This window comes from Limanda limanda, chromosome 22 (genome assembly GCF_963576545.1).
Source record: "Limanda limanda chromosome 22, fLimLim1.1, whole genome shotgun sequence".
Classification (NCBI taxonomy): Eukaryota; Metazoa; Chordata; class Actinopteri; order Pleuronectiformes; family Pleuronectidae; genus Limanda; species Limanda limanda.
The window spans coordinates 7,744,942-7,888,779 of record NC_083657.1 but is presented as its reverse complement, the minus strand read 5'-3'; the positions used below and the strand labels follow the sequence as shown (position 1 = coordinate 7,888,779).

At 42.3% G+C, this 143,838-nt stretch overlaps 8 protein-coding genes across 12 annotated transcripts; 3 read left to right on the top strand and 5 right to left on the bottom strand.

Annotated features, from left to right (window-relative positions):
* The first annotated feature begins 21,250 nt into the window (after nt 1-21,250).
* LOC133028781 (homeobox protein HMX1-like) lies at nt 21,251-22,794 on the top strand. Its single transcript, XM_061095817.1, has 3 exons — nt 21,251-21,476; nt 21,999-22,157; nt 22,346-22,794. Exons 1-3 carry the CDS (start codon nt 21,251-21,253, stop codon nt 22,792-22,794), a joined length of 834 nt encoding a protein of 277 aa, XP_060951800.1.
* A 1,434-nt stretch (nt 22,795-24,228) lies between these two features.
* Nucleotides 24,229-25,582, top strand: hmx4 (H6 family homeobox 4). Its single transcript, XM_061095815.1, has 2 exons — nt 24,229-24,616; nt 25,053-25,582. The coding sequence occupies exons 1-2, from the start codon at nt 24,229-24,231 to the stop codon at nt 25,580-25,582; spliced, it is 918 nt and encodes a 305-aa protein (XP_060951798.1).
* Nucleotides 25,583-53,461: 27,879 nt separating this feature from the next.
* On the bottom strand, nt 53,462-60,607 carry LOC132995870 (carboxypeptidase Z-like). 2 transcript variants are annotated; one of them, XM_061066105.1, is made up of 12 exons: nt 60,484-60,607; nt 59,993-60,022; nt 59,105-59,479; nt 56,631-56,858; nt 56,308-56,543; nt 56,046-56,207; nt 55,771-55,929; nt 55,100-55,235; nt 54,826-54,965; nt 54,576-54,675; nt 53,736-54,113; nt 53,462-53,575 (listed from the first exon to the last, which is right to left on the bottom strand). In XM_061066105.1, the coding sequence occupies exons 1-11, from the start codon at nt 60,575-60,577 to the stop codon at nt 53,761-53,763; spliced, it is 2,013 nt and encodes a 670-aa protein (XP_060922088.1). In that variant the 5' UTR covers nt 60,578-60,607; the 3' UTR covers nt 53,462-53,575; nt 53,736-53,760. The 2 variants fall into 2 exon arrangements, with proteins under 2 accessions (XP_060922088.1, XP_060922087.1); XM_061066104.1 differs by having other exon boundaries at nt 53,462-54,113.
* A 3,189-nt stretch (nt 60,608-63,796) lies between these two features.
* Nucleotides 63,797-66,191, bottom strand: LOC132996182 (G-protein coupled receptor 26-like). Its single transcript, XM_061066508.1, has 3 exons — nt 65,521-66,191; nt 65,300-65,413; nt 63,797-64,034 (listed from the first exon to the last, which is right to left on the bottom strand). Exons 1-3 carry the CDS (start codon nt 66,189-66,191, stop codon nt 63,797-63,799), a joined length of 1,023 nt encoding a protein of 340 aa, XP_060922491.1.
* A 19,975-nt stretch (nt 66,192-86,166) lies between these two features.
* LOC132996022 (26S proteasome non-ATPase regulatory subunit 11B-like) lies at nt 86,167-90,172 on the bottom strand. Its single transcript, XM_061066319.1, has 12 exons — nt 90,065-90,172; nt 89,333-89,434; nt 89,167-89,243; nt 88,497-88,554; nt 88,192-88,386; nt 87,757-87,895; nt 87,537-87,643; nt 87,356-87,429; nt 86,999-87,034; nt 86,863-86,914; nt 86,645-86,782; nt 86,167-86,495 (listed from the first exon to the last, which is right to left on the bottom strand). Exons 1-7 carry the CDS (start codon nt 90,162-90,164, stop codon nt 87,571-87,573), a joined length of 744 nt encoding a protein of 247 aa, XP_060922302.1. The 5' UTR covers nt 90,165-90,172; the 3' UTR covers nt 86,167-86,495; nt 86,645-86,782; nt 86,863-86,914; nt 86,999-87,034; nt 87,356-87,429; nt 87,537-87,570.
* A 16,377-nt stretch (nt 90,173-106,549) lies between these two features.
* Nucleotides 106,550-122,603, bottom strand: trmt44 (tRNA methyltransferase 44 homolog). The gene is made up of 11 exons (XM_061066214.1): nt 122,256-122,603; nt 120,872-120,989; nt 120,135-120,354; nt 119,944-120,012; nt 119,485-119,592; nt 117,774-117,845; nt 117,007-117,113; nt 116,476-116,659; nt 114,934-115,288; nt 107,911-108,027; nt 106,550-107,262 (listed from the first exon to the last, which is right to left on the bottom strand). Exons 1-11 carry the CDS (start codon nt 122,578-122,580, stop codon nt 107,012-107,014), a joined length of 1,926 nt encoding a protein of 641 aa, XP_060922197.1. The 5' UTR covers nt 122,581-122,603; the 3' UTR covers nt 106,550-107,011.
* Nucleotides 122,604-125,267: 2,664 nt separating this feature from the next.
* On the top strand, nt 125,268-133,443 carry tnk1 (tyrosine kinase, non-receptor, 1). Of its 4 annotated transcripts, none has more exons than XM_061095790.1 (13): nt 125,268-125,283; nt 128,039-128,217; nt 128,652-128,833; nt 129,037-129,189; nt 129,279-129,556; nt 129,634-129,760; nt 129,924-130,070; nt 130,174-130,268; nt 130,523-130,738; nt 131,047-131,111; nt 132,025-132,488; nt 132,594-132,689; nt 132,925-133,443. In XM_061095790.1, the coding sequence occupies exons 2-13, from the start codon at nt 128,061-128,063 to the stop codon at nt 133,099-133,101; spliced, it is 2,157 nt and encodes a 718-aa protein (XP_060951773.1). In that variant the 5' UTR covers nt 125,268-125,283; nt 128,039-128,060; the 3' UTR covers nt 133,102-133,443. The 4 variants fall into 4 exon arrangements, with proteins under 4 accessions (XP_060951773.1, XP_060951771.1, XP_060951775.1 ...); XM_061095788.1 differs by lacking the exon at nt 125,268-125,283 and adding an exon at nt 125,313-125,537; XM_061095792.1 differs by lacking the exon at nt 125,268-125,283 and adding an exon at nt 126,932-127,159.
* An 813-nt stretch (nt 133,444-134,256) lies between these two features.
* LOC133028763 (phospholipid scramblase 2-like) lies at nt 134,257-143,589 on the bottom strand. Its single transcript, XM_061095793.1, has 8 exons — nt 143,283-143,589; nt 142,649-142,735; nt 139,595-139,890; nt 138,622-138,664; nt 138,221-138,441; nt 137,035-137,196; nt 136,131-136,292; nt 134,257-136,039 (listed from the first exon to the last, which is right to left on the bottom strand). The coding sequence occupies exons 2-8, from the start codon at nt 142,659-142,661 to the stop codon at nt 135,980-135,982; spliced, it is 957 nt and encodes a 318-aa protein (XP_060951776.1). The 5' UTR covers nt 142,662-142,735; nt 143,283-143,589; the 3' UTR covers nt 134,257-135,979.
* Between the last annotated feature and the right edge of the window lie 249 nt (nt 143,590-143,838).

Genomic DNA, 143,838 nt, shown 5'->3' with positions numbered 1-143,838 from the left:
TAAAATATCCACTGTTGAGTTAAATTATATTAATATCTTTATCCCTATGTTAATGAAGTTGTTGGATTATCCGTGTTTGAGAAGAAGTTGTCAGCCTTATTTGCACATAAGAGGTGAAAGGTCACCAGAAACTCCTGCCATCATCCAGTTTTATGCTAAGCTAACCGCTACAGATTTCCAGTGCATACAGAGGAGTGGTTTTGATATTTTCTCTAAAGGTAAATGTAATTCAAAGAGCACAAACCCGTCCACACGCAGTAAGTCTGAGGCCTGCAGCAGTTACACCAGAACTTTAGTGGCTTGAAAGGCTCAAACTATCAGTGTTTAATGAGATAAATGAATAAATATAAAACAAGGTTCTTGGACAAAAGTCTGAAAAATAATGGTGTGATTCTCCTTCATGACCCCCCCCTCTATGTATCTTTTTGCAGGTCCCAAGCACTCAGTCAATACAGTTAAACATGTTGTTCCTTGTGTCTTTTCTGCCATGATGTTGTCGCCCCCATGTCAGCTTTCACCTTTTCCAGCATCTCTGCTGTAACCAGAGTCTGAAACTGACTAATGGCCCAGCAGCAGACTTACTTACCACAGTCTTGGTGTGTTCATCTAATATTGGACCTAAAAGCCTCGGGATGGCACAGTGAAGGGCTGACGCTCCAGACTATAAGCTAATTTCGTTTTTTATCATGTGCTAAAGAGAAATTATAACTACTGAGTATTTATGATCAAATGCATTTGCTTTGCATTCATTTTGAAAGAAACTACCTCTTTATTTGTGTGTGTTTTTTTTATTTATATTTTGCAAAGTGCAGTACACATCTTTCCTCTGCTTAAGCTGTCTGCTGTCGTGCACAAATAAAAGATGACAAAGTCCTGTTTGTAAGCAGAGTTGTGGTGTTACAACATGGAGCATTACATGTTTTGTATATTATTTCAATTGTAAAACAGATACAGAGGCAGAAATTGTTTCTAGACTTTAGATAAAGATGGATGACTCTGCAGCTTAGATTCCCCCCTGGTGGCTGGCTGCAGTATAGGATATGAATCCCACCTGAACCATGTTGGTGGATTGGACGTGGACCAAACAAAAAAGTCAAAGTAGAGGTCAAGTGCATTTTGTTTCTGGTAATTCCTAACCCAGCCATTATCGCTATCATCAGACTTTACATTGACAATGTCATTGTTACAGTGAAATCAGCAAGGACGCCATGATAGGGTGATTTAAAAGCCTCCAGTCCCTCTGTTGGACTGTGGCCATGCTGGTTTCAGGGGGCTGGTGACCTTTTCAGCACAACACGTTTGAAGTTGTCCCTGGCTGCCTTGTGATCTAATATTCCCCCCGGAGCCCGGATGGACACCATGCTCCTGTTGTTTTCCTCCTCACTCCTTTGCTGCGGCCGGGGCTCCAGCAGCCAAACGTCATTTTTGACGGGTAAAGAGTCCATGTGCCGTTTACTAAGAACTATGGAAAGCACTCTCCCGGTCTGTGTCATTGCTTGAATAAAGAGAACAAACAGTTCTCCTCATGAAAATGTTTACTGACGATTTTTGGATCAGGATCTATATGTGCACAGTGATAATCACAAAGATTGAAATGTTCCGAAAAACACTCTGGAAAATTTGGATGTAAAGGCTATAAAGGCAAAAGGGAGAGGTTTGCTTTTTCGAAATGTGTCTTGGGATATTTCGGCTAAGTCTATGTTCTGGAGCACTACAACTGAAAGTAATGTAATAATGTAATAAGATGGTGGTTAAGGGTGAAAAGTCTGAAGTTGGGTGGGTTGGGTTGTTTTCGTGTTGTTTTCACGGCTGCAAACATTATGATTTCAGCTGATTGCCTGGCAGTAATATTTATCTTCAGATGAGTATTTGATAGACAGCCATACAGTCAAGTTTGCTGAAGCAGCATCAAGCATCACGACTCCTAAATCTCCATTTCAACGTGTGATGAATTAGGCAATCGTGCATCGCAGTGTTGCTGTCGCACATGATGATGGAGAGCACCACAGACGCCCGTTCACACACACACACACACACACACACACACTCCCTCCCTCCCTCCCTCCCTCCCTCCCTCCCTCCCTCCCTCCCTCCCTCCCTCCCTCCCTCCCTCCCTCCCTCCCTCCCTCCCTCCCTCCCTCCCTCCCTCCCTCCCTCGCTCTCAGCTGAGCCCCACAATCTGCTGCCTGAGCAGAAAGCAGCCGGGCCGTCCCGTCAGGCAGCTCAGACGTGACGCCGCCTGGATGACTCAGCTGGGAAAGAAAAGGCAGATTTTCTCTTCAACTGACTTCTCTAACAGAGCTTTTGAGCTTTTGACCACCTGTCATAATAATAGTGTTAAAAGTTCCTTAAAGTAGACTGGGAATAAAGATGGATGACAAAAACAAAGCCGAAAAGATCCGATACATGCTCTTGACCAAGGTCGAGTCTCAGCTGTCAATCATTATGTTTTACCTTGTTTTTATTGCATTTAATAAATAATCAAAACCAAACACATTGGGAAAATGTGCACATGAACAAACATCGCCTAAAATGATAGAAACCACCTTTTGCTAACGAGGAGGAGGCGGGGCTTATGACCTGTACTGCAGCCAGCCGCCAACGGGTGATCAAAATAATTGGGCTTCACTTTTTGGGGAAATGTTGTGTCGTCCAACTTTCTTAGATGAGACTTGTTTGTTCTCGTCCACAAAATCCACAGAAAAAGACCAAAACCAACAATGCATAAATAATCCTGAGGCTAACCACTGAACAATTTCCTCAAACACCTGCAGTGCAGTGCTCAGCAAATGTTTTTTCCAAGCAGGTGAGAACGGTTCATTTGTTGTGGAGTAACATGCATCTGGCACGCTCCCGAGTAATAACTCCAGGCGTAAAACTTCAAATAAACCACAGTGCCCACGTTCGGGGTGATGAAGGAACCAGCGTGAATCACTGATGCTTTTCTAATGGTTTTTGGACAACAACAGAATTCTACAGCACAGGGGGGGAAAGTCACATAAGGCTTCTTTGCCAGATATATTACCTCAACCAAGGAGGATGATTGTTTGCTTGCTAACAAACTACTGAGGGGATTTCCACTGAACTTGGTGGAAGGACGGGAGATGGGCCAAGAAACGCTTGATTACATTTTGGCTTGGATCTGGGCAAAGGGGCAGTTCTGTGATATTTTTTTCTTTATCCACTTTTTTTCACACTTTAACTGATTTCTGAGAGAATAATTCATGGGATCTTGATTCAAGTAATCTGGCATGTTTAGGGAATGGAAAACTATGAGTGTGTGCAATTTGGTGCAGAATAGATCCAAATATAAACCTGGATGTGAATGTGGTTTCTTCAGGGGGTAGGTCAGCTGCTCAAGTAGTGAAATCCTACCAGTAGCTGAGATCACATGGATTCAACAGGGAATAAAGAGTTTAAATAGCTAAAGAGCTATGTCCAAATGACCTCGGCATCGAGATGTGTGCTCCACTCAGTGCCACTCTAGTTCTCTCATTAATTTAACATACAATTTACTTTGTCTGTCTCCTACTCCAAGGTAAAGTATAAAGACTTAAATTGTCCTTCTCCAGAAATACAATTACATGAAATCCAATTATTAAGAAGGACACATCTCAGCAATTTTAAGTATTCAAGTCCTTTACTTAAGAAACACTTACATAACACACTTTAAAAATGTGTGAGGAACCTGAGGTATCATTAACAAAATACATTTAAAGTATCAAATCAAATTGACTCAATAAGGGGAAATGGTCCTTATAACAACTGCGTACTATACTATTGTTTCTTTGTGAATTTCAATCGGGTTAACAATAGTTATGTTTGTAGAATCTCTGTCGACTCGAGCTGTAAATTGATATCTGTAAACACTCCAGCAACCTCACCCGATAGCACATTACTTATCTTTACATTCATCCTGCTCTGTTTTTATTATCTTGTGTTGTGGGAACAAGACAGACCCTTGAAAGAAAAATAGAATAAACCCCTTAAGTCACTTTTATTGTTTTGTTTGCCTCAGTGAACTCATCCAGCCTCGGGGAAGGCGCGAAGGCAAAACAACAACGTGCACGACAACGACTCCTCTGCACGACAGACGACTGCACAACCGGTTGCAGCTGTTCAAATCCAATCATACATAATGAGCTACTCTTCCATGGTAACATTGCCAACAACACGGAGGAGGGGCTCTTTTCGCCAAATCGAAACTCGTAGTATTAATTACAGCCTGGAACTCAAAGCCTTGAGACACTGTGTGAATTTGGTGATGATTGCCGGTGCAGAGAGTGAGAGGGCGTGAGGAGACAAGTGGGGAATTATTATCATCTCATAATGCGACCGTGAGTGTCATGTTTGTGCTTCGACACGAGAGAATAACTCCAACACGAGAGGTTTTGATAAATCAGCGTGAGTGTCGTGTTTGTGCTGCTGAGATCGAGATGAACAGATTGGACCTTTAGCACAGCAACAAACAAAAAACAAACAAACAAACATGAAAAATAACCAACGTCTCATTTGCAACATATTCTATTTTTACACACTCACCCGTCGCCAAGTGGGAAATCTAAATCCAATATGTAATAAAACCCATTTCACTTTCTTTCAATAAGCTACATTATAGCATTACGCTAAACTAAAAGGTCCAAATAATTGTGTTTGCAGCTGGAATATGAGACTTTGGTTCCATTATCTATCATGAAAGGGTTTTCAAGCATCTGAAGTCTCAATAGCAGCAGTCGTCTCAGTCAAGTTGAGATGATGAGCTCCAGGCTCAGACGTCTTCAGTTGAGACAGGATTACACTCGTTTCGTACCGAGAGCCATTTAGGACGCTACCTGCCGTGCTCTCAACCCGAGGACACTTGCAGGGCGCCACAAGTGCAAATGAGAAAGAAAAAGAAAATGAGGCAGATTCGCTCTGCATGCACCAAATGGGTCGTTCAACTTCAAACTGTGCCAGCATCGGAAAAGGTGGTCGCCCGTGGCTGCAGATTCTCGAGTGATTCCTTTACAAGTCAATTTGTTTTACACAAAATCCCCAGGAAGTTTAGGTAACACTAACCTACAGTAAACTGAAGCAGTAGCAGGTGGAAGAAGGGCGAAAAGTCAAATAACAGAAGGTTCTGAAATCACCCAACAAGTTGAATTAGCCTCAACATGAAGTTATCAACATAGAAATCAGACAGGATATTTCATACCGACTAAATATGTGTAAAATGATGGATGTAGATTATGTTAGAGCCCAAACACCTTCATCTTTAAATTTGGTCAATAAGATGTAGTAGAAGTCACGCATTTCTTATTTTCCATGAGAAAATCTAATTATCCTGTGTGAGCGTCCCCAGATCTTCGAGATGGGGCGATTAAAAGTGGAGAGAAATGGTCTTGTCATCAAGATAACAGTGTTTCACAAAGGCCTTTAACGTCAGCTTCCTAAAGCAGCTCTTTTCAACTCTCTAAAAAGCTTCATAACAGCGACTGTGACTTCATTGCTTAACAAAAGCCTCAGGAAACGAGCGGCCGCGGCCTCCCTCAAGAACGTCATGTCTCTCTCTCTCTCTCTTTCTGTGTGGGTGAAGTCTCATCCTGCCACGGCTGACTCAGTCACTAACTGTGTGTTTGCTGTGGGATCACTGGTTTTGTTTGATCACCTGCAGGCTCACAGATTTGTTTTTGGTACCATTGGGCAACAGGAGCTCAGTGAGTCCAAGAAAACAAAAGGATTTAAATGTGTGTTATCAGTCGAAAGTAATTTTTAAAGTTGGTCCAACAGTTTTCCTTTTTCAGTGTTTATCGTAGCACAAGCATCAATATTTACTTTACATCAACTGCTGACGTATGTGTGTGTGTGTGTGTGTGTGATTATTTCCCACATCCCGACTCGAGCCATTGCTTTAAAATATTCTCATTCAGATGCGGCCGAATAAACAGGAAATGAGTTGAGACGACAGAAGAGGACGGGGAGTCATCGGGGAGCACACGCACAGAAATGACTGAGGAGCAGGTTTTGCTAATTCACAGCTTTCTACGTCAATTGGGAACTCGGCTCCCGGGGAAGAGGTCTGAGGTTTTCAGTTAATGGAGTGCCTCATGCCTCGTCAGAGTGTTCATCTTCTATTAAGGATTATTGCTACTGAAACAAGTGCTCCATCCCCCCAAAATTCAATATCACGTTGTATATTACAGGCAGAGCCATCAGGGGAAATCAGAGACACCTCGCACAGGTTCTGCGTAGAAGGCTGAAGCTCCGGCACTTACAACTTCTCGTTTTTAATTCCTGTTTAAAATGATCTAATAGAAGCATTGATACAAGTGTTCAGTCTCTTCTTCTGCTGTTGCCTGACAAACTAAAGTACAAACGCTTAATAAGCACATGAAGGTGAGAGGCTCCACTGAAAAGGTCCCAGAAGAATGTTGTGCATAAAGATGAGGTTTAAGATAAAATTGTAATTATCTCCAACTGCGTTCGTAAGATTGAGGCGTTCATTTAAAACCTGCTGATATCAGCCTTTTTTGTAAAGGTTAGATCACTTTATGATAATGAATTATACTTATATTTTTGCTGCATTGAATGTAAATGTAACCCCGGGAGTTATTCAATCTAATTTCTTTCATACTGTACTGTATTTTCTGGATGAAGCGGCACAGTAAAAAGAAAACCCTCCATTTGACTGTGTTTAGATTTTATCTGCAGAGCTTTCTCATTACTTCCATTCTCCCACAGATCCTTAATCACATGCACATTGTATTCATGGTGCGAGTTTCACCTGCAGACTAAGATGGGTCACCTAGCCCCCCTGTTTGTGACATGTGTGTTTACCACTGGAGGCTTTTCAAGCCCGAGACCCAATTTTCACACAAATTCTACCGAAGCCAAGGTGACAGAAATGGGATTTAGCCTGAGAAGTAATGAGATTAAAAAAACGTTCTCGTCCTGATGCTCTTGTGATAAACGCGTCGGGAGATTGGATAAAGGGCGCTGAATAACATCTTACCTTTTCCATAATGTCTTTATCTCCCTTGCTTTGCACAGATGGGCACTAAAAACCGTGATGGAGATAAAGGGTAATTTTGAACCAGCTCGCAGACCTCAGCATCAGGTAATAATTATATCTGTTGTTTTCTTTCCTTTCGCCGGAACCTCTTCTTTCAATAAATCTCAAAGAATAATTACTACATCAATTGCAATATATATGAGGACTCCCATGAAGAGCGCAGCAAATCCCCGAGCGTGAGCGTACATATGGAAGGCATTGGGCCACGTTGTTAATGGATGCATGAAAGTAAGAGTGAAAACCCCCGGGGGCCCGTCCAGCGTTCGGTTGTTCCTCGGCTCCTTAATTACTTGGAAGGCTGAAACTTAACAGACGGGGCCGGCGAGACAAACGAGTCCCTTAATCATGACCTACAAATCTCTGTTTATCAACAGGGGAGCCGTGGAGACGCGTCACACAATGGGTTATGGAAAGTGACCGAGAATGTGTGACAACGTGGTCACAACCATGTCCGGGAGAACGGTTCGAAGGAAGATGCTTTACTTGATTTTTTATTTTTGTTACAGGGAGGTGGAGAGGCTCAGATTAAGTTCACGTTTTCTGCAGAGAGCGGTCAAGCTGTTCCACTTTCCTCTACCATAAAAACAAAGATTTATCCAGAGGTTTAAATGTATCTTAGTTTGTTCTAGTCCTGTGAAAGTCTGACAACATCTCCTCGATGTTTCATTGCCTCCTGAGTAAATCAGGTCTTACATTTGTCGAACATTTCTGGCCAAAAATGCTCAGAGGGATGCACCTATTGGAACTTAGTTTATGTTTATGGGTTAAACAGGTGATGGAAATCGACTGGAAAGGACTCTTATCTCTGTTAATATTTACCCGAGCTCCAAATTACCTGTTCCCTAGACAATACCTTTACACACCACGAATTTCCTACAGCAAATAAAAAAGTTTGTCGACATCTGGCGAGTGTTAATACGAAAATATCCAACCCTGCAACACAATTTGTACTAAATGCTATTTTCCCTCTCCACTGTGCCCAACTGTTGTGTTTCTCTCTGTGTTTTAGCAAAACTGAATAGAAATTGAACCCTGCAAGACGTGCACAGCTAAATATTACAGGAATCAAAACAAACACACAATCATCTCAATGTCTAATGAATAACAATGTACATTTGTACACCTATAAAACAACAGGATGAAATAAGAGCAGATGGTAAATAGTTCAGAGGGGAAATGATGGGACCACAGGGAACTCAGTGGACGACAGTTGTTAGCGACACCACATTTGCTCCTTGAAAACCAATCTAACAGCATCTCCAGTGAAAATCCATTCCAACAGAACAATCCCAGTGAACACAGACAAGAGCCACACAACCAGCTATTGTGTCTAGGCTTGTGTTGAGTGTCGAGCTGAAGTGCTCAACAATCAAAGGCCCGTTGACAAACCATGTATAACATATATTATCCAAACTCATGATGATTATTTTTAATGGATGTGAGAGGAAAAGGCAGATTTATAAACTGCTTCCGTTCACAGCTGATCTTATTTGTCACTTCCAAATTAATTATAGTCTGATCGATGTGGCTGTTAATGGAAACACAGTCTTATCATCGGTGTCATCGGGCTATCTGCTGATTTCAGAGTCAATAAAGCGAATGTCAAGGCTGCTCAGGCTGCGAGCCAATTCCGACCGAGACGGCAACATTTCATCTAGCAGCTCTAATCAGGACGGGATGAGGAGATGAGAGGCCTCTGCTGGATTAATTAAGGGAATCGACTTGTCAATCAGCAGCAAACTTTAATCGACACAACTCTGAAGGCTTCCATCCTGATTGTAAAAGCAACCTGGGTTTTTTCCCTGTCCTCAAATCGCAGTGTTTCACGATGCCAAGGTAAAGCACAGCTTCCAGTTAAGAGCTCTGTCGTTGTACAGAGTGCTGGAAAAGCCCATTGTCAGGGATTTCACATTGTTCGCAGCCCTCTGGAGAGCAACTATTATTTCCCCACCTGCCTCAGCGGTGCCTGTTATCTCTGCAAATCCTCACTCGGCGGCGCTGAGTGCTTCGTGCACGCAGGTCTGCCACAGGAGGACGGGGGTTGATTGAGCAAAGAATAGATTCTCCGTGAGGAACAGAGATGTATATTTGACAATAAGTTCTGACGCCTGCTTTTTCTCTTTATCATACTCGGTGATTCAGAGTTTTTGACTTTGCCGTTTAATCTACAAGGTCATTGTTTATCTAGAACCCTCATTTTTTACCTCATGCATAATAAAATGGCCACAGTTGGTGTGTGTCAGGAAAGGTGGGCACTGGTAAATTATTCAGCAGCGTGCATAAGAACAAGTCAAGGTCTGTATGTGTGTGTGGGAAAACAGATTGAGTTAGACCTGGGTTTAAACGTTTTTTATAAATTATGCATTAACGTGAACTGATGATGTTTTTCCTGCAAATTTGGTGCAGATTTAAATTGTAGATGGTGTATCAGACTGCGACCAGGACAAAAGCTTTGCTCAGCCGAAACAGCAGGAAAACTCCTGATGTGCAAACACAGGAAGAGGATTCACAAAACCAAAATACACCAGAGCTGGTGTAATTGGTTAGTGTGACACTGCAGTGGAAATGGAGTTCAGTATGTAAAGAGGATGTGAGGAGCACTCTCATTAACCTGAGACTGACCCTGAGCCATTACAGACTTCTCAAACTCACAGAACTTTATTTAATTGCCATGAAATTAAATGTGTGTAGAATAAAACTCAAGACTACTTTATCGAGATTATTTGATGGAGCAGTAGAGCCATAAAAACAGCAAGTGTCTGAATATTTCTCTCTGTGTGGAATAAAACACATTTCCAATTAATTCCAAGCTCCTTTTATGGTCAATAAAAGTCTATACCTTTTATAGGTACATTTAAAATATCAAATCAAAAGTTCTGAAGCCTTCACAGCCATAAGAGGGACTTGAATGTTGGACTCAAACATTTCAACCTCACAGTAAAAAAACACAGACTATTTGACAGAAACACAAACAGCGAGCAATCACATTGAGAGAATGAGTTTAGAGAAGAGGAAACAAGAGACTCCACTGACTGGAGACGCTGCAATCAAGCCACCAGACATGTGACACTTTTGGGTAAGAGACACATCACTCAGAAAAACTGAGGTTGTGCACCGTCAGAGCCAGGTACCTGGGGGGAATGCACATCTGCGGCTGGCAGACCCACACTTCCAAATGACAGGGGAGAAGTGGCTGACAGAGCACAGTTAGGCTGAGAGCCACAGCACCGTCTGGGAGGCTGATAAGCAGCTAAAGGCCACTGTGTTATTGTGCTCCCCTGAAGATCAAGGCTGGGAGAAATTGAAAAGGCTCTGATGTATTGTGACACGTCTTCAATTTAGCTCCAAGGGATTCAGATCATGCACAGGCAGGAGTGGTGGATCACAACATGCAAGGTGTTTGAATAGGACAATTAGGATACGTGGAGAAAAAAGAAAACGGTAGAGGAGAGAGATAAGTGAAGCGGAAGACAACGTTTGCTGTAATGAATCAAAAGTCGCATCACATATCTTCACACAATGGATTTGATTTTGTATTTTGTTGTGGTTAATGAGCAATTCTGTGGTTCGAGATAACACAATTCTATATTCTATAAATATGTCCATATAGCCCCCTCACTGAAGTGTTTAATATAACCATTTTTATGCAACAGGTTTGATTAAAGGTCAAAACTATAGAAACAGATGTCTCAGATGGATCCTTGTTGTTAAAGCTTGTGTAACACAAACTGAACAACATGATCAACCATCCTTAATGACAAAAGAAGATCCACATGATCACATCCACTATTTGAAGATGTGTATATGTTAGCACCTCTCTTCTTGAGATTCTCTGCTCACAGACACAATAATCCCAGGTTAATGGATTCTGCTCTGCAGCAGCTCACACGTTTCCCCTTGAGAGAAGAGGCTTTCCCCATTTCCCTCAAGTAAATGATCTGTTAATGAGCTTCTGGGGCTGGGGCTTAAGGGCCTCCTGGTGCCCTGGGGGGAATGGAAAGAACTGCCGTAAAGATACAACCATAGGCACAACTGTACTGCATCATGCATAATAACTGTGGCTGGTGTAGCAAGCGAGGGGATACATGTCAGAAATGTTGTACGACACAAGGGACAGTAAGAAATTAAAGTCATTTACTGTGTTAATACCTTATACAGAACATTATTTTCTTACTTCCTTTAGTAAGCAAAATTTGTAGGAAAAGAACTGTTGAGTTTATTATTATTGTCATTATTATTAGTAGTAGTAGTAGTATCATTACTTTGTGTCTGGATCACCAGCTCAAGTATTTGATATGGGTTGTAAGAAATGTCATAACACTGCCATCTAGTGGCAAAAGAGTGGTGTTACAAGCACACATTGTCATGCTGTAATCTTGGATCAATAAAAAAAAACTGATTTTATTACCAGTATGAGGAAAGAAATAACTGCTAAATTCCGATGTATTTCTTTTTGTCCATTGTGATTCATAAATACAATAGAAAATGGACATGACACTATTTCTTATAATTTTAAAAAAAAATAGTTTGACGTCTTATTTCAGTTTTCACAGATAAAGTGCTGTTTGCTTTGCTGCCCTCTGCTGATGTGGTAATAAAAATACTTTTAAAAAAGAATTGTGTGCATGTGTTCTTCTTCCTCACTTTCCTGTTTGTATTAATGGTTTTCAGCTGTATTCCTCTTTTCATCCAGCTCATTACTTTTCAGTTTATTAACACAGATAAAACTCCTCAAACTGAACATTTAAACCAATCACAGCAGAGGGTGTGTGATTTCTCTCTCTGTCAGGATTCCTCATTTGCTCTCATTATATCATATGGTGAGAAATGATGAGAGAAACCAGAAAAGCATTTGTCACGAACAGCGAGCATACATGAAAGTCTTGTTCCTTCCTTTCTTTCTTTATATTGCACATTAGAGTCAAGCAGCACATTAGAATAAGTGGAGTTTCAGGCCTTCCAGCCCTGGAACCAGCTGGAGGCCACAGCAGAGACCTGCCTCTCCCACTCCCTCAGAAAGGGCTGCAAATTATCCACTTTCTTCTTTCATGTCACAGAATCAAAAGTATTATCAGCAGTGCACAGTGCAACTCTCAAACTAAAAGAGTGTAAAATCTCTTCTAACCGGGAACACATGGGCATCAAATCCAAAAAAAGAAAAAGCTTGATGCTTCAAGTGTGATGAACTTTACAACTCGGCCTGTTTACTGTACAAGAGACGAGACTCCTCAGAATGTAGTAAACTGAAATGTGTAATTGTTTCCCAGAGTTTTTATATCATTTTCATGTGTCAAGAGTACGAGCACAGAGAGCCAAAAGATGATAGACTGCAGACATCAAACTGTGTGTGTGTGTGTGTGTGTGTGTGTGTGTGTGTGTGTGTGTGTGTGTGTGTGTGTGTGTGTGTGTGTGTGTGTGTGTGTGTGTGTGAGAGAGAGAGAGACTGGGTGTGTGAGGCTGTGAGTGTGTGTGAGAATAAGTGAATGTGTGTGTGACTGTGAGGGAGAGAGAGAGAATTATGGTTATGTTAGGTTATAGGCTTTACACATTTATTGGAAGTTAAAAAAAATTCCTGGATAGCAATAAATAATTAAAATAAATAAATAATAATGTTTACAACAATAACTATTATTTATATAATATAAAGCCGCAAAAGTAAGGTCAAACTTTGTTTTTATCAATAGCTTTTGTCTATATAATTAACTATGTGTTTATAAAAATATACGGGGGTATTTCATTATTTGTTATGTTACTTATTTCTCACTTTTAAACAAAACGATCTGACATATTCTCTAAACATAAATCGCAGTTGGAGAGAAACGTGATAAGTTTGTTCGCGCTGCGTTAAAACGGGTGAAATAATAAACCGATTTTCGACGGAACACGAAGAGACTCACGACTTTAAATCTACAGTTTGTTAAAGTTCATAAAAGCAGCGCAGCTTTCGCTTCTCACGGCAGAAGAACGAGCGAGTTTTTTATCGACAGATTAAATCTCTTTATAACGATCTGTTCTTCATCTAAACTTCCTAACGCTGCTGATCAAACTTTACAAACATGAACTTAATACAAGGTCCCAATGTTGCTCTCACCGAGTCAATTTATTTTCCTAAATTAACATTACACGCGAAAACAACAACTATAAATGCGACTTCCATAGAAATTCCCTTTTGTTGATAAACACACGTAAATATACGATTATAATTTATTTTCAAAATTATAAACTCTTCTAAACAATTACAAAAATATTTGTAAAACCTCAGATCAATGCAGGGGTGATAACAATCGATAGGTTATATTTTAAGTGTATTGCAGCGGAAGTCCCTATAAGGCTACTTAGAAAGTAGATTATATACTTTTCAAGAATATACTCAAAAGTGTAAAAACTTTTTCCTCTCAAAGGAAATCTTTAAGATCCGCAGCAAATTAAAGAAAGTACAGAAAAGCTGACATTTAAATTGCAGCCCTAATCCACATGAATCTACACTCAAACTTTATTCATGTATTTATTATTTCGTTTAAATTAGTTGCTTGAAGTTTAACGGTTACACAAAACGGTCCCTGAAGTCCTCCCCAATTGGTCCAAAAATAAAATAACTATAAAATAGTGTATAGAATAAACATGCGTGTTTCTACCATTTTCCATAGGTGACGTTTTGTGTTAACACAAGGATTTGAAGAAAACTATTCAATAAATTACTTTCTAGGCCAAAACCTTTCACGACAGAGAAAAGGAACCCTGTGGCGGTGATGAAGGTTTGATTCCCAGGGAAGCAGCAGAGTATATATATATATATATATATATATATATATATGTGGCCTGTGCATGTATGGAGCAGGAGTCGCGTGACAAGAGGAGAGAAAACAGAAACGGGACTTAGTGTCCTGCAGGCAAACATTAAAGTGACTCGTTCATCTTTCATGCTGCTCCTGCTCTGCCTCCTACATGTTTCATCACAGGAGAAGGAGCTCAGAGCTCAAACACATCCGAGATCCTCATTCGTTCCAATCAAACAGGGAAAAACAACTGCATCATCTGGGGAGGGAGGAAAAGTGGAGGAGAAACAGAAGAGAGGAAAAATGTCTTGAAAATGTCTTTATAGACTCTTTACATGTTCTATCGTCTTAAATAATCATAATAATCCTATATATTAACACTAATAATAGAATGAATGTCATTATTTAAACTTTTCTTATTAATAAAACTACTATTACTACAACTTATAATAATAATAATAAATAATGGTAGTGTTACTTCATGATCTATATTATTATCATTAGTAGAAGTAATAGTTACAATGACTACTTGATCTACTACTATTACTAATAATGATTATCATCATCATAGTATAAATCTTGATAATAACAAGGATATACAATAAATCATATTATTAATAGCTACAATATTAATAATAGTAATAGTAGTAGTACAACTACTAGTACTAAAACTACAACTATTAAAACAAATAGTATAAATCATAATAATACTAGCACTTATACAAATACATGTATTACTATATTTTACATTATTAGGATTTATATATTAGATTATAGATAATAAATGATTAATATTATTGTTAGCAGTAGTAGTAGTAGTTTTATTAGTAGTAGTAATGTATTTTCTTTATATACACTGCAGATATTCACTGATTTGTTTTTGATCTCATATAAACTTTTTTAAATTCTTATTCCGGCCATTATTTTATTCGTACAAGATGTTTAATCAATAAACCCTGATGTATCTTGCAATGTCAGCTTTTCCCCGAATCTAATTTGAGAGTAGATCACAATAATAAGTTCTTAAAGTTGATAATAATCATAATAATAATACAAATAATTTACAGAGTTATCAACAGAATGAGCTCCTCATTAAATATAATTCAGCAGCAGCAGCAGGAGGAGGAGGAGGAGGAGAAGGAGGACTCCCACATGCAGCTCTAATAGCTCCTGTACTCCCGTTCTCCTTCAGGGGCCATGATTTATTGAAAAATATGGAGACCATGTGTATAAGCTAATATGACAGAAGTGCTTTGACCTCGGACAGGAGAGGGTGGGGGGGGGTTGGGCACTCTCCACGGACATCAGCTGCTACCTCTGAGTGTACCTCGCTCCTTTCACACGCAACTCCTCCTCGCCGAGGCTCCTCGGGCCCTCGTCCTGCGCCTCCTGCTGCAGAGGTCTATCTAAAGAGCTCCTGGGTCAGATAGAGGCTGCTCCTGCGCTGGATTTTTTATTTTTAACCGTCTACAACTTTCATAAAAACCTTTAAAAGTTGGACCTTTTAGCTGAAATCCACCCACCCCCCAAAAAAAGAAAAAGTGACATTTGACCCCAGTTCCTGGCACAGCTTAAGACATTAGTGGTATCACAAGGAAGCTGATGTTCTCTCATTGATCTGATGTCCCATAAGCCTTGGTATTTGTGCTGGGGCCTGTAATCCGTCAGAATTGCCCCTTCTTTCCCACCCCCCGCGGGAATAAACCCTGTTTCCTGTGTAGGTATATTGTACCTGCCGGCTGCTGCACTTATCTCATGTGATTAACCTCCATGGCTTCACCGCGCTGGGGAAGGAGCCAGTGATTGTTGCAGCTTAAAGTGTTTTTCTCCCACAGATGCTCCTCAAACTCACCTTTTCTGAGGATAGAATCAATATGGGACAAAGTTTCACACAGGGGAAATGTTCGCTGTTCTTTTTCAGAGGAGTTTGGATGTGTGACATTAGGCCTTAAAGGACTCTACGTATTCATTTTACTTGAATGCATTCATCTGGCAGCTTTACAGTACTTTACACATAGTACACTTCTTTAAAACCTGACTTTACTCAAATTTAAAGTGATGGTTGCAGCTTAAACTGGAGTTTTTTCCCCAATAGAAGCTTTAAACTCACTTTTTCTGAGGAGAAAATCAAAGTTTCAAACTTCTGGGGGGGAAATGTTGGCTATTCTTTTTCAGAGGACTTTAGATGTGTGACATTAGACCAAAATGCAGCTAAAAATACAAGGACTATACGTATTAATTTACTTTCATCTGGCAGTTTTACAGTATTTACAATTGATGCTACTTTAAAAACTGGACTTTCCGATGATGATAACAGCTTAAACTAGTCTTTTTCTCCCAATAAAAGCTCCTTAAACTCTTCTTCTGAGGTTAAAATCAATATGGAACAATAATAAGTGATGCAAAACTTCTTTTTATCACTTGTGAACGGAATAGGTTTGGTGCTCTCTCTCCCAGGGGTGTGGATGTGTGGCATTAGGCCAGAATGTGGCTAAACCATCACCCCACCCCCCCCTTTGTGCTGAACCGACAAGCTGGCCCTAACAGGGGTTAATTTGCCGTCCAAGGGGTTAAACAAACAGGCATTAATAGTTTATTCCGGCCAAGAGCTATATGTGTTTTTCTTTCCAGGCTTGAAAGACTAAAAAATCAAACTCACAAAACTTTTTTAAAAAAACACACACACCCACACAACACAAGCTTGTTTTTGTTAACAGGGCTTTTGTGCGCGGCTGCAGAAGCTGTTGCAATAAACCCAAACAGCTCCCAGAATGCTTTCGCTTTGTCCGTTGCATGAATCAGGCTGCGGGTGCAGTGAGGGGAGCCCTAATAGGGATTAAGCAGGAGAAGTATGTGTCAGTTTCAATGGTCGTAATCTGGAGTGTTCTTTTTGGAGTTTCTGAGCAGGTATAAAAATGCAGATTAAAAGGCCCATTTCTGATAAAGTGACAGCCGGAGCCTGGAGGGTCTGTTTTAGCACGGCGGCCCCAAACCACGACCTCTCCGCCCGTGAGCTGCCAGAGAGAACGCAGGTTTAGAATCTCATCTGATGGGTGTGAACGTGGCTGTTTAGAGGAAGACGTGAGGGTGGAGTGGAGCAGCACAAAAAAAAAGGTCGTCAACAGCTCCACGCTCGATGTGGCTCGATGAGGCCTTTCTGGTTGATCGCCTCTGTTAAGGCCGACCTAAGATGTCTGGACCTCGCTGACCTCATATACACTATTGCATTCTGGGCCGTGGCTTTGACCCCAGCAGCTTGAATCGCCACAGTGGCCCATTATAGTGGCAGGAATAATGATGTGGAGGAACTCCCCCCCCACCCCAATACGTGGATTCTCATTGTGCATATGGAAGACAAACATATACACTGTTAACAACATTGCAGGAGAAGCTCCTCTGCATTTTGATGGTTATGTTACGAATGAGCTGACATCAGGAAATCATAGTAATCAGCAGGATGTATGCTCGATGTACATGGAACAAATATTTAATAAGAGCTGATGTTTTATTAAGAACTCAAACTCGTTACAAGAAAACATAAGTTCTAAGGCAGTTGAGTATTTACATGTCCTACTACTTTAAACTTGTACTTTACTTTACTCTATTGTATTACAACTATATATTTACATTTAATGCTAGCTTACATTTTTACTCAGTATTAACATTGCATGATAACTGGATCTTACTTTAATTTACTCCATTACATTACATTTATCTAGTCGGTATATAGTATTTACATTTCATTAAACTGGACTTTACTTTAATGTTCTTGATAATATTACATTTATCTATATATGTATATAGTATTTACATTTACTTTAAACCCAGACTTTTAACTCCACTATATATATTTTGCAGTTACACAATAGTTATTTTGAAAATAGAACATATGGTGATGTTATAAAATAAAATATCTTATTTAACTGCAGAACAGTATTTAAATCAGCAACATTAAAAAGCTGTTTGTACATTAATACATTAGTAATATCACTTCAATTAGTTGTGCATATTAATACAGGGGACAACGAGTACTTCAACTTTTGACACGTATAAAGTAGATATTCTTTATATTTATTGTACTTCAGTTTTTTAGCCTGGATGGACAGTGTTTCCTTATCCTGGGTTGAAGAGAATTAGGTATTTCCGTGTATTTGTACTAGAAGATTGTTCTTATCCCCAGTGTTCGTTCATCAGTTAGTCTGGAGGTTCAGTCTGCATCCACCTTGTAAAGGTTGACGTGTCGTCTTTAATTAAAAGATCCTGAACATGCCCCACGCTTCACAAGGAGGCCAGACAGGACAGGAAGTGTTATGTTAGTGTTGCTGCTGGCGAAAGTGGCATGAGATAATTTCTAGCTTCCCTCAAAATGACACAAAAACATGTCTGTCGGAATCATTGTTGGAGGATAAAAAAGTCAAATCCTTCATCTTTTAAAAGGCTCATACACTGTTCTGCTTTGCAGGGAGACTCAGGCAAGTGGGTCACAGGGGGCCTCACAGCATTTATTGCATTTAAAAAACTGATCTGAGTAGTTTTACAGATTTTGGGACATTTTATCAAACTCCAGAACAAGTCAAAATTAGGTCTTAAAATGATTCTTTGGTCAAACCTTGAATACTGAATGAAAAAGAAGTCAACATGCCAGGAAATGATGTAGAAGCTTAAACCAATCCCAGAATTATAGTTGTGTCATTTTTTCTTTTACTTTCCTTCAACTTTATCTCCCGTTTTATTCTTTTTAAATAAAAAAAACGTATCATCTAACAGCGTCTTGGAATCCAACTTCTTGCTAAAGTTTTGATTATTACAACAGCAAAGACATGTTTGTATTTTTCTTATAGTTTAAAGCCGTGTGGGGACTTAATTTGCACATATTTCTGTGCACCTGATCTGATCACATCCATACAACACTCAGGAAGCAGGTCTTAAAGTTAAAAGTTACCTTTTTTTATTATATAATAGTTAAAGAGAAAAAACCTTTATCTAAAAAACACATTTCAAGGATCTTAGAGGTGAAAAACTGTTTTTAATCCTGTGTATAAATGCCCATTGAGCTATTTATGCATTCAAACATCAAAATAGAGTAAAATTGTCTTAATAGAAGTTTTTTCTTATTCTTCTAATTACCCTGCTCATGAAATACATATATACAAAACACACTGCCTGCGTGGGGTCACAGAATGCTGAATATACTGTACATTAAACGTGCTGCTTGATTAGTTAAATCACTTTTACATGTTTTAAAACTTTAAAAAAAGCATATATTTGGGAAGTCATGTAAAATGAGGTGCGCCACTCAGAATCCAGAGTAATAGGTTGATCGGCTATTAGCAGCAAAGAGGCTTTTACAAAGTCAATTCTATGGCACAGTGAAGAGCGAAGAGTGAGCAATTCCTCAGAGAACACAAATGGTTTGTTGTTCCCCCTTCACCGCTCGGCTCTAAGATTTAACATCACTCCTCCGCTCTGTGGTGTCTTTCTGTTTTCTGATATTTGCTAAAGTGCTGCGAGGAATCTTTCTATGCAAGAGTTGGATTTGCTGTGGTTTGTCAACATGCAGTCTGAGAACGTGCAGCCTGGAATGTCCTGAGCATTTGTTAAAGCTTCCCCACAGATGAAGGTAAGCTTTTCACAGTGTTTAAATCCCATTGCAACTCCAAACTTGCACTGCTGTTCTCAGTGTTCAGTCTTGCAGCTGACTAAACATTTTCCACCTTCAGTGATAGTCAACTCTTTTGCTTTAAGCTGCAACACACTGTCAAGTCCATCTACAGGCATTTGACAGGGGCCGGTTCCAGGAAGAGAAAAATATCAATTCTCCACAGATAGTCTACACTTGAGTGTTTCAGGCAGGTTGTGGTGAAGAGCTTCTCCTTCAGCCTGTCAGGGTGAAAAGTAGACAGCTCAGTGAGGCCTGTGCTGGACGCTGATTGGTCCTTTAAGCCTGGCTGAGGGAGGAAAAAGTCCAGGAAGTGACTTGATGGTATATTTTTCATGCCTGTGTTTGTGTTATGGTTGATTTGGAAACACATAAACAAGAACATTTTCTCTGTGCAAATCAGGAACTGAGCTTTAAAGTCATCCGATGCTCAACGATATATTTTGCTTGTTTTTACTTCATTTTGAAATTAGGAGAGTTTGACACTGGAAAGTTGTTTTTACTTAAATCAAAGTTTCTCTGTGCTCAGCTTAAATAAATCAAGAGTTTCAGAAGAATCACAACATGTTCAGAAGCAAATTCTGGTTAAAAAATACAACTTAATAAAATTTTAAAACATATAGAGAATTAACAGTGAAGTAAAATCTAGTTTCCAACTTTTGTGAATTAATTTACATGAATGATGTATTATATAAATCTGGCAAAAGTAAAAAATGTGACTTTTAATCTAAATATATTTTAAAATATTTTCCAAGAAATATATTACAATAAATGAATAGATAATAATGATAAATATATTTGTGTGCCTTAAAACATGTTTACAAGGATAATAAAATACATTTTTTTACTCATATAGTTAGATATAAGACTATTGTATACTTATAGAAATTTGTAAAACAACTATGAGAAAAACTGTAAATGTACTATTGAAGACTTTTGCAATTGACTAGTGAAAGGGTTTTAAACGGGACTGAGCATATGAAGAATTATCAGGAACATTATTCCGTTTTGTTACAAACAAAGAAAGAAATGAGTTTTCTGAGGCCTCAAGTCTTTGGCTCACACATTTAAAACTCTGATAATCTGTTAATCACTTGACACGTTACCTGATTAATAATGTTCAACTAATAATAATTATTATTATAATAAGTGTTATGGGCTCTGCTCTAAAAACCTTATGTTTTTCTCTGATGCAAAAGCAAACTAAAGGAAATTGGTTTAATGTGAGTAATCAATACAAATATATAACCTTTCCCAAAACGTGAATTTTAATCATTATGGTGCAACTCAACAAGAGTTTAAATCTTTCAGAATAAACAGTGCATAGTAAATATAAAGTGTGCATGGACCGATGTAACCAATAGGCGGTACTGTGCCATTCTTCATGAAGCTCCCTCCATCCCTGCAGCCCTGAGGACAACACTGCGTCTCCGCCTGAGTTCGCTCCCTAATTGACCTAAATACAGCGTCTCTGCGCTGCCTCCAGACAGACTCCGACAGGAAGGGCTCCCGAGCACGACACACACTCCGGTTCTGATTTATTATTTTTTGTTTGTCTGGAGTTTCATCGCTTCGTGGGGACGCTTTGAATTTGCGTCCGGATCTCTTGCAACTGGAGGCTGGAGCTGTATTTGCGCTCATGGATCGCGTCCGGGCGGTTTTACGCGGAGCAGGGGACACTCCTGTTTGGGATGCAGACACATTCCCGGGAATGGTTTTATAACGTTCAGAAGAGGAAGTGTTTTTCGGGGGTTAGAAGTCACAATGCTGGACGATAAAGCGCCGACGTCGAAGCGCAATCCTGCACCGAGAGGTTCTTCTTTCTACATTGAGAATTTGCTGAGATCCACAGACAGAGGAGCTCCAGCTGAGGAGACCTCGGACTCCAGAGTCCCTGTCCACAGCCCGGGGACGTGTCCGGGACGTCCGGAGAACCAGGAGCTGACCTGTAGAGGGACGTCCCCAAACCCACTGATCCACAGCTCAAGAAGTGAGTGTCCATCTCCACATGGTTTTATATGTTTGCTGTAATCAGCGAATAAAAGGGTGAGATTCTCAACAGTGATTTGAAATCAATAAATCATCGCTTTCATTTGACCGGCACATAACCTCGCTTATACGTTGGATAAGCGGGATTAAGCAGCGCTTACTAGGGTCGTGACAACACTTAAAGCTGATCTAACAAATCGGTGGAAAAGCATCACTCGTGTACAGTGATATAATTAATTACGTCACGCGTTAAACCATCCTATCCTTTGCGTAAAGGTCTGGAATCACCACGTGGATCAGAATCGGGCCACAACAGCAGCTAAGGTTTATTAATTTCTTTCTTAAAATAAATCAGCGTGGTCACAAGTTGGATCCACGAATGGTCTGGAGCACATTTCACTGTCTCTGTGCGTAAAATCTACCCAAACTCTCCAAATATCAGACTTTTACGCGTTCTTGTTGTGGAGACGAATACGAACACTATGGCCTATGTAGCATGATAAAGGGACGTTTCTATTTCCAGGTCCACGGTACAGGCCCAGCTACCCGGAGGAGCACGGAGACCCTCTACCCAGCAGCGACCGGGATTCCCCAGCTCTAACGGGACAAGCGGAGGACAAGGAGGGAGACAGTTTGACGGATGAGAGAGAGGATGATGCACCTTCCTCTGGTTCTGACCCAGGTGAGGCCAAAGCAAATAGAGCCACACCCTTCATTTATAAGACATAAGCTTGTGGTAAATTTAAGTTGTTTTCAGGACATTCTTATGAAATAGCAGGGGCGTAGCAGAAACATCCTGGGTCCATGTGCAAGAAAAGTGCCAGGGGAACCTTTAACAAAAAACACCTCTCTCCCTCTTCCTCCTCTCAGGTGACAGTAAGGTGGGCCGGAAGAAGAAGACCCGCACCGTGTTCAGCCGCAGTCAGGTCTTCCAGCTGGAGTCCACCTTTGACCTGAAGCGCTACCTGAGCAGCACGGAGCGGGCCGGCCTGGCCACCTCGCTGCAGCTCACCGAGACCCAGGTGAAGATCTGGTTCCAAAACCGCAGGAACAAGTGGAAGAGGCAGATCACCGAGGACATGGAGGCGGGCAGCAGCAGCACGGTGGCGGCCTCGCATCCCTACGCCGCCCAGAGGGTCATCAGAGTTCCCGTGCTGTATCGCGAGAGCGCTGCGTCGCCTATGACGCTAGGCAGCCTGCGCCAAGTGTCCCCACTGTCTGTGGGCTTCCCTAATGCCATTAGCTATCCATTGACTTCTCACTTCACTCATCCTGTGTCGTTTCTGACGCCACAGATGGCCGGACTGGTGGGACTTTAAAGGTGCACGAGAAGTCACAGCGATTCTTGTGACTCTTTGGACAATTAATTAAATAAAGATGCTGCAAAATTTTGATTTTACTTCCAGTTCAGATTTTGTAAAATCTGATTTTCTGCTCATGCAGGGAAGATAATTCAACCTGTGTCAAACTGTTTCTTTGGGACTTTTTCTAGAAGCAACTTTAGGGAAATAAAGCCAGATTTAACTCATAAGGATCATAAGCCATCGGGATTCTTCTTTGTAGCTTTTTTAAACAACCTCGAACAAAACAATTTCTCCACATTAGCAGTGTTTATTTCAACTCGTGTTAAAAACGTGACTTTTTTACCAGTTTCTGTTCGATTTAATAAGTGTGATGGATATTTTTTGGGACTCTTGAAGTCGCCCCGAGGACACTACACACAAGATCACACAGTATTAAAATATGGTTCTATTTTGTGGTAATTTCTCAAAATTGTATGGATGACCCACAGACAGATGGGAACGCTCAAGTGTCATAATATCTCGAGCTTGAGGAATAATGGGTTCGGACATCACTTCAAAACTAGTGTTTGTGTTTGACTGTGACACGAAACTGCATGAGAAGTACAAATGAGTTGTCAAGAAAATGTGGGAATAAAAAAAATGTGGAGAATTTATATCAAGGAGAAGTTACACAAAGAAGAAATGGTACAGATTCAAAGAGTAAAAGTTGCTACACTCTAGTTGACAAACACATTTTCTTTACGAGGAATGTGTTACATTTTATTTCTTTGTGTAACATGAGTTGGAACCTTCTTCTAACGTATGCCACTGGTTTTAAAAGTTTTTCCCTCTGAACCTTATTTCACGAGCTCTAAATCTTTTTGACCCTTTATTGAGCCCATACACATCCTGTCCTGGGGATTTAGTCATTGGATCATTTGACAAATGCAAAGAAATTCAAATCTACCATGTTTAGAAACTCCATAATTTATGAAAAATAAATTTTAGTGATGTGAATTTTGATAGCTTTACCAATACCCTAAAAATCTTTGACAATTTTTATTTAAGAGGATTATAATACAGATTTTTTTGTACACGGATGTTGACATGTGAATAAAATTGATGCACAAATTGTTGTGTGGTTTCCTGACTGACAGGGTCACTATGTCACACGTTTGCTTACCTGTTACTTTTATATTCACTATAACACACTTTTAGTCTTCTTGTGCCATAACGACCAAAGAGACAATTTTGGATTGGCCTTTATACTGTTTAGTTCCATATGTTTAAAGGGAAGATGTGAATGTGGCATATAACTAAAACAAACAACACATCAGTCCAGGAAATCTATGATATTGCAAACTCCAAGGTTTAAAATAACGGGACTGGAGCCACGTCTTGTTTTTGGTCGGGAGCCTATAACCGGGCTTACTGAGCTTCTGATGACAGCAAAGTGTTTAAAGCAACAATATGGCAGCCAGACTGGAAACCCTGCATCCCGCCCTCCTCTGCCCCGCAACCCGCACCAATCACAAGCCTCCAACCCGCGCTCTTCCGGGTCGTAGAAGAGCCTCCCGCCGGCTCCTGAGCTCGCTAGTCGCAGCCGTGGAGCGATGGTGCTCGGAGGGTCCGGGGACGTGTGAACTGCCGGGGAGGACCATGAGCAAAGGGGACACCCCGGGTCGCAGCGCCTCGTTGACGTTCACCATCGACAGCATCCTCAACCTGCGGCAGCATCAGCGGGACACCGGGGACACCGGGGACACCGGGGACAGGGACAGGACGCAGAGGGACGGAGGGTGCAAGGATGAGGTGTGGGACGTCCGGAGGAGAGAGGACAGCGGCTCGGAGGGGACAGGTAACTCAGGGGACTTATTCAGTCTGTGCAAAGTGGTTTATCAGAGTGGTTACTTTACATTTAAATAGTAAACATCTTGCTGATGTTTTCCTACACTTGAGACGGATCCTTACATGTGTCTCTCTGAGGTTTCTCCGTATTTTGACCCTGTTAAAAAGGGTTTTTAGTAGTTTTTCCTTACTCTTGTTGAGGGTTAAGGACAGAGGATGTCTCAAAATGTTAAAGCCCTATATGAGACAAATTGTGATTTGTGAATATGTGCTATATACAATTTGATTGATTGAAATACAGATTTACGCGTTTAGAGGCAGAACCATGCGTAAAATGAGGATTTGCGCAACGAGGGAACTATTTCCTGCAAATGTCTGGATGGGAATCTCATTTTTTTTATGAATTACGCACGATTAGATTTTTTACCATGTCGCTTTGTCCGCAGTGAAGCCCAGAGTCCATCCTGTGGACCGCGGGGGACAGACACCCTGTCCCGGGGCGCACAGGGCGCACGGTGCCGAGGACGCGTCCGAGCAGGAGCAGGAGCAGACGACCCCCGGGGGGGACACCAAGTCCACAGTGAAGAAGAAGACTCGCACCATCTTCTCCAAGAGACAGATCTTCCAGCTGGAGGCCACGTTCGACATGAAGCGGTACCTGAGCAGCTCGGAGAGAGCGTGCCTCGCCAGCTCGCTGCAGCTCACCGAGACCCAGGTGAAGATCTGGTTCCAGAACCGCAGGAACAAGCTGAAGCGGCAGCTGTCCACGGACCTGGACGGGCCCCTGGCCGCAGAGCAGCTCTCGGACGCGGGGAAAAACGTGCAATTACCCACTTTTTACAAGGACAGCAGCCTGCTGAACGGATGTTTGATGCCCATGCCTTTCCCCGTCATGTACCCGGCTCATGCGAACGCGACGCCGTACATCTACTTCTCCAACACTGGCAAGTATTTCGGGCTGTTCGACGCGGACTGATCGTTTCTACTGGATGTCTGGACTTTACATGAGCCGGTCACTTTTCTTATTTTATTTTATTTTATTTTTTTGAGTTCATATAATTCCTGAAACTTTGACGTAAACATATCAACTAATCCAAGACAAGCATGTGCCACTTTTTGTCCTCCCCAAAATGTTTATTATTATTAATTATTATTATTATCATATTTTTTTTTAAGTTTTTGATATGTTGAAGTCGTGCATGCATTAAAGTTCCTCTGAGCAGTTGTTACTCGGCGCAGTAATGTCATCAGACTGAATGTACGTTCAGAGTCAAGCTGCAGCAACTTTGGTTTAAAAACGCATTTTGTCATCGTTTCCATCGCTCGTGTTGAAATGTTGAAGTTTCTGTGGAGCAATACTTGGTTTTGTATTTATATGGCCTTATATTATTGTTGTTGTTGTTGTTAAACACTTTTCTGGTTTGTTTTCACTTGATCTTTCATATGACAGACTGTTGAACTGTGACTACAGTTATTATATCATGACGATGATGAATTTTGCAATAAAAAGAGTAATCTTTGAAGTTGTTTGCTGCGTGTTTTGGCTTCAAACGAACTTCAAAACTAGACTTTTATTTCGGGCTTCAGTGTTTTTTTTATTTATCCTAATTCTTTTATTGTGAATTTGATGTCTAAAGACACGTTGGTATCATTTTAGAAGATGTAGAATCTTTGTGATCACAGATTATAACGTGTTAAAGTTAATTATTTTCCTCTGCAGTCCCAAATTTCCTGGCAATGAATGTTTTATGAAACTTAAATGTTGATCCCAGAGAAAATGGCTCAAACTTGTCTCCAGGACGAATCACCTGTTTCATATCGTTAATTTCTCATCACACGTTACATCAGGTCACTTCCCTGTATTTATTTATTCATTCGTAAGCTTTGCCTCCCTCAGTGAAGTGTCGAGTTTTCTCAGCTCTACAAGTCAGTGTGTGATAGTCCTGCTTCCTGTGTGAGGCTTTAATGTTGTGCTAAAGAAGTTTGTACTTTACAAACTTGCTCTCAGGCCTTTTTCTGCTCAGTCTATCAGAGGCCCAGCTCGCTCTGTGGAAACTGCTGCTTCAAAGCTTTTCTCAAACTGAGTTGATGCATGAAAGAAAGTATTTTCTATTGGAAAATTAAATTACTACTGTTCATTATTAGATAATAATTTTAAGCTGCTGTTAACTTGAATATGAATGCAAACTTAACTTTTCTTTACCCCAAAATGACATGATTATACATTTAGATTTTACTCATGAAATAAAAAAAAAACCATACAACTTGGTTTCTAATAATACCTCTGTTATATCACTTTGTACCAGTGACCTAAAAAATAACCCTTAATGTTTTCCCAAGGGTTTTAATACTCAAAACATGTGCACGTTCTACATGTCACAAGTTGGATGGGAAACTGGTTGTGGATTATTAGTTTCTTTTTGCTGAGAATAGACAATTGATTACTGCACTAGGTTAGTGTTTTTAGTACACACACATATTTACACATAAATTACCTGTGTGTATTTATATATTAGTAGATACCTTTTTGCTATACACCGTCAACTATGCAACATGTTGAAATCAAGACTAAAATAATATAATTTGAATATTATTGGTTGATTCTGAAAGAAGTCATGAATGTGTGAAAGTTATCGCAAAAATATAAATTTAGTTGCCATAAAGGTTATATGCAGAGAAAGTTTGTAAACAATAAGTTTGACCAACTGCGATTAACATTAAGTGTAACATAAGGTTGAGAAAAAATAAGTATATATTTTCTCTCACATTTACTTCTTCGTGGACTCAGGGCCTGTCTGAGATTCTTATAAAAGTAAATAATATGATAATCACAAAAAGTAGTTTGTTAAGTGCATGACTTAAATAAAAAATGTAAACAAAGTTGTGACAAATTAACAAAGGAAGCTTCTTAATGAGCAGAAACACAACGACAGGCTTCTGAAACTGCACAGCTACTTTGATCAATTGGCAATTTGTCTGCTTCTTGTAGCAAGATGTGCAGTTTCATACCACATAATAAAATCTGAGCCGAGCTTCGTAATTCAATTATACACACACACACACACTAAAGGTGGGTCAGGCTGAGTCAACACACTGTGGCAGCAAAGGTTGATCTGCATCCATAACATACCAATGCTGCCCCTCGCTTTGACCAAGTACTTTGTGTTTTCTAAGTACTGAACAGACGCACAAATCAAGATTCAGGAGTTTTTTGGAATACAGCTCTCCCCCCACTATGTGTTTTTCTTTGCCGTTAGAGCGCATGAGTGTAGCTGAGTAATGCATCTCTGCAGCCAGAGAAATAAGAGAAATGTGTGTTTAGCCGGACTTGCCTCAGTGCTTCTGGAGAGAGTTTTCCTAAAGGGCCCGGCGAGCTGCACTTACACAGCGTTTCCGGGTCACTTCCCCTTTCAGAGCTGGAGCCTCTCACTGCTCTCTCCCTGTCACAGCCATTCAAGGCCCCGCCGCCGTTAACCTGCTCACTCAACCACTTAGTCTGCCTGCAAATCTGTTGTTCTCTCTGCTAAATTCCTGCCTACCTTTGCTGTGCATGTAGAGATGTACTGTATCTCATCCCTCCCCCCCTCACCCAAACACAATGGTGCAGGACATTGTTTTACACAGAGGAAATGAGCAGCTGTTGTACTGTTGTGAAATTAAGGAATAGTTTTCTTGAAAATGTTGGAAAATGAAAAGGAGAAAAGACAGAAAAGCGGGATGGAGTTGTGATGTTCAAATTTAGGAAATCGCTCCAAAACTAATACAGATTTGAGAATATGGGAAGTTGTCAAAAGGAAGCAAGTAGATAACAAACCAACTGTTACTTTCAAAGTAGTTTGTATTACATTTTTACAAATGAAGTGTTTTTCTTTTTAGCATGAAACTTACAGCAAACTTAATCAGTGTAAATACTTTACAACAATAACAGCTACTTGCTTTCAAGTTGATACTATTTTATCATTAATTACATTTTGGTCTGAATTATTTATCATTTTTATTTGCAGCCAATGTGCATTGAACATTTTTAACACTGGTAGGCAAATAGTTAACTGTTTTTAAAGAAATGCAATGAAGGTTTTTACAAATAACTTTGCATTCATCATATTGTGAAGACGAATATCTCTCAACACAACTATGGAGTCAAAAATCCTGATACAACACAAAGTTGCATGTTTTTTTGAATGGGTTTAAATATTTAATTTTTTTCAACTTTTAGTTGTTCTATAAAACATAAGGATTACAGTTTTGCCAGTTCAAATAAGGTTAGTTACTTTTTAAACTATTTATTATTAACTTATTTGAATTAGAATAAGATTCATGACAAAGGAAGCTGTGATTTTCTATCTATTATTTAACACATTTATATTAAGACTTAAAATATAAAGGCACAACCCACAATATTATATGATTTCTGTAATTTGTGGTTAAAAATATTCTGAATTGCATGTTTCTATATGTTTAAAGTTTGTTTACATATCTCAAGTTCACTGGTAGAAACCTAAATGTTTGATAAAAGTGTGTGGGTGCATTTAAATGTTAATAAATGAGCTCCAGAGGAATACAAACATTTTCTATTCATTACATAATTCAAAATGTTGTCTTAATACTACTGATGTAACACAAACTATTCAACATGAAATACTAATAATGAAGATTTTACCATTTAGTGGTGTTCATAGTTCTGCTTTGTTTATATGTGGATTGGGGTTTGTCCCTCAAACGTTATAATTAAGTTAAAGGCGATGTAGAGGTTTATACAAGGGGCAGATAATGTGACTGTGAAATGTCCTCACAAGTGCAGCAGTGCAGCTCTGTGCACCGAAGTGCCCGCTTGGCTCGTCTCGGAGTGTGTGTCTGAGACGGGTGGTGGTGGGGTGGGGTCGGGGTCGGGTGGGGTTTACAGTCGCCAGACTTCCTGACTCTCCCTCTGTCCGACACTTGTGAACGCAGCGTTGGCTCTTAGTGTCTCAGCACTCTGCTCTGCAACCACAAGGTTCAAATGACCCCACCGGCTGCTCGCATTCTGCCCCGAGCCGGCCTCGTCTGTCAGGGGCAGAGACAAAAATCCATTAAAATCTCCACCTGATCAAAAAGACGCCCAAAAGCCAAGACACCATATGCACTCATTTAGGGCTATCGATGACTGGCGAGCATTGTGGGGTAGTTTAATACATGCGATTGACTTACTGCCAACAGGGGCAACAAAGCTTTTCTTCCCTCTACCAAAAAGGAGCAGAGCCACAAGTCTGGCAGAGGTATTCCGGGTCTGATGTGCACCTCAAGGCCGTCCAGAGCTGTCAGCGCATTTCTCCACTGCGACCAGCGCTAACCCACGCAGCACATGGTTTCCATCCACGGCTAAACTGATGAACGCTGAGAGCTTTTGTTTGAGATCATTGATGGTGAATTGCATGTGATAATGTGCCCCCCCCCCCCCCCCCCCCCCCCCTGCAGGACTGTGGTGGGAGTTTCTCCCGGGCCACTAGCATGCAAATGTGGAGATGTGACCCGACCACCGAGGCTTCGTTTTACTAGAAGAGATCCCATTAGGCAGCCTGTGAAGTTTGGATAAGTCATTTTACATCACGTTGAGATCGCCGAGGACGTAAATGGAGACCTAAGTTTGCACAAACTGCCATCGTATTACAAGCCCTATGTGTACTGCATGTGTGTGTGTGTGTCTGTGTGTGTGTGTGTGTGTGTGTGTGTGTGTGTGTGTGTGTGTGTGTGTGTGTGTGTGTGTGTGTGTGTGTGTGTGTGTGTGTGTGTGTGTGTGTGTGTGTGTATGTGTTGGCCAAAGGATCTTCATCTCGTGCTCGGTCTCAAACAGGCTGACATGTTGTCAGACCCAATTTCATCTCCTCCACAGTGAGTGTCAGCTTTGATTGGGATTTCCATATCAATCATCCAGCCCTGGCCCCGTTTGTAACCGGACCCGCACGTATGAATAGTTGTTTAATAACCCTGATAATGACCCATTAATCTACATTCACACTACTTGGCACGCCGGTGAAAAACAGGCCTGGTTTTTTTTCTTTCTTTTTGTAGCCGTGAGCGTTTCTTTGTGCATTCTCAGACCGGATTTATAATTACTACCAATTACTGTAGAAGCTGCCCGGAGATGGGCTTGATCTGAGGCCGCGGATGCCGCTTACTGTGAGGGCCGGGTTTCATTTTGCCAACACGATGCATGAGAGCTGAGAGGAAACTGCAGTAAATTACTACAAATGTACGTTTTCCCCATTCAACTCCCATAAAAACAACAAGAGCCACGTTTTATATTTGTTGACTTGTGCACTTGAGTTGTCCCAAATGCTTCAATGCAGCAATTTTCAGAACTAACATCTAAAAGTTTACTCAAAGTAGCAGTTTGCTTTATTTGGTTGCCTTTAAATTGTGTAATTTCTCCTTTACACATGAGTTTCCATTGAAGTTGACTTGTTATACATTAAATCCACGGACCTTGGTTTTTAATCAAATGAAAGATTTTAGCCATCGGACGTCTGGATGTCAATTTATCAGAGAAACATTAGCAGCAGCTCGGCTCATAGCCAAACAGCATTGGAGTGTTTTGAGCAGATTAATCACCGGGTTTTTACGAGACGATTATCAGTGAATTGGTCTGACACTAGTGGTGAAGACAATAAATACATTGGCATCAAACTCCACCTTTAGGAATTGAGAGCCCCCTACTGGCAGAAGACGGCATATCGTGCATTTAAGTCAAATAAACTGTAAACTATTTTCTGCTGAAATCAACTTTGCGAATTAAAGGTTTTTCAGGTTTATTTAAGGCAATTTTGTTCTGATCTAAACTCTTCAACATGACACTTGTTTCCTGTTATGGAATTCTTATCTTATTTGTATCATGGTTTTGTTCAATATTTCTTGTTATGGAAAACTGTGTTTGGCTCGTGTTTAACTTTATAAATGTTTATAGTCGGTGCTTTGTTGTCTTGTCTAAACTAACTACGGGTCCAAGTGTTGACTTCTCATGTGCTCAGAAAACAGACTGCGTTTAATTAATTGTGTTGTTTCAGCAATTCTATGTTAATATATTACGTGTTTCTTTGTAAAATAAATTAGGTCTTGTTTGATTTAAAACACTGCCATTATAAACTGTTGAAGAAACATTCTCTGGTTCAGATTATTCCGTTTATTTATAAAGAAAAAGTAACAAATTGAAGGGTCTTTATTTTACTGACGAACCAAATACATTAGAAGAGAAGGGAACAGGTTTTGTTTCGCAACCTGGCAACAAAAGTTAGTTTTAACCATTAGCTTATGGAGATTTATCAACCATGGGCAAAGATATTACTTACATAATTGCATGTTAAACATTTTTATTTCCACATTTCACTTTGACAGTGTCCCAAACCTCAGTGGTGTAACGTGGGGGTTGGTTCAGAGGACTCAGTGATGCTGCACTTTACAACATAAACAACACCCCATTCATTATGACTGGTAACTTGATAGTGACTCGGGGCGGGGGGGCAGGCTTTCAGAGGCGTTATTGATCCATTCGTTTTGTCGACTTTAGTGGTCTGCAGTGACAGAGTGCCTCTGTAAATTGAATGGGGGCTGTGGGATTACAATGACCGTATCTGATGAAAAGGTCCTGCACGAGTGGCGACGACATAAATAAAGCCAAAGGTCGCCCATCTTGCTCTCGGGGGCCCAGGCTACTGTGTTAAGGAATATCTAATCTCGTGCCTGGGGGCCCCCTAGTGGTAAACATGTCACAGCAGCGAGGAGCCACCAAATGTCAGCATATGCTCGTCACAGTGTGGAAACGCTGGGACTCGCCGAGGGGAGGAAGCTGTGAGGAGGACAGAGGCACCGGGGGGGAGACCTCCTTTGCATTTACTGTGGATTGGGACAAATGGCACAGATCTCTTTCTCAATTAAGTGTCTCCCTTTAAAGGCAAAGCTGAGCTCACTGAGGTCATGTCCTCTTTACTTTGGGGGATGTCGAGGTTTCTACAACTTTCTATCATTTTATTTTTGTTGGATATCAAAACTTAATTCCATTTTTGGTTCATTTTTTGATTACGTCTTTAAATAACAATTTCTTTTATTTGAAAGAAAATGCTCACAAATGCAGTATCTAATCAATACAATTCAGATCACCATTTTCTTTTTAAAAGGACCTCGTTACTTTGCTTCCAAGTGTGCACCTTAGTGACATTTGCTTAAAAAACACAATCTTCAGCCACTTTTCAAGGAATGCACGTATAGAATTTGAGGGAGATTTAATGCGTTTTATTTATTTAACACCTCATAGTGGAAAGATGAAATGAGGAGCCCCATGACCCCCAAAAGGATGAGTGGTACAGCTAATGGACGTGATGGATGGAAATGAGGGGCGAGAGAAAGAGAGAGAGAGGGACCAATGGGGGTGTTGCACTTCACGGTTGATGACTATCACCCAAACACCCTCAAAATTATAATATTTCTTTATTAAAAGCCAAGTTTACTTGTTGGAACCCATGATATTCAGTTAGTGGTAAGATTTACAAACAATCTTCAATAAGAAAAACAGTTTGGTTCATCAAAGTCTTTTTACTCTTCCCTTTTTTAGTTTATTCATTTCACACATGATAAAAATACTGTTTGAGTCACATGTGACTTATTTCAATAACCTCATTAAGAAAATATTCGCTGTACTTGGTACATTTAGTCCAACTGAACATTCAGTTCCACTCTTAAATCATTCAAATACTCTATTTATATAAATATTTAATAACATGTACTTAATAGTACTGTAGTACATTGAAGGAAAAAGATTGTCTAACCAGATATGAGATTTCAACTGTGGAAAAAGTCCCATATCTCATGTTCTACGTAAATATCCTGATTATTATGTAGAATTATGTAGAAAATTGGGCCTTAATTATTCAATATAATTTTTGCATTTACTTTTCTATGTCATGCTAACATGTGTAATTTCTCTATATCGCTGGCATTTTAATTTATGTTTTTAGTTTTTCAAATAAACTCTCTTTACTTAACTTGTATCATGACCGATTACTACACAACACGTTTTAGTAACAGATGCATGTTGGAACTTCATAACCCTGAGGGATTTGTGACCATATTGTGATTCAGTATTTGCTGTGATATTCCTCCGTGTGTGACAACAACGGGTCATTTCATTGTGTTGTTCGGAGATGAAGAGCCCTGACCTTCGAGGGCAAACTTCAAACTGCATGTCATCCGATCCGGACAGCTGCTTAGCGCGGCCTCACAGACTGCAAGGGCTGCTGGAGGCAGGGATGAGAGTGAAAGCATCACTCAGGGTGACAGAGGTGATGGAAATCATTTAATAAGCAGAATACAGAGGAGCCCTGACGCCTGCGTGACAGAATCCGTCCCCCGAAGGCGAAGCTGTCCCCATCTTTAAGACCCGCGTACATGCCGCAAACAAAAAGACCCAAATCAATAGCACAAGTCGGAGGAAACAGATACTTGAGACTAATGGACGCTGGGAATTGAAGCTGATGGCTGCAAAGGGGCTGAAATTCATATTGATACGGACATCACAGGCCAGTGGGCTCCACGAGGGCGAGAGGAGGTCACAGGTTGCTTTGACAGCCTACCCCCTCTTAATGGAAGCCTATCGACTGAATCGGAAAGAAGCTTCTGTGACCAGCGAGCAACACAGAGGCACCGAGTCTGCGTACGCTCGCACCAGAATAAATGTGTCTCTGTACGGGCACTAGTGCATCTTCTCTGTGTGAATATCAGTTTCTTTGCCCTGAGGGATTCTTGTTCTGATCAATAGCAAGTTATTAGTTGCTCCATAATGACTTTTGTTTCTGCTCAGGGCCAGAAGGGGATCTGAAAAGCTCATGGTGCCGCTATGAATGAGCTCGAGTGTCATATCATTTAGAACACTGCTATTTTAAAGTTCCACTGCATTTTATATAGTAAGTCATAAGGGGAAGGATGGCAAACTGTTCTGCTGCCACTGGTGTGACAATGTGACAAGATTAAACTTGAGATAACTCGAGACTTTCAAACATGCTCATTATTCAAAAATGTTGCTTACAAACCCATTTTCTCAATCAGCTTCTTACTATGACGTACCACACACAGTTTGCTGCAAAAGTAAGAGCTGTTTTAATCATCTCAATTTGAGGATTTCTGTTTTTGTCTTTTGCACTTCTCATGGTTTAAAGCAGATAAAACATGAACACAATCCTATTAATCAATCAGACTTTGCAGATATTAGAAAATGATTAAATCACACCAACACAGTCCTGATGAAGCAGGAGCTGAGGTTTTGATTTGAAACCAAGTTTTCAGGGGCTTTAACGATCCCAGAGGTCAAAGAGTGAATCATCCGTCAAACATTAAATAAGAGAACTTCTTTCTAGTTGGTGACAGCTTTAGATAAGTCACAGTGAATAAGTGTTTCTTAAAATAAGTGTTTCTTAAAAACACTTATTCATTGTTCCTCTGTTCCTCTTTGCTCTCAGTGGTGTCATCAGCAGCCAGAGGCTCATTGACCTTAGAGACCTAGTTGACCTCTTAGATCCTCGATTCCCAAATTTCTGATCTTAAACATAAAACCATCTGTCTTTGGAGACGTTTTCAGCTTTGTCACAGCAAAACATGTCAATGATCATTAATCCTGTCGCAACTCAACAAGCAGCTCAAGCCGTTTACAGGCCCCTGAGTACAGAGCGAGGAAACACCCACTCAACATTTGCGATCTCACACTCAGCTCCTCTGGAAGATTTTAAGAAAATGTCCAGGCATCTGTGCACGTCTGAGACGTCTTTAGATTCGTGTGCACGTCACATTATTTCTCCCAGCCTTCTCTGAATTGTAACTCGTGATCGCACCGAGCATAACGTTGAGAGATCAGCTTCATATCCAATAGTCAGTCTCTGTACTGTTTGTACACTTCTCGCCACTTCTGAGAGTTCGCCATCAGATAAAACATGAAACAAGGAAACGTCAGCAGTGTTCCTCACAAACTGCTGACTCAACATGACACTGTTTGTGTGGAGAGTGACAGATAATTGACTGCTGGTGTATTTCCTGCTGATTTGCCCTCCCTCTTCCAGGCACTTTGGCGACAGGACACAACCTGACCCACATCTCTCATCAAAACAAAATGTGATTTATCTGTGCTGCACCAACTTGGCCTCCTTCTGAATGGGCAGCATGTGCTGGCGAGCTCGGGCTCTGACCCGGGGGCGGAGCAGCTGTGCGATCGCTCAGCTCATCCACTGTGACAGCCCGAAATCCAAAGTGCAACCGCTCGGTCATGGGAATTTATCATCTGTAAACACACATATCACATCTCGTACAAGCGATGAGGACAACTACTCCCCAAATAGGGATCATTGGATTGTGAGCTAAGAGCCCGAGTGGCTGCCTGCCAGGTAGATGCACCTGCGGCTCTAAACAGACTGTGTCATCGCTGCAGTTAAATCATTACATACGGCTGAGGAGGACCAAGAGAACCATTAAACAACAGCTGCTGGGAAACAACCTTTAGTCTCAGAAGCAATAAAGCGTTAGACGTGAGCCGACAGCTTAACTCGTTCTAGGATGTGACGTTTTACACGATGTTTTACGGTGGTGGCTGAACAGCAAGAGATTGTCCGGTTAAATCACATTCATACACAGATAGAAGAAAAACTACAGGATGTCTCACTCCATAGACTTTACATAAAGATGGATGATTTGACTGCTATCAAAAGCAAAGTGAAAAAAAACAGACATAATATCATGATAACCCCCTGGTGGATGGTTGCAGTATATGTAATAAACCCTGACTCCTGGTTTCTGATGGATTCTATCATTTCGGGTTGTTGATGCAAGTCCAAGAGTTCGTGTTTTGCACCGGCTGAATTTGAGTGCAGTATTTACTCTCCTCTAACTCGTTTTTGGTCTCCACCAACCCCCCCCCCCCCCCCCCCCGAGGGATGCGTCTGACTCTTAAGCTGTTAAATGCTCCACTGTGTTCACCAGCGAGTCACTAACTTGCTGTAAAGTGGATGTTCGAGCGGTTTTCCCATGAAGACAGCTGTTTGCTGCATCTGGAGACGATGCCGATGATTTGATCCGTGAGACTAAATCAGAAACAGTGACTTTGCTCGTCAGGAAACCAAAACATGTTGAGCAGACTAAAGGGTTTCATTGGGCTGACGGGAGTGATGATTTCCCTTAGATTTGTCTGTAAAAATATGCCCCTTAACATTATATGAGATTTACCATTATTATATAACACTTTCATCAGTGCAGCTACAACCAGGAATGAAGAGGAAAGAAGTAGACCCAAATGAAATGTGTGGACACCTGACCTGAATATTCGGGCTCAGGTCTGATCATATACAGAAGAACAAATTCACAAACACTTTCCTATTCCACTCGTCTTCTCGGCTCTCTGAAGCATTGCCGGACACTTCGGATTTGAACGGCCAGGAGCTCGGACCCGTTCACCAGCTCTCTGGCCCTCGTTGGAATCTCTAGCTGAAACATAATTTGTAACAGCCTCGCCATTTCTGTGAGAACGCTCATCTGAAACAAATCCAGTGATATGCAGATACAGATGGTGCAGCAGAACCAACTGTTGTCTGAGTTACTGCCCTGATGGACACTCGGCTCAAACATACTTCATGCAGAAAAACCGACTATGTCTTATTGCAGCGAGCCGCGATGCCAACTGACTTCTATTCACGCACAAAACTATCGAAGGACGACTGTATCTGCTCGCCATGACGACGAAGGCTCGAAGATGCTCCGCTCGGTACGTGACAAGTCAACAAGTGGATCCAGCCCGACAGCAGCCCGAGGTCGAGCTCTCGTCAACATCATGATCCGACGCTCAAAAGACTCATGCAACCTGTCAGCTGCTATCAGAGCCTCCACTCGCACGCTACTCCACATTAGCCATCAGCTCCGAGACGGAACAAAGTGCTGAAAGGTCACAGTTCACAGCCACTTACCGCTGTCGACAGGCGTCTACGTCAATTCAGCCTTACATTAAAAAGAAAACGTGGGATTTTATGGGCGTTTTCCCTTTGAACTAAATCTATTATTAATCTATCAAAATATATTATAATCAAATATGAAGGTGCGGATAATGACGTGTGTATTTGCATGTGATTTTCAGGAATAAACAATACATTTTCAGATCAAAACTATGGTTGCCAATGGAATATAAACAGATTTGCCAAAGGCAGAACGAGAAGAGAGGTTATTTACTTCTGGACTGAAGAGAAAAGCAACGAAAAATAAGAAAACCATGGAAAAAGCAGCAGAAAATGATAATAGTATCTAATAATCGAGTCTAGTGATTAGTTCAGAACCTGTAGCTGACATTTCTACAAGACGCTGAAAGCTAAAAGGAATTTTCACTGCCATCAATGATCCTCAGTGAGATCTCATCCATCAGTACACTAAAGTACGTCAGTTTATTTTTTCCTCTTGTAACATCAGCAGGTCACGAAAAATCCTGCTATTAGAGACGAAACTTCACAACCTCAAAGCCAAAATGTTGACTTCCTGTGTTAATCTATATCTGAAGAAGACGGCCCTGTTAAAAACATAATTTGAGCGCTGAGGTGACTTATCATCATCTGTTTCCTCTGAAGTCAAACGACGCTTCAATATCTGCGCTTACTTGCGTTGGAATCCCCGCGCTGTCCAGAGAAGAAGATGCAGTTGGGGGGGGGGAGAAGACAGATGCTTTCAGCCATGTATTATTCACCCCTTTAATTCCACAGCCCTGCCGAAGTGAAAACAAGAGTCTGTGTTTATTTAATTCATCTTTTAAATCCACAAATAGATGGCTGCAAAATGTTCCTGGTAAGAAACGTATTGCCGGGCATCAAATATGCATTTTAGATGGGACATGAGGTGGATTCAGGAGGTTTGGTGCAAAGCAGGCTAGCTGTTCCCCCTGATTCCAGTCTTTATGCTAAGCTAGGCTGCTTGGCGCCAAGCTTTAGATCCAAAAACATGACCAATTTCTTTAAGTGATTTAATAAATATGCTGTACGTGTTATAAACCGAAGCCAAGCTGTTTCTAACAGATTGTTGTGCGTCGTTTTTTTGTCTTTCAGGACCATTTACTGCACTGACACGCACAACAGAAGATAAATAAATAAAAGCCGCCGCAGATGAGCCGGTCGAAGCTGCTTTTCAAACTCGATGATGTTTAAACTCACTCACACGGACGGACGGACGTTTTCAGAGCGTCCCGCGGAACGGAGCACTCTCCCAGAATGCACCGAGATTCGTCGGGTGGGGGGGGGGTGGAAGTGGCCGAACAGATTGTTATGTCACCATTAGGGAGCTGCAATAAAGTCATATTTCTTTTGCATTTTGCATGACTGGAGGGCTTTCCACTCTCGCCTGTCTGCTCCCCTCACGTCAGCCGCCCAGTAAGTGGAGCAGTTCTGGGCTGCAGGTTTTGCCTCGCTGCAGCCAGAGTGTTGTCTGTGCCAGAGAGCGTTGCATGATTACACTCAGCAGCGCCCAATTTTGTCGACAGCGTTATAGCGGGAGAATAAAACGTCTCAGGCCTCATTAAACACCCACATATTTGGAAATTAGAAACCAGTTATTCACCATCGAGAGGGGACGAGGGAGATCAAAATTGAATCTTTTGTAAACGCGCTGTTTTACGAGCCACGCGCGGGAATGGAGAGTGAACAAAACCGTCATTTCCCTTGATTTCCCTCTGTGGCGAATCTCAGCCATTGTTTGCACGTGTCACGGTTTTTGTTTGTGATAAACACAGACAATCAAGTGCGTAAAATGTATTGTGTTTTCCTCTGAGCTATAAAACACTAAAGCCGTTCTGACAGATACTTTTTTTTGGTTGCCAGGAGCTGATGAGAACAGGACAACATCTCTGCTGCTCGGCTGTGAATGTGGCTGCACTGTAAAGAGAACGCACGCTGTCATGTTCATTCTGTTCACGTTCCCAGGCGGTAATGCAGAAATATACGGCTCAAACTTCGCCGGCTTTCACATGAATATTTGACCAGTTGCTAAACCTTCATCGTCAGACGGGATATTTTAGGTCAGCAGCCTTAGTTTCTTTGTCTGCACCCTGATCTTAGTAATGTTTTCACTGGTGTGTAATCATCTAAGTTGTTTTAAATGTTGTGAGGCCGCCATGGTTTTTACAGAAGCCCAAACTGGACAAACCAAACACCTTTTGAGTTTTTATGACAACTGATGGCTACCACAGGTTCCCTCTCATGTATGGAAGGGGAGGGGAAGGTAGTGACAGGATCTGAATCACTTTATATGATTTTATCTACTGCCTGACAACACCACCAGTGATCTCCATGGCCAATTCAGTCAATGTGTGTCCCCGACTCAAAGCACTGGTGGATGTATTCTGATACTTAACTTAAGTTAAAGTACTGCTTTCACACTTTAAAACCAAATACTGCACTATAAGTAAAGGTCCTGTGTTCAAAACCTTACTTTAGTAAATAATGCGTTTAAAAGTATGAAAGTTGCTTAATGCCAATACTAATGTAAAGTATAAATACCTATAATTTGTACTTAACAGTTGTGGAGTAAAAGTACTTTGTTTCTAATATTTCACACCCACAAACATCCTCAAATAAAAAATCAACATTCTATCTCAGCAAAAGTAAACAGGTGGTCAAATCGTCCAGTATATATCTGCAGTTTAAGTCCCGAACAACCTTCATCTCTTTGATATTAGACGTACAGTTGAGAGAATGGTGTGCGGAGCGACAGGCCCGTATTCTTCCCGCCCTGCGATCCCACACGGACTCGTTGAGAGATTACATTACCAGCCTTTCTCAAGTGGGCACTGCTGCCGCTCGCCTCTTCCTCGTGCCTCTCTGGGTTTAATTTGAGCCAAAAAACAGCCACAGGATACAACTTCCAAGGCATTAGCATTCTCTGCAGTCACCCGGCAAAATATCAGATCTGCCTAGTTTAAAGTGACAGGGTGCTTAAACTACAGTACATGGGGGTAAGAAACAAGCGCCTCCCGCTAACTACAAACACATCATGTAAGGCTCATGCCCTTTCATGTGCCTCAGTCTGCGCCGTACTGTACTTCCCAGCACTATAGTGTTACACCTCCTGGGTAAGCATGCTAATGTCTTTTTAAGCAACGGCGACTTTATGATGTGGTTCAAAGCAATTTGGGGGCAACGGGATGGAATCGGCCGAGGAGTCAAACAATTGATATTTAATTCAACGTCCAAGTGTTTGGTCTCAATCTGCAGAAACTGAAGGGATTAACTTCACTCGGATGTTTCTCTAACGTGTCGAGGTGGCTACGTCTCACAACCACATGCACATTAATCCATTAATGCTGTGCAGACTATGCCAGCTAAAGTAATGTGTAATTTATATATATAAACATGTGTAAATGAAAATGTTTGCATCCTTTTAGTGTTAGATAATAGTAATCAGTTTGTCATAGCTTAACAAAACAATCCCAGAATGCAGCTTGGCCTACTCAATTTCTTCCAGAGCATTCTGCTACAACAGTCTTCATCAGTGTGTCATGGACCTGTTGACAAATCAGGAGACAGTTATTTTATGAGCTGAAACCCCTAAAAAAGACAAGTAAATCAACTTAAAGTGAAATGATTTCGTTAATAGAGATTGTATATAAAAATGGAGGAAATGACAGCTACACAAAACTGAGGCCAAAGTGTCTCAATGATGTTTTTCAAATGTTTGTTTCAGACAAGTTTGGTTTTATTTAGTTATTACATGCTACAAAACCTCAAGATTGGTCAAATTCATACATGTTGGTTACTGGGATATTTTTTGCCTAATTCCTGCATAGTGGGAGGAAGTGGAGACGGGTCGTCCATCTTTATATTCGGTCTTTGGACATGTATGTTATAGTGATTTGAAAGTTTGTTACTTTGAGGTCGTCCATACTGTGATCGTACCAACAAGACTTTGACAAAGCAGCAAAACTATTGAATCAATAAATCCTGTTTTGCATCTTTCTTTAACTGCAGATGAATAACATCATTCACCCTGAATGTGTTTGGGCCTTATGAGCTGCACCCTCCTTTGCATCTGCCCTGTACGACACTGAGCAGCGTTTCTTTGCGAGCTCTCCACCACCATTTGCACAACATCCAGCGTAGTATTTTGAAACATCCTGTCCACAGGAAGAGGGGGCTGGAAACAGAGCCCCTCGCCTCGACTCCAGTGGTGAGAGTAATTTGATGTAATTGCACCGTGGGTGAAACCTTTGAAGACCCAGTTTGTGTTGTGAGTGAACTAATGATGATTAGAGCTTGTTCGCCTGTCGATAGCGATTAGAGGTGCGACCACTTTTTAAGAAGCATATCCCGGTTAATCACGAGCTCAAATTAAATATTGGTTTTCCGAAAACACCAAGACGTACAGTAGTGTGTCCACCTCACAATACAAATCGTCAGGGGCATTTGTACATTGTCAGGAACCATGAAGATCAACAGTAGGAGACTGACTGTGGGGATCAGCCATGTGGAAGGGACAAAAGAATATATTTACATTTTGGCTGCAGGGAAAAACTGTGTCGGTTACAAACAATACGCAGAGCGAGGAGACCGGAGGCTTGAAAGGCCGCCGCTCGCACCACATGATATAGATTACCTTTGGAGAAACTTGGGCGCCCATTAACGCCACTGTTTGATCTCAACGGCACAAATTGATCCAAGGTGAAGAAATTGTTGCGTAATTATGATTGATGATGACAAGAAGGGGGGAAATGATTTGTGCCTTTACATCCTCAGTTCCTAAAAGGAAGCTCAAATGAAACGTGAAGACGAGGAGCAACTAAAACCGGGAACAAATGGAGTTGACTACTGTATTTCTACAATACCTCGTTGGGACATTTCAAAAGAGAAAAAAAACATCTTTTAGGACAAAAGAGATGAATATATGTAGGACTAAAATCATAAAGCTAGTCTTAACAACCACTCAAATTGCTTTATCACACTCACACACCTTCTCTTGCTGCCGTCGGGCGCAATTTGGGTTCAGTGTCTTGCCCAAGGACACTTTGCCATCCGGTCTGAAAGTGGGAATCAAACCACCAACCCTCCAATTAGTGGACAACCCGCTCCATCTCCTGTGCCAGTATAAAGATGGTTTAAATTTGTTTTTGTATTTAAAAGATCTAGACCTTGGACATTAATGAGGTTATAATTTTGCCTTGTAATCATAATATTGCGTAACTAGAATCACACTCAGTCGAGTGGAAACCTGCCCCGAGGCCCAACTGTCCTAAATTAATCCTTCCCTTAAATTCAACCAGGCTGCACTAACTTTCACACACTCATGGAAATGAGTCCCCTAAATATTCCAGATATCTACCATCAAGATCCGTGATTCATTCTCTCATGATTCAACTTATCTGGCAATGTTAAAGAAAGTGAAATCTGCTCGGTAGTTCAAATCTTGTGTCACAGTCTACTGCAGTATCTGGTCAATCAGTGCATGTACGATCTGTGCAGATATTCAAACATCTGTATTAATCTAATGTCGGTAAAAAACAGGTCAATTTAAATTAAATCCTGAAGGAAGTGGATATACGGCTTATTCAGGAAACCGACAATATGGAACACATTACACACAACACATCCGGAACACATTAATACGACTACATTTCAGGCCCGAGGCCAAACATCAGTGTGAACTAAAGCACATTTTATAAAAGGGACCCGACTGTTTACTAACGAATTCAACTTAAACACACATGATTTAACCATTTCATTTTTACACTTATAATAAATTGACTGATGTGTAATGTTGGTAATCTCCAGATTATAATGTCAACAGCCCAAATCTGTGAAAACGTATCCGAGACAAATCTGAATCCACGACTTCTTTTCACATTGTCCCCCTAAAGACGCTCGAGCCTTCAACGTTTTCTTCCGACAGCCTCAATTGAGCAGGAAGGATTTGTACAGTGGCGCGGCATCTGTGACTCGGTGTCTAGAATAACTCGCTAAATAAAGAATAAAAGCAATCTGCTCTCGTTTCACTCAGTGCACCTTTCTCCTTCCCTGTTGCCAGGGGGATGACCGAATGCATTTCGTATGCAGGCGTCGCGCTTCACTGACTCTCCCCCCCGAGCTCAAAGCAGAATCATGTTCCACTTTAAAAACGTTAATTTTACATTTTTTATGACCGGCTGATGGCTTTCAGTAAGTGAGCACTGCTTACATGGGAAGATGGGATGTTCGGGAAATCCTCCCTCACACTCCTGCAAATCCTCATCCTGGATTAAATGATCTGTCCTGGTGAGACGGGCTTTTATTTGTGGACCCAGGAGGAGAAAAAGAAAAGGACTTAAACTTTGCAATATTTAAAAGGATTTAAATAGAAAAACTTTATATTTTTGGATGGAAAATCAACTTTTTCCCAACATCATTGTTGCGCACGCATGCATCGTGTGTGTACTTGCTGCGATGGAATCCAGTTAGTCAAGGAGATTCCTCAATTTCACGGCTGATTAGGCTGATGCCAGGATTATCTCTTGTTATTTTAAGGCATATAATACAAGATTATGACTTAATGGGATGTGTGAAATCAGCTGGAAGACACCGGGGGGGTTTGGGGGTGGGGGAACATCTACAAAATGCAGTTCATGCTAAAGGAGAAATTATGAATTTGCTGACCAAAGCTCTGTATCCAAAGGGAGAGTTTGACACATAAAACCGTCAGTGCACCCCCGCATTAAGAGTTCAGTTGTGCAGCGAGTGAGGAACATGAGGTCATCCACTTTTCCTTTTTTTCTATCAAACGCCCTCCTCTTCCCAGTGGACAGCTCGCTGACCAGCATTGGGAAGAGAGGTTTCAACGTGTCTGAGATACGAGCTAAGTGGTTCATAGCACAAATTCTGCTTTTTTCCCCTCTCAACCTCTACGGTAATTAGCTTGTGCTCAGCGCTGTCATATTCAGAAGTGCATCTGCCTCTGAAAAAAAAAACAGGGCAAGAAAACAAGAGGCCAGGGCTCCCCAGGGTCAGTGCCCACCGCAGCCGGGATTATGGCACCAAAGGAATCCTGGGAAGCGTGTATTGATTCGGCCTGACACTTGCTGCCACATTTAGCTTCGCCGCCGCTGACTCGCAAAGGCTTCAAGCAGTTATCTGCCACATTCTCTGCTATCTTTAAAGAGCAATGAGAAATTACCTCGTGCCACGGAAGATTTATCACCGCATAATTAGCCCGGTGCACCTAACGGCAGATCACTCTTGAGTAGGAGCTTAAAGTTCATGTGCACGGGACTATGCTTAATTAACTTGCAGCATGAGCATGCGGTGACGGAAACACTGGCCTTTATAAACCTGGGTTGGTTTCGCAGACTGCACTGTGAGGTCTGAGAGTGGATCTGCTGGCTGCCACAGTCGAGACCATGATACATCAATGAGGAGAAGAATTCCAGTGCAGAAAGAAAAGATAGTCACACATTGTCAGAGGCATTTGTGTTTTTTTGAGGAGACAGTCATTACCTCTCGCTGCCGCTATAATCCCCTGTTGCTGATCTGGATTAGGGGCCAGATCCTTGTCCAGGGAATCTTTTATGGATCTTGATGAAAAGAAAAAGAGAATCAGGACCTGATATCTGTTATAATGTGTTTAGCTTTATTGAATTCACAGGGGACTGCTGGTGGACATTCTTTTATTGATAGAAGTGTATTTTAAACTCCATATTAAATACTCACCCTGCTCGGGTTGAGTCCTTGGTCTTTAATCAACCATCCACTGACTCCTGGTCCACATCCTTGGCCCAGACAGGTCTGGGTCGGAGGTCACATGACGACACCTGAGCAAAGTCAAGCTGCTGGAAAAAGTTAAGAAGCTACAAAAAGCTCTACAACATGCGACTTGTGTAACTTGAGTTAATGTCTTTTTGGCAAAGTCATAAATGTTGATTAACAGCATCACTGCAGCATTATGCATAGGTGATTGTTTACATTGTTAGCATGTAGAATACGATAGGGACATACAGCTTGTTTTAGTGCGACTGTTTATAATATGAGTTATATCATAGTGTAGTTTATCAAATAATAATATAAAATGAGAACTAAGATTTAGGCTCAAAAGGCACGATAGACACTGTGACAGATTTGAAAGTATCAGCTCGGGATGTGTTTCAGCCCTGCACTCCCGTGACATCTGATCCGTTATGTTTAGTGAAATTTGGTCCAGTGTCATGAGCAGATTTGACTCCTCACATGCCCAGTGTGCACATTCCCACTCAGCTGTAAACATCTCATCACCCACTGATTCCGGGCAACTGCTCTGTGCAAAGAGCAACTCTCGGCAAACAGATTCGTCCGGAATCATCCGACACTTTAGCCTTTGGAGAACCCATTGGCTTTAAGTGGCCAAATGCCATCTTCTTTTATTCATGTGACGGCACTTGTGCGCCCTTTAATCCGGCGCTCTCTCCGAGCAGTAGAACAAGTCTCACCCCTTCCCCGCCTACAACTGTCAGCCAGATGTGATTTCTCGTTTTAATGTTTTCCATTTGATTTAATTCTCTGGGCAACAGTTGTAACATCACAAGGCATCTTCCTCTGCAGCTCTCCGTCAGCTACAGATGCGGTTGTGGGACCGCGCTGGACGAAATGGGCAGGGACAGCTTCACAACCGCCAGGGGTGTTATTCTAAGATCGGGCTTGAATCAGAAGTTTTGTCGGTTTCAGTTAACCAGGCCGCCGCTAAATGGCTTAAGCCGGGTACGGGCGAAAGCTCTGAGATGTCGCTGCATGACAGCTAAAGTAGCCGGACATGTACCCAGCCTAAAGAGCCCTCAGGCGCTCTCTTCTTCATGACTGACTTTTAAGTGTTTCATCCGAGGGACGCAGCGATAATGTGCATTAAGATCAAGAACACTTATTTCAATTGTGCTTCATGTTTTATTCTGGCCCTAAATTTCGGCAGCGTCTAGACATGTGCGTTGCCGAGAATAACTCACATGGGAGGATCCCGGGCCGTGAGAGCAGAGTTGCCTTTAAGTAGGCAAACATTCATCTTCCCTATTATTTTGTTGCCGTGAAGGAATTTGCCTTTTAAGCTTCGTTAAAAATGCAAAGCCAAAGCAAAAATAATTCTCTCAACACATTTCCAACATATGCTAAGGGTATAAATATACATTACAGAGGGATCATTCTGTGCACTGGTCCTATGTGGATAACAGAGACGATAGCACTATCTATGTCTGTCTGTGGTTTTAGGGATGAGGATGATAAGAAAAATAAGAAAAGAAAATAATCCAAAACAATGTGTGAGTCCAAATCCTGCTCATTCTACTAAAATTATAAATCTTAAAAACTGGATCACAAATGTATACTAGAAGTATCAGAGCCAAACACCTGAACAATGTTGATCACACATACAGGATTCAGTAGAGTATTTGGACAAGAGAGTATTCTAGAGTACTAGAGAGTATTCTAGAGTACTCTACTCTGTGGTAGCAGGAGGATGTAAGTGAATCAGACTAGATGGACGACATGACATTTCTTTAAAAGTGAAGCCACCTGGTGGCTGGATGCAATATGTCATAAATCCAGTCGGAAATCTTTTTCTCAAAGATGGTTTTCTGTTATGTTAGTTTGTTCTTATCACACTGAAGTATTGAAATTGTATTTTTTCAATAATTTGGGATTTAACTGGTTATTTGATGTTATAAAAATAGGTTGAAATATTATGATTGACAGCTGAAAATGACTATGCATTGGTTGAGCAGGTGTATCGCTGGGACCTCGGTACCATGGCTCCACCCCCGACTGCTACTGCACAGACTCTGGCTCCGAACGCCCAAGATGGCCGCCTGCAGATATTTTGGCTTCATTTCTGGTTAGTGGGAGGAAGTGGAGCCAAGTCATCCAACTTTATATACATTGTGTTACAGGTAAAGTTCAACACTGGTTCATTGACAATACGAAAAATAATCACCTTTAAAACAATGTCTTCCAGAAAACAGGACAAAGTGATACACAACATTTAAGTGTAGTAAGAACTACAATGACATTCAGTAGAGCACACTTCTTCTGGCCAAACAATCCTACACATGATTAAGTTACAAGAGTGAATGATCTAATAACAAAACTGTCATAAAACAAAGTCCTAAAAAATGAACATTAAAGTTAATGTCTCATATTACTCTTTAACTACGTGTACCCGCTTCAGAGAAATAAACTTAACACGGCATTAAACACCACAACATGCAATAGAAAAGCTACAATTCACCAACAAACCATTTAAAGTCATTTGAAAGTATGCAGCAGTTAAAGAAAGACACCACACCAGGACTCCATTATTCATAAAGTTGTTTATTTCACAGGAAAAATGCTTTAGAGAAACATTGATTCATACATGTACTCATGTTGGATTCATAAAGTAGGTTCTGCATAATACTGCAAACAAACTTGACAGAAATAAATATCAGCATCACTTGACTCTCAAATGCTGCTGTCCAGGTAACAGAAGCCCCCCCTCACACACAGGTGACATCAATCACAGTCCTAAGGGTTTGGAGAAGAAACATAAAGATGTGTTAGAACTGTTAAATGAATGCTCAGGAAGTGACAGCAGCTTCTAAGAATCATCTAACAAATCATTTAGAACAAGAAACACACTGAAGAGCATCTGAGGTCAAATCCTCCAGCGTCACTGAGTTCAAGCATCAGAGCCCAAAAGAGAAACCAGTGAAACACAACACGTGTCAATGCAGCAGAATATCCCTCTGACACAATCAATTTCAATCCAACTTTTTCCACATCCACACGATAGAAAAGCTCCAGAAACTTGTCATTACAGAAACACACAGTTTCAATCCCGATCAATCACAGTGTGGGAGTCTTTATTCACCAAACCAGGCTCATCTGTGCCAAGCCTGGACCGAGACACTAATCAAACAACTGACCCCATGTGGTCATCTACACACACACAGACACACACACATGTGCTTATGAGCAGAGTTCAATTAAATCCAGTCTGAAAACAACACAACACTGAAATAACAACAAACTTTATCTGAAGGAAACAACAACAAATCTCACCTGGAAAAGGACTAATTTACTGACTGTGGCGTCATCACTTCCTGTGCTTCGGCCAATGAGGACATCACAGATTTGTTACTGTCAAGTCCCGCCCCTTTCACTGCCCCCCCCACCCCCCAGCGTTTCACCAGGAAATGCACCACATGAATAAATGAAGCCCGTTAGAAATCCCACTTTACAAGCAGTTTGCACTTTTGCATAAAACTTGCATGAATTCACCTCAATTGAACAAGAAGAAAAATCCACTTTCTGTGAGTTTGAACCTTTTATCAACATCGGATTTTTACTTAAAATGCTCAATATGGTTATTTTCATGTTTCTGTTTTGCACCGATAAACACAAAGGCAGGTAAATGCAGCATTAATACATGATATGTTACATATTTCCAACATGACATTTTCAGGGGGTCCAGACCCATCATGCTCTAGTTTCTCTGTTGAATATATGACAGCAAGTTGGATATTATCAATAAATCACTGCCTGGGCTCGGATTAACCACAGGTCATAAATCATCCTATCTATTATGAACAGAAATCATTAGATTTTTACACAGTCAAACAAGAGAGAGAAGAAGAAATACTCAGTGTGGTACTGCACAGTCCAAACTCTGACTCCAGACATTTTGTTGGTGAAAGACCAAAGCAGAAGGTCTCAGCTTCCCAGAACCACTCAGCACATGAGGATTCGATGAGGAATCACAGACCCTCGACCACATTGTTTTGTTACATTTTTCTTCAACTTCTTTGCTTTGTATTTTTTTTTCTCTTACGCACCAAAATGTGTGGCACAGCTACAAGGGCTCGGTTGAACTCACACTTTGCTCTCAGAGCCGCTGCAGCTCCTCATGGCATCGACCCCACGAGATGATGGAGTCATTCAGGTACACCTTCATGCTGCCAGTCTCCTGTTCTTCCACATCCCAAAAGAGATCTACTGGGTTAGGATCTTCAGACCGGGGCAGGGGGGACTCATCATTATGTTCATGAAACATGTGTAAGATTAACTTTTGCTTTATGACACTAAAAAACACCCAAAATGAAAAAATGTCGTCCATCTTTATGAATGGGTTAGAAAAAGACGTAGAACCAGGTGAAGAGTACAGCGGGTTAGCATTTTTTTGTCTTTTTTAAATCTAAATCTGTTTATTGAAGGATTTTCTAAATATATAAGTGCAATGCTGAATGGACATTACAGAGACAGGAGGTAAACATGAGTACAACAATCAACACCAATGTGTCCAGACAGACATGAATTGGGCAATATAACTTCAGGAAAAAAAAAACAACACAAGATAACAACAGAAAAAGAAAAATAGAAAAAAAAACAAATGCAACGTTATACAAAAAAGAAAGAGAATTTATCAAATAAAATCTTCAAATGAAAAATAATCCCTTCCCAGTCACTGCCAATACACTACAAAAATATGAGCACATTGTCACATCTAGAGCCTGCATAAGTATAAGCATAAGCAAAGAGTACATAGTGTTGTTAAGCTGCGCCTAATGGCCAGGTTTTATTTTTTTGTCTTTTGAAAGTATTTCTACGGCCTAATATTCTCTGCTACTTATAACACAATCAGAAATAAATAAATGCTAAAAACTTTGAGGAAGCTAACATGCTGTTATTTAGCAGGTGGACAGGTTAACATGGCTGTAGTCTTGTTGATGAACAGGAAAACATCTTGCAAACAAAGTTTTGTATGTTAACCTAAGCGTAGCGCCCCCTTTGCCACCAGGCGAAGGCCGACAGCTGAACGAGCCGACGCCAGCCTCCGTGCAATCTCCCCTTTGAACCGTCCCCATAAGAGAGTATCAGAGCGTTTCGGGAGCAAATCAAAACATGCGAACACAATCAAACTCTGCAGGATGATGTCAACAAACACGATCGGTCCCCGGGGCCCTCGGGGTCACGGTAGAGCCTGTGTGGCCTTGTTGCACGCCGACCTCTGACCGTCACGCCGAAGGAGAAACCCCAAACAAACCAACAGAAACAAAGAGCCCCTCAAATCCTCGGCGTTACCTCCCAAGTTCAAAAACACGCGGCCTCTTATTTTCAAAAGGGGAAGTGACTCCTGCAGCGGGCAGCTGTATTTTTTTTTTCTATTGTTGGCTTCTGTTGTGGCGGCCGATCCCAAACACTATTAAAGTGGAATCACCTTAACCCAGTTGGACCAGCTTTTTTTTCATAGCTGAGGAGTTTTCCACAAGAGCGATCGGTGGGGTTTGTATACACTCACGCTCGGCTGGCCGCATTATCTCTGCTTCACGTGTTTCCCCCTCGAGTTTGTTCAGGGTCCGTAACAAAGAAAGTGGCTTATTATCACCCAGTGGAGGAGTTGTCTGCACATGTACGATTTGGTAATTGCTGCCGCTTAACAAGCAGACTGAATTGGACTTGACATTGAGCCATTATTGGGAAATGAAATGCTGTTTTTGCAATTATGGGACTTTGGCAGGGCTCAGTGAATCTCCCCTGTCAGAGAAAGACGGGACGAGAGTAATAATGTATGATTGTTGGAGGGTTTTCACTCACTGTGGGTGAACTTTATGAATGAAAGAGGATTTTGATCTGAGCTTCACTCACCGTGGTTTAAATATCATCATGGAAACAAGAATCAGTCACGGCAGCAGTTTCATTCTGTCTTATCTCAGCTTTTATATACACCTGTTGCAGATCAGATCAGATCTTATTAACTTATTATGTCAAGAGTGGAAAAGCATTTGCAGCTGATGGAGCATTGAACAAACTATGACACTTCATATCTCCGTTCAGAAAACGTTCCTATCAACTTCTATTTATCTTGATTTTCATCTTCTACGTTTATATTCTTCTTTTCACCAAGGATGTTGTTTTCACTCCTGTCTGTGTTTGTCCGGGTGTCAAGTTGATTTCAAAATCAATCAATCACATTTTATTTGCAGCCCATATTCACACATTGCAGTTTCATATCTCGAGTTTTATACTCATTCATATCTTAAAATCATTTAAGTGTTAAAAATTAATCATGAAATTAACCCCTCCCCCCTGCTGTGACACTGGCACCTGGTGGCACTACACTCACATGGTGGACTTCATAAATAGTCATAGTTACAAACTGATCCGGAGGAGGGACGTAAGCGTATCAAAGCTCCTCTGAGAACAGAGAGCAGGTTCACTGAGCTGCAGTGGGGCGTCGCTTACCTACTCGCCAGAAGCGTGACGCTAACACAACATGGCAGCTCAGGGGCGGCTCTCCGCTACTTTCTCAGCCTCACCGAGTAATTGGTGACCCGGCACCCCACCTGACATGGGTGGCTCGAGGTGCCGGCCCCCAGAGAGGCATGAGGGGTCAGTCCAACGTGGGATTGTCGTATGTTGGCTGGAAGAAAAGCATGTGACGAGTCAAAGCAGTCGGGTCCTGAAGGCAGAAAGCTACAGGTCTGGTTTGACACCGTATTTGGTTTGGGTGACAATCAGTCCAATCACTCCGCTACATCCATGTGAGGGATAATTGTGACATTAACGTCAGGTTTCAACATTCCTTTACTTAGATAAATAACAAATACATACACACTCCACTACCTACAACTTTAAATACACACACCAGAGACCAACAGTCCCAAACAAGCACACACTCATAGATATCAGTGCCCTAAATATGACTAATTGTGTTTTTCATCAAGGTCAATGAATTGTTTCCTGGAAAAAATCTGTGAAAATGTCAAAAAACAACCAAAAAACTAACAAAGGTAACTAACAAGTTTCTGCAAGTTTCTCCGTCTTCTACTGTGTTTACTTTTAGAAATCGGATATTCCCATTACACTATATCGTGATTTCCACAACTTGAGCATCTCTCCTTTGTGTCACTGGGTCAGTGTTTCTCAGCCCGACTCTAGATGGAGGTTCCTCCTCTGCTCTTTTGTGAGTTTGGTGCCAAATCATGTGTTTGTGTTTGGTAAATCCCCTGAGAAACCTGGCACTTTCTTTCTTATTCCACTGACTTGTCATGGGTCACGTAGTTCACTAACTGGACTCCCCTCTATCCCTCTGTGGTAGTTTTCCGCGACCTTAGTCTGGGAGGTAAATTTGCTTTCCCCATGCTTCTCCCGTGACCTCACGTAAAAATCCTTCAGACCTGTTTTTGTTTATAAGATTTGGGATTCAGCAGATCCTGGGGCTGGTGATGCTCGAGCAGGCGTTACTCCAGTTCTGCTAATAGGTGAATTAATCTTGTTGTGATAGTTGTTTCTTAGATGATCATGATTTTAAGGCAATAGAAGTCACAAAATGCAAACTAAACTTATCTGTTCAGTAAAACTGATGAATAGAAACTAATATTACATTCACAAAAGATTTCTCAGGTGTGAGGGAGTTGGATTTTTCAGAAAACTGTTTACTAAACACCATCAAGTCTCCTAAATAATTGTCTTTATTTGTTACAATACATTCAATGTTGATTACATTTGTTTAATGTGCAGAATGTATGATAATTCTAGTTTATAGTCAATGTAATGACTTCATTGTACAGTTAATAACTTTCTTACCTGCCTCAAATGAAGCTTCAGAACAACCACTGAAGCTAAAAGTTGTTGCCAAAGACTTAACAACAGAAATAAACCTTGACTCAGCATAACAACCACAACACACATGCACGAAAGTATTTCTGCTGTTTGTGAAGATTGTAGAGCTCATACCAGTAGTTGATGTAGCCTGCCCCCTGGTGGCCAGTTGGCTTCATTACCGTCTAAACTCATTCCTTCAGAATAAAACAACGACCTGTGTTGACTTTAATATGAGGTTTAGAGGAAATGTATGTGACACAGTGAGATCACATTAAAATTCTTTATTTATGCTGTAAAATACAAATATAAGTCTTACATTTGATCACGGTTGTACACTGAAGCAGACTCCAAGCTCTCTGTGAAATCCTGATTGACGCTCACTAGGGGATTAGAGGTGCTTATATTAAGATTTTATAAAAACATCAAGCACTAAAAGTGTGAAAGCTCAGGGCCAGCCAGCTAGCGCTACACGTTTCAGCTGTGTATATACATTCATAAATGCACGTCCTTTACATGGAAGCCTGGCGTGTGTGTGTATACCTGCAGGACTTCTCTCGTGAAAGCTCTAGTAGTGCTGTAGCAGCCAGGTGGGGGCAGGCCGACCTGGCAGGACAAAGTAGCTCCACCACCAGGGCTTCTCTGACCTCTCCTCGCGGGTCTGGCTCAGGTCAGCCGCCGAGGTGTAGCGCTCGTACTGGTTGTAAGGGTCAAAGCGGTCGTAAGTGGACGGGATGGTGGCGTCCTCCTCCTGCACGTCGGGCTCCAGCGGCGCCTTCTGCAACACGAAGTCCACCCGGCCGGCGGTGGTCATACGACGAGGCAGGAGCACTCTCTTCATGACACGGGTGTAGCCCGAGGCTGAGGCGCCCACGACGTGGCTGCCGGGGTTGATGAGGCGCCAGTATTCTCCAGTTTCACCTGAGGGGAGAGAGAAAGGCCCAATGTGCTGTTTAAGGATAAAACACGTCACGATGTTACAGGTCATTTGACTGTTTCTCAGAGAAATTTATGGATTTTGCTGATCAAAGTAAATCAGGCCTATTAAGGAGACTGATATGTATGAGAGTGTCCATTTTGGTGCAGATCCAATTAAAAATCAGGATCTAGAAATATGAAATGGGGTTTCATAAGACGACTATTCGACCTTGGCGCTGGTATGTGTCATTCTAACATGGGTGTAAGTAACTTTAAGGATGTGGAGCCTCCATGTTTTGTCTTCAGTCACTCCCTGTCGAACATACTGGCGCTTTCAGAGAAATTGTGTGTCAATTCAATTTGTACATGAACAGATAATTGAAGTAACTCCTAACGTGAGACGAAAAAGCTTAGTGAAGTTATGAGAGCTTTGCAGCAGCATGCAGTGAAATTGATAATCATCACCTGTGGTTATATCATGTCGTACTCCTCTGATGGAAATCCTTGCACCTTTTATTGGATTCCCCCCCTCATCCTGTACGATGCCTTTAATGCCATGATGGACCTGAGGGACACCACAACATTCAACAACAATTCATACACAGGAATTAAAACTCAAGAAAAACCCCTCTCATTCAATATCAACTAGTTTAAATTATGTACTTATGAATACCTTACTTATACAAAACCCAGAATAGTGGGGACTTGTTCTCACCAGTTCCATGAATGTAAGCAGAGCCTCGTGATTCTCATGCCAGCCGATGAAGAGCTCCTCCTCGGGGGGGAATCGATCACAGCCGAGCTCCACTGTCACCTCCAAGCAGTTGGTGTGAAGGTAGTTGAAGTCCTGCATACCTGAGCAGGGACAGAACAGAACTGCTTTACCCAGAATCCCTTGGGAGAACAATCCTAATCATAACTGATGGTACAGTGACCCCTTGTGGCTTCTGGACACTTAGAGTCAGATTTCCTTCACTTGTCAGACTCACTTCCTGCGATGCTGAACCACTGGGCTCCGTTCACGATTCCTTTCACACTCTGGCCACGAGACGATCCACAGTTGGCGTTTTCGTTGGACATCCTCTCGTGGGAGTTTGCGTATCTTCCGGCCAGAAACTTAAAAACCTACAAAATAAAATACAAAAAATGGTGCATTATTTTTCCTTCTTCAATGTGGGTAATGTTGAAAGAACTGTTTTTATCTATTATCAGTAAATGCATTTATTTCAATACTGTATGTGCAATATTTATCTTCTCTGTTTACATCTGATTATCTTTTTAGTTGTGTGAAATATCATGTTTTTACCACATTTATAAATTGTTGTTATGAGTCTATAAATCCTTGTTGCTTTCTATCCTAGTTAAATTAAGGTCAGATTTTGAGTCAATGTTAATATTATAATCTGGTTTTATGATATCTAATTATTGGAGATTAACAGAAGAGAGGTCTGACACTATATAAAACATTTTTCATGAATGCGTAATTAATTAACTACTTTATTAATGAACCCTAGTGTGCTTTTAATAACTTTAAATTATGAATGTATTTGAATATGTGAATATTGACATTTAACATCACTGATTTTGAACAGCAAAGTCTGTGCAAATCACATCTTCCTGTTCTCGAGGTGATTCTTTGTTTTTGAAGGAGCCCATTCACCTGATCGTCCGGTGCTGGGGAGAGGAGGTTGTGTTCCAGCGGGTGTTTGGACAGATCGAAGGGGTACGACACCACCAGGTCACCGCCGTGGAAGTTGGCAGAGAGCACGAAGGGGATGGAGCGAATCCATTTCATCACCGCGTACGTCTCCGGTGCAACCTGGATCGCAGAATTAAGACTTAATTCAGACTGAGAAATGTGAGTTCGTTCGACTCCCTTGGCAGTATCACTGAGTACAAGTCACTGGCATGTATGGGTAAGGATTCTCACTGTACCTTACCAAACCAGTAATAGTCTGGGATTGAGACGTGGTCAGTTCGGTATGTCCTTTGTCTGCGTCGGCTGTAAACAACGGAGGTCAAATCAGGGAAGTTTCTGTTCAGGTCGATGTTCTGAGCGTTGCTTCGACCGATATTCCAGGTTTCGTATCGTTGACCCTGAGGAATTCACAGGGGCACGTGTTTGAAAGCAAATAACAAAACACATCTCAAAACATGATGCATACAGAGTTTGGAACATCTAACGTGGAGAACTGACCTCCTCCTCGTCGCCGTAGTTACTGTCCTGGTCCTGGAGTCCAGAGACAGCCGCCTCGTACCCGTCGGGGTTCATGGAGGGCAGGATGTGGATGCGGGTGGTGTTGATGAGGTTCTGCACGCGCTCGTTCCCCAGCAGATACTCCGAGCACAGATACTGAGCCAAGAAGATCAGCAGCTGGCGGCCCAGGACTTCATTTCCGTGCATGTTGCCAATGTACTTCATCTCCGGCTCCACTACAGAGGGACACTTTTACAGAAACTTAGGAAAAAGGATGCAGACTGTTTCCTAGACTTCCACAGAGTCTGATGGGTTCTACTCACGCAGTTCATGTTGACCTGGGTTGTTTGAGAACTCGATGACGAGCAGCTCCCGGCCCTCCATGCTGCGTCCGATGCTGTAGGTCCTGGCGATGCTGGGGCACTGCTCCTCGGTTTTCTTCAAAATGCTGATCATCTGAGGATTGGTGTGATATTTGAACTGCAGCGAGTCGAGGGGATCCTCCTGAAGAGGAATCTCCATGCCGTCCAAAGCCTCGGCATCTTCCTCCGCTGGAAAGATGAATTATCGGTTTTGATTCATGTGCTTCTAAGCTTTACTGACTGACATTTTAGATCTCTAGTAAAAAAAAACGAGGCCTCCATTCCTGCAGCGCTGCCAGGGTATAAATAGGAGGATCGTCGAGTCTGGTATGTGCAGCAGAAAAACCTGGAGGAATGTGTGGAAATTCAATGTAAAACCAAGAGCCTGATGAAAAGTGTGCGCTTATTATTTCAGCTGACACATCAAAAACTGTTGCTCCTGCTTATACTGCCCTTGTTTTCGTATTTAGGCTTATTTTGATGTAAGCAAAAAACAATAATCATGACATTTTCACCAATAATTCGTTGATCTTGATGAAAAGAATCAGGGATATTTAAGGGACTGATATCAGAGTGTATGCAGTTTGGTGCAGCTTCAATTAAATCCAATTTAGATGTGGTGTCATTGGAGGGAAGGATGTTTACAGCTGTACTGAAACAAATAGAAGAAGAAAAAAAAAACTAACTACCACCAATGTGTGGCTGAGATAATGAGGATTCATTTGGAAATCAAAGGTTTACATGAATCTTCAACGCTTCTCCAAACAAACGTGATTGATTTGGTGCGGATGTGAAAATGTCCGACTGGGCGTTGTGTTGTTGGCTTCGCTAAAAGGCTTGATTGAAATGAAAGGAACTGTCTGTACTTAACTGAGAAACATTCCAGTTTATAACATGAAACAACACAATGTGCTGTGTGACTGTGACTGTGGGACGAACTCGAGGTCACATTAAAAACAGTAACAAACACCAGTGCGATGCGAATGTGGGAATAATCACACGGATTTCACCTGCTGCCAGACATCTGAACCACGTTCTGCTTGCCGGAAAAAAAGAATTAGCACACTAATAAAAAGTAAAACCTTTCATTACAGTGCAACAGGTCAAGTTCATTGGTCGACTTTGACGAGCGTGTACACATTCGACTTTTACACTGAAGCCAAAATGACTTGACTCAAAGTGTAAATCAAGTCCTCCTGTCTGAGCAGATGTTCCCGTAGCTCATGTTCTCATGTGGCTCACACATGAGCTCTTCCTCCAGCAGCAGCACGACTGTGTGTTTTCTCCTCTACTTTGGAAAACTTCAACTCTTCTTCAACAGCTTTTTTTACAGAATACTACCAGACAGAGTTTTTTTCCCTTGTTTGTCTTTAAAGACGCTGTTTACAACACGGGGCTTTATAGTGAAAACACTTGCAAAAACAGCCACGGGGACCTGGAGCGAGTGAGGGTTTATGTGGCGAGCTGAGGCGTTCCACTTGGATTTTTATGTTGAGGTGAGCCGCACCAGCATGTGAACAAACCAGATGTCTGCAGACAATGTGTTTGCGACAGAGCTGAAACTCAAAGTGTGTTTGAAAACTTGTGTTTTCTCTTTCAGCTGAAAACAGAGGTGTCAGCTCAAAACCAAAAGTTTGACTATTAAAGAGATGGAGATGGAGATAGAGATAGATAGATAGATAGATAGATAGATAGATAGATAGATAGATAGATAGATAGATAGATAGATAGATAGATAGATAGATAGATAGATAGATAGATAGATAGATAGATAGATAGATAGATAGATAGATAGATAGATAGATAGATAGATAGATAGATAGATAGATAGATAGATAGATAGATAGATAGATAGATAGATAGATAGATAGATAGATAGATAGATAGATAGATAGATAGATAGATAGATAGATAGATAGATAGATAGATAGATAGATAGATAGATAGATAGATCGATAGATCGATCGATAGATAGATAGATAGATAGATAGATAGATAGATAGATAGATAGATAGATAGATAGATAGATAGATAGATAGATAGATAGATAGATAGATAGATAGATAGATAGATAGATAGATAGATAGATAGATAGATAGATAGATAGATAGATAGATAGATAGATAGATAGATAGATAGATAGATAGATAGATAGATAGATAGATAGATAGATAGATAGATAGATAGATAGATATGTAGGTAGGTAGGTAGATAGGTAGATAGATAGATAGATAGATAGATAGATAGATAGATAGATAGATAGATAGATAGATAGATAGATAGATAGATAGATACATAGATACATACATAGATACATAGATACATACATAGATACATAGATAGATACATAGATACATAAATACATAAATACATAAATAGATACATAGATAAATAGATAAATAGATAGTTAGAGATGATATTGTCCTTGTTCTCACCTTTGAGCCCTGACAGTGGGTCATAGCATCCTTCTTCATCACCAACAAAGAAGCGATCACAGTCCAAGAAGTAGGGCCAGGCCATCTCTATCCCCTGGAAAGCATGGCTGCATTTCTTCTGCACGGCCTCGCAGGTGCTGCGGCACGGCTTCAGCACCTTGGCGTTCTCGCAGCGGGGGGCCAGCACCGAGCAGCCCAGCATGCGGATCTCGGGGTTGCACTCGCCGCCGAGCAGGGACTCCACCACGCTCATGAGGAGGTACTCGGCGCCGCCCTCGGCGTCTTCACGGCTCTTGTGGCCCAGGATGTTGGGGAACATGGTGTGAGTGTAGGCCATGTCGTCGCAGTAGGACAGGGAGACATCCGTGCATTTGGCTGAGGTGAACAGAAAACATCAAATCAGATGGATTAGGGATATAATGGTAATAGGATTTCTCAGCAGGAGTCTTCATCGTTTTTTTCCTTACATCTCCATCCATCACACACGAGGTCACGAGTTTCACTTTGCTGTCTTCCATCATCTACTTCCAAATATTACTATTATCTCTGGAAATTAGAATCTGAATAATTCACAGCACCATCGATCATCTAAAAATACACGTGACGGTTTTATGGCTCTGGGGCCATGTTCTATTAAGACTACGCCCTGTGTGTGACTTATGATCTCAACTTTGGTGTTGTTCAAAAACACTGACTCCAAACCAAAGTCCCCAGGGATGGAACTGAGCAAGCCCTTGACCTGTCAGGGGAGGGTGGGACGAATCCTTCTCTAATCACATGTTGACTGATTCCAGGCTCAAAAGTCAAAAAACATTAAACATTTGGGAGTCTGGCAGCTGGAAGACGAAACAGCCCAGAGTGTGACACCCATGCACAAGGGATACTTACGTTTGACTTGCACGGTCGGCTTGCACAGTCCTGCAAAACACATCAGTGAGCATTAGCTGACACGGTGGCAGACACTAGATGGCAGAGTGGTTTCTATAAAAGCCTCAATCTGGCCTGTAAAATATAGTAGTGTAGTGCTCAAGATGTGGTCTTGGCTTCTGCAGCTTTTATGAAATCTGTCTGCAAAGGATCTCAAGTCACAGATGTTCCTGGTTTTAACTGGAATATTACAAAAGCAAGCTTTAATCAAGTATATTAGCATTTGACGAGGCACAGACCAACACGATCTCATAAAATACATAATCATTTTAAGGTTTGTGTTTGTAGAAGTTGCACAAAGTTTTGTTAAAAGGAAGTTTTACTGCATGAAATTCAGTCCGGTGCAGCGGCTCCATGTGGAAAAGAAAAAATGCCACATTGTGCAGCAGGTCCAGATGCACACATGGGAATAAAGTTTGGGACCAATAATACAAAGAGAAGAAGGACTTTACCTCTGACTCTCGGGTCACACCGGGGGGGAGAACACGAAGCGAGGGCGAACAACTGCAGCAGGATCCGAAGCATGATGCTCATTTTCCGACACATTGTTGTGCTCCGATGTGGCACCTCACACACACGCAGGGAGAGAGAGAGAGAGTGTGTGTGTGCAGAAACTCCCTCTGAGCCACTTTACTACAAACATTACGGTCAGCTATCAGGTTACAGAGGAAATGGCTGAGAGGTGAAGTGGGGATAATATCAACTGGAATTCTTCTCTCCCTGTTACAGTAGAATTAAAATTGGATTCAAAGATAAATATAATCATATAATACAAGTGTTAGCTCACTTTAGATCCTTGTTATTGACTCAATAGCCTCAACTATTGATTTATTGATTGATTATCGGGGCCTTCTTCAGTCACATGACACAGATTGTCCAATAGGAAGCTGTTAAAACCAAACTAAAACCTAATGATTAGCATTTACTATTATGAATATCAACAATAATCATAATACTTACATTATTATTAAGTTTGCCTGTACTTAATTGTGTTATTGATTTATATTTGTGGCTAAAAGTTTTGAAGTATCAGTGTGGGCTACCTTTGTTGTTCTTGAACCAAACTATATAAAGTTAAGTTCATAAAGTTCTATTACACTATCGCACCAATAAAATGCATTACTGCACTGCATATTAACAAAATACATACAGATATACAGTAGTTTCAAGAGTAGCTGTGGAATAAGTTATTTGATATTCATACATTCTCCTTTTTAGCAGTTTTAGCTGCTTTTAGAGCAAACTGCTCGATTTCCAGATGTAAATTCCTTCATTTAATGCTGCAAATAATTACTGTTGGTCTGTTTCCATGAGTCCAATCAGGCCGGAGTCATCACTGAGTCTGAATAAATTAGAATCACTAATCTTCCAAAAGGATCTTTGCCCCCTCGTTTTAATTACACTTGGCAATAACGGCGCCGCAGCAGAGATTGTGCTGTGACACCGCGGTCGTTCTTCATGCCACATATCATCTCCAATATAATTAGGGCCACGCTGAGGCAGAACACTGTGAGAAGCTGCTGGTGAAAGCGGATCCGAAAGAGTTATAGTGATAATGTTTCATGTATCCATTGATTTTTGGATATTGAGAATCGCCCACAATGTTTCTATAATCCTAGTTCTCCTCCTATTAGCGGTTAACTGCACCGTTTGAATGTAATGTTGTAAAAATCAAGTCTGAGGACATTCAACGGTTCCGTGAAAACATTCATATTTTTAATAGCTTAATAATTGACAGCTTTTTATTGCACATATTCCACTAACAGCTAATCACACTGTCAAAGAACAGCAAGTGGCTCACGGGAGGAAAAGTACATGTGAATAAAATACATCCAAAGAAACATTGATATCTCTTAGTATTGATATTTATAATAATAATCATCATGATAATAAAGCAGCTATTCTGGTTTAGAGCAGCTGAAGAAAGTCACATTTGCAAATCTGGCACAAACACAGAACAGTGTGTGTTTTAAAGCACTTTGAAAGCGTTTCCTATGCTACATCACGTTACCCCCCCCCCCAACCACCCTGCATCTATAAACAAAACGTTGTTCCTGTACAGTGCAAAATATAGAATAACATCATGTAAATATCCATTAGAAACGTTTTTCTCCGGTCAACTGGCAGAACAGAGCACAGTTGTACAAATGCATTTTCCCGGTTAAAGTGGACTATCTCTAGTACATTCAGTTACACTTTAACACACACACACACACACTTTAAAGGACGACTGGTGAGGCTGCGTTTTTATAACTGTCAGCAAAAAAAAACACATGAGAAGACTTCAAACCAGAGATGAGCTCATCCTGATGCAGCCATTCACTTTCCCATTGTTTAAAAATAATGTGGTAACTGCACATTATACTGGTTGTCTTGATATTTATGAAAAATGTGTGTCTTTTTGATAGTGTACTCTTTGAGCACTGCAGTAAGACAATGTGTTTTAAATGCGTATTTACTGCGATTTGTGGATTCTATTAACCCTTATTTTATTGAATTAAATTTTTATTTAAATGTTTTGATTCTGTTCTATTTCATTTAAGTTTGTTTCTTTTAAATAATGATTGCCTGAAATTTAAACTGTCTTTAATTTACTGTATTTAATGTGTATATTGACTATTTTTCTTCTTTAAGTGCTATAATACAATTGAAGGTATTGTCAAGTCTTCCAATTCTGCAGATTTGACTTTTCTTCAAGTAGAAAATGTTACTTTTACTTGAGTCGATTTTTGTCTATTTATTTGTACTTTTACCTAAAGTAAAACGTTTTAGGACTTCCTACGCTAACCTGTTATAACCTGTAACTAAATATATACTATTTACTCCTTATGTACAGAGTCCAGCTGAGAACATGTATCTAAAGACTTGGAGCTGCAGTCAGGCTGGAAACTTCTCATGACCCTTGCGGACAATAAGGAAAACGTGGACCCTCACCAGCCGCATCCTTTAACATCGCGGTGTACATGTTATTTGCCTTTGGCTCTTGTATCTATAGTAGCTCTGAGAGGATTAGACAAAGTGCATCAACATTCAGTGACTGACATGACACTGCAAAGTAGTCTAACGCGGTCAATACGGAAAAATGGCAACAATGTGCAGCAGCTGAGCCTCAACGCCGAAGAGCACATCCGTCCGGTGAAGCTACTTTCTCCAGAAGACGACGTAGTGTCCTCGGGGTTTTGGAGGAAAGACGAAGAAGATTCGTTACAAAGCGGTTGGTCCAGTTCGAAAAGGTGTCTTTTCTCTCCCAGAGTCTGGAGACGTCTCCGGCCGTGTGGTCCTTCATCTCCATCTTGAACCCATGTTTCATGGAATTGATTTGTCTGTGTGTGAATCTGCGTGTGTGGGGGTGGGATGGGGGGAGTTTTCCTGTGTGTTGATGAATTAAAGATCCCTTGTTTACCAATACTGTCTGAGGCCACATCATCCCTGTCGCTCCCTATCTGTCTCCCCCCCTCACCCATCTTGCCTTCCCCTCCGTTTCTCTGCCTGTTCATCCTCCCCCTCATTACTGTCTGTTCAATCTTCCCCACCCACCATCTTTCCGCCCCCCGCCCTCCTAACCCACAATCTGTCCCCTCCATCTAGTCTCGTCTCGCTTCCTTCTAATATCCTGTCCACTCCGTCTCTCTCTCTCTCTCTGTCTCTCTCTCTCTCTCCCTAATTCTTCGCCTCCGCCCATCCTCCTCTTCCTCCAAGAGGCAGCCTTTTCTGTTTCTCGGCCCCGCCGTGTGGCGTGCATCTGTCACGTCCGCACGTTCGCCATTAGCTGATCCTCTGGAGACAGTAGTCGTTCTCTGTGTCTAAAGAGCTGTTGTGGCCGGATGACGGGTACAGGTCGCGCCGGAGCAGCCTGTTGACGACGGACACCAGGACTTTCTTGTACTGCTGACGTAGGAGGGAGTAGGCGAAGGGGTCAGACGCAGCCTTGCTGTATGTGAGGCACTTACTGATGATTCCCCAGTGGCGGTTGACGTCCACAAAAGGTAGAAGCTCAGCCAACCTGAAGGGGCGGCAGCAGAAACAGGACTAAACAAAGTACCAGAGAAGACTCGGACACGTTAGGGACAGTATGACAATTAGAAGAGAGGATCAAAAGGGGGAAGGTCTTTCTATCTTTATTCCTGCTGTAAAAAAAAAAGCAGGAGATGATCTGTATATATATATATTTTTTTTTTTTTGTCCAGCCTTTCCTTCAAATAGTAAAAGCAGTCATTAGGCATGAGTCACTATAACGACCACCATATTTTCTAATGTGTAATTTAATTGATATTGTAAAAAAATGTATGCTCCTTCAACATATTTAGTTTAACACGATTTAAAACTGTTATGCATATATGTAAAAATTGAAATCCCTTAAAAAATAAAGCAAATAAAGCAAGAGTTTGTCTTTAATAACTGATTTAATTGTTTTCAAATCAAATCACTACACAAAACGTAAGGTGAGGAGATGGCAATTTAAATCTTCCTTTTACAACTTTGTACCTTTATTAGATTTGAACATAGGCATTTTTATCTTCCATAGCACAATAATTTGTTTACAAAAATGTGTATTTTTGTCATTTAATTGCTTTGTTAGATTTGTTTGAGCTTCCAGATTGTCACGTCCTTTCAGAGCATACTATGTGACAGGGTCAGTTGTTCTCTGTGAAGGCTGAGAGCTGTCAGGGGGAGATGATGTGTTCAAGTGCTCATGTAAAAGTAGAGAACAGATAAAACATGTTCAGGAATTCTGAGAATAATCAGATGTTTTGGCTTCAGCTGTCACTCAGACATGAAGGTAGGCCCGGTTCAGGGGGTTGATCCAATTATCGGGACACTTTCTCCCACTGATTGTGTGCTCCGTGTTCCCTGTCACACACCACACACCACACAACACACACTGTGCATCTGAAGCAGGCACATCTGGCTTCTCCCCTTTTCTCTGGGAGCCACTTTTTTGTTGTCTGTTGCCATGTTAAGTGTTTTTCCAGTGGAGGCAGCATGAGGCCTGTTTACATCGCCACAGTGCAGCTGACCAATGAGATGTGTCCAGGCTCAGATCAATGGTAACAATTCTGAGCATTAGGTCCAAATAAGCTGTGTGGTGTCAGGTGAGCTCACACACTGATGTGATTGTGCACTTCAGGTGTTGGATTGTCTTTAATCCGATAATGTGTGTGACAGATGAGTGTCTTTTTAAGTCTCTGCAATTACTCACAAGGTCATTACAAGCAAGGTCGTGCAGAAGTTTTGAATAAAAATGACATGATGCATGGTTGCACTTACCTTGTTATTACATAAGGAGCAAAGCAGATGATGAATGAGCCGATGAAGATGCTGATCTTCTTAGTGGCCCTTTGCTTTCTCCTCTTTTGCTCTGTTAAACATCTCTGCTTCACGCTGGAAACAGGAATGGGCGTTTAGTGTATTTGGCAAACAGCGTCAAAACTATATGCATATTGTGAGAGTTATATCAATAAACTTGTAAATGAGACATGCAACTGTACCTGGGGTGGATGTCGACCAGCAGGAAAAGAGTCTGCATGGTGATGATGTCGATCCTCTTGCAGTGGAACCTGGCGACTTTCAGCACCTTCAGGTAGGTGAAGCAGAGGATGAGCAGGGACAGCATGAAGCTGGTGGCGTGGAAAACCACCGTGAAGATCGTGAACTTAATCCTGTCGCTGCCCCGGTCCCTGGGCTGCAGGGTGCACGACGCGTACACGTCGCTGTAGTCGGCCCAGGAGAAGAGCAGCGCGGTGAGGGAGAAGGTGAAGGAGTGGAGCCAGGAGTAGACCACCATGATCAGCGCGTCCTTGTAGCGCATCTTAGTGGAGTAGCTCAGCGGGAAGACCACCGCGATCCAGCGGTCGATGCTGAGCGCGGCCATGCTCAACATGGTGTTGGCGGTGAGGAAAGTCTCCAGGAAGCTCACCGTGTGGCACACGCAGTCCCCGAAGGGCTGCTGGTTCCGCACGACCCCCACCAGGGTGGCGGGCATGTTGAGCACAGTGATGAGGATGTTGCAGAAGGACAAGTTCATGGTGAAGACCCCGGGCACCTGCCGGCGGATCTCGGTGCTGTGCACAAAACATAGCAGCACCAACAAGTTGGACAGAAGCGACACGACCGCGACCACGACGATGAACAAAGCGAAGATGATGTCAGCAAAGTCCATGTCTCACTCCGGACTGTCCACCCTCGGGTTACCTGCTGTGGACAATGCGCACTTGGAGACAACCATGTCCACGCGTCGCGCTCCTCTTCTCCAGCTTCTCATCCCAATCAGATCCGTCCGCGTCCTCTCCAGCGTCCCAAGAGGAGCTGTCCAGGGTGCTGAGGGTCGGGGTTAGGGTTAGGGTTAGGGTCAGGGTCAGGGTCAGGGTCAGGGTCAGGGTTAGGGTTAACGGCCGCCGCCACGCACACCCGCCGTCCAGGTGCAAGAGAAGGTAGAAAGCTGCGGTGCCAAGTGGAGATGTGCGTGTTCACTGCGCAGCCACATCCTGATCTGGACTGAGGAGGACCCGGGTGGAGGAGAGGCAGCGAGTCCACTGAAGGGAATGATCCCACCCAGAGCTGCAGGGACAACCTGTCCTACAGTCACAAAACACACTTCCGTCCCTACGTCCAACAAACTGGAGCATTCTAGGCAAATCCTCGTGTGTTTGATTTGGGTTGTGCGTAAATACGCGTCAATCCCCACGCATACTATAAGTTATTCACGTAGGAGTTTCTCGCGTCCCCCGCCCGCATTGATTCGACTCGGCTCGACATGTGGATGTGGAGGCAAAGGGAGAGAAGCATAGAAATCCAGGGGATGCGCTCTTGGATAATTGGAGACACGTCTGCCGTGGCCAAATGGTAGCAGGTGCACAGGCGCACCGGAGAGGAGGCAAAACGATCCCTGTCCCCAAATGAATTATTTATAGGCCGGTGGCCAATGTAGATTCACTGGTTGTTATTGGAAATGTGTGTCCGGGATGCAAAAATATACAGAGAGAGGATTGATGGTAGAATGTGACCTTTTCAAAAAAAAAAATAGCCGAGGAAGAAATAAAAGGGAATAGGGTAAATATCATTTTCTTTTCAGTCCATACTTTTAGATTTTGCTGAAGCAATCAAGTAGCTCAGCAACGTCAAAACAATATCACATTGCAATAAAATCACAACTAATCATGTACCAACACTGGGGGTTTGTCCCAGTAGCTGATTGTTTTGTATTTGTTGTAAATATGAGCTTCATTGCAGAATCCCAGTGTCAGATTTTATGGGATGTATAACCCTGAATATTTTACATAATTCCTTAGTGGTAGAAAAAACTCCAGCCACAGTTTATCTTTGTTCTCCGGGGGAAAAAAAATGAAATTTATTAAACACGAAAAGTAGATACAGTCCATTTTACACGTGTGTTTTTAGAATAATAATTTGGCTTACAAGTTTAATATAATCTGAGGAGGCTTTCTGGAAAGTAGATGGCTCACAAAAGGAACTACTTTCAGGTAAAATCATTGCTCTTGTTATGGTTACCAAAACTCTGATTTAACTGTTCCATAAGAAATTATGTTTCTTAAACATTAGCCACGAGCCTTTATAAATGGCTTGGTACCTGTAACCCAAACTTTTTGTTTATTATATGTAACTATATCCTCATATCATCCTGAGGCATCATCGTAGAAGAAAGAAAAATGATTTCACGATGAAAACAAAGCTCCAGTAAAATACACAAGTGCATGAAAATGTTACCTGATCCAAATTGGAGGAACATGCTCGATCTGGAGGCTTGTGCTTGTTACTGAGTCATGCCCACTTCTGGAGAAGTGTGTATAGACAGTGACTCACTGGGGTCAGACGCAGCCTGCAGGGCTTTTCTCTATCTTCTCTCGTTTGCACTCACTTCATCCTCCAACTTGTTATGAGGGTTGTGTTATGCTTGTTCCTGTATCCCCCCCCCCCCCCCCCCTTCCCCACATCCCCATCTCTTCCAATTAAGTGCTTGGTTTTATTTATTTAAGGACGACACACTGTCAGAGAATTTGCATCCCTCCGAGCCTGCTGCCGGCTTTTTCCCATCTCAGTGGAGTATTCAAAGTGAGTAGGTGAGTCATCATTAAATGCAGTTGAGGGAAACCCTGAGGCCAACTATCTTTAAAGTGACTGTCGACTAAAAGTGTCGCCGCTGATGAAAGCTTTTTCCCCATATGCTATATCCAGCGGTAATGAAGCTACTACAGCACCGAGGGGTGTGTTTTTCTGAGCGTGTGTTTTTCTCAGTGTGTGTGTGTGCAGGAGTGAGAGAGCCGGGGAGACAAAGCATCAGTGGGCGATGTCAGTCCCCTACAAACTAGAGATCAAATGCCTCGGAGGAAGCTACAGCTGGGCTCCTGGGGGAAAAGTGCAGAGCTATTTATAGGCCTGATGGGGTGTCACCTCCAATATTACTCTCAGCGCTGGTGTATTACCTAACCGAGGTATCAGAGCTTCAGAGCCACAAATGGGATCGCTTGGAGAGGGTGCTTTCATGTGAGCGGAGTAATCAGTTACTGCAGTTTTTAGGCGGCCGACAAAATGCCTCAAAGGCCCCGTGGCTGTTTAACAGAGTCGTTCAAGCAGAGAGGGGGAAAGATGCTGATCCTCGAAATGCACCAAACTACAAGTGATCATGAATCAGAGGCAGTTTAAAGAGAAGTAATTAATGCTCCTGATGTTAGAGTTGCAATTTAGATGTTGGTTAATCTCTTAATTATCTAATTCATCCAATCGGAGCCCAATTTATTTTATTGGGGGTTTTCTTTTATAGCTGAACTTATCTAATCATAGGTGGAAAAACAGGCTCATAACACACCTCAATAACATGTGTGTTATTGCCTGATCTAAATTAAACCGAGTAGCGCTCCATTCACAAACAGAGTAATAAATGTGTTGTCTTCAGGACCGGATCTTTACCGGCACCTCGTGACCTCGACCTGGTGACGGAGACGGTCCTGAAAGCTTTCGACTTCCCATTCGAACCCAGTGATCTCACGTAGAAGCAACTGACCTTCAACACACTAGTGTGATGTGAATCCCTGCGGAGATACCTGGTGTTTCACTCTGAGCTTGTACCTGCTCTAACGCCTGAGTTCAGGAGAGGAGCTCAGGGTCACGTGTTAAATAACTCTGTGATCGTGTGATTGGTGGGAGTCGTATACTGTGGTGGGTAACATGAGGCTTTTAGACCTGATCTTTAAAACTCTTCATCTGCTTTTAGCCACTGAAACTTTCGAAAATGGCCTGCGTGTGTGCATGGTAAATATATAATTCTGCGTTACTCAGCCTGTCTCTCTGCTCAGCAAACTTCAGGTGTGCATATAAATAGAATAGTCAAACTGCAGGTTTGCACCGAGCAGGACATCAATACATTGTGATCTCTTTATTTTCACACCGAACATAGTTACAGTACGACAGTCAAATCATGTTCCCTGACCACAAAGAAAACCAGTGGCTTGGATTCTGGGCCAAAAAATTATACAAGATCATCAAATCAATCAGATTATAACAACGATTGCATTTCCAAGTTTATATTTTCTGTTAATAGGTGCACAAACAAAATGGATTGTGGGTATTTCAGCTTTAAGTTTGCGGTTTCCCTTTTTTTTTGTCATCTGCCACCTTTCATAGGTTTTTATTGATCTTGCTTTCTTAGTTTTCTACTTGAATCAAAATAATAATCAATTAATCAAAATAAAGCTTGGACCATTTTACATGTTTTCGTCTGCGTTTGTTTGTGACTGGATGGATTACTAAGGATGCAGGATTGGTCAGGAAAGAGCATGAAAATAAATACTCTACGGCAACAAATTTTCCTATTAACATATCAATCAAATTCTATTATTTTACTTTTGACCGGGGGGAAAAAACACAGGAAGGGAGAGACGCAAGTGAGGGACCAATCTCCCAGGACGGTCAGAAGTGGAATTGATTATCATCAAAATAAGAATATTTATAACATTCAGGAGAAAAGACAGAGTTCGATATATTCATATAGTCATCGCTATATCAGAAAGTCAATATTTGGTTTGCAGAACCTGTCAATCACTGCAAATCTATTGTGATTATCTAGTGTTTGTAAATGTGCAAAAACTGGTGACGTCTTACTGCTGCTGTTATATGATTATATAAGCGTGAAGTGTTTATGATACGTTAATGGTTATTACAGGATGCCCGTTTTTTGTCGCTGTGGCAAAAACCCATCACGCCGTTATTAGCACTTCACCAAGCGGATGTGAGGAAGTGCTTACTTGAGAGACTGTGTTGATTTCATGCTGATCAGAGGTCAGCTCGTGCTGAGTGAGAATCAGGATTGAGATACGAACGGGGTCAGAAACAAGGTCAGAGGTCATTAACCTTTAAACGCTGCTGTGCTCAGATTCATACTCCAGTGATCCATCATGTGCCGATCAATATTTGATCCCGAGGTTGGAAATTCTTATCATAAAAACAACAGTCTGCGAATCAATCTGTCGAAGAGACAAGGCCACCTGAAGAGATGTGTATACCTTCACTCTCACAGAACAGACTGCGTGAGCGACAGCCTCTTCTTCACCTCGTGTTTACTTTGCTGGAGGATTCTGTCGTCACCCACGCTGGGCAGTAGCCAGCGAGGATCAAAAAAAAAAAAATAGGACGTGGGCCCGTTGTGAATGACAGCTCAGGATTTTGTTTACAGGGTTAGTAGTGCTGTGACAGATGGGCCTCCTCCACACGTCTCGTACTGGAACCACACAGGAACCCTGCTGAGCTCAAACATCTGCCACACGCGTGTTGATGCTCCACGGTTTGACCGGTGATGACAGCTGAAGACGAGTGAGAGGACGTGTTGCACATTTAGAAAAAGCTTGAGGAATGTAAATAAGACGTGAACGCCTGTTTATCTCATTTCATACTGTAGGAGGTGAATCCTCACGTTGCCTTGACGACTCCCTCTGATTATCATCACCTTCAAAACAAAAAACATAAGTGCTACACATGATGTTTCTGTTTAATTATAATACATTTACATATGTTTTTAATCTTTTATATGTTTGATTTGAGGTTTTAATGTTCTTTTATTGTTTCTTTATCTGTTTTGTTTTACTGCATTGCTGAATTATGATCTGTTTTTTATGTATTCTATGGCATAACAGATTAAAGCCTTCATTAACTCAAATTGTATCTATAATAGAAATATCGGCTCATATATTGAGGTTACTGAGTTCTCATATGATTAATAAGTCTTCAGAAACATCATGTTAATTTGCATTATATATTTATGTGACCGATTGATTGACTGACATTTCAGGCTCAAACTCACAAAGTCCACATATATAAAGACAAAAATCCGCTTGCAACAAAAGTCTGTTTTCCCCGACACCTGATATGACACGTTGTTTAAGAAAAGAAAAATCCAGGCTCAAGCGCTGCTGGTCGGCAAACAACAGGAGAATAGCTTTCATGAGCCCAGTGCAGCTGCCACAGGTAGAGAGCGGGGCAAGACTCGCGGTGAGTCACGTTCCCATGGCAACGTCTCAGTCGGAGAAGTTATCGCAGCATCTTCGGCTCTCAATGTGGATGTAAATATCATTTACACGGGGCTGCTATTGTCATCCGAGGAGATTATGAAGCATCTGTTATCTGCTGCTTCTTCTTTTCTTTTTATACATTACACACTGAAAGAAGTGCACGGAAAGTATTTGGTGTTAACGCACAACAACACTTATTCCAGCAGCTTTCAGAGGCTTAACCGCCGGGTCGTGACTTGCGTGTGCCAGGGACATTTCTCATGGTCCTCTCTCATCTGTCTCATAAGCCAGTGGTATCTCCCACCATCAGATAGCCCCCACTTCTATCGAATCAGAATGGTCTGGTCCTCCGCAGGTGTCCAAAGCTCTGTCAAACCCTGTGCTTTGTTCACGATGAGCCGTCCTTTTATCTGCAGACCCAAAGGAGGCGCAGGGGAGATAGCCGGTGGTGAGGAGGAGGCAGAAATAGATTGCTTTGACCCAGTGAGGACAGAGCGTGTAAAGCCACATTTGAAAGGACCCCTTTAGTATTTTATTAATGACCTGGTGGGTCATCCCCTGCCTGTTCTATTGATTCCTTCATCAATCCTTTCATGGAGTCAAAGAGTTTCCCTACAAGGCTTTGAAAACTGGCGGCCGAGCTGGAATGCTTCTGGAAGAGACAGGAGGAGGATCAGTGCAGGAGTTCAGCATTGTTTTCAAACTGCCGGCTCCAGTATTTGAGTTGGGTTTCGAAGAACATTCCTGTGACTTGAACCGAGGAAACTGTTGCAGCTGAGGAGGGTTCACGGCCACAGAACAAGAGGAAACTGAGGGAGAGAGGGGGAGAGAGAGAGAGAGAGAGACTGTAACCTGAGTCTGAGTGGAACAGATTGACAGAGCGCCGCTAAGCACATTGAGCAGACGCACCGGCATTCATTATCATTAAGCGACAGGAGCGCTTTGAAGCCAACAGGGGCTCCGGTGGGCAGACAAAAGCAGGCCAGCAGGCACATGATGGAGCATTATGGCTTCTGTAGCCAGCTATGACAGGAACCTGGTAAAAAAAAGAAAAGGTGCAGGCTCACCGGAGAAGAGGAAAAGCACTTAACAAGCCGTTTAGAGGGAGGCCGCAATCAGGCCTGGAGACTCTGAAATGTAGTTAACGAGTTTCAGTGCATACAAAATGTATTCTGCATATTCAGAATCAAATATACATAATTTGCTCAGGATTGCATTTCATCGAATGAGCTAAATCATCGCTAATATTAACAATTATACAAATGGAGCAGATGATACTTCCTGTTAAGTCCATTACAGCAACAGAACGATTAAGATCATGAAATTATTATCTTCCATTGCGATAGAAGGATACAGTGATAATAAGACAAATAAAATGAAAGTCTAACACCTTATGGAACCACAATTAAACTTGGAATGTTTAAGAAAGTGGGGGAAAATCTCTCATGCAGCTCCACATCAAAATTTAATAGGTTCTTTACGAACTCAAACTGCATTTTTACATCAGCTCTTATGTCATCTTGCTCCAGAACAAACAAATAAATAAATGAACAGGGTTGACAACATAACCTCCTCGAGCACTGCGGTTAAAATGGTTGCAACAAAAGTCAAGCTTAGGCAAAACAAAATGGCAAAATCCAGGCTCCATTTTTTTGCCTGAGTGAAAATGTAAAGTCTTAGAATTGCCTCCTTCTCTTCTGGCTCTTCTTCCTCTCTTCACACGGGTTGAAAGTTAGAATCCTCAGTGTAGCGGTTGGCACACCCCCGCCCCTGCCCGCCTCGCTCTTACTCATCCTCGTCTAACCTTTCCTTTGATCCGGCAGCCTTAAGGACAAGACCGTCCCCCCCTCCACCACCACCACCACCACCACAGAACAGGCTGCATCCAAAAGCATCTGCCTGCTCCAGACATCCCTCGGTCTGGGATACGTGCTCCCAGAGGTGTGGACCACACTCTAGTGACTCATGATAAATACGTTGCATGAGTCATGAAGGACCGAGCATGAAAAACAGTCGGTACACAGACCGGAAACGAACCAGAGCCACCTTGTGCTTTGTGACACAGCTGGCACACACAGTCATTTGGTATTTATATGGATCTAAAGGCTGATGAGAGGAAAGCTGAAGCCATTAGCTTCCCTCCAATTTGTTTAAAGATAAGGAGTTTTCTTTTTCTTGGACATTATCACGGTTTTCCCAGCGGATACGTCAAGGCTCTTGAAGAAACAAAGGAGACACATTAATGGGTCCGATATCTATGAGTGTGTAATATTTGGTTCGGCTTAATTAATGTAAGGGGCCTTGAGAACCACTCTAGATTTTGCTGCTGCTGCTGTTGCCTGGCACGGTCAAATTTGCTTTTAAACAATCCTTTACAGTATAACAACACTGATCACCAGTTCAGCAGGGAGAAGAAACTTGTAAAAATACCAGGTTATAAACAAGCAGTGAAAGCAGCAAATAAGATGAATCTATGGTTTAGTATTTGGCCATTTATTTGGATGACTGCTTGAGATTATCCCAAAAGAAAGGACGCCATTAATAGAAACTGAAATGGCTTTTATTGAAAGCAGTACAACTAAATTAGAGGTTTTACTCCTGAAAGAAAGTTTAAAAAGGCAACAAAAGCCTCTGAAGCTTTCATGAAGATGTGAAAACTGAGTGAAATCCTTTGTGTGGGCTGCAGCTCTGTATCAGTCAGGAAATCCATCTGTCACGGCTCGGAACAAAGAGGTGACAAAGTGAGGTCCAGCACGTGGAGCCTTGCACGGGGGGGGTTCATTAATTAATCATCAATTCAGATACATTTCTCACAAATCAGTGTGATTTAAGGGATTCAGCGGCCGGGAGCAGCCAATCGATCACTGCCCTGGGAACACGGCGGCGTCACATCTTGCAGCCTGTCAACGCAGGATTGATGCCGCCACACACTGGCAGTGGTCATTACTCTTTTAGTGTGGCCCATGCAGTATTAACAAGTGTTACATAACCCTAATCAAAGAAGTAAAGTGAGGCTCTGAGCAAACCTCCACAAGCAGCCAGCAATTTCTCGTTAATCTTTAATTAAGCATAAGGTGCAGCTTTGATTCCTCCTTTCTCGACGGGGGCTATTTCGAGCCGCCGTCGCCCACTCTCCCCCTCTCTGGGGAGGCAGGGGGGGGGGCAGGGGGAGTCTTATAGAGCAGAGTGGAGGCTGCTAAACATTCCTGTCAAGGAGCAGCTTAGACCGAGGGAAGCCGCTCGAAGGTTCTCTGGACGTGCACGGTGCTGATGACAGTGCGGGACACAGGATGTTTAAGATTAAGATTAATATACATTTATTTGTCCCAAACACATGCACAGACATGCAATTGTAGGGAAAGTTAACCTCTGCTTTTAACCCATCTGGTGCAGGACACACAGAGCAGTGAGCAGCCGTGTATGGCGCCCGGGGAGCAGATGTTGGGGGAGTAAGGTGCCTTGCTCAGGGGCACTAGACAGGGTAGGGAGAATCCTCTTGGATTTTTGGACAGATCAATCCAGGTTCGTCTCTTTGTTGTTTCTCCGTGGAGTCGAACCAGAGACGAACCAGAGACCTTTTCTGCCCGTAGCCCTAGTTTCTGCCACTAGTCCACCGCCTCTCTGTGCTTCAGGAGCTCGCTGCCATGTTAAAGATTTAGAGGAAGGAGGATGAACAATAGAACTTATACAGTTAAACCAAACCAAAACAGGAAGTACTGCATTTTACATGTACTCTGGTACTTTGGGGATTTTGCTGCCGCCACAGATATACATGTGTGCTAAAAATAAAACCATGTACCTCAGCATTGTCATTGCATTCACATATCTCCCATGGCAGCATGATGACGACACAGAACTATAATAATCTCAATCCGCGGCACTAAGGCTCATAGGGTGAGCGTCTTACACATGAAAATGTCACTGGCCTGTTTAAATGTAATATAACTGGAAACGATGGTAACTTATGGTACTCAGCACGTAGAGCACATACCTCCACCGGGGCTCATCACTCCTACACATGGTTGTCTAGTTCTTATAATAGAAATATAGAAACTAAACCAGGTGACACATTTCTTATAGTTTGAGCCGTGCATGAAGTGAAATGTGACAACTGGTTTATGTTGATGTGATTGAATTAATTTCCTTCACGTGTGTAGAATCAGGTTTCCCTGAATACACACCGCAGCAGTCACCACGTCTGTGTGTTTGTTGTCCTCTGCCCGGCCACATGCATCTGTCTGACTGTTTAACTTCTCCTTATTGGCTGCCAGCGGTGCTTTACCACCACGCAAACACACACGGCTAATACAACACTGTATTTGTAGCGGCTTGTGCTTGACGACAGCTAAATTTCCTGCACTGTTCAAACACAGGTTTATGTGAATCCATAACGTGGTGTCACGGGGATTGGACAACACACGACTGGGTAATGTGTTTTTCTCCGGGCGGCATCAGACGCAGCGAGTGTGGCTGTCAAGGCAGAGAGATGCAATCGGTTGAGCTGCTTTCTATGTCATCTGGGTCACCTTAGCCCGTCGCCCATGGCAACGACACCCCCCTCGGCCTGCCTCTATGGTTACCCCAATTTTCACTTCACATCTGAGCTGCTCTCCTGTCGGCCGGATGCAGCTTCTTTAATCACTTCGGCAAGTTTGTGAAGAGCTGGATGCTCACAGCACTTCAACGTTCCTATTGGCTCAAGGTGTGATGCCACGGTAACAGTGAAAGAGGGGATTTGTATGTTAAGGTCCCTCATGAGCCCCTTGTGCCTCAAATTTAATAAGATATTATATTTTTAAAGATATATCTAAGAGCAAAATAGGCAGTCAACACCATATCTGAGTATTTCCACCTTAATACTGAAGTAAATAAATGCCTCAGAATTCAAGAATTAGATTGACGCCTCATCATATATTAATTCAGTGGATCAGCTCCCGAGTGTCAAAGTCTGAGTGTCTTTCAGTTGAGGTTTAATATATGAAACCGACCGGTAAATATGGAGGTTTCTACTTTGCATGAAAGCATAAGCTGCGCTCTAATTTTAACTCTATGTAAATTGGAGTGTATTGGGCAGATGCCAGTGCACGGCCCATGTGTGCGTGTCGTGTATTTCCAGCTCCGTGTTGAGAAGAAGCGCCTTCCGTGCTTGGCAGTTCTCCACCGGCGATGGCACGACGCTAAAACTCTCTGTGTTTTATGTGCCGAATGGTGAAATGTCACATTTCCAAACAAACCTCCCTTCGCCATTCTTCCCCTTTCTCTCTCTGCCGGGGCGCAGGACAGTTGACACAATCCACAAACCGAGGGAGGACCGAGTGTGACAGCCGAGTGTAACACTCTTATCTCCGAGCACCACCACGTTCTGAGGCACTCAGGTGACGTGGAAGGTCGAGGCAGAGGGTGATGGAGGAGGACGGGTGGGTGGGTGGCTGGGTTAGGGGGGGGGCGACTGCAGGTACAATGCGACACTCTGTGAGACGTACAGTACACCAAACACACTCAGACTTCTCGGCTATCTGCTGTGACCATCCGCTCGCCACCTCCGAGTTATTGATCGAGAGTCTGGCTGAAAATATCACCCTGGACTTATCAGAGCCCAAGTGGGAGATGAGAGGATCAGAGATGAGTTCTCTCTTCTTTTAACTTTTAATGAATGGATGGAAGGACGGACTACCGATGGCCGGACAAAGGAATGGATGGATTGATGGATGAAGGGTGGATTTCTTACAAACACTACCAGGACCCTAATGAAAACAAACAGTTTGAAGAACGTCTCCTGACCACTTCGGTACATTAACACACACAACGTCATCACAACAAATCCCACAGTGACTCACTGAGAACTGATGTATATTTGATAGTAGAGAGTCAGATTCAGTGAGTAAGCTCCTGTCCTACAGCAGCCATTCAGTTTTAATGAGGCTCAAAAGTAATGAAACAGACTTGAGGCTGAAAATCACCTGGTTTTAGTGACAACTGAAGAATTACAGCTATTTATATGTGAGGTAATCAGCAGAGATAGTTTTCCATCCTCAACTAAAGAGGTCAAGTTCCTCATGGCTGAAGTTTTGTGAAATGAGAAGCTCGCATCTGTCACTATGGCTGTTTTCAGAAATGAGTGCTGGAAAGTTGAACATAGCATTTCACACGTGAAGAACACAGCAGGAGACATGTTCACAACAACAGGAGAATGTCCAGAACATTCAGGCGACGGCTGGCGCCTGAGGAGAACATGCAGGAGGTGGAACATAACGTATAATTCCAATTTTCAACAGCACATTGACAAAGGCGTCAGATCTCTATCACCAAAACATCTTCGACAGTGTCTTCTAGGTGTACGGCTCCTCTATTTATATCCAGAGTTATTTGTATCTGTACAGTTTGGCGTCTATCGCACATTAGAAATGTAATCAACACGTCCACTCACTCACTGTGAATTTTACCAGGGGGGGGGGGTCAGGCAGGAAAAGTTCCAGAAAGTATCTGGAGCAACTGACTCATCACATTCAGCCCCTTTTCAGGAAAGAACCTGGACTTCAGTGCACGTCTGTGTGAAATCCAGGGTTGTTTACAAACTGACAAAGAATGATAAAAAAGGTAAATCTGCCCCCCCGTTGTCAGCTCAAGAACAGAAATCCTGTCAGGCAAGAGCTTCATAGAGCTGTAGATCCCTGCATGAATAAACACAAACAATAATGCACTGAAACAGCCTCTATACCTCCAGAAGAAAAACCGCCACATGAGTTAAAACCGAGGAGACAAAGAGGAATCTCTCGCACAGACAACAGACAAACAAAGGAATTCATGGCGGTGACAGCTGTCAGGGCCCAAGTCCTACACGGAACGGGACTTCTGTTCAGCAGAAAAGAAGAATGTCTCAGAGAAGCTGCATTACATCAAACCCCACGGTGCCACCATGAATAAAGCATGAGGCAAACACGGGGGAAAGTTGTTGGCTTGGGCGAACACATGCAGCCACTTCTCCCCTGACCTAGATTTTTTTTTTTCCGGCATGGAAAGTCATTTTGTCCGTCGCGCTGATGATGTGTTCCCCTCGGTCCGGGCGAGGCAGACACGTTCAGTGCATTAGTGGGAAACGCGTGTAGCTACTGCTCAGTATCAGACGTTGTGCAAGAGAGATAAGGATCCTGTTATCAGCATGTAAATTCAACTGAACACAGAGCAATCCAAGTCTGCAGCTATTTCAAACTGTAATAAAGATCTTAAACAAGTATTAAACGAAGAGAAGAGAGTGGATTTAATGTGTTTACCATAAAGGAAGTATTTGATTTATATTGAGCTCTTATTTTCTTCTCTCCCTTTCTTACTTTAAGCTCCTTTTTGAATCGCTGAGCTGACTTGGCCTTTGTATTACGCTTTGGACAAATAAACTTGAAACTGAAACTTGACATTTGTGTTATTAAAGGCTCTTATTTTTCTGTAGATTCCTTGGAGCGACCTGGGGCCGATGGTTGGTAACTGGTTTTCCGTCTGATTCGACGTCATCTGGACGATGGATTTCTAGCAATTTAGGAATTATAGCCTTCAACACGCCTGTTATATAATAACACTTCAGTTATTACTCTATGCAGCTGATGTAAAAAACACAGGGTCTCAAGCAGCGGTGCGAGGCGGACACAAGCAGTCAAAATGACATCTTATCGAACGTTGTGGTCAGGGAGGGCTGGGGGTCGAAAGGTCACGACAAGCGCTATCTGCAAGTGTGTGTGGGTGGGGCGGGGGTGGGTGGGGGTGTTGGGTGAACGTCACACGCCTCCGCAGTGAAATGTAGGGCAGCAGGTCGATTGGAGCAGATGATCTTTGCAGACCAGGAGTATTTTCATGAATCGATTGCCTTCAGGAGGCGTAATGACACGGGGGAGGGTGGGTGGGGGGGAGGTGGGTGCACCAGGGCGGGGGGGGGGGGGGAGAAATGACTTTAACAGCTCATTAAAACCCACACATGTTCATGTTATGACCGGTCGCCACCTTTACACTGTTTCGCTCGCAGCTCTTCTGTAGATGTAGATCATTTAGGTCGACGTGGCCTTTTGTCACAGGTGAAAAAGGATCATCTTTAATTTATCTCATCAACTCTCAACTCATCTTGGCTTTTTGGTAATAAATGCTCATAATATTGTAGTTTATCGTATCATATTTCATGGTATCATATCTTATTAGGTCTGTATATGGTCCAGGCTGTTGGTTAATAAATGCTTATTGTATCTTATCTCATCAGAGCTTTTTTTTGCTTTAGGCTTTTCGTTCCTTGTTCAATAAATACAAAAGTATCTACATCGATATTCAGTGACAAAGCCGTTGAGCTCCAGGGGGACACGGGGGGCTTCCAATCTCCTAACTAACCTCAGGGTTTCCCTTCTGACTAATGTATTGATTTTACACAGGGAACCGGGAAAAGGAGGAGAGGCTGAGACAGCTCCAACTGGATTCATTCCCGTTTCATTGATATTGACCATGTTGACTTGAATGTGTTTTCTTGACATGGATGCAGCTGTTTTTAAAGAGTTAGTTCGACTAAATCACAGATTACTTCAGCCAGTTGATTGATAAGTTCCAAACGATGGAAGCCTGATACAGGTTTTTCTGCACCAAATTACTCACTCTCATAAATAGCAAGCCTAATTTTTCTTCATCAAGATTCATGAATAATTCTCTAAGGAATAAACAAAAATGTTTGAAAATACCCTTTGGTGTCATGTTAGAGAAAGACAAAACAAATTCCTTCTTGGTTCCCCTGATCTGGATCCACAACAAAATCGTATGGGTTCATCCCCGAACTAAACCACATCCTTCCACTAAGTTTCATTGAAATCCATCCAGTTGGGTTTTGAATAATAGACAAAAGGAAAGGAACAGCTCCTTGGCAGAGGTAATAAAGTCTGTCACGTAAACAAACAAACCCCTGAAGAGGCTCATTGCTCCTCTCATCGCCCCGGCTGTGGTCCGCGGGTGGGCTTTTATCATCTCTGACATTCGAGCCACAGGGGCGTCAGCGAACCGTGTTCCAGAGACACAGTGGTGAGCGCTCGTCCAGAGGGGACGCCACACAGCTCGTCCAGCTCACCCCTCAACTCCTGCCAACAAATAATTAATGCCGCTAACATTTACTTCCCTCAAAAGGCCGCCCTCTCTTCTTCCACTGCCCCGTCTGTGAACCCTGAGGCAGCGGCCTGCATGCCCTGCATTAAATGTACAAGTGTAGAGGTGTAAATATGGAGAAACTATAAAAGTATGGATGTAGTTGATGGAAAAGTTGAAATGGTCAGACGTCATAAGCTTTAAACAAACACAAAGATGTTGCTCAGCCTCCACTTTAATATACAGTGAGAACAGATTGTTGACCTTTACAAAATTATGCTTCTTAAATAGGAGCAAAAAGAAAAAGAAGCACTCAGTCCCCAGCAGTGAAACCTGAAGCAGCATCATATTTTGGCAGCTTCACGCAGAATTCAAAAGGACACTGGGAAAAAACCTTGATTCCCAGAAATGATGTAATATCCTGTCAGTACGTCTTACACAGCTCCGACTAAATCCTCCTTTTCTTCTCTGAGCTGCTGCAGGAGTTATTTCTCTACAGCAGGTTAGTCCATTGATGGACAGAGCTCTTACTGTTAATTAAAATATAGTAGCTCATTGTAGAAGTAATTCTTTTGTTAAAAATAACTGAATAAAAACGTTAAATTAGTGTTCATGAGGATTGACTGAATACAAAAGCTTCAAGTTTCATCTTCTTCAGTGGTCTGGTCGAGGGTCGGAGGTCATCGGCTCCGTGGGCGAAGGCACAGAGCTCAGCCTGCAGGGGGCAGCCCTGAGCGTGGTGGGCGTGAAACCAGCAGGGACGAGTTTTCAGGGCGCCGGGAGCAACAGGCTTCCTCTTGGCGTCGGACCTGAGCGTGTTCCCGTCCCGCCAGTCCCTGATCCGCACCCTCCCCCCTTCCACTGAGAGAGAAGGGACGACAGGAAGTTTCAAGAGCTTTTCAGAATCAAGTGCAGGAGTTTAAATGAGAAAACGTAGACCTTGGCTACACTATTGTACATATTTTTTTGAATGGATGTTTTCCCCTCGGTTTTCAAACTAACCTCAGTCCACAGTGACCTTCGTTTTTACAAAATATCTCCAGACGAGAACACAAATTACTACAAATGCTCCAACAGGCATGCCGAGTCAGTAGAGGGCAAAAAGGTTAAATCTCCTTTTAGTAACTTAAAATGCTTTTCGTGTTTGAACAAGAGGCACAAACCTAAAAGAAAAAGTTTTGCAACATATCCACATGAGTGTCAACAGAGCCTGACTATCCCTGAATATTCCAGTTATTCTCTGGGTACTGAAAAATATGTTATTCTTGTGAACTGGTATTTGTAACTATTAATGACTATGTAAAGATTGACGATATGACAGCTGCCTAAAAGTTGAGCTTAACAGTGTATCGCCACCTTGTGGCTGGCTGCTGTAAAGGTCATAAACCCTGTCACATCCATGTTTGTGGATGGGACATGGACCAATATAAAAAGCCAAAAGACACATTAAACTATATTTTTCCAGTAAGTTTGGTTTGGAAATGTATATTTTTCATGCCAGATGCGGAGAAGTGTGGCTTCAGACTACCTCTGAAGACCTGATGGTTGTTCTTGAGCAGCGTCTGAAGGCCTCCGCACTCCTTCTTTAGGAGCTGCAGGGTTTCCTGCTCCAGCAGCCCGGCCACCTCGCCCACTGAGAGGCTGCCTGAGGAAAGGAAGGAAGGAAAAGGATGAAAGTCAGGTGGGACAAAAGAAACACCTCAGTCAGTGTCGTTTAATCTGAAGTGTGAAGTGTGCTCAATTAAAGCTGCTCAAACAAGCTGTCAGAGCGACCAGCATGCATTTCACCGCTGCATCTTCCACTATCCGCTTCCAGTGCATGACTCATAGTCGTCACTCCTGCTCTGGGACAGTTATTTTAGATACCAGAGAGCAAATACGAAAGGGGGGATAGTGAGAAAATGTCCTATACGCTCTGAGTTTAGTGAATTTTCAGCAGATAATAACAAAAAGTTTCCCTTTTGTGTTCACGGCACGCGTCTGTGGGCTTCGTCTCATCACGAGATTCTCCGGCTTTACCCTTTTTCCCCCCAGAGGAGAATTCAATCAGCGCTGACCTTTGGTTCGCACAAATGACAATCTCCCTCCTCTTTCCTTTGACATATTGGAGAGGGACGCACCGCGGGATCTCTAACGCTCGCTGCTTTGTGCTGTGCCACAACAATATTTGACCCAAATCCGCAGACATCTTAATGTGATCTTCGTCGTGCTTTTACACCAAATCTCTGATGGCACCTCAGACAATTCCTGTCGGTTTAAGAGCTCAGTGGAGACGAGACGCTGTCAATTTGAAATGTATGAAGTCTGAACATCTGATCGAAGCTGACTTGGTTCAATTTAGCTGTTTTCTGAACAAGAGCTTGATGTTTTTCCGCATTTCTGCCACAGAAATTCATCAAAAATAAAAACACGTTCTGCACCAGAATACATCCAAAATTCAGCCGCTCAAGATGCCGACTTGATCCCCAACAACCGCAACACACTCCCACATTCGCAGGCGCCGCAGCAGCCAAACGCAGCCGTGTGCTGCGAGTGTGAAACTGGGCAGACTGCCCCCCCCCCCCACAGCCCAGACGCCAGGGAGCTCCGGGCCCTAATATAATATCAATACAGCGTTTAAAGCTGCCCTTTGCTGCCTGCAATGTTAATGGGGATTAATGGGAGAAGGGCAGTATTGATGGAGGAGACTCTGTTTGGACTCAGACCCGGCACAGATGATTATTAATGGCTCGGCTTGAGGTAGAGTTTTGACATGTTTAAGCTTGAATACCTGCCCCCTCCCCCCCCCCCAACAAGTGTGAAACGTGGCCAGCGACTGATTGCTTGTTGTGGAGGACAGTTTTTGCTGCTCGAGCCGTTTCAGAATCAGGCTGAGTGGAGGGAAATCAGCTCAGAAGATGCTGAGAGGTGAAAAAAAACATCTGAAGGGATCACAAGTGTAATACAGGTTCACTCGTGCTCCCATCATATTTTATTTTTAAACTTGGATATGCTTATAAATAGAAAGTAGAACAGTATATATAGAAATCTTTACCTTACGTACTTTTTACTCCATTACATATATCCGCAAATACCTGTGCTTTCTATTCCTTTACACAGGAGCATTGTGTTATATGTTAATATTGTTTTTTAAATATTTTAAAAGATAATGAATAATGAGGGAGGGGGGATTGATGCACTGATCTAATCAGAACGAGCATCTGAGCAGAAGAATTACTTGTGAAGACCACCACTGAGATTTAGTCATAATTACGGATTAGATTGTTGCATTAGGGAGTAGGTTACACCCAGCAAGTACTTTTAATTCTTTAAATACATTTAAGAGCAAGTACATACTTGAGTTAATGAGGTACTGTGTACTGGAGAACATCCTCCACTTCTACACTATTACAGGATTAGAGTATTATAAGTGAGGCGTAATAATCCTAAAGCAGGTGTGAGGATGAGAATGACAGAGGTGATGATGAAGCACAGATTACTGCGAGGACTTCTGGAGGTTTCCAACCCTCAGATGATTTTTTAGCTCCGTGGAGCTTCAGTGTTGTGCGACACCTACTTTCCTTCTCAGCACGATTACATAACGACGCAAGCTCAGTCAGCAGAACAGCGCCCATGAATTAATAACCCGACTCACAGCTGCAGCAGCAAGATTCACATATTCACACTTTTAACTGCTGTAGAGTCGGGTGAGCTGTGAAGCATTTTAACTTCAGAACACAGACTTCAGTGTGATGTAATGTTAAAGCCCTCAAAAAGCCCATTCACTACGCTTAGAATAATCCTTTCAATTTCAATAGGGCCTCCCACCGCAGGTGCTCGGGCCCTAACTAGGGCTACGTTGTAGCACTAACGGGCCCAAGCACACCGCCATTTCAAGTCTGTTGCGGTCAGGGAAGAGAGAGCGTTCGATGACCAGCGCTCGTCTCGGCAATGCATGCGTTTTGAGTTCTGCGGCAAGAAGAAACACTTCACTTCCTGTAGCCAGCCGGTGGCGCTGTGATTTTAAGTCATGATTTCTTAGTAGATGTCATCAGGTCACTACTCTTGTTTTACCTGGCTAGTTTGGACTTGATTGAACCAAATATGTCTGAGATACAGATGCTTGTGTTTTTATGGCGTGTAATCAAAGTCTGACGCCAGGCCACGGTCACACAGTGTAACGTACATGTTAAATATTCTCCTTTTACCCTCAATCATGAACTAAAGTTATCTATCAACATAAATTGTCAAACATCTGTAAGTGTAACTGAGCTTCCAACACATTCAAACTGTGTGAACGACCTCCTTAACCCTGTGAAAGAAAATGGGGTCCTTGGTCAAACCATGGTCTTTCACTGTCCTCTAGTGACTTAATATTGCAGTACAGCTAAATTGGAATCCTTTTTTGCTGACCAAACTTTGACGCAACGCCACGGTCACAGGCTCTGACGAAAAGTTGATTTTTTTGATAACTCGTCTAAATTTTAAGTTGATCTGATTAAAGCCCTAATACAAACAGTTCACCTCTGGGTCTCCCAAATGCAGTGATTCTCAAACCGTGTCGCAACCGGGAGGGGAAATGTTGAGCCATTTTGCCACGCCCATTTCAAAATACTCCAGAATACGTAAATTTCCACCACTTTCTAATTTACTGCAAAGTTTAGCAACTTTTTGAGCATGGGAAAGACCTCAGAAAGCCCATTCTTTGGCCTGAATAATAATAATAATAATCCTTTCAATTTCAATAGGGCCTCCCACCGGAGGTGCTCGGGCCCTAATAATAATAATAATAATCTTTTCAATTTCAATAGGGCCCTCCACCGTTCGGTGCTCGGGCCCTAATAATAATCATTTCAATTTCAATAGGGCCCTCCACCGTTCCCTAATAATGCCTACAATTTCAATAGGGCCCTCGGGCCCTAACAATAAGAATAATCCTTACAGATTCAATAGGGCCTCTCACCATTGGGTGCTCGGGCCCTAATAATAATAACGAGAAAGGACGACAAACACTCACCTGCTCGTTTTCTGGAGTCTGCGAAATAAATCCTCGTCCTCGTGTCCGCGGAAAACTGGAGCTGCTGGAAACACACTGCTGCTGCTGCTGCGGTTACCCAATGCACACACGCACACGGACACACACACCACCCCTTCCCTCACCCCCCCTCTCTCATTCTCTCTCTGAACATAATTGTGCCGAATACATACTAATATGTATTTCAATTAGGCGTCATGTATCTTTATTACATCATTCCACGTCTAATTAAGTATATTTCTCTCATGTAGAGTTAGTGAATAAAGTGATATGATTAAATATGTTAAACTTATACATATAAATTAACATTTAATTTATTTAGTGAAGTCACATGGACTTGGATAAATACAAAATATTTATTTTTGAAAATGTCTTTATAAGAGAAAAACAACACAAAACAGACATTCAGAACCATACAAATTGTATAAAATAGCATACCACACTAGTGCTAATAACTAACAGTCACACACTGCACCCAAACACTGAGGCAAGGGGGGGGGGGGAGTGGCACGATCGGTGTAGTGGCATCTCGTCTGTTTTTAAAGAAACGTAAACACAAGCAGGAGGAGCAGACATGTGGCAACCGTCTGATTCTCTTCTTATTTCGAAAAAACAACACAAAACCCCAACAAATAACAATTTAATACATATCTGAAATACAGCGCAGAGGGGGGGGGGGACGACATAACTGTTGGCATTGATATGATGTGTGGGGGGGGACGGGGACTTGTCAGGTTGTGGAACTTTCACTGCTCTCCCGTGTCCCCTTCTTAAAACGTCTCACACGCTGGTCAAACACACACAGTTCCTCCATCGCATGGAGGGGGGTTCTCTGAGGACACACAAGGAAACAAATCACATTTATTACCACATTCAGGAATAAAATCTACGTGTTGAACATGAACTTAAAGGATGCTAATGAGGAATCAATTATTTGGGTCGTCTCTATGTTGACATGTATCTGTAAAGAGTCAGATTTACCTATGTCGGATGCTTGGCCGTTGTAAATTGAATCCACGGCTTCGGTCATGGCCTCAATCAATGTCAAAGCGTTTTCGTACCAGGTGTCAATCGGATACTTGAAAAGGAATAACTTGTGGATAGTGTGGTCCAGTTGTCCTGCATCGGGGTCATAAAGGTCAGATTTAACAGGATTCACGTGCTGCCTGGTTTATCTGATATTTGACTTTTACAATTACCTCTAATCTTTTTGTCCCGAATCATCTGCGATAATTTTCTCTCAACTTCCGCCTGTAAAGAGAAGATTCACGATTAAACTCAAGTTTTAAAAGACACAGGTGACACTTTTATTCCTCAAGATGCAAAGATACTCACGTTTGGCAGTTTGATGTCCCTTGATACGACTCTTATCTGCAAACAGAAGGAGAAGTGAATCAGATAAGATAAGATTTAGGATCCAATGATCCATGAGGCAACACTTCACTCTAAAATGTGTTAGTGGAAAGTTCCTGCGAGTTCCTTTCCCCAAAATCCAGTTTAAACCATTTGTACTTTACTGACAGGTCCTGCAATGGGTCAAGTTGACAGAGAGCGCTCTCTGCTGGATCATGAGGGAAACTACAGGACGCCTGTCTTGAATTTGCATTCGATTTTGAATGTTCTCTTTTCTCCCAACCATGTATTTCATTATTTTTTATAAAACAGAGAAAACTCTGCAGGATGTTTGCTCACCGTTATTCTGGGGAAGGAGTCAATGATTTTGAGGAGGTTATTTTCCAGCACCTGGTCGTAATTCTTCTAATGATCTGTTGATACAGGCCAGGGCGACAAATTTCAGTGCCTCTGTCTGAACAGATAAAGAGGAGAAAGACAATGTAAGTTTCATTCTACAGGAATAAAAGATGAAGGCAACTGTTGAAACCCTCTGAGAGCAACGCATGTTCCAGTTAGTGACTTGCCCCTCGACACTCTGGCCTCAGGCCCATTTTGCTAGAGACCAGGGACGGTACATCCTGTGGTCTGGAGGAAAGAAAGAGAAACAAACAATCACATACATGCATCACCAGTTAGGATTCAAAGGCCCCATTGGAATGTACTTGTGGTTTGAAAAATAAACTTTAATTACTACTCACTCGTTCAGAAAAATTTTGCACAGCAGCATGCATCTGAGAGCTGCCAGGGCTGCGGAGCAGTCATTAGTGTCGAAGGCCATGGTGAAGTGTAAAAGAGCCGTCGTCCACTCCTTCTTCTCGGCGTGGAGGATTCCTGCGACTGAGAGAACACAGAACGATCGTTATCATCCACAACCACAACAAGTCAGACAGAAAGTCAAAGTCAACAGAAACTGAGCAACTTGGTGAGATTCTAATTTATGTTAAACCTTTTGGTGAAGTGAAAAGCATCTATTGTGTAATAACCTTAAGATGATAGAAATGTAATTCTGCACACTGAGTTCAGGCTTATGAGGCGCCATCCAGTGAAAATATCAAGCAACTGACGACAAGGATTGCTTTTCAACAAACTATGCTATGTAAACGTTGCAGGTGAGAACAGCAAACACGTCTGACCTGTGTGCATGTCCACCGCTGCCTGGATATTTGGAGGACAGATAATGGCGTCGGCGGTGGTCCTGGCTGAGGTCACGGCGGCTAAGGCCATGGGCAGGCTATTGAGAGCGTGGTGTGTCTCACGTTCCAGAAGCTGAACCTCAACCAGGAGAGTTGTGTGATCCAACCCTTTCAGCTCGTCGAACAACTCCCTACCTGAGGCAGAGAAAGAAATCTCTTTATAAAACAGCTGGGGGGGATAAATGTGCAATTATATTAGAAGTTGTTGTTGATGTTTGCTACAAGTCCTGTTTCTAAGAACTCACAAAGTGCCAAGGCCTCCTCGAATCTTTTGGTGTCAAAATACAGTCTGATGAGCCGAATCTAAAAGAAGAGAAGAAGCCGTTAGACGAGCAGAGAGAAGCGACATTTAGTTGGTTTGTGCATTTAACACCATTGTGAAAGCACAAGGAAAACGTCTCCTCAGTCAGGAAGGGCCTCATACATATCAGCAGACGCTCCAGATCTAGAGAAATATAATTAAACATGGAATAACTTCTGTTAGATGATCTCTAGACTTGGCACAAACTCGTGTTAGTGAGCCGGTGGGTTTACCTTCAACCTCTCGAGTATCGGCCAGGAGCTTCCCCAGCAGCTCGAAGCTCTTCACTTTACAACTTACGTCTCTCTCATTGTTTTCCTCAACAACACTATACACTGTAAAGAGAGGAAACGACTTCACATGAGAATCAGGTGGTTATTTTAAGTCCCAACATGATGCAAAATTTGAACTTTCAACAGGTCAAAGTGGGGTCTTCCGCCAAAGAAGTTGTGTGTTCACCGCTATCTGATTGTCAGGAAACCAGGTGGAAGGATGCAGGATAGGTCAGGGAGCAACTCATTTCACTCTTTAACATTGTGAAATGGTGTGTTTAACATTTTCCCAGATTGTGCATTTAACACCATTGTGAAAGCACAAGGAAAACGTCTCCTAACCTCCAGAACCTGTCGGATCTTTGCCTTGCTTAGAGAAATCAGGAAGGGCCTCATACATATCAGCAGACGCTCCAGATCTAGAGAAATAGAATTAAACATGGAATAACTTCTGTTAGATGATCTCTAGACTTGGCACAAACTCGTGTTAGTGAGCCGGTGGGTTTACCTTCAACCTCTCGAGTATCGGCCAGGAGCTTCCCCAGCAGCTCGAAGCTCTTCACTTTACAACTTACGTCTCTCTCATTGTTTTCCTCAACAACACTATACACTGTAAAGAGAGGAAACGACTTCACATGAGAATCAGGTGGTTATTTTAAGTCCCAACATGATGCAACATATGAACTTTCAACAGGTCAAAGTGGGGTCTTCCGCCAAAGAAGTTGTCTGATTGTCAGGAAACCAGGTGGAAGGATGCAGGATAGGTCAGGGAGCAACTCATTTCACTCTTTAACATTGTGAAATGGTGTGTTTAACATTTTCCCAGATTTCTCAGAGGAAAATTCATGGATCGTGAACTGATCTGGGAGCTGAAATCTAGCAGAACTTCAGGGAAACTATTTTACTACACAATAATTAACACACACACACACGCGAGAACAGACAGGTTATTGAACCCACAATCCTCCCAGACACTGTGATGACAACACATCTTTTGGCAGAAAATATCCGAAACTATAACACAATAGTATAACCCGTCAATGACTGGCGGATTTGCTCTGTGGAGCCGTCGCAGTTAGCACAGCCGGCTAACCTCCACTAGCGCTCCGCAGTGAGTCAGCACCGGCTCATACCGCCGCTAGCTAGCAGGCTAACACCGGGGGATCGTTAGGAGGACAGGGGGACAGGGGAACACGGGGACACGGTGTCCGCCTCCACACGGCCGCCGAGAGACACTCACATATCCTGTTGAGGATGTCGATGGAGGAGGGGAGGTCCGTTGTAGAGAGGAATACGGCTTCCTCGTACTGAAGCTCCAGTCCAACTTGTGGAACCGCCATCTTGAAGTTAGATGGGGGGTGTGACGTAGGCGAGAGTACGGTGGCCCTGAAAGCTCAACGAACAGCAATTTAAGAAAACACCTGCAAGTTGACAAAACACCAGCAAAGTAAAAAAAACATCTTCATCAATTTCACAACACATTACAGCAACGCGCTGCAAAAAGGAAAAGCGCTGCAAATACCATAAGTAAAAAATACGAAATACACACTTAATTGTGAAAAACGCTAGCTTGCTTTAACATTTGTATTACTTTCAGAACCGTCATCAAGTAACGTTTGAGGACAAAAATAAATTATAAATCATCCTGAAAGTAGAAGAATATTGAAGTAAAGTAATGTAATTGCACGGCCAGACCTTTTGGTGGAGGGCTGCGGGGCTGGTGGTTGGGTTGGCTTGGGCTCGATGCCCAGGGATGTGCCTTCCACCTTCATTTCTTTTTTCAGCTTTCTGAAGATGGAGAGATGTTAGGCAAGAGTGTCCCAGACTACTAGGGGTGTCACGATACCAAAAACTCAGTAGTCGGTGCCAATACCAGTAAAATAGCAAAATTCTCGATGCCAATTTCGATACCACGGTAAAAAAAAAGTGCATTCTTTGGATGTTGTTAATGTACCGCAATAAGACTGTACAACTCATCTACCTCTGTCAGAGCCACCATCACAGAACTGCACTAAATATACCTGTCTCCTTGCACTGTGTACCCTGTACAACACTCCTCTCCATATACTGGAACACTTACTTCACACCTGCCACTTAAAGCAACACTCACACCAATGCATCACAAGAAAAACAATATGTTATTACAAGTGTTTTATGAACTTAAATTTGTCAGAAACACACACACCAAGATCAATTTCATAATTGAACAGCTTTCACACCACAGTAATCCAATTGCGTGTACATAATATTCAAAAAATTCCATAGCCACAAGAATGGTACAACACAGGTATAATTTGAGACACAAGAAAACACAAACACTCCTCTAGTCAAACACTTCATATTACATGGACCACAATCACTTAGAGTAGCAGGCCTCCAATACAATTTGTCTTGGACCGATATATAACGAATGAAAATGGAGAGAAGATGGATCTTCCTCCTGAACACAAAAGAACCAATTGGCCTGAATGTTAAAATAAATTCAACAATTTTGTGAATATTTCATGACTCCTAAACAACATGGGGCATTGGATAGAATGAAGATAATATTCAGCACCCAGGAGACCCAATTCATAGAGTGTACAGTGGGTTTAGAATCCTGGCAGTGGACTAGGGCCCTAATCCTAACATGTTCTACCCAAACCTAAACCCAGCGCCGCACCGCTGCCATGACGCGAACTACGCGCTGTGCGTAGGGCACCAAGTCCTGAGGGGGCACCAAAAAATAGGCAACTGAAAAATCATCATAGTTATAATAATTATGTAGCAGAGCGTTTAGTTGTATCATAGGTCCGGCCTCAGCCGGACCTATGATACGGATGTAATTGTGGTTTGAAAAATAAACTTTAATTACTACTCACTCATTAAGAAAAATTTTGCACAGCAGCATGCAGTTGAGAGCTGCCAGGACTCCGGAGCAGTCATCAGTTTCGAAGGCCATGGTGAAGTGTAAAAGGGCCGTCCTCCACTCCTTCTGCTCAGCGTAGATGATTCCTGCGACCGAGAGAACACAGAACAATCGTTATCATCCACAACCACAACAAGTCAGACAGAAAGTCCAAGTCAACAGAAACTGAGCAACTGTGTGAGATTCTAATTTATGTTAAACCTTTTGGTGAAGTGAAAAGCATCTATTGTGTAATAACCTTAAGATGATAGAAATGTAATTCTGCACACTGAGTTCAGGCTTATGAGGCGCCATCCAGTGAAAATATCAAGCATATTATAACTACTGTATAACTACATTATAATACATCGCATATTGGAAAACAAGGTTTTGTCCAATCAATAGTCAAGTGTCCGTCAGTAAGGAGGGAAAAAGCAGCTTAAGAGAAAATCAAAAGGACTGAGAAGACCCTTACCGTTTGAAATTCTTCTAGTGATCTGTTGATACAGGCCAGGGCGACAAATTTCAGTGCAGTTGTCTGAACAGATAAAGAGGAGAAAGACAATGTAAGTTTCATTCTACAGGAATAAAAGATGAAGGAAACTGTTGAAACCCTCTGAGAGCAACGCATGTTCCAGTTAGTGACTTGCCCCTCGGCACACTGGCCTCAGGCCCATTTTGCTAGAGACCAGGGACGGTACATCCTGTGATCTGGAGGAAAGAAAGAGAAACAAACAATCACATACATGCATCACCAGTTAGGATTCAAAGGCCCCATTGGAATGTAATTGTGGTTTGAAAAATAAACTTTAATTACTACTGTTGCGGGTGGAAATCAAAGGCAGGAGGCGTCGTTCTCAAGTTAAAATTAAGCAAGTTTATTCAGAGGTCACAGGTCAGGAAACTGCGGTGTCTAGCAAATGAGCATGCATGGTCCACTGATCCTGTACAGGAAAAATGGCGGTGAGGCAGAGTACGCAGAAAGCTTATATATTGATACTGGGCATGACAGAGGTTCTTCTTGGATTGGGATTGGTCGGATCTCGTCGGGTCGTCCTCCTGGCGTCGTTTGGTCCTCCTCCTGGCGTTGCGTGATGACGTGCAAGCCGTGTTGCGGTTACTAAAGTTCATGGGCATATTGCCTCGCGTGTGCGCTTATTTTATGTGTGTGTGAAGTTAAGTGAGGTCATAGAAAACTGTGAGAAAGGCATGAAAACCTCTAGTCTAATCTGTCCGCTGTGTGTGTGTGAGGGAGTCTCAGAACTAATATAATGAAGTGATTCATGAAGCCAGAGGTTTGAAAACCTGTTATCTGTCCACTAAGGCAGACTCCCTTTTTAAGGAGTATGAAACATTCTGAGGTTGAGAAGCAGGAGAATAACTATGTGTTATGTTTGTGTGTTTACGCTATGTGTATCTGACTACACGTTAAAGTGTGTGTATGTGTGTGAACAGTGGTGTATTGTCAACACTACTCACTCATTAAGAAAAATTTTGCACAGCAGCATGCATCTGAGAGCTACCAGGACTCCGGAGCAGTCATCAGTTTCGAAGGCCATGGTGAAGTGTAAAAGGGCCGTCCTCCACTCCTTCTGCTCAGCGTAGATGATTCCTGCGACCGAGAGAACACAGAACGATCGTTATCATCCACAACCACAACAAGTCAGACAGAAAGTCCAAGTCAACAGAAACTGAGCAACTGTGTGAGATTCTAATTTATGATAAACCTTTTGGTGAAGTGAAAAGCATCTATTGTGTAATAACCTTAAGATGATAGAAATGTAATTCTGCACACTGAGTTCAGGCTTATGAGGCGCCATCCAGTAGACATATCAAGCAACTGACGACAAGGATTGTTTTTCAACAAACTATGCTCTGTAAACGTTGCAGGTGAGAACAGCAAACACGTCTGACCTAACTGCATGTCCAGCGCTGCCTGGAGATAGCGACCACGCGCAGCTCGTTGGTCGCCTTTCTAGCCTTCGGTGGGGGAGGCCTTGAGAAGTTGGAGAGATGTTAGGCAAGGGGGAGGAGGGAGTGGGCACAGTGAGAGTGTACCAGACTACTAGGGGTGTCACGATACCAAAAACTCAGTAGTAGGTGCCAATGCACTTTCTCAGAGGAACCATATGATGAGATAAAACATTCCTCTGACCCGATTACCATAATCCTGTCGGGGTTTCGGTTTCACGCTCATCTTTAAACCCCAAATACCTTGAGAAACGCTTAAGCCTGTTGGATCTCTGTGTCTCTGAGTCGTTTGTTACATTCACTGACCAGGATCTGTAAAGTCCTTCTAAGAGGGACACATGTTTGCTGGTGTTTAGTTGAGGCCACTTATAGCTGCTTGTTCAGACTGCAGGGAAACCAGTTTGACTAACAAAGTGAACACATGACTGTGGTTAATAAGCCCGCAGCACTATACCACCCACATTTGAAATTCTTCTAACCTGGAAAACTTTCAGATGAAAAGCAAAAGCAGGTTATCACTGTTTGCAAAGTGCTTGAGAGGCCAATAAAACCCTACACCACTCCAATCTGTAAATATAGTTTATAATGCTGTCAACATGTTAGTAAACCGAGAGTTAACAAAAAGCTTATTTTCAAACATCAAATGAAATATATTTCATCCTGAAAGTAGAAGAATATTGAAGTAAAGTAATGTAATTGCACGGCCAGACCTTTTGGTGGAGGGCTGCGGGGCTGGTGGTTGGGTTGGCTTGGGCTCGATGCCCAGGGATGTGCCTTCCACCTTCATTTCTTTTTTCAGCTTTCTGAAGATGGAGAGATGTTAGGCAAGAGTGTCCCAGACTACTAGGGGTGTCACGATACCAAAAACTCAGTAGTCGGTGCCAATACCAGTAAAATAACAAAATTCTCGATGCCAATTTCGATACCACGGTAAAAAAAAAGTGCATTCTTTGGATGTTGTTAATGTACCGCAATAAGACTGTACAACTCATCTACCTCTGTCAGAGCCACCATCACAGAACTGCACTAAATATACTTGTGTCCTTGCACTGTGTACCCTGTACAACACTCTGCTCCATATACTGGAACACTTACTTCACACCTGCCAGTTAAGGCAACACTCGCACCAATGCATCACAAGAAAAACAATATGTTATTACAAGTGTTTTATGAACTTAAATTCGTCAGAAACACACACACACCAAGATCAATTTCATAATTGAACAGCTTTCACACCACAGACATCCAATTGCGTGTACATAATATTCAAAAAATTCCATAGCCACAAGAATGGTACAACACAGGTATAATTTGAGACACAAGAAAACACAAATACTCCTCTAGTCAAACACTTCATATTACATGGACCACAATCACTTAGAGTAGCAGGCCTCCAATACAATTTGTCTTGGACCGATATATAACGAATGAAAGTGGAGAGAAGATGGATCTTCCTCCTGAACACAAAAGAACCAATTGGCCTGAATGTTAAAATAAATTCAACAATTTTGTGAATATTTCATGACTCCTAAACAACATGGGGCATTGGATAGAATGAAGATAATATTCAGCACCCAGGAGACCCAATTCATAGTGTTGCGGGTGGAAATCAAAGGCAGGAGGCGTCGTTCTCAAGTTAAAATTAAGCAGGTTTATTCAGAGGTCACAGGTCAGGAAACTGCGGTGTCTAGCAAATGATCATGCATGGTCCACTGATCCTGTACAGGAAAAATGGCGTTTAGTCAGAGTGCGTACAAAGCTTATATATCGATACTGGGCTTGACAGAGGTTCTTCTTGGATTGGGATTGGTCGGATCTCGTCGGGTCGTCCTCCTGGCGTCGTTTGGTCCTCCTGGCGTTGCGTGATGACGTGCAAGCGGTGTCGGTTACTAGAGTTCATGAGCATATTGCCTCGCGTGTGTGCTTATTTTATGTGTGTGTGAAGTAAAGTGAGGTCATAGAAAACTGTGAGAAAGGCATGAAAACCTCGAGTCTAATCTGTCCGCTGTGTGTGTGTGAGGGAGTCTCAGAACTAATATAATGAAGTGATTCATGAAGCCAGAGGTTTGAAAACCTGTTATCTGTCCGCTATGGCAGACTCCCTTCTTAAGGAGTATGAAACATTCTGAGGTTGAGAAGCAGGAGAAGAACTTTGTGTTATGTTTGTGTGTTTACGCTATGTGTATCTGACTACACGTTAAAGTGTGTGTATGTGTGTGAACAGTGGTGTATTGTCAACAATAGAGTGTACAGTGGGTTTAGAATCCTGGCAGTGGACTAGGGCCCTAATCCTAACATGTTCTACCCAAACCTAAACCCAGCGCCGCACCGCTCCCATGACGCGAACTATGCGCTGTGCGTAGGGCACCAAGTCCTGAGGGGGCACCAAAAAATAGGCAACTGAAAAATCATCATAGTTATAATAATTATGTAGCCGAGCGTTTAGTTGTATCATAGGTCCGGCCTCAGCCGACAAAGGACACGAGAGCAGGTCATGCGCTCGGCACAGCACACACGTTATTCTCTGCTCACTTTGCAACTTCACTCATCACAGAACCCACTTCCTTTAAAAAACTACTTTCAACATAAGAGTCACTACCAACAACCTGCTTAGAACAGGAAATACAAATCAACCCTCGACAATAACGTCATTAAATAAAATAGCTTACAATTATAATGCTGATATTATTTCAGTATAGAAATATCAGGCACCTTTCAGGCATGTATATCACAAAACAGGCAGAACAAGAGGTATATTTAATTGCTCATAAAAAGTTACGATGGTTCGTTAATGGTTAGCCTATGCATACACCTCGAACTAGCTGACGTTATTGCTAACGTTAGCACACTCAAATATGTTATAACTTAGGTGCAAGCTAAATTGAGATTTTACTGTTAAACATTATGCATTTTACAAGTAGGCCTAACTGACGCCAGCTAGATGTTACTTTACTTTACATTCTATTATGCTTTTATATTAGATTAGATTCATCAAACAGTTGATAAACAAAGGGGGAGAGCACCTTGGCTGCATGCTTACAGTATTAAATGTTTATTATTTTTTCGGTATAAGATTCTTTGTTTGAATATTTAGATTTTGGACTTTACTTTAATGTGTGTGTTTGAGTTGTTCTACATAGTGTGTTTACAAAGTTAATTAAAATTGTGTGAATTTTCTGCTTCTAAATCTTTTCTTTATTGAAGAAGATTGCTAACTTGTATACTTCTGCTTTTAAGTTTGTATTTATGTATGACTATTTAATTTCTACGAAGATTTTGCACATCCCAATACTTGTGTGTATGTATGTTTTGGCTGTTCGGTGTACTGTGTTTACAAAGTAGATTTTCCTTTTTCATTTTAATAAAATGTTAAACTGGCAGAAACAAACGTTTATTTCTCGGGGGTGGGGGGGTGCATCATAAAGGAGTTAAAGAAAGAAAGTTAAAGAAAGAAACCCACAAATCACAAAGATTATTGAAAAAAAGACAATTCGCGGATGTTAAGTAGTAATAACATGATTTATTACAAAAACAATACATGGATATAGACAACTCAAATTAAAAACATGTAATTTGATATGTGAATTAAAACAATCACAGTTTAACGATATACGAAATTCGTTCAAAGTCACAATTTTATTTTAAATAGAATATAAATACATAAATATATCACTACATCCAATAAAATATAATATATTCATAGAAACACGGTATCATGAATGATAATATATATATAAATAAGTTTATTTTAATTCAGTTATAGAATTAAAGGATCACAGTGGAATAAACAAGGGGGAGGAGTCTGTGAGAGGCAGCCTATAAATAGAGGAGCCCTCAGTCTCCTCACTCACTGTTGCTCCGAACGTTGTAGTGGAAGGACCTCGCAGCTCAAGATAGAAATATTTAGCTTTTTAACATGCCTAATAAGACCTGAAGAAGACCCAAGAGGGCCGAAACGTCGTAACACGTCACATGTTTTCAGTTTTTGATTATATTATCAGTTTGTTTCTTTGAGTTATTGTGTTTTGAATTAATTTCATGCAAAAAACAATGGTTCCAAGTTGCATTCTGCGACTTCTCAAGTATTATTCTCACAACCCCTGAGGGTTTTTTTCTGTCGAGCAGGCAACGCTTTCAGTTGTGATACTGACGCACATGTCCCACTGAACTAAAATACAAGTCCACAGAGCTGAAACTGTATTCTGCAGTCGTAGTAGTAGGGTGCTCTCTTGTGCAGAGAAATTATTCCTGCAAGTCCCCGTCCCACACATGTTTCACGTATACAAGGTGAATTAATTGCAGAATAAACTAAAGGTTAATTTAAAGCTTTATTTTATATTTTAGATACATTTATATGTAACCTACAATAATAATAATGCTCATGTCTGACAGATGGAATAGTTTGGATGTGCATTTAAAACAAATATCCATGACTTCTCAAAAAAAACGGACTAAAAGACAGCTGAACACAGACGTTTATTCTCAGATGAACACTGGTTTTATTATAAAATAGCACAACTTCAAAAAAGCGCACTATTTGCAGCTAGCCGTCCTCTACATGGAAGATTCAACAGCGACAAGCGCTACGGTCTCGCACTCTGACAGACGTATGTGTAGTTCCTAAACACACTAAATATGTTTAGAACTACAAATGAGCTTACTTCTGTTGATTCTTGTTCTTTTCAGTTTTTATTTTGCCATCGAAATAGGCCATCACTTCTCAAATGACTTTAATGCTTGGTCTAGACCCACATTACATAAATCAATTGTGTCCTGTATTGTTAAATGCTAGAATATCAAATTGAATCCAAAGACTGTTATGTGGGGTGAAATTGCTAGCTCTACGTCCAACCCTCCTCTTTTATCCGGGCTTGGGACCGGCAAAGTGACCCAAAAGAGACACTCTGGCAGAGTTACTTAGGGTTTTTTTTAAGTTTGTATTTTATTTTATTTTTTTATTAAGTTTGGTTTAGTTTCTAACCTTATGCTCAACATAGGAGCCTACAACAAGTACCAGTAAATCATGAACATTTTTAGCCATAACTGTAACATTTTAAACATTTTTTTTTATAGATTTTAAGGTTTTAACTTGACAACAATAACAATCTGAATGGACCCAAAAGAGACATTAGAAAAAACTGTAAATGGCATTGTGAGAAAATTATGGTCCGGCCCTAATCCAGGTTCAGTGCTTGTTGGTTTTCAGAACCCCCCCCCCCACACACACATTCTGTGCTGGCTCACAGAAAGAGTAGGTCACCTTCATCTTGGTCAGGGCTTTCTATGGCAGGTTCACAAGGAAAACGTCTCCTAACCTCCAGAGCATGATGGCTATTGACTGCGCTGACCGAATTTAGGTGGGGCCTCATGCATGTAAGCAGTTCCTCCAGATCTAGAGAAATAGAATTAAACATGGAATAACTTCTGTTAGATGATCTCTAGACTTGGCACAAACTCGTGTTAGTGAGCCGGTGGGTTTACCTTTAACCGCTCCAGTATCTGCCAGGAGCTTCCCCCACAGCTCGAAGCTCTTCAGTTGTATCCAGCCGTCTCTCAAATTGTATTCCTTAACAACACAATACACTGTAAAGAGAGGAAACGACTTCACGTGAGAATCAGGTGGTTATTTTAAGTCCCAACATGATGCAACATATGAACTTTCAACAGGTCAAAGTGGGGTCTTCCGCCAAAGAAGTTGTGTGTTCACCACTGTCTGATTGTCAGGAAACCAGGTGGAAGGATGCAGGATAGGTCAGGGAGCAACTCATTTCACTCTTTAACATTGTGAAATGGTGTGTTTAACATTTTCCCAGATTGTGCATTTAACACCATTGTGAAAGCACAAGGAAAACGTCTCCTAACCTCCAGAACCTGTCGGATCTTTGCCTTGCTTAGAGAAATCAGGAAGGGCCTCATACATATCAGCAGACGCTCCAGATCTAGAGAAATAGAATTAAACATGGAATAACTTCTGTTAGATGATCTCTAGACTTGGCACAAACTCGTGTTAGTGAGCCGGTGGGTTTACCTTCAACCTCTCGAGTATCGGCCAGGAGCTTCCCCAGCAGCTCGAAGCTCTTCACTTTACAACTTACGTCTCTCTCATTGTTTTCCTCAACAACACTATACACTGTAAAGAGAGGAAACGACTTCACATGAGAATCAGGTGGTTATTTTAAGTCCCAACATGATGCAACATATGAACTTTCAACAGGTCAAAGTGGGGTCTTCCGCCAAAGAAGTTGTCTGATTGTCAGGAAACCAGGTGGAAGGATGCAGGATAGGTCAGGGAGCAACTCATTTCACTCTTTAACATTGTGAAATGGTGTGTTTAACATTTTCCCAGATTTCTCAGAGGAAAATTCATGGATCGTGAACTGATCTGGGAGCTGAAATCTAGCAGAACTTCAGGGAAACTATTTTACTACACAATAATTAACACACACACACACGCGAGAACAGACAGGTTATTGAACCCACAATCCTCCCAGACACTGTGATGACAACACATCTTTTGGCAGAAAATATCCGAAACTATAACCCAATAGTATAACCCGTCAATGACTGGCGGATTTGCTCTGTGGAGCCGTCGCAGTTAGCACAGCCGGCTAACCTCCACTAGCGCTCCGCAGTGAGTCAGCACCGGCTCATACCGCCGCTAGCTAGCAGGCTAACACCGGGGGATCGTTAGGAGGACAGGGGGACAGGGGAACACGGGGACACGGTGTCCGCCTCCACACGGCCGCCGAGAGACACTCACATATCCTGTTGAGGATGTCGATGGAGGAGGGGAGGTCCGTTGTAGAGAGAAATACGGCTTCCTCGAACTGAGCCTCCAGTCCATCTTGTGGAACCGCCATCTTGAAGTTAGATGGGGGAGAAGAATATTGAAGTAAAGTAATGTAATTGCACGGCCAGACCTTTTGGTGGAGGGCTGCGGGGCTGGTGGTTGGGTTGGCCTGGGCTCGATGCCCAGGGATGTGCCTTCCACCTTCATTTCTTTTTTCAGCTTTCTGAAGATGGAGAGATGTTAGGCAAGAGTGTCCCAGACTACTAGGGGTGTCACGATACCAAAAACTCAGAAGTCCGTGCCAATACCAGTAAAATAACAAAATTCTCGATGCCAATTTCGATACCACGGTAAAAAAAAAGTGCATTCTTTGGATGTTGTTAATGTACCGCAATAAGACTGTACAACTCATCTACCTCTGTCAGAGCCACCATCACAGAACTGCACTAAATATACTTGTGTCCTTGCACTGTGTACCCTGTACAACACTCTGCTCCATATACTGGAACACTTACTTCACACCTGCCAGTTAAGGCAACACTCACACCAATGCATCACAAGAAAAACAATATGTTATTACAAGTGTTTTATGAACTTAAATTCGTCAGAAACACACACACACCAAGATCAATTTCATAATTGAACAGCTTTCACACCACAGACATCCAATTGCGTGTACATAATATTCAAAAAATTCCATAGCCACAAGAATGGTACAACACAGGTATAATTTGAGACACAAGAAAACACAAATACTCCTCTAGTCAAACACTTCATATTACATGGACCACAATCACTTAGAGTAGCAGGCCTCCAATACAATTTGTCTTGGACCGATATATGACGAATGAAAATGGAGAGAAGATGGATCTTCCTCCTGAACACAAAAGAACCTATTGGCCTGAATGTTAAAATAAATTCAACAATTTTGTGAATATTTCATGACTCCTAAACAACATGGGGCATTGGATAGAATGAAGATAATATTCAGCACCCAGGAGACCCAATTCATAGAGTGTACAGTGGGTTTAGAATCCTGGCAGTGGACTAGGGCCCTAATCCTAACATGTTCTACCCAAACCTAAACCCAGCGCCGCACCGCTCCCATGACGCGAACTACGCGCTGTGCGTAGGGCACCAAGTCCTGAGGGGGCACCAAAAAATAGGCAACTGCAAAACCATCATAGTTATAATAATTATGTAGCCGAGCGTTTAGTTGTATCATAGGTCCGGCCTCAGTCGACAAAGGACACGAGAGCAGGTCATGCGCTCGGCACAGCACACACGTTATTCTCTGCTCACTTTGCAACTTCACTCATCACAGAACCCACTTCCTTTAAAAAACTACTTTCAACATAAGAGTCACTACCAACAACCTGCTTAGAACAGGAAATACAAATCAACCCTCGACAATAACGTCATTAAATAAAATAGCTTACAATTATAATGCTGATATTATTTCAGTATAGAAATATCAGGCACCTTTCAGGCATGTATATCACAAAACAGGCAGAACAAGAGGTATATTTAATTGCTCATAAAAAGTTACGATGGTTCGTTAATGGTTAGCCTATGCATACACCTCGAACTAGCTGACGTTATTGCTAATGTTAGCACACTCAAATATGTTATAACTTAGGTGCAAGCTAAATTGAGATTTTACTGTTAAACATTATGCATTTTACAAGTAGGCCTAACTGACGCCAGCTAGATGTTACTTTACTTTACATTCTATTATGCTTTTATATTAGATTAGATTCATCAAACAGTTGATAAACAAAGGGGGAGAGCACCTTGGCTGCATGCTTACAGTATTAAATGTTTATTATTTTTTCGGTATAAGATTCTTTGTTTGAATATTTAGATTTTGGACTTTACTTTAATGTGTGTGTTTGAGTTGTTCTACATAGTGTGTTTACAAAGTTAATTAAAATTGTGTGAATTTTCTGCTTCTAAATCTTTTCTTTATTGAAGAAGATTGCTAACTTGTATACTTCTGCTTTTAAGTTTGTATTTATGTATGACTATTTAATTTCTACGAAGATTTTGCACATCCCAATACTTGTGTGTATGTATGTTTTGGCTGTTCTGTGTACTGTGTTTACAAAGTAGATTTTCCTTTTTCGTTTTAATAAAATGTTAAACTGGCAGAAACAAACGTTTATTTCTCGGGGGGGGGGGGGTGCATCATAAAGGAGTTAAAGAAAGAAAGTTAAAGAAAGAAACCCACAAATCACAAAGATTATTGAAAAAAAGACAATTCGTGGATGTTAAGTAGTAATAACATGATTTATTACAAAAACAATACATGGATATAGACAACTCAAATTAAAAACATGTAATTTGATATGTGAGTTAAAACAATCACAGTTTAACGATATACGAAATTCGTTCAAAGTCACAATTTTATTTTAAATAGAATATAAATACATAAATATATCACTACATCCAATAAAATATAATATATTCATAGAAACACGGTATCATGAATGATAATATATATAAATAAGTTTATTTTAATTCAGTTATAGAATTAAAGGATCACAGTGGAATAAACAAGGGGGAGGAGTCTGTGAGAGGCAGCCTATAAATAGAGGAGCCCTCAGTCTCCTCACTCACTCTTGCTCCGAAAGTTGTAGTGGAAGGACCTTGCAGCTCAAGATAGAAATATTTAGCTTTTTAACATGCCTAATAAGACCTGAAGAAAGACCCAAGAGGGCCGAAACGTCGTAACACGTCACATGTTTTCCGTTTTTGATTTTATTATCAGTTTGTTTCTTTGAGTTATTGTGTTTTGATTTAATTTCATGCAAAAAACAATGGTTCCAAGTTGCATTCTGCGACTTCTCAAGTATTATCCTCACAACCCCTGAGGGTTTTTTTCTGTCGAGCAGGCAGCGCTTTCAGTTGTGATACCGACGCACATGTCCCACTGAACCAGTCGTAGTAGTAGGGTGCTCTCTTGTGCAGAGAAATTATTCCTGCAAGTCCCCGTCCCACACGTGTTTCACGCATACAAGGTGAATTAATTGCAGAATAAACTAAAAGTTAATTTAAAGCTTTATTTTACATTTTAGATACATTTATATGTAACCTACAATAATAATAATGCTCATGTCTGACAGATGGAATAGTTTGGATGTGCATTTAAAACAATTTCCATGACTTCTCAAAAAAAACGGACTAAAAGACAGCTGAACACAGACGTTTATTCTCAGATGAACACTGGTTTTATTATAAAATAGCACAACTTCAAAAAAGCGCACTATTTGCAGCTAGCCGTCCTCTACATGGAAGATTCAACAGCGACAAGCGCTAAGGTCTCGCACTCTGACAGACGTTGTATGTGTAGTTCCTGCTATAAGCAAGGTGTTGGTCGGCACTCTTGTTTTGAAGGGGGTGTTGTCGAGAGAGAAGTTTTGAAGTGTGAAGGAAAATAATGGTTGCGATGTCCGATTCAATAACCGTCTCTCGTGTCATTTTTCGGCTGAGGCCTGACAGTAAAAGGGGAAAAAACCATCGGCTACACAGAGTTTTGAATTTGAAAAAGATTCAAGACTTTTTAAGGGTCTTGATTTTCACTAAATTTATATATCAACTTTTAATACTTTTCAAGACCCCGCGGATACCCTGTGAATGCTCTAGGGGGGGGGGGACTGAATTGCGCATGCGCGTCGCTTTAGAAAAAAATGCTAAATAATTGTTTCAACTCGATTATAGTAGTTTTGAGATCGTTTGACCCAATAATCGTAATCACGATTATATTTCAATTAATTGAGCAGCCCTACATCAGCGTCTCTTGTTGTCACTTTTCCTCTGACAAACATCAAATTGATTTATGTAAGTTTATTCATTTGGCTTCACCCACACCAGCGGTGATTCATATCTATTGACTGCGCAACAATGTGACTGAATGCACAGCGTCGCCCACTCGTGAGTTAGATGTTAAATCTGATCCTTCACACAGCAGCAATATCTGGAGATATTGCTTTTGTTGTCACTATCATTACAACATAATTGTTGCTGCATGTCAGCGCTAACTGAGGTGGGGGGGTAGAGTCCATCTATGGCAACTGGACAATTTATATTAAATGTTGTCCAGCACATCGGGTGTTTCTGGTTGAAGGATGACGGCAGCTGGTGGTAGAATTAGCTCTGGAAGTGAGGCATGCTGACAAAGCAGTAAGTATTCTGAGGATTATATTACATTTAGTTGATTTGTGCATTTAACACCATTGTAAAAGCACAAGGAAAACGTCTCCTAAAATCCAGTCGGATTTAGGCCTCGCTGATAGAAATCAGGAAGGGCCTCAAATATGTCAGCAGACGCTCCAGATCTGGAGAAATAGAATTAAACATGGAATAACTTCTGTTAGATGATCTCTAGACTTGGCACAAACTCGTGTTAGTGAGCCGGTGGGTTTGATCTTTACCTTCAGCCTCTCGATTTTCGGCCATGAGCTTCCCCAGCAGCTCGATGCTCTTCTCTTTACAACAGACGTCTCTCTCATTGTTTTCCTCAATAACACTATACACTGTAAAGAGAGGAAACGACTTCACATGAGAATCAGGTGGTTATTTTAAGTCCCAACATGATGCAACATATGAACTTTCAACAGGTCAAAGTGGGGTCTTCCGCCAAAGAAGTTGTGTGTTCACCGCTGTCTGATTGTCAGGAAACCAGGTGGAAGGATGCAGGATAGGTCAGGGAGCAACTCATTTCACTCTTTAACATTGTGAAATGGTGTGTTAAACATTTTCCCAGATTTCTCAGAGGAAAATTCATGGATCGTGAACTGATCTGGGAGCTGAAACTGAAACTATTTTACTACACAATAATTAACACACACACACACACACGCGAGAACAGACAGGTTATTGAACCCACAATCCTCCCAGTCACTGTGATGACAACACATCTTTTGGCAGAAAATATCCGAAACTATGACCAATAGTATAACCCGTCAATGACTGGCGGATTTGCTCTGAGGAGCAGTCGCAGTTAGCACAGCCGGCTAACCTCCAGTAGCACTCCGCAGTGAGTCAGCACCGGCTCATACCGCCGCTAGCTAGCAGGCTAACACCGGGGGATCGTTAGGAGGACAGGGGAACACAGGGACACGGTGTCCGCCTCCACACGGCCGCCGAGAGACACTCACCTATCTTTTTGAGGGCGAGGATGGAGGAGGGGAGGTCCGTTGTAGAGAGGAATACTGCTTCCTCGTACTGAGCCTCCAACAGATCATGTTGATCCATCTTGAAGTTCGATGTGACGTAGGCGAGAGTACGGTGGCCCTGAAGGCTCAACGAACAGCAATTTAAAGGTCCCATCGTATGCCCATTTTACCTCAGTTGATATGGTTCCTTAGGATCTTAATGAAATGTCTGTAACCTATTTTGGTCAAAATACCACAAGGATCATGTAAAACAGCACCTTGTTACCCTGTCAAAAACAGTCCTCCTGAAATTGACTTCTTTTGAGTGCCCCCCCCCCCCCCCACCGCTGCAAAAAGGAAAAGCGCTGCAAATACCATAACTGAAAAATACGAAATACACACTTAATTGTGAAAAACGCTAGCTTGCTTTAACATTTGTATTACTTTCAGAACCATCATCAAGTAACGTTTGAGGACAAAAATAAATTATAAATTGTTTAATTAATGGTTAAACCAAGAAGTAAGCATATTAAGATGCAGTTGACAGCATTACTATTTTAAAATGTATACAGAACAGCAGAATACAATGTAACATGCTAACACAAACAAACCCCTGAAGAGGCTCATTGCTCCTCTCACCGCCCGGCTGTGGTCCGCGGGGGGGCTTTTACCATCTCTGACATTCGAGCCACAGGGCCGACAGCGAACCGTGTTCCAGAGACACAGTGGTGAGCGCTCGTCCAGAGGGGACGCCACGCAGCTCGTCCAGCTCACCCCTCAAGTCCTGCCAACAAATAATTAATGCCGCTAACATTTACTTCCCTCTGCCCTGTCTGTGAACCCTGAGGCAGCGGCCTGCATGCGCTGCATTAAATGTACAAGTGTAGAGGTGTAAATACGGAGAAACTATAAAAGTATGGATGTAGTTGATGGAAAAGTTGAAATGGTCAGACGTCATAAGCTTTAAACAAACACAAAGATGTTGCTCAGCCTCCACTTTAATATACAGTGAGAACAGATTGTTGACCTTTACAAAATTATGCTTCTTAAATGGAGCAAAAAGAAAAAGAAGCACTCAGTCCCCAGCAGTGAAACCTGAAGCAGCATCATATTTTGGCAGCTTCACACAGAATTCAAAAGGACACTGGGAAAAAACCTTGATTCCCAGAAATGATGTAACATCCCGTCAGTACGTCTTACACAGCTCTGACCAAATCCTCCTTCTCTTCACTGAGCTGCTCCAGGAGCTGGTTTATGTTATTTTTTTACAGCAGGTTATTCCACTGATGGACAGAGCTCTTACTTTTAATTAAAATGTAGTACCTCATTGTAGAGGTAATTCTTTGTTAATAAAATAACTGAATAAAAACGTTAAATTAGTGTTCATGAGGATTGACTGAATACAAAAGCTTCAAGTTTCATCTTCTTCAGCGGTCTGGTCGAGGGTCGGAGGTCATCGGCTCCGTGGGCGAAGGCACAGAGCTCCGCCTGCAGGGGGCAGCCCTGAGCGTGGTGGGCGTGAAACCAGCAGGGACGAGTTTTCAGGGCGCCGGGAGCAACAGGCTTCCTCTTGGCGTCGGACCTGAGCGTGTTCCCGTCCCGCCAGTCCCTGATCCGCACCCTCCCCCCTTCCACTGAGAGAGAAGGGACGACAGAAAGGTTCAAGAGCTTTTCAGAATCAGGTGCAGGAGTTATAAATGAGAAGATTTAGACCTTGGCTACACTATTATACATATTTTTTTGAATGGATGTTTTCCCCTCGGTTTTTAAACTAACCTCAGTCCACAGTGACCTTCGTTTTACAAAATATCTTCAGACAAGAACACAAATACTACAAATGCTCCAACAAGCATGCCGAGTCAGTAGAGGGCAAAATTTTAATACTCTGCTTTTCGTGTGTGAACAAGAGGCACAAACCTAAAAGAAAAAGTTTTGCAACATATCCACATAAGTGTGGACAGAGCCTGACTATCCTTGAATATTCCAGGTATTTGCTCAGTGCTGAACAATATTTACTGGTATTTGTAACTATTGTTGACTGTTAATACAGATTGACGATATGACAGCTGCCTAAAAGTTAAGCTAAACAGTCTTGATAACTACCATGTGGCTGGCTGCTCAAAAGGTCATACACCCTGTCACCTCCATGTTAGTGGATGGGACATGGACCAATATAAAAAGCTAAAAAACACATGAATCTATATTTTTCCAGTAAGTATGGTTTGGAAATGTATATATTGTTCTTGTTGACCGACTGGTTCAAAAGTGTGGCGTCGGACTACCTCTGAAGACTTGATGGTTGTTCTTGAGCAGCGTCTGAAGGCCTCCGCACTCCTTCTTCAGGAGCTGCAGGGTTTCCTGCTCCAGCAGCCCGGCCACCTCGCCCACTGAGAGGCTGCCTGAGGAAAGGAAGGAAGGAAAAGGGTGAAAGTCAGGTGGGACAAAAGAAATACCTCAGTCAGTGTCGTTCAGTGGGAAGTGTGAAGTGTGCTCAATTAAAGCTGCTCAAACAAGCTGTCAGCGCGACTAGCATTCATTTCACCGCTGCATCTTCCACTATCCGCTTCCAGTGCATGACTCATAGTCGTCACTCCTGCTCTGGGACACTTATTTTAGATACCAGAGAGCAACAAAAGGAGAAAGGGCGGATAGCGATATTCTTTTAGTGAATTTTCAGCAGATAATAACAAAAAGTTTCCCTTTTGTGTTCACGGCACGCGTCTGTGGGCTTCGTCTCATCACGAGATTCTCCGGCTTTACCCTTTTTCCCCCCAGAGGAGAATTCAATCAGCGCTGACCTTTGGTTCGCACAAATGACAATCTCCCTCCTCTTTCCTCTGACATATTGGAGAGGGACGCACCGCGGGATCTCTAACGCTCGCTGCTTTGTGTTGTGCCACAACAATATTTGACCCAAATCCGCAGACATCTTAATGTGATCTTCGTTGTGCTTTTACACCAAATCTCTGATGGCACCTCAGACAATTCCTGTCGGTTTAAGAGCTCGGCGGAGACGAGACGCTGTCAATTTGAAATGTATGAAGTCTGAACATCTGAACGAAGCTGACTTGGTTCAATTTAGCTGTTTTCTGAACAAGAGCTTGATGTTTTTCCTCATTTCTGCCACAGAAATTCATCAAAAATAAAAACACGTTCTGCACCAGAATACATCCAAAATTCAGCCGCTCAAGATGCCGACTTGATCCCCAACAACCGCAACACACTCCCACATTCGCAGGCGCCGCAGCAGCCAAACGCAGCCGTGTGCTGTGAGTGTGAAACTGGGCAGACTGCCCCCCCGCCACAGCCCAGACGCCAGGGAGCTCCGGGCCCTAATATAATATCAATACAGCGTTTAAAGCTGCCCTTTGCTGCCTGCAATGTTAATGGGGATTAATGGGAGAAGGGCAGTATTGATGGAGGAGACTCTGTTTGGACTCAGACCCGGCACAGATGATTATTAATGGCTCGGCTTGAGGTAGAGTTTGGACATGTTTAAGCTTGAATACCTGCCCCCCCCCCCAACAAGTGTGAAACGTGGCCAGCGACTGATTGCTTGTTGTGGAGGACGGGTTTTGCTGCTCGAGCCGTTTCAGAATCAGGCTGAGTGGAGGGAAATCAGCTCAGGAGATGCTGAGAGGTGAAAAAAAACATCTGAAGGGATCACAAGTGTAATACAGGTTCACTCGTGCTCCCATCATATTTTATTTTTAAACTTGGATATGCTTATAAATAGAAAGTAGAACAGTATATATAGAAATCTTTACCTTACATACTTTTTACTCCATTACATATATCCGCAAATACCTGTGCTTTCTATTCCTTTACACAGGAGTATTGTGTTATATGTTAATATTGTTTTTTAAATATTTTAAAAGATAATGAATAATGAGGGAGGGGGGATTGATGCACTGATCTATTCAGAACGAGCATCTGAGCAGAAGAATTACTTGTGAAGACCACCACTGAGATTTAGTCATAATTACGGATAAGATTGTTGCATTAGGGAGTAGGTTACACCCAGCAAGTACTTTTAATTCTTTAAATACATTTAAAAGCAAGTACATACTTGAGTTAATGAGGTACTGTGTACTGGAGAACATCCTCCACTTCTACACTATTACAGGATTAGAGTATTATAAGTGAGGCGTAATAATCATAAAGCAGGTTTGAGGATGAGAATGACAGAGGTGATGATGAAGCACAGATTACTGCGAGGACTTCTGGAGATTTCCAACCCTCAGATGATTTTTTAGCTCCGTGGAGCTTCAGTGTTGTGCGACACCTACTTTCCTTCTCAGCACGTTTACATAACGACGCGAGCTCAGTCAGCAGAACAGCGCCCATGAATTAATAACCCACAATGACACACAGCTGCAGCAGCAAGATTCACATATTCACACTTTTAACTGCTGTAGAGTCCAGTGAGCTGTGAAGCATTTTAACTTCAGAACACAGACTTCAGTGTGATGTAACAGCAGCAGTGCTCGTATTGATTCAACATTTCCGATATAGGTTCCAATACCAAAACAAAACCCTTATTGAGAGCTTTGACATATTCACCTGAGAAATATAAATGTGTTTTCACCATTTGGTTTTTATTTACTAAGATGGCAAAATGATCAACGCATATAAAGCTTTGACTAAAGTCTAAAGTTGGAGGAAACAAGTCTAAGAATCTGGCAAAGCTTTCAGGACAACATCTGAAACTTTAGGCCTTTTAATTCCCGCTGATGAAACAAAGCTGTAGACAATACTTTTAAGTACAAAACTGATCCATCTTTGTTAAAACGAGGTCAACATTGATGTTTCTTTAACTATTTAAAGCTTCGGTTTATCGCCTTCATAAATGACAGAAACCCATTTGTCCTGTTGGTTTTTGAATGTGTGTTTTAGACCAAGGACTTGATAGAAAGATGGACTCTCCCACTTTTCAGAAATGAAGCCAAAATATTCCGTATGCCTGTCGGGGGGGTGTCATGTCGTCCATCTTTCTGTGCAGTCCATGGTTTTAGACAAACTGATGTTCCGACAAGATTACTGGCTTATCAAGATTTATCCAGGAAGTTATATATCCAAAAGTCTACCCCTGAGTTTCCTTTAAATATCAAAAAATGAAAAGATTATAATATCAAATAAAGTTTCCTTTGATCTAGGAAGACTGAAATCAAAGGATTCATGGTCCATGTATGTCCGCGTTACAGAACATCGTGTTTTAATGGCGTGTAATCAAACTTTCACGCCACGCCACGGTCACACCGTGTGACGAAAAATAAATCCGTCAGTCAGTTTTTATCTCCATCTAGTTGATCCGATGAAAACCCTGTTACAAGCACATCAAAGAAAAATTGTGGAATATGGCCAAAATGGCCACTAAATGCAAAATAGCAGGCTTCCTGTTTTGCACCTACATACTTTTTTGTTTGTCTGGTCATGATACAACTGTATATTGATTTTTGTGAAGACCGGTCAATGTGAACACATTCCGGGGGTCTCGGGGGCACTGTTGAGCCATTTTGCGATGCCCATTGAAAATTCCTTCAGAATACATAAATTTTCACCACTTTCTAACTTTCTGCAAATTTTGGTAAGAATTTGAGCATGTTAAAGCCCTCAAAAAGCCAATTAATTTGCCTGTATAATAATAATAATAATAATAACTGGGGGCTGCTGCACGGTGTCTGGGGGCCGCTCCACAGTGTCTGGGGGCCGCTGCACGGTGTCTGGGGGCCGCTGCACGGTGTCTGGGGACCGCTGCACGGTGTCTGGGGGCCGCTGCACGGTGTCTGGGGGCCGCTGCACGGTGTCTGGGGGCAGCTGCACGTTGTCTGGGGACCGCTGCACGTTGCCTGGGGGCCGCTGCACGGTGTCTGGGGGCAGCTGCACGTTGCCTGGGGACGAATGCATGTTGTATTGGGACCACTGCATGTTGCCTAGGGGCCGCAGCTCGTTGTCTGGGGGCCACTGCATGTTGCCTAGGGGCCGCAGCTCGTTGTCTGGGGGCCAGTGCATGGTGTCTTGGGGCAGCTGCACGTTGTCTGGGGGCAGCTGCACGTTGCCTGGGGACGAATGCATGTTGTATTGGGACCACTGCATGTTGCCTAGGGGCCGCAGCTCGTTGTCTGGGGGCCACTGCATGTTGCCTAGGGGCCGCAGCTCGTTGTCTGGGGGCCACTGCATGGTGTCTGGGGACCACTGCACGTTGCCTGGGGACCACTGCACGGTGTCTGGGCGCAGATGCACATTGTCTGGATCCACGTTGTTTGGTTGCTGCTCCATGTTGTCTGTTGCTCTATCTTGTCTTTATGCTGACTTTCACTGTATCGCTTTTGTCCTGTGTCACTGTGTGTTCTGGTTTTGTGTTGCTTTCATCAAATCTTTCTAGAGCTGCACGTTGTCGGGTTGCCTCCAAGATACATGAAATGTTTAATGCATAAACATTGAAGACCTTTAATGTCTTTAATGTATATGCAAATGTTTATGTATTTTATCGTAAAGATCCTTTACATATGATGTCTTTCATCCAACACAAACTTCCTTTGATGTGGCTTGTAAGATCACAGACCTCCCTTGCTACACTGGCCTGCATACTTTAACAACATGATTAATGTTCATCCAGTTTTACATTTTACCACAAATATTCAAAGGAATGTATTTGAGTTAATTCTGGAATTAATTCAAGACAGATCTATTGTTATTAATTATTACTACATGTATTAAATTAAAAGGGTAAGACCGGCACTAAATCCTATCCTTTTTTTTTAATTTATCCATGCATTTGTGAGATATTTTACACACACACACACACACACACACACCACACACACACACACACACACACACACACACACACACACTATCTGCTTAGTGAGGACAGAGTAAAAACACCTACAAAGTTAGGACCAGCAGTTCTACTTTACGCTAGCCGGCCCCCCGGGCTCCACCGGCCGCTCGTGAGCTAACGCTAGCCGGGAAGCCGGGGATCCGGGCTCTCTCGCTCCCTGGAGCCGGTGAGATGATGGTGGGGGGTGGTCCAAGGCCATGTAGCGAGACTCCCTACATGGGCATGGTGTGACTATTACGTATTTTTTGCTCGTAATCCCATTCAACGCACTCTAGCGTATCGTTTCTGACATGAGGAACCACAACAAATCGCGGGAGTTGTTTTTTTCCAGAGTTTTTGGGACAGTAGACATGCCAGATACCCACATTAACGTGTAGAAGCACTACAAAAGTGGAATTTTCATAATATGGGCCCTTTAAGAACGTCTTTTTTTTGAAAGACTGAGTGAGGACCAGGCACTGAATATTGACTCTGTAATGTCCGGGGGTGTGTAGGATTCAATTGCTTGACTCGGAGACAGAGATGATAATTAATTACTTTTACTGGAAGATATCATACACGGAGTGGCAGTCCAGTAACAACACAAATCCAATTGAAAATTCCTTCAGAATACGTAAATTTTCACCACTTTCTAACTTTCTGCAAATTTTGGTAAGAAGTTGAGCATGGTAAAGCCCTCAAAAAGCCAATTCATTTGCCTGAATAATAATAATAAAAATAATCCTTACAATTTCAATAGGGTCTCACCTGACCTTTGATGTCAGTGCTCGGGCCCTAACAAGACATAAAGTTTCCTTTGATCTAGGTAGACAGACACTGCAGGAGTGGAGTTGTTTGTTTACGGCTCAGCATCAAAGGATTCATGGTCCAAGTATGTCCGCGTTACAGAACATCGTGTTTTAATGGCGTGTAATCAAACTTTGTAGCCACGCCACGGCCATACCTTGTGACGAAAAATCTATCCCTGTCAGTTTTTATCTCCATCTTGTTGTGCTGACACTCATCTCAATTTGAAGTTGATCCGATGAAAGCCCTGGTGCAAGTACATCAAAGAAAAAATGTGAAAGTGGCCACTAAATGCAAAATAGCAGGCTTCCTGTTGTGTTTTTCCAATTGCACCTACAAACTTTTTTGTTTGTCTGGTCATGATACATCTGTATATTGATTTTTGTGAAGACCGGTCAATGTGAACACGTTCCAGGGGTCTCGGGGGGCACCGTTGAGCCATTTTGCAATGCCCATTGAAAATTCCTTCAGAATGCACATTTTGGTAAGAAGTCGAGCATGGTAAAGCCCTCAAAAAGCCAATTCATTTCCCTGAATAATAATAATAAATAATCCTAACAATTTCAATAGGGTCTCACCTGACACATTGATGTCAGTGCTCGGGCCCTAATAATAATATCCATCGCACTCTTTGAAGCTGCACTGAAAATAGACTGGATCTCAGAGGCCTCTCCGGGACTCTGAGGCCACCGTGGTTCTATTCAATATCAGCTGGCTCGGCCTGGTTCTGCCCTTTGTTCTTACAAAGCAGATAACTGGTAGGAATACCTCAATACAAATGCACACTCATGCATAAATCATCGACGGCGGTGCATTATTCATCGAGTCATCTCTATACCGGGGAACGCTCTCCCTTTATTCGCTCTCCCTCATATTTTTTCTATCTCTAATTTCAGCCCTGACATCCTGACAGACAATTTTCTGTTTTAATCATAGTAGTCCTCGTCTCCTTATCTCGTTGGTATGCCGTGTGTGTGTGTGTGTGTGTGTGTGTGGCGGCGGGGGGGTGCAGTGCCACTGACAAAGGTGATGCGTGGGCGGTGTGTGTATGTGCGAGCGAAGCAGTGCGTCTGTATACGTGTGTGATGCAGCGTGCGGCACTCTCAGTACCGAGCGGCGCAGGAGGTGGCAGACTGGCGAGATGCGGAGTTCAAAGTGGCAATCGACAGGGGGGGGGGGCAGTGTGGTGATGAGAGGTGGGGGGGGGGATCAGACGAGAGGTTCAGACTTCAGAAGCTGCCACATGTGCGACGGAGCAACTAGAAAATGTGTTTTGAGGCGCTGACGAGGAATGTGCGAGGTGTACAGGTGACATCTTTACTGCCACCCACAGGCCAACTACAGTCACTGCAGGTTTACAAAAATGAGTTAAAAGGAATAGTATAATAGCATAATAATATGCTGAGATACAGAAAATCACAAACACTCAAATGTCGGTTTAACACAAGGCTACAAGCAGCAGCAGATCATGAGCATTCTCTGACTCTCCGACCCCATCGTCGGAAGCTGCAACTGGAGCTATCCCTGTTTTTGCTACCAAGGGCTAGCTGGCTAACGTAAACATTGCTCTTGTGCTACTGGAACAATATCAACTCAGGTTTTTACTATAACAGCTCGGATTGATGTCACATCGAAAAACCTGAGTACTTCTGATTCTTTGCGTGTTGCGGTTTACCTCCTCGGTTCCAGTCGCCATGGCGCCCACCGCCGTCCTCCACAGTCATTCCCAGAAGGCTCTTAGCGACCTGCAGGACAACGCCGTCGACAAAGTCCCGGGGGAGCGAGGCGCAGTTCCGTACCACTTCCACCCTGTCCCGCGGCTGGAACCCGGCTCCCCAGCTGCTCCCGCTGGTAATGTCACTGTCTGCGTTCCCATGGCAACAGTCGCAATCGTTCTTGATGTCTGACCTTTGATCTGCGACCCCAGGTGTTGTCTGTCGGCTCTGGACGTAATGAGCTCTCCGCTGCTCGGCCGCTGCCTCGGCCTCTGCAGATTGGGGGTAGTTCCTGGACTTTCCTACTAAACACACCTGCAGGAAGAAGGGCTGAATGTCAGGGAACCAGAAACTCAGAGCAGAAACACAACTCACGGATTTCCAATAAGTGACAAGAAGAATTAGGACAAACAGAATACAATGTTAATACAACAAATGTGGATACAGAGGGGGGGATCTACTTGTCTATTGGGAAACCCCATCAGATAATTACTGATTTCTACTGTGAACCTTTATTTCAAATTTCTAGAAAACATCTTAATGGCCCTTTATGATCGTATTGTGGAGAAAACCAATGAATCCCTGTAAGGAGCTTTTCATCGCCCACTAACAAGAGTTAGAACCCACGAACATGTAGTGTACACATCAAACGATTAGATTTACATTCAGTTTATTCATATTATTTGTCATGTTTTCATATTCGTTCCCTCATCATGTGTAAACAGTTGCATCACGTCCTCTGGAGGCTCCTAAAAGTTGACTCTGTTGTGACAGGAATGTTAACGACAGCCCCTCAGAATAGTTAAGTGTAATTTTATTTTGTGTGCCAATTCCAGCAAATGACTGTGAAGTCCAAAGCTGTTTGTGCCAAAAACTATGAGATGATGGGACTTATGGTTTTGGATTCCGATGTGAAGAGCTTTAAACATGTTGTACGAGTTACAGCTCATCAGCAGCAGGCAGCACCACACCTGAACCCCTGTGTTAAACCTGGGACTGGGAGCATTCATTCAGCACCAGCACATTGAGAAAATCTAATTGTCTATCGAACCTGAGAGCTCATTTTACATCTGTGACAACAAATACGACTAAAAATCCATATTGATTTTCTATTATATCTCACTTTTTCAAGTATGGATATTAATTTGGCATTACCTTTATTTATAAATGGCATTAAACCTTACTTGTTATTTGTTTTTCTTCAGCATTGGTTAAATTAATGGACCAAACAATTACCGAATGAATCAAAAAAATACTTGATTATTATGAATATATCCATAGTAGCAGCCGTGAGTTTTCTTGACGTGGGCATTTCATGTACCAGGAGGAATCTGATGACAAATGCTGTCTAGTTGCATTATGGGAAGTGTAGGATCCAGGGATTTTGGGGGGTGAACCAAACTAGAGACAAACAGTCAGGATACAAACTATGACTAATGCTTCTTTTTAAAATGATAGGAAGTTAAATACATAAGCTGAAGTAGGTCATGTGACTGACTTACCCGTTTGGTGGATGGTATCCTCAGGCAGTCTTCCTCGGTGTTGAAGCCACTGACTTGGCTGAGCTCTGTGATGAAATCGATGTATTCTTTATACTGAGACTTCTTGCACTGGCGACGCTGGTACTTTCCGAAGAAGTCGAAGAAGCAGCAGGGGAGCACAAAGTACCGGCAGGAGTAAGACGACCTGCGGCGTGAGAGCACAACACAGATTATTCCTCCCAGTGCCAGAGAAAACAAAGGTCATTAATCTTTACCTAGAGCTGCTTATGCTCATTTAAGTGTTTTCACAACTGCTTGAACGGAAACTGTTCAGACCTGAGAGATTATCATTGTAGTCACAACAATGGAAAAAGCAGGTTACTCAGACTGAGGCTCAGCACCGCCATCCGGTGGTTGTCTTGATAAACACACATGTGAGCTGCCACACACACATATTCACACATTCTCCCTCCCCTGATGATGTTATTCCAAACTTGAGAGATCAGCTGGCACTCGAGCGGCTGAGTGCGATTGTGTCTGCTGATGACTCGCCTGGCTGCTATAATGGGGATCCAGGGTGTGAGCTCGTCCGAGTGGTTCCCAATCAGCCAGTCCGCGCCCGGGAATAAGGAGCTCTCACCGGGAGTAATTGCCTTTTCCTGAAATAGCAGAAATGATGAGAAGGGACGAAGACACACTGTACATTGGCCTGATTCGATTCTGCATCACTTAATGGGAACGGTCTAAAAAAGGGGAAAACTTTTAATAAATCACACAACTGTCAATTTGATATTCATGAGAACTTATTTAGTGTTTGTGGGACACCAGTATTAAAAATAATGAGATTTCTGTGACGCTCACAAAGCTTCTAAAAGAAGGTTTAAGTAGTGCACTGTTTCGTTTCCAAAGTTAAGACTGAACTTATAGTCTAATACTAATGACACTAACCAAAGAATCAATGACTTAGTTAGTTGACTTAACCATAGTATTTTATTGAATCGTCAAAAATGATTGTTTATGACCTTTTCCCTTGTATTACTGTAAATATATATGCATATTTATTTCATTCTTATCTATTTATTTTTTTCTTTCAATGTATTAACTCTTCAATGTATCAACTCTTCATTGTACCCTCGGCACCATTGTAAATGAGGGTCTTATTCCTCGATGTGTTTTCCGAGGCTTAAATAAATAATCAATCAAATGATTCAATGGTATAAATCAGTTCCATCACAGGATACAAATCCTCTGTTTCATGTTAAAACTTAATAAACTTGATTATGTTCACAGTTAATCTTGGTCACGCTTGACCCGCTCACCTCCAGCAGGGTCTTTTCTCCGTACATGTCCCAGATCTTCCTCCTCCGGACGTCCAGGCCCTTCCCCGGGTGCTGCAACACAAGAAGGCGTGACGGTGAGCGACTTAATCAACCACGACTAGGAGGCACGGCGTGTCATTTTTCAATTAATCCTGTCCTGGTTTGAGACTGGACATAAAGACGACACGGTGGTGTGGATGTGATTCATTCAGAGACATGAGTCCCTCTAACCTGGGCTCCCACCAGCTCCGTGTCATTGATTAAGCTGCTGCTGAAGAGACAGATAATTGAAAGACCTCTGGCTTTGAGGAGACAGTTTTTTTAATATGACCAAGTTTATCTGGAGTTTATAATTTAACAGTTATTTCTCATTAATCTCTCAATCCTCCATTATTCAACAGAGAGCGAGTGTGAAATGCAATTATACATAAATCTAGTTTAAAGTATTAATTGATTTTTTTTAGATTAAAATCATGAACCTGGATATGAGCATAATCAGAATCAGAATCAAAAGGTATTTATTGCCAAGTAGGTTTACACCTACCTGGAATTTGCTCTGGTTATTGGTGCATACAATGAACATAGAAACATAAAAACAACACACATAAGAAAAAAAAAAAACAACAATATATAAAATAAAGATATAAAAGATAAAAGATATAAAAAATAAAGTAAAAAGTGAAATGCAAAATGCAAAACAGTAGAACAGTGTCAAATTGCAATATGCAATATGCAGCAATATAATATAATATGTGTTAATTTAACTCATCCTTGAGGTGTGGGGGCAGAATAAAAGTCCATAAAATGTCTCTTTAAAGATTAGGGTTGCAAAGGGGCGGAAACTTTCTGGTAAATTTCCGGAAACTTTCCAGAACTTTCCATGGGAAGTTAAGCTCGGAGATATTGGGAATTTTGAAAAAAAAAAATTAAACGCTGAGCAATAAAAACATCATTCAAAACTCTATTTTAAAGATGTATGGAATGCAGCACACACTGCACGTTTCAACCCTCCACTGTGCATTCTTCCATCACATGCACAGATAACTCCCAGCATCCTTCACTCTACAGCAGGGCTATTGAGGCCTGCTGTAGTGTGCAGGACTAGTCAGGTAAGTTTCAATGATATTACTGGGGAAAATATATTAGCATGCTGATTGAGGATTGTTCATCTGTTCATCTAGCCTATTTCTATTCAGTTATCTATTGATTTTTTACAGACGATTCCAATTGTTTGGCTAACTATTTATATCTCTGGCATTGCATTAGTGTTTTTTTACATAATTTTTCTCATCTTATTCTACAGAACAATGACACGTGCACTCTCTCATGTGTGGAGACATTACCCCATCCAATGTAGAAGGAAAGGCTGTGTACATTTGCAAATACTGTGCAACAACCTATGTTAAGAATGACACAACGATGCAGAAGCGTATAGTCAAGTGCCCAAAGTTTCCTCAGGGCTCAAATCAGCCTATGACAAAACAAAATGTTTATATTTATGTCTGTATATGACAAGGTAAATACAGTTAGTATAAATTACCCACAAAATTTCCAGTTTATTCTTGTTAATTCCCGTTAATTCCCGTATATTCCCGGATATTCCCATGGAAAGTTTCCAACTTTGAATATTCCCGGAATTTTGCAACCCTATTAAAGATTGAATGTGTTCATGAACTGATCATCTTTAAAAGAACACTCGTCCCTCACTCACCCCTTCACAGGTCAGGATGTGGACCAGGAGGCCGTTTCCACAGCCGAGGTCCACGAAGGACTGTCGGGCGGTGAGACCTTTCTCCTCCCGCTCCTCGGCCCACAGCACCTGCACAGAGACATGAGGGCTCTCCATCACTCGGGTGAAAAGCAATTTACAACCGCAGCTCGACACTTGCTGCAGCTGCTGCTCCTGACTCCCGTTCACCTGCCTCTGGCATGACACACAGATTGATCTGCTGGGTCAACGCCATTTCTCACACTGAAATTGATTGACCCACTTCTGGCTGCATGACCTGAGAACACGTGTCGGGTAGAAATGATTTTCACCCACAACAAACGAGTATGCTCATCTAAAGCTTTGGTGCACAAACACACACGAGACATATGGATTGTAAAAGAAGTCATTTTTTAAAGTCAATCTTCTGAGTGTATTTGACCCACTCAGGTCTCAACCCACCAGGAGATATGTCGCTATGGCAACGTCTTCATAGACGAACTTCTCGGGATCTGTCACCTCAGGCCAAACCTGAGAAAACACATATCCACAGACACACACAAAGCGTCAGCTAAATGAAATGTAATGTAATGTAATTAACAACTCCAGAGTCAACACTCCACAGACACACTCAGCGTGTCCTCTCTCTTCACCTTGACCATGGACTTGTACTTGTCCTTCAACTGCTGGTACACCAGGCTGTACTTCTCCACGGGCAGCAGCGACAGGGTGCTCTTGAACTCGCTGGTCCTGCACTCGCTGCCCCAGCGCACCAGCTTGGGCAGGAGGTCAGAAGTCAGCCACGGCAGCCGGGGGTACACCACGCCGTCGGAGAACCACATGTCCGGGGTCAGGACGTGCAGCTCCAAGGACCTGATTCAAGATTCAAGATTTTTATTGTCAAATGAACAGAGATAACATGAAGTAGTCACTGTCAATGAAATGCTTGGGTCACACACTCTCTTTAAGCAATGCTCATTAATTTCAACCCGAAAAAATAAAATAAAAAAATAGAAATAGTATAAAATAGAATAAAAAAGAATAAAATAGAATAACAATGAAACAGAATATCAAAAATTTTAAATAGAAAATAAAATATATACATCTAAATATATATCTTTACAGATGAATGTTCAATTTGTGCAGTAGTGCAAATTTTCAAATATGCTTGTTATGGTGCTGGTGCAAATATGCAAATATTCCAGGGTGCTGGTTTGGTGGAGTTATTGCAGTTCAGAGGAGTTTAAAAGAGGAAAACCAGCGATGTAGCTTCTTCTTTCTTACTTCCTAATATCAACATCAACCTTAATATCGTTATCAATGTTCTAATATTCATGTACGTCAGACACGGAGGTCCAGGATGAGATGTGTGAAATGTCTTGAGCCTCACCATCCCTCAGAGTCGTGGCTGCAGAGCTGAATCTGATAAACGTTGCTCTTCTTCAGGGACACTCGTCCTTCTGCGTCCTCCTCCAGGGGAAGAAACGTCACCTGCTGTCTGTCAAAGTCTGAACAACACAAACACACACACAACAAGTCTTAGAGTTAGGGTTGCAAAGGGGCGGAGAGTTTCCGGTAAATTTCCAGAAACTTTCCGGAAACTTTCCATGGGAAGTTAAGCTCGGGAATTTTGTAAAAAATAAAAAATAAACTACGCAAATTAAACGCTGAGCAATAAAAACATAATTCAAAACTCTATTTTAAAGATGTATGGAATGCAGCACACGCTGCATGTTGAGTTTCAACCCTCCACTGTGCATTCTTCCATCACATGCACAGATCATTCCCAGCACCCTTCCCACTACAGCAGTGCTATTGAGGCCTGCTACCTGCTAACTATTTATATCTCTGGCATTGCATTAGTGTTTTTTTACAAACTTTTTTCTAATCTTATTCTACAGAACAATGCCACGTGCACTCTCTCATGTTCGGAGGCATTTCACCCCATCCAATGTAGAAGGAAAGGCTGTGTACATTTGCAAATACTGTGCAAAGACCTATGTTAAGAATGACACAACGATGCAGAAGCATATAGTCAAGTGCCCAAAGTTTCTTCAGGGCTCAAATCAGCCCATAAAAAAACAAAATGTTTATATTTATGTCTGTATATGACAAGCTAAATACAGTTAATATACATTAACCACAAAATTTCCAGTTTATTCCCGTTAATTCCCATTAATTCCCATTAAGTCCTGTTAATTCCCATATATTCCCTTATCAACAAGGCCCGGGACCCCCACCTGACTCGGACTTTTATTCCACCCCCACACCTCTAGGATGTGTTAAATTAACACATAATATTATATCATATTATATTATACTGCATTACATTGCATATTGCAATATGACACTGTTCACTGTTTTGCATTTAGCATTTTATTTTTTACTTCACTTCTTATATTTTTTATATATTTTTATTCAGCAATGTTTATCTCAAAATACTTTGTATAAATATTGGTAAAAAGTGAGTAAATAAGAAGTAAACAGTGAGTAAATATATACTGGTTTCCCATTTTTCATTGCTCTCCTATGCATGTTGTATTTATTGCGTTTCCATGTTTTATGTTTCTATGTTCATTGTTTGCACCAATAACCAGAGCAAATTCCTTGTATGTGTGAAAGTACTTGGCAATAAAATACTTCTGATTCTGATTTTCCCATGGAAAGTTTCCAACTTTGAATATTCCCGGAATTTTGCAACCCTACTTAGAGTAGACACACAACAACAGACCTTCTCCCTCTTCTCCCTCTCCTCCATCTCCTCCATCTCTCACCTCTCAGGACGACTTCTCTCCTCAGCTTTGACCCATCACTGACTTTGGGGATGAAGGTCCTGACGCTGGAGGAGCAGCTGGTGTCCCTGTCGTGTGTCCGTGCAGGTGAGACCCTGCAGGTGAGGAAGGACAACACATCCGGGTCCTGGGGGACATCCAGCAGGAGGGACACGTCCTCAGCGTCTTTCGCCTCCGTCTCTTTAGCTCCACACAGACGCTTGTTGACGACGTGAGGTTTCTCCACCCACACCCCCACCGCAGACCAGAAGCCCCCCGGGAGGGTCGCACAGTCCGAGGAGAACTTCACGTCCGAGAGCTTCGGCATGGCTGCACTCAGCCGGCAGCCATGTGTTTACACTCAGAGGGAGCACTTCCGGGTACTTTTATTTTGTATGCGCAAAGAAGGAAGGAAGTTGGTGATTGAACTGCCTTTCAAAATAAGTCTTTGTTTTACAGGATCACATTTATCTATAAAAATCTTTATGTCTTGCTGTTTTTTTAAATATTCATTTGATTTTAAAAAGAAAGAAATATATCGTCAACTAATGATGACGTTTCGTCGCTGATGAATGCTATTACAGTGAGGAGGCAGTAGGGGGTGCTGTTGGTGTTATTATCTTTTAGCACTATGTTATTTTAATCATTTTAAATCATATTTATTATTTTGTTCTAATAAATATTTTAGATTTTATATAACTTTCTTTATATTTTAATTATTTCTTTATTTTTGTTCCCTTGAATTGTGTTTTGAAAGGTCTGATAAAAATAATGTTATTATTATTAGTAGTAGTAGTAGTTGTTACTTTTGTAGCATTTTATGTTTTATTTTTTTTAGTTTTCACTCTTTTCTTATATTTAACACTCTATAACAAGTTTATATTTCTGCTCTAATGTTATCTGGTTTCCTATTGTTTGCCTTCAAATCTTTATTTTCAAAGGGATACTGCTTAAATTAGTTTTTTGGAGCTGTAACTAAATTATATGACTGTTCTTTGATGAAATGTTGGATTCTTTCTGTTGTTCTTACCCTTATTTGTCAAATAATGCAAACTTACGCCCTCTATTCTCCTGTCGTCTTACCAGTATCTAATTCCCTTCTCGTTCATTTCACAGGAACCTTTATAGGACAATGACAGTGGACGATTTTCACAGGGAGAAAAACGACCCTCAGGCAGCACCGCTTCATAACTCTGTCATTTACGACTGTGAGAACGCTGCTACTCGCTCTCAGCTCAATGCACATAGCTTATACACACATAGGTCCTGTCCCTTCACCTCCGGCCTTCCCCGTGTCTCAGACAACCTTCCCACACTGTCAGCTGACACTCAAATAACTAGATGACAGTTTGCTGTAAAAAAATGTCTGTTGGGTTAAGTTGTGACGCTGAGGTTCAGTCAACACTGTTGTTTGTGGTGTTTGTTGGCTGAAGCCCTGCTGTCATAATTATCAATAATGGTATATGACGAGGAAAACATGTTTGACACCTTGTGAGAAAAAAATTGAACTCCCAAAGTAAAACACCTTCTGTGTGCCTCTTGGCCTCTGACAACTTTCGTTCAAAGTGCATGAAAAGAAGCGTAAGCGGATCCCCGGGGCCGCTCCTGTTTCCAGCCTCCTTTTGAGTGGCAGAAATCCATTGTGTGGGCGTTGAGCAATTCAGGCGGGCAGGGAGGAGCGAGCATGCGCGATGCAGATACTGTACCAGGAAGTGCAAAGTGCAAATAGGTCCTCCACTCTGCTGCCTGCAGGTTTGTTTCACATTCAAATGTCTGGGGGGAGGGAGGGGGAGAAAATAGAAATCCTGTCAGACTCGTTCTGCAGCGAGGAGGAATGAAGGAGCGAAAGACAGAAGACGAAAACCATCTGAGTTTCTTGACTTGAGTCACAGTTCAGTGCCGGTTTCGTCTGAGGTCAAACGCAGGCCAGACGGGTCAATGGAGAGAGTTCATCATGTTATTTACAGTAAATTCAGTAATCATTTCCACCTTAGCTCTGACTAATAAATCGTCATCACAATAATAATAACAAGTTCCAGTAAATTATCCTGTGAAGTCAGAAGACAATCAACTTATTACAGCTTTAAAGCTCCAGGGACCAGTTTATTAGGCACACCCAGTCATATGTTCACAGTTTCCTTTTCTTTAGTGTTTAGTTTTTGTTTATAGTATTTTTAAAGGTTGTTAATTCAACCTTTTAGACGTTGTTGAGCTGATAGGTCTTTATAATATTGATGCTTCTATCAATGTTCAAAATATAAATTCTACATTAATAAGAATCAGTTGTGGGGTTGTGCAAAAACCATCCTCAAGAATCATCACAGTGTGTTTTTATCTTTTAAGTCTATTAAGGATGGATGGAAACTTCTCTTAATTGCAGCATTTAACAACTGCAGAACTATTATTGAATCACCATTTATTAACCTATATACTTTTTAATGAGATATTGATTGAAAACTTAAATTTGTACAAACTATTATTATTTATTTTGACTGCTTCTACAATCCACCAAGTGAGTAGTTGTACATGTTCATAGGCAGTTAATAATAAATGAATTACAAAGTCCTTAAACCTCCCAGAATAATTCCAATGCTTGGAGTTATGGCCACTTTGGTGTATTTTAAAATAGAATAAAAGAAATAAAATGAGTAATAATAAACAATAATAAAGTACAACATACTTCAACTGAGTTTACTGTCGTTTTTATGATGTGAAACTATTTTTATACCCAAGCCATAACCTCACTTCAACCAGTTAGACCTGGATCATATAGCTGTAGATCACTGGAGCCAACATGGCTGCTGTGCTGGTGATTTATGTCATGAGTTAATAATAGTATACCTGGACTGGTAATCTCATGTTGCGCCTTGTGTTGAGCTTTGTTGTTTAATACATGTTTTTATGTGTTGTGTAGTGTTATGTTATGTTGTGTTGTGTTGGGAAATCTCAGGTGAGACACGTCAGGGAGGAAGGGGTGTGGTCAGCCCAGTCACCGGGGACAGGGGCGGAGTCAGCAGCGGAGGACACACAGGTAAAGAACACAAACTCACTTCTCGTTTCTTCCGGGGACGTAAAACATAGAAAAGAATCACACACACACCTGGAGACCTTCACGATTCAGAACCACTTGGATTCAGGAGATGGAGATTTGTTAGTAAACAGATGCAGGACTCACAGGAGAGTTGTGATTTGTCATGAAACCGTGCGTCGCTTTCTACATGGATCACTGGTCTCTGGTTGTGTGTGTGTGGTGATAGAACCAGGAGCCACTTCTTCTGATTAACGGTGAGTGTCTCGGGTCTGGAACCGAGTGGATGGAGACAAATATCTAAGTTTGGAGAAGCTTTGTGGAATAATCCGGCTTTTTAAAAAATGTAAATGAGGAGAAAGGTCGTAAAAATATTGAGCCAAAGGTCATTATGTTGTTTTTAAAAGAAATATCATGATATTAATAATGTGCCATGTATTACACAGGCCCTAAAACCATATTGCAGAATAATGTGAATAAGCTTTATTAATGGCAGATATCCTAAATTGTCATGTTTACATAATAGTAGATTGTAATTAAGTAGATTAACAATCACTGCCAGGTCCTGAAGGCCACTTAATTATAATTGTAGGGTACCTGAGGTGCTTATTCATATTTTATGCTAGTCTAGTTTATTTTTATAAACTATATTTTTAAGGCAAATGTTAACCTTCTAATCTACTAATACAGTTACTACTTAAGTTTCTGTTTTTATACACAAAATACAAAAATAATGTAAAAGTTCACTCCAGATTTGTTGAATATGATAGAATAGTTGTCTCTGTTTTAAATGTAAATGTTTATTTAAGACATACACATCTTAATGTTGTTTTTTCAGAGCTGGGTATAAAATCAGTTTATTAGTTGTTATGCAATGTGCTGGATTAAGTTAATAAACCAGTTTCTAACAGGTTCACGCAGGGCCGTTGCAAAAGGGTCGGCCGTTGCCTGGGCCCCCCGAGCTGAGAGGGGAATCCCCCCCCCTAGAACAGCAACAGTTTAATGAGTAACCGCTTAAAATATATGATTCAGGAGACTGCAACAGCAACAACACATTTCTGACTTCACTTTCACCGGCCACAACGTGACAATACTGTTTTTTTGTGCGTCTATTTTTCAAGGTAGAGATTTGCATCAATTTGTAGATCCTTTTTATATTACAGCACAGCTGCTGTCACACAAATAAAAGATCTGAATACGTCTTCTCTCATGGTCTGTAGTAGGCACACCAGTCACCCCTTTGATAACAGACACGTGTGTTTCAAATGTGATCGCGTGTTTTGCTTTCCTGTCCAAATGAAGTGTCGCCCTGTGGATTGATCTTGATTTGGTCTCAGTAAAAAGGAAACAGGGATCACCCGAGTAAACCAACGCCTCTGTCCTGCTGGGTGAACGAACGCTGCTGGCTGTAGCTTGAACTCACAGATATGACGTCTTGCTGTTGATCCGTCACTCTATACTTTAAATTAAATAGTTGGCCACTTGGTCCCACATGCCATTACGCTGAGAGGATGTTTCAGTAGCTGAGCGGGTTAAAGATTCATCCGTGTGCACACAGAGAGAAAGATCACAGAGCTCTGTTTGTTTACCAGTGAGGGTCCGTGTCCCAGTTTCTCTTTTTTCCCTTTGAGCAACCTGCAGGGAGCTCGCCTCATGTTCAGTTGCACTTTATGTGGTAATTAAAGATCGGGGAGTCGCCCTGGGAAGTCGATGCAAGCCCGGGCTGGTTCTCTCCTGCACATGTCTGGCTTTGCAAAAGACAATGTAGCCCTGCAAGAAGTTTAGCTGGGACGTCAACGTTGTTCTTTTTCAGCTGACATGGGAATGTTGAAGAGCTTCCCTGACTCATAGCTTCTGGGCTCGGCTCACTGATAAGCAGGTGTTTTACGGCCGAACAAGCCTTCAGTGACTTCAGGGGTAATTGCTGTGATTTAGTTTTTTATTTAGTGGCTTAATCATCCTCGTGGTTGCACTTGTGGCCGGGCACTCTCTTTAATGTATCAGTAGGAGACGTGAAGATGAAAAGGAATCCTCCAACCGGCCTCATGCCAGTTTAATCTGCCACCTTGTGTCTCCTGCTGTTACAGTGAATTCTGTGTGAACAGAATCCGGTCCGACTGGTGCCCCCAAACCACAGACTCATGCCTCTTAGTTTTTCAAGCTGCTGAAAGATTCCCTGCAGGATCGTCAGCTCTTGTTTAAATAATGGCTTAAAGATAACAATAACAAGACAAGTTGATTCAAATATGAGAGTGAAAGATTGATTTGTATAACGCCATTTTCTGTCAAATCTATTTTCCCTTTGTAATGTTATTGAAGTTATATGAAGGCACACCCCCATTAAGTTTCATTTGTCCAGTTTTCTATTTTGTATGTTATATATTTTCTTGTATCTATATTACGTATATATTATATAGTATATATGTATCTATATTATTTATTTCTGGTATTGGTTTATTGGATTTAGCTTCCACTGTACGTCCTCTAAGATCATCGTCATTGTTCACACGGCACAATAACAGAAAGAATAAAAAAACAGCACATGCTCACGACTAAAAGCTGAACATTTTTGTTTGGTTTCCATGGTAACCTCATGAGCAAGTTATTGTTTAACAGGCTCTTAAAAGGAATGAGGAAGATGCAGAAACAACCATAGTAAAGCTAGAATTGCATTTTGATGTGTGTCTTAGATCCTTGGACTGGATAGCCTTACAGAAAACCTTGCTTCTTGTAAACTTTTGACCTTTGACCCCTAAAGGGAGGTCAGCCCGGTCACGCTGATGGACCAGGACACTCAATGGCTGCTTCACCTCCTGGCCGAGGTCCAGTTGGAGAAGTTCTACCTGCGCGTCAGAGACGGCCTCAACATCACCTGCATCGAGCACTTCACCTACGTCAAGGAGTCTGATCTGGAGCAGATAGGAATCAGCAAACCCGGTGAGCCTGCTCCGTCCCCTCTGATCGTGCACGTCGGCTGAGAGTTGATACAACCACAGAGGATTTCCCCTTTGTCTCAGTGATGGATGTTAATCACAAGACAGAGAAGAGATTTAATTAGTTTTAGCACCAAAGCATTGTCTCCTGTTTAAACCTCTAATCAGCCATTTACAGTATTGATGGCTTCATTGATCATTTTAGCATTTACTTGATTTTTCTCTCTCCCTTCATCACCTGATGGAGTTAACGAGTTAGTGTTTATTTAATTTGACCACAATCAGCAGCCAAAGTTAAACAGATTCCCTTTGCTCAGCCACTTGATTTAACTAACAGGATATTTTTAAGCTACGATGACAACGTCTCTTCCGTGATGCCTCTGTCTTTCTTGTTTATCTGCAAAATAACTGATAGTAACGTTAATCTTCTTCTTCCAGCACAACGAAGATTATGGGATGCTCTGAAACGCCACAAGACCAGTTTCCGATCCCAGGAGGGCGGCGGCCGAGCTCTCCCCTCTCTGATACAGGACACTGAGTTGGTCCTGGGAGAGAAGCTGGGCTCCGGGTCCTTCGGGGTGGTGAAGAGGGGAGAGTGGCACACGCCCACCGGGAGAGTGGTGAGGAACCATATCTTAATATCATCGATATAGATGCTCATATCATGTACCTTAGTATGTAACGTCACCACAACATTCAACATGCTTAATGACTTATATGTGGATTTCTGTGTGCATGGATACAAATACATTTATCTACTGTACTTGACATAATGAGATTTAAAACCCACTGTGTTGGCACTGACCCTCTCGTCTCCTCTCAGCTCCCTGTCGCAGTGAAGTCCCTGAGGAGCAGTTTATCCCGGCAGTCGGACACGCTGACCGACTTCCTGAAGGAAGTCACCACCATGCAGTCGCTGGATCACCCCAACATCATCCGGCTGTACGGCGTGGTGCTCACTCAGCCGCTCAAGATGGTACGACGGGATGTTTTGAATCAAACAATCAAGTGAGTGAGTAAAACTAGGAGCTGGAATACACACTGACCCATATCTCCATCCTCCAGGTGACAGAGCTGGCTCCTCTGGGTTCACTGTACGACACCCTGCGCTCACATCAGTACCATTACCCGCTCGTCCGCCTCTGGCTCTTTGCCACCCAGATCGTGGCGGGGATGGATTACCTGGAGACCAGGAGGTTCATCCACCGGGACCTGGCTGCCAGAAACGTGCTGCTGGCGTCCAGGGAGATGGTGAAGATCGGAGACTTTGGCCTGATGAGAGGTCTGAGCGAAGAGGCCGATCACTACGTCATGTCGGCTCACAGGCGCATCCCATTCGCGTGGTGAGGGCCCGTGGAAATCATGGGACTTAAAATTCCCACTTTCCTCCTGGTCTTGTCTAAATGCTGTGTCTTTACAGGTGTGCTCCAGAGAGTCTTCGCGTCGGCTCCTTCTCCCACGCCTCAGACGTGTGGATGTTCGGCGTCACGCTGTGGGAGATGTTCACGTACTGCGAGGAGCCGTGGTTCGGGCTGACCGGGCGACAGGTACCAGCTTGTCGGCTCCATCTGAACATTCCCTTTTCCCTTTTTTGTCTCCATGCCAGTCTGCGTGTTTGTCTGCGTGTGTGGAATGTGTGTCCCCACCCCGACACTGTTTGTCTGTGACTCAGCGTTCCAGTGTTCCTGACGTGTGCTCCCTTGGATGTAGATTTTGTGGCGCGTGGAGCGGGAGGGCGAGCGCCTGGAGAAACCGCCGGACTGTCCTCAGGAGCTGTACGCCGTCATGAGGATGTGCTGGGCCTGCAACGCCGCTGACAGACCCGCCTTCGCAAAGCTCGCCACCCTGGTGACCGAGGTCTGGAAATATGCAGAAAGACTCAATTGTGGCTGGTGATGGACCAAAGAGAAGATTCTGTGATTTTTTTATTTTGTTTAATTGTTTTTCCGCTTTTCCACAGGCGAAACCAATGGAGGTGCAAGTGACACGGGACTTCTCGGAACCCAGAAAACTCCCCCTGGTGGCCAACGACCTTGTGGCGGTCATAGATCACGGGTGAGTGAGAGAATAGGCAAAACTTTGGCAGACACAATGGGCTTTTGTTCAGATGAGAAAAGTGTTTTAATTAAGGCTGCATTCCAAACTTGATCTCCTTGGAATACCAATGGAATCCTTGGTATTTGACAGTGATTAGTTCAACCCTTACAGATCTGGAATGACGAGTAGCTTCTCTTAACCTTAAGAAGTCTCTGTGCTTCTGTTCAGCCGAAGTTAAACTAAGTTAAACTAAGTTCACCGTGTCTCTGCAGTCTGGAGCTGAGCGAGTGGAGAGGCCAGAACCAGAGGACGCTCACAGTCGGCTGGTTTCCTGCGAGCCTCGCCGCACCGCTGCTCCCTCCTGGTGTCACTGTTGCCCCCCCCAGTTCGGTCCACATCTCGGCGCCTCTGAAGGGAAGTCTGCAGCACATCGGCCACGGAGAAATCATCCCCGAACGCGGCTGGAGAGGACAGGACATCCCGGACGAGTCAGTCACACCCCTCATTCTCCTCTATGATTTACCTGGGCTCATTTATCTACTTGATATTTTACACGTGTCTGAAATGGGGAAAAGCATTGGGCTCGGTTTGGGTTCCTTTGCACAAAATACACCAACAAATTTTCCCTTTTTTTTTCCTCTGCCTTAATCATTATCATAAACTCCCACCTCCGCTGCCCAAGTCCCTGAGCTTTATTACAGAAAGATAACCAGACTGCAGCGGTGACCTTTCACCTGCTGTCACTCTGTGAGTCGAAGTTGTCAAACTAACATGTTCATGTTTGTGACCTGTGCAGCAGCGGCAGCTGGAGGACGAACCCTGTCAGAGAGAAGGAAGGATCCAATCTGCAGAAAATGGCAGGTAGGGACTGAAAACACAAACAGAACATGAGTGGAGCTGCAAAGACCATCAGACAATATAACGTCAGCAGCAGGATAGAACCTCCTGGTATTATAATATTGTCTTGGTCCTGGTCTGAAAGCAGCAGGACCTTGGTTTGTAGAATGGAAAATTCTACCAACCAAACCTAGAAGGTTGGTGGTTCGATCCCAGTACCTCCAGTCTACATGTTACCTTGGGCAAGTTACTGAATGTGTGCAGGAATGAGTGACAGCAACTTGTACTGTAATGGAATGGAGAGGCGATGGACTAGTGGCTTGGAAACTTGGACTATGGGCAGAAAAGGTCTCTGGTTCGTCTCTGGTTCGACTCCACGGAGAAACAACAAAAAGACGAACCTGGATTGATCTGTCCAAAAATCCAAGAGGGTTCTCCCTACCCTGTCTAGTGCCCCTGAGCAAGGCACCTTACTCCCCCAACATCTGCTCCCCGGGTGCCGTACATGGCTGCCCACTGCTCTGTGTGTCCTGCACCAGATGGGTTAAAAGCAGAGGTTCAATTTCCCTCCTCGCATGAGTGTGCCTGTGCATGTCTGTGCATTTGTTTGGGACAAATAAATGTATCTTAATCTTAATCTTAATTTAAAGAGCTTTCAAGGGTCTTTATAAATATCTTTATAAATACATTGACCATGACCTACTACCTACTTGCTTATTATTTAAATTATATATTTTTTATAATTATTTTCATTTCACTTAATCCCATTATCTCCCATAAATCACTTGGCTTCCCAAGGTTTGTTTGTCAAACTACTCACTCATTCAGTCACATTTGACCAGTCTGCCCCCTAGTGGCCTTTTTAGGCTAAACCAGGTTTATTCTCTCAGCATTGATTCTGTCATTGTGTATTTCTTACGACTCTCTGTGTCTTCAGGGTTGTCTAAGAGCCTGGAGTCGGTCCTCGGCGGGATGCGGCCTCGGGCTAACACAGGCGGGATGATCCGAGTGGACCAGCATGGCAGACTCATGCCCCCCATGATGGCAGCTCACAACGTCGTGATGCAGCAGGACACCCGTCGCTTCAGCGAGGCCAGTATCAACCCCCCGCCTCGACCGCCGCCCCCCAACCCGAAGCGCCTGAACAAGTCCCAGAGGAGGCCCATGATCATACCCCCCCCAGGCGCCACCCGGCCCGCTCAGTTGATCCTGCCCCCTCCGCCACAGCCACCGACACAGCCACCCCCCCAGCCTCCGCAGGGCTCCAACCTGGCCAAGATGGCCTTCTTGGCTCGCTCGACCCCTCAGCTGGACGAGGTGGACAACAGGGAGAGAGAGAGAACCAGGGAACGTGAGAAGTCGCCACATGTGCAGAACACGAGGGAAGGTCTCATCGGACAGGTATGAGATGTGATTTCATATTGATGAGTTTTTTCTACAGGAAAAATTTAGTGAATATTTTGGAACTAAAAAACGGTATAAAATAAAATGCTGTGCTCTGGTCAGATCATGGAGTCGGTGCACGGAGTGACCACTGAGGAGGTTCATGCTGCACTACAGCGCTCTGAATGGAACCCGGTGCGAGCTGAGCAACAACTCAAGGTCTGAACCATGAAGAAAACACAAAAACTACCTGTTTCTGCTGTTTGAACCGACTTATAATACACACATGTACAGCACCTTTCAACAAAAAGACAAAAAAGTAATTTACATGAGACATTAAAGCTGTTTTCAGGCATGAACTCTGGTAAATATCCACTGAATTGAGTGTGGAGGTTTTTTGGAGTTCACAACTAGAGGAAAACGTTGATGTCCTCTTGTCTCTCCCCCCCCCCAGTTCGAGCAGCTGTACTCGCTGAGCCTCTGCTCCAGAGACGACTGCCTGAGGATCCTCTCCCGTTACCAGTGGAACCTGCAGGGGGCCAGCCGCTACCTGATCCGATCGTCCCGGGAGGACAGGACCAGCTCGGCAGAGAGGGAGCGACCTCAATTCAGCGCAGAGCGGCGCGTCTGAGGCCGATTTGACTTTTGTAAATAAGTGGACGTTTGACTTTCTCAGCGACGTCCTGCTGAACGTGAACAAACTGACACGTGCTCACACACACACACGACCTCGATGTGGAAACTGTGTGGACGTTTACTCCAGGAAAATGAAGACGGACGAATTTAAAAAGCAAAATGCACAATGACTCGAATGTTTTTATTTTGTGTTGAATTTGTATTTTCACCGAGACGTTATCCTGCACATTACATTAGCTGCAAATAGTTTTTGTACCTGAATGAGTTTGTATATATTGTGTTAGAAATTATTATTCTGTTGAATAAAAGTGATGATCTGCTCTGATCTGATTTTACACATTGAAGTCCATTGAGTTGCATTGTGGGTAATTGGGCATCAGGTTTTTACAAAGAAGTAGACGGTGTTTTTTTTCAAAGAATTAAAACAATCCAATATATTTTCATTATAGTAAGAATAACATATTTTTTAAGGTTTTCACAGGATTCACCATGATGAATTTATGCATTACGGTTTAACATTCCATTTAATTGGGAATTTGAATATTAATGTTGTTGTATTCCCGAGCATTACATTGTACTGAATGGAGTATGAAAGCTTGCTTGGAAATATCCTTAAAGACGACACATTTCAGGTATGTATATCAGCTTAGATTGTGTAAATAAGCATAGTAAATAAATACAAAAACAGGTGATAAACCAATTTTTCAGTATAAAAGGAACTTGAGGATTTTATATTATGAGAGGGACAGTTCATTTCTAAATGATTCCACAGGAGAACTGATGCTGCACAGTGACATGTTCAGACATGCTCCTTAAACACTTCCACATGTAGTACTCGTTGGTTTGCAGGAGGTGGAGCAGTCAGACTCAGTATCGAAACAGAAAAGGGAGGTTTTGTCTCTTATGGCAGCTAAAGCGGAGCATGGCTATAATCTGTATGATAAAAGCGAGCAGACAAAACAGAGGGGAAGCTGATGCTGTAACTAGAGAAGAGCGTTTTGTACTGGGAGAGTGACCCAGTACAAGCAGTAGAGCTTTCTGTTACTGGATTTTCCTCTGATACAACAACCATTTTGTCCCCAAGTAAAACCAGATGTGGGTGTTCCCCAGACTTTCCTAGAGAAGCACTGAAGGAGAGGAACTCAAGCACTTGAACAACTACATCGTATTCTTTATGTAAAAAAAAGTATATAACAATCACAAGACACACATTAAAGGAAAGTAGCACAAATATGCGTACTAGTGCTGTCGGCTGCAGATTCAACTGATTCGAAAAGGCACAATCTGCAGATGAACCTGACCCGATGAACAAATGTGTTCTCTACATCCTCAGAGGTCCAACTGCAGACAGATGAATGGTTGTTTATATACAGTTTGCACATATAATGAGACACAGTTACAGACAGTGCAATACAGAGTTTGGATTGAAAAGCAGTAGTGGCATCCGAGCCCCAATGGAGGCACGCCCATGTTATTTCATGAGGATGATTATATGAATAAAATAGCAATAATCAACATTAATCTGCCGTTCAGGTCACTCTGCAGATACAACAGAACATTTCCTTAGTCACCTCACTTTTTACGCACAGTCATTTTTTCCCCCTAAACGTCAGATCGACATTCACCAACCCCCAACTTCTGCTTTCTTATTTCCTTTCCCATTTTTTTCCACTTTCCATCACATTGTCTCTAGGACAAAAGCAGTTGCATCTGGAGAAATTGGAGGGCCAGGCTTGACTGTAGCACCGGTCTCCACGGCAACAACTACAACACAGAAGAGCTACAGTTCTGTTCAGATTATGCAGACCAGGCTAGAGAAGGAGCACTTTGGTAAATACTGTCAGCGCATGCGTCAACACTGACAAGATATTCAACATCCTCCCATTGGTCTCACTGTCACACCCATAGACTTTAGAGAAAGAGGGACGTCATGGCTGTGATGTAAACATCTTGATCATCCCCTAGTGGCTAGACACAGAATAGATCATAAAACCCGCCTCGTCACTGTTAGTGGATGAGAAACGGACCAGAATAAAAATTCAAAGTAGAAGTCAAATAAATCGTGATTGGTCGAGCACAGGTATAGATGGTATCTCTATACCATGGCTTCACCACCTCTGGCTACAAATGCGTCAGGTGGCAGCGTTCACAAGCTAAATAACAATATATTACTGCCGGTAGTACTTAAGTTGTTTTTATAAGTTATAAGATAAAGTCTGCAGCGTTTACTTAGGGGATACTATCAGCTCTAGGAGTCTGTGGCTGAGCAGCGCTTCAAGCTAAATGTTAGCATGCACTTGCTAAAAAAAAGGGTATTGGGTCACACAGATTCTGAGCTGAAGTTTGCGATGACCAAAGTTCGTCCTCTGCGGACCATGACAGTCTGTTCAGAACTACACGACAATTCATCCGGAGGTTGTTGAAATATTTCAGTCTTGACCAAAGTGGTGGAGCGACCGCCTGCTTCTGTCTGGTCTATTCTTCTCTCCAAGAATGTATAAAAGTGCAATAATAATCGCTAAACGCAGAGCATAAATAATGAAAAGTCAATACCAGTGCAGCATAGAGAAATTCAAAATCTCCGTGTGTACATATTTGCTAATAATTCTCTTTTTAGTAGGCACTGAAAAAAACATGGAGGTTAAGTTGGTTTCTTTTGACAAGGAGTGTAAGGCAACATGGCGTCAGACGGCTGGAATCACGGTTCATTGGCTGATATTGGTCTGAACATGTGGTGTTAGCACCATATTGGCTGGAATCTTGTGAAGATTAAAAAAGAAATAAGAAAAAGTACATAAACACAGAGAGCATGCATAACTGGATACAGTCCTTCCTCCCATGCTGTTGTTCCCCCGTCCTTTCTTTCTCCTCTGTTATGAAAACACGCTGCTGCGCTGGTTGGCCTCGCCCACTTTCTCGAAAAACATGAAATCCTGAAAGGTGTGAACAAGCAAGGAAAAGGTCACGATTCAGCAAGATCCCACTCGGGAGAATTCTGTGTCGTTCGATAAGATTACGACTTACGATGAGGAAGCAGGCTCCCATGAGCACAGCTTTCATCTTCACGTCCAAGTCCAGCGGGAACTGGATGCCAAAGTTGTCCGTGTCGGTGAAGACCTCCTTCAGGAGACCGCTCCACTGCTTGCTGATGCGACCGATGGGCTTGCCTCCATCTTTCCCCTTCAGCTGCGACACAAAAAGAGCAGTGATAAAGAACAGCCTCTAAACTGTGGAGCATGAGGGTGCAGGTATTTCCAAAAAACACCAAACTAGGACTCATATGAAACTACCACGTTTTGTTTTGAGAAATAGTGTTTTTTGGTTAAAAATGTTTATTCTCTCTTGCTAGGAGTTAGACAAGAAGATTGATTCCGCTCACATCGGATAAAGATCAGCTTCAGCCAACAGGCATAAAGCTAGCGTGGTCCAAAGGTTAGCAAGCATCTCTAAAGGTCACTTATGGAAGGAAAGGCTCTATGATGAAACAGGATATTAATAGTAGGTCGCCACAAATACATAAACCAGTGAGAAGTGTAAAAATATTTCTGGTTCATTATGAAACTGTAGAGGACATCAGGCCAGGAACAAATATGCGGTCACACTGCTAATAGAAAAATGCTTTAACCACTTCCAAATGTGCCAGATCTAAACAGGGCCCATTTAACATGCTTTTTATTTAATAAGCCTTTACATTTAGTTTGAAAGACAATCGGTGGAAATTCAATCAGAGTTCATTAGTGAGCTGTAAGGGCATTGGAAGGTGGATATTTAATTGCCAGGAATGAAAGGAGCATTAGTCTTCTCATTAGACTCTGCAACAAAGCAAATAAGTGTATTTTCCCAAAAATGTCATATAATTCCCTTTCGGCCAAAGAACATTGTTTTAACTACTAATTTATCAGTAATAGACGAACAACAGTTCTCTCACCTCAAAGTTGACATCCCCACAGCAGTTGCAGGCGAAGCACGGCCCTTCCAGTACCAGCAGCGACTCCTTGTTCGCTCCCTGGATGGAGAACCGAGGCAGGAAAGGATGCCAGAGCTGTTTCACGTAGCCTATGGTGGTGCCGGGCGGTGCCTGGACCTCCATCTGCAGGTCACAGGGTTAAAACATAAATATTAACATTGATACACATGGAACCGTAAAATGCGACCTCGTCCCTTGACACTGTCAGCTATAAATAAAGCAATAAATCAAAACAGGGCAAGCCAGCAGATCACACGAGACAGCAGGAATGATAAGTGAGGACTCTTGACTGCTCCATTGTGACATCACCTAACAAAGGTAATACATCTCACATGGCTCCGGGCGGCTCAGCAAACAGCCCTGTAGTGTGTGACCGTGGAGGAGCCGGAGTCTGCGACCGTTTGGAAACGCACGGTAGCCGGTCGATGCCAACTCGGTCATTAAGCGTAGAGAGAGAGAGAAAGGTCTCAGAGGTGGAGGGATGGCAGAGGAGTGGGGGAGATAGTCGGGACAATGGGGCCATTTATAGATTTAACAAACGCCATTCAGCCACTCGACAGCAACACAGGGTGAAGGCAGGAAAAACCGAGGCGGGTTTCAAAGTAAACTCCAGTATTGTTGTACGACTACTTTAAAATTCGAAATGACTCATCAGACGTCCAGTTAATCCTTCTGGGGCATTGTGATGTCACATGACTAAAGTGTTCTGAACATTAGAGTAAGTAAGTAATAACACATTAAAATTCTGAACCTGTACTCCCGTACTCCTACTCTATACTCCTATTTATAAATTCAGCCTGTCCACTTTTTGCCTGAGTTTCTTTTCCTGTGGGGTCTGTACAAGCAAAGCTAAAGTGTGAATCGACTGCTTCAACAAATGATCGGTTTAATCTCTTGAACCACAAATTCCCCAGAAAGTTGTCATCGATTAATTATTAACAACATCGGTTATGGTGGACAATCGCCTCGGCGGGCGTATTGAAAATATAAATTACACATTAGAGAGTTTATCAATACCTGGAGTGAGTAATCAGGGTGATTTGGTGCTGAATAAACTTTTTGAATTGTGAAATTATTGACATTGGTGCGGTAGTTCAATATATAGTGAGGCTGTTAACAGCGACCTTTGACCTCCAGACACTCGTACCTCTTGCAGACAGCAGGGACACCAGCAGGAGACGCAGCGGAACGGCCGGACCAGGCGGATCACCTCCTGGTCCATCGTGTCCTTGATCTTCATGTCGAAGCTGCGCAGCGAGCCGCAGCAGTTCCTGGTGCAGCAGTCGTTCTTCTCTTTGGCCTTGTAGATCTTTTGGCCCAGACTGTTCTTTATCTCGTACTGGTTGTTGGTCTCAAACCCGATGAAAGCTGGTTGGCAAGGGAAGGGGAAAAGGAAAAAAGGGCGGCAACGGTGAATAACAAAGTTTTGATAAGGAAAGAATGTGAATAATATTATTATGATTTCTATTGAGAGGTTTAAAATGGCAGTTTTTTACGCCCTGTCCACAAAGAGTGAATATGACTGCATGAGCAATCAGCACGACTTACCTTCCAGGAGTTCCACTTTCTGGTGAATCAGGATTTGATCGATCTGAAACCCCAAAGGAGAAACTACGTGAGAAACACACACTAAAAATTTAAAGAGAATAAGTAGTAATATGATCATCATCAAGAGTGAAAGGGAAATTCTACTGAAAACAAAACAAAGGCTGCAAACACTTCCCTTATTTGCAATGCAAAGTAACTCGGCTCATGAATTTCCCTAAAAGCCACAGACTAACTCAACTGTAAATTGTATTTCCTATGTTCTGAATACATAGAGAGCCCTGAAAACAAGTTGTTGTTTTTGTTGAAACTCTATTTAAGTTTCAAGTGGATCTGGACAGAGGAAACAAACCGAGTTAGTGTTTTTAAGAAGAACAATGCCGGGTGGGAAGTTCAGACGTCTGAGAGGCCAGAGGTCACACCACATTGTTTTAAGAGAGAAACTGAAAAGTAAAGTCACATCACTCCTCTTTTCTGAGTTCAACCATAGCTCACTACAATTTACTGTTGTCGGTTCTAGTCCCTGAATATCTATAACTATCAATATGTGATTTTTTCGCTAATAGAAATATAACAAAAGTCCAATATTGATCCTGATATATTGACAGCGGGAGGAGGTATCACATGTTAATGATATACATCAGATTAGTGACAGGTTTTGTTATTCTCTCATCATAAACAAGGAGTCATAAACCACAACCTTCACTGATTTCAGACCATATCATCCAACCCTATCAAGCACTGTAGGTTTTTAGGGCGTAAACACAAAACACCCTCAGATTATCTCAATTGTGAAGAATAATCCCTACGAGTCAAGTGAGCTGGTAAAGAAAAGAGAGGAAACAAAGACGAAACAAATCCCTGAAATGAAGGAGTGGTACATGAGTATTCCATCTTGTAATCCACTTCTAAAATTAAAACAGATGTTACAGCATCACTATTGTTATCAAGACCTAAAGTTGTGTTTTTTCCAGACCTGTGCGAGGTACTCCAGCCCCGGAGGAACCCCAACCGGAGATGCAGCTTGCCCATGGGCCGGGGCCGGGGAGATTGCCTGGGGAGGTCCTCCATACTCTTGCCCTGGAGCTGTGACGACTGGTCCTGGCTGGTACATGACTGGAGGCGGGCCTTGGTTGTAGCCCATATTGAAGCCTGGGGGAGGAGCTTGACCCGGATCTCCATACCCTCCCTGAGGAACAGGATAAGGGGCAACGGATTGGCCGCCTTGCTGAGGCATGGCATAGGGTGGCTGGTTGTAGGAGCCTGGGTAATCTGGAAAAATAAAAGACAGGGATATTAGGTCAAAGTCCACCTAAAGCAGTAAATCCAGATGCACTCCACTTTTATCAGACACTCACACTTACAACCACACTCACACTCAGACACTAGTAGCTCAAGGTAGAGGCAACAGATGTTCAATGAAACCATGAAACACTGAATATAGAAGAAAAAAACAGTATAAAATACAATTTAGACAAAAAAACGTTAAACCACTTCTTGTTTCCACACAATGTTTCTCGGAATAGTGCAATTATGTCTCCACCAGTTGTGAGTTTCAATTCCTTACCTGCCGATAATGTTAAAAAATGAAATAGGGCAGAAACCAGCTCTAGTGTCAACACTGCAGCACACCGACACAGACGGAGGAAGTCATGATCTGTGTGTCCTGGCTAATAGCAGCTGCTCCGTGCTCCTAGCAACGGTGACTGCGGATCATCCTACTTTCCCCGCTGGGACCACAGAGCCAATAAGCTACTTATTAGCAGAGCCACAGAGTGGAGCACTTACCGGAGGGCAAGTAAACAGCCCTGGGAATACTGGACGACCAGCACAGCAACAGCTCTACTCTGGGACAACCCTCTGAGTATGAAGGCCCAAAGCGTTTGGAAACACTTAGAAACCTTATTCACATTCATGAATTCCAAATCATTATAATTAAATCATACATAAGGTTGATTTGTTTTAAACTCTGGTGGCTATGGGGCCCTCAGCAGCAGCTCAGGTGGCTTACTGGGAGGGCCGGCTCTGGATCAGTGGGTTTATATCTGTCACGTCTTTATGGTAAATACTAATGATAGTGAAGAAGTGGGTTTAGTGAACTGAAAAAGCTTCATAAAGCAGAGCTACTGCCTGATGACAGTGACACTGCTTAAGATTTCTTACGTCAACTTTAAGTCACAGCCTAGTGGCTCAATCTTGGCTCTTAAGAAGCAAAGCCTGTACTTCAGTGTCGAGTAGTAAAAAAATAAAAAGCCAGAACTGATGACATGTGGATTGTGTCAAAGGAGTGGCTGTGACAAAGAGACGCATGAGGACGTCGGTGTGTAATTTAGTGAAATTCTGGTCATGGTCATGTGCCGACAAACAGATGTTATCAGTGGCTGTGGTTTCAGGAGGTAGAGGAAGTTGGTGACGAATGGGAGGGTCGGTGGTTCGATTCCGAAAGTTTGCATGACCTGAGCGATCAGATCCCATATACATACTCAATGCGTGTTGTTTTCACACCTGCACTTTGAGTTGTCCACTATTGCGTCACTCAGAAAGGAAGTGAATACCAAGTCTGAACAGGGTCTAAAAGTGTTCAAAGTTCAGTCCTTAGTTATGATCCATTTTCTCTATTTCTCCTTGAATATTTAATAAGAAGAAGTTGTAATTTTCTTAAATTAAAAGAGGATTTAAGAATGAGTTTAGTTGAACAGCTCTTTGAATGATTTAGCAGGCAAAGAGGCAAATGTGTTTAATTATTGTAAATTTAACATCAACTTGGGGTCATGACCTGTACTTTAAAAAACGTTATTTTATCCCTAACAAAGTACTTTTTAAACTATTTTCTATGGAATCAATTGACTTAGAAATTAGTTAATCAAGCTGATGACCACAAGAACCATTTCCCAGTATAACAGAGACCTAATTTTCTACTAATTACTCTCGTTATAGTCTTGCAGGGCAAATTGATCTGTCTCCTGAGTGTGTTTACCCCTGTTTGAACCTAACATGGAGGTTTTTCTAAATGAACTGAGGAATAGCTCCAGATCTGCAGAGGATGTGTCTGTGATCTGCAGATTAAACTATGTTTCAGGAATGATTTATTCGTGTTTCTGTGGTTTCTGCCAGTTTGGAGGATGTAGGCAGTTTTCTGTGAGTAGGACTTCACCGATGACCTCCTTTGTTGCTCATTGGGTTAACTTGCATTCCTACACTTTGTCTGTGATGGAAAATCTGCCGTCATTAGTTTTGCGTACAAACAGAATTTAGTGCCATGTAATGGTGCTGACTCACAACACACAAAACTGGTTTTTTGTTTCCTTGTCAGGACAAAACCAACCACAGCCTTCAAACAGCCCAGCTCAGAGGTGGGAGGATGACTTCACAGTGAGATTCTTGCAGTGTTGCAATGTCAAAGGTTCAAAAGATATGCCGTGAATTACAGTCATGAGGCCACCAAACCGTCACACCACTTCTGCCTTTCGACCAAGAGCCGGAAATCATAAAGAGGACGTCGAGTGTGTGATCACTGCTTTGTCGTTTGCTCAATTTCTATCCACATTCCTTTCTAACACTTGCAAGGAAACAAATCCTAAAAAAAACTCAAAGCAGTGCTGTTTACAGGAAGGCTGCAGGCCGACATGCCTGCACGACGACACCTCTCACCTCCTACACATGTTATTTTCCATGCAAAGGGGAGGAGGTACTTGTAAACGCAAGCATTTCAGGTATTTCTTTCAAAGATTCTCCTTCGTGTGGAGGATAAAATTACCCAAGGTCGGTGGAGGAATCTGGGAGTGGGACAAGGCGTTCATTCATTATGCAGCAACATTCGGAGGAAAAGTTAGTCCTGGGAAACACTGATGGAAACTTGAGACGTGTGGGCCTTTTTACAATAGCTGACATTGTGTCAATAACATGAAACAACAGGAGAAGTGGATGAGTAAAACTGTTTTAGAAACAAGTAACTACAAGTTATGAAACAGGAAGAGATCCCAGCTCTTAATTAGTCTTTTGCACATTCTTTTATGGTCAGTGCACTTACCAGGAGCAGACATGGCAATGGAGAGGAACTTTTTTTCCCGACCTCAGGGCACTTTCTCGTCCACTCCCAGGGGATCTCTGTGGGAAACTGTTTGGAATGGAAAGGGAAAGGAAGAGGGGGGCGGTTGGGTTGTGATGAAAAAAATAAATAAAAGGAAGGGGTAGGAAGGAGGGAAGGGGGTGTTGCAAAGAAACAATGACAAAAGAGTCCAACCCATTACAACATTTGCCCTCAGAATCAATGTGTATTATTCTACCACCATGAAATGTCAGCAAACCACAGTTTTAACCACGGCTTTAATTGGTATATCATATGTTTACCACCCAGTTTGTGCACTTTGACAGGACATATCATTAAAAAAAAGTGGGTGCGACATGTTTTGAAAAGTTGGGGGAGGGGGTGGTGGTCCAACCCCACAGCCTGTGTTGATCTACATAACATAAATAGGAAAAGGATGTTCTGGTTTCTGATTTAGACCAAACCAAGTTAACAGGTCACGAGAAGCAGCACAGAATCCAGCCTCCTCTTCCCCTCTGCCTCATGGACACTCACAAATCTGGACTAACAAACACTGAACACTCCATTTCTTCCCCTTGAATCCTGACAGAAGCTGAGTGGAATCTTGAAACCTCACCTGTCTGCTGGGACGTCCTCACTGGGCCACCTAGAAAAGTGCAGGATAAAACAAAACTGAGAGAAAACCCTGGTTCCACACAGCAAAGAGTCAATCGTCTCCTTCCCAACCTGTTTCTCGTTTCTCTCGTTTGCTGTCTCTCCTCCTCCCTCCCATAAATGTTGTCTATGTCTCCTCCCCCCTTTCTAAGCCTCACACGTCTTCCATTAGGGTTTTCAGAGCGCGTACATTAACGTAATCCTAATTTGAATGTGAGGAAACAGACGTCTTGTATTTGATAAGAGGGATCTGTTGCTTCGTGTGAGGTCTGTCCCCCTGCAGATATTATTATCAGATTAATGCAGCAACAAGGAGGAGTCGGTCACTTCACATGTTGTTGTTGTTGACAACCATCAGGGGGCGTCAGATCCCCAGTAACAAACCGTGCAACACACACATGTACATACAATACATACAAGATAAATGGCATACTCAGCATATTCAAATCAATTTTTTTTATTCTATTGCCTTTTAAAAAAAATATTTGAGTTACCATCACAAATCCTTATTTAAATGT

Bases quoted from the DNA above. Each gene is read 5' to 3' on its own strand.
- LOC133028781 (XM_061095817.1), top strand. From the start codon at position 21,251: ATGCTGGACGATAAAGCGCCGACGTCGAAGCGCAATCCTGCACCGAGA. The intron at 21,477-21,998 runs GTGAGTGTCCAT...TTCTATTTCCAG, and splicing joins ACTGATCCACAGCTCAAGAA to GTCCACGGTACAGGCCCAGC. The intron at 22,158-22,345 runs GTGAGGCCAAAG...TCCTCCTCTCAG, and splicing joins TTCCTCTGGTTCTGACCCAG to GTGACAGTAAGGTGGGCCGG.
- hmx4 (XM_061095815.1), top strand. From the start codon at position 24,229: ATGGCAGCCAGACTGGAAACCCTGCATCCCGCCCTCCTCTGCCCCGCA. The intron at 24,617-25,052 runs GTAACTCAGGGG...CTTTGTCCGCAG, and splicing joins CAGCGGCTCGGAGGGGACAG to TGAAGCCCAGAGTCCATCCT.
- LOC132995870 (XM_061066104.1), bottom strand. From the start codon at position 60,577: ATGTGTCGGAAAATGAGCATCATGCTTCGGATCCTGCTGCAGTTGTTC. The intron at 56,859-59,104 runs GTGAGAACAAGG...TCATCTTTCCAG, and splicing joins CCCACTGTCAGGGCTCAAAG to CGGAGGAAGATGCCGAGGCT. The intron at 56,544-56,630 runs GTGAGTAGAACC...GTCCCTCTGTAG, and splicing joins CCCAGGTCAACATGAACTGC to TGGAGCCGGAGATGAAGTAC.
- LOC132996182 (XM_061066508.1), bottom strand. From the start codon at position 66,191: ATGGACTTTGCTGACATCATCTTCGCTTTGTTCATCGTCGTGGTCGCG. The intron at 65,414-65,520 runs GTACAGTTGCAT...TCCTGTTTCCAG, and splicing joins CTGGTCGACATCCACCCCAG to CGTGAAGCAGAGATGTTTAA. The intron at 64,035-65,299 runs GTAAGTGCAACC...CCGCCCCTTCAG, and splicing joins GCTCCTTATGTAATAACAAG to GTTGGCTGAGCTTCTACCTT.
- LOC132996022 (XM_061066319.1), bottom strand. From the start codon at position 90,164: ATGGCGGTTCCACAAGTTGGACTGGAGCTTCAGTACGAGGAAGCCGTA. The intron at 89,435-90,064 runs GTGAGTGTCTCT...CTCTCTTTACAG, and splicing joins CGACATCCTCAACAGGATAT to TGTATAGTGTTGTTGAGGAA. The intron at 87,896-88,191 runs GTCAGACGTGTT...GTGTTCTCTCAG, and splicing joins AGCGGTGGACATGCACACAG to TCGCAGGAATCCTCCACGCC.
- trmt44 (XM_061066214.1), bottom strand. From the start codon at position 122,580: ATGCCGAAGCTCTCGGACGTGAAGTTCTCCTCGGACTGTGCGACCCTC. The intron at 119,593-119,943 runs GTGGGTTGAGAC...GTCTCTGTGCAG, and splicing joins CCATAGCGACATATCTCCTG to GTGCTGTGGGCCGAGGAGCG. The intron at 116,660-117,006 runs GCGAGTCATCAG...CTCACGCCGCAG, and splicing joins ATCCCCATTATAGCAGCCAG to GTCGTCTTACTCCTGCCGGT.
- tnk1 (XM_061095790.1), top strand. From the start codon at position 128,061: ATGGACCAGGACACTCAATGGCTGCTTCACCTCCTGGCCGAGGTCCAG. The intron at 129,190-129,278 runs GTACGACGGGAT...TCCATCCTCCAG, and splicing joins TCACTCAGCCGCTCAAGATG to GTGACAGAGCTGGCTCCTCT. The intron at 131,112-132,024 runs GTAGGGACTGAA...CTGTGTCTTCAG, and splicing joins CAATCTGCAGAAAATGGCAG to GGTTGTCTAAGAGCCTGGAG.
- LOC133028763 (XM_061095793.1), bottom strand. The intron at 138,442-138,621 runs GTAAGTCGTGCT...CTTGCCAACCAG, and splicing joins GAAAGTGGAACTCCTGGAAG to CTTTCATCGGGTTTGAGACC. The intron at 136,040-136,130 runs GTAAGTCGTAAT...CACACCTTTCAG, and splicing joins TGGGAGCCTGCTTCCTCATC to GATTTCATGTTTTTCGAGAA.